This window comes from Zonotrichia leucophrys, chromosome 5 (genome assembly GCF_028769735.1).
Source record: "Zonotrichia leucophrys gambelii isolate GWCS_2022_RI chromosome 5, RI_Zleu_2.0, whole genome shotgun sequence".
NCBI lineage: Eukaryota > Metazoa > Chordata > Aves > Passeriformes > Passerellidae > Zonotrichia > Zonotrichia leucophrys.
Window position 1 is genome coordinate 24,010,262 of NC_088175.1, and position 144,179 is coordinate 24,154,440.

At 37.5% G+C, this 144,179-nt stretch overlaps 1 protein-coding gene across 2 annotated transcripts; it reads left to right on the forward strand.

The window, feature by feature from the left end:
• Positions 1-19,590: 19,590 nt before the first annotated feature.
• STXBP6 (syntaxin binding protein 6) lies at positions 19,591-118,026 on the forward strand. Of its 2 annotated transcripts, none has more exons than XM_064714878.1 (6): positions 19,591-19,753; positions 56,546-56,731; positions 93,141-93,271; positions 95,070-95,235; positions 113,626-113,783; positions 114,937-118,026. In XM_064714878.1, exons 2-6 carry the CDS (start codon positions 56,578-56,580, stop codon positions 114,958-114,960), a joined length of 633 nt encoding a protein of 210 aa, XP_064570948.1. In that variant the 5' UTR covers positions 19,591-19,753; positions 56,546-56,577; the 3' UTR covers positions 114,961-118,026. The 2 variants fall into 2 exon arrangements, with proteins under 2 accessions (XP_064570948.1, XP_064570947.1); XM_064714877.1 differs by lacking the exon at positions 19,591-19,753 and adding an exon at positions 20,300-20,456.
• The last annotated feature ends 26,153 nt before the right edge of the window (positions 118,027-144,179 follow it).

The window sequence follows — 144,179 nt, forward strand, 5'->3', positions numbered from 1 at the left end:
TCTTAATATCTATCATAATAAGCTGTGAGCTGAAAAAGGTCATTTGTACTATGACAAAGCTGTTCAAGTGGTGAATTAAGCCCTTAAATTATATGGAATACTAGAATAATTTTTTATCTGAACAAATCAAGTTTAATCCCCCCAAGAGGGCTGACTTTCAAGACATTAAATAAAACCTAAGGAAATATCTTTAGAACTTGAATGTCTTTTAATCTATTGTACTGAAACGAATGGCAAATAATTTCTTAAAATGTCCTTTTTATGAACTATTTTTGTCTGTGTAATAGGCTAAATGCTATGGAAGAAATCTGCAGAGAACTATTACCAAGCACCAGAAATTTACAATTGATTCATTTCTAAATTACAGCTTAGTAGCTATTAGAAGTTAGGTAATACTACATGAGTCCTTGTTCAGAGAAGATACTGAATTACACATAACTGAAAGCTGTTTATACCTGTGATAAAGGGAGTTTGATATGATATTAGAGGACAAAATGCCAATTGTTTCAGAGTCATTCTAGTTCACATACCTGTGATGCATATATTATGTATTAGTGACAAAGTTAAAAATATAAAGTAGCATGTTTAGGCAGTAGCCAAATTTTCCAAAATTTCTTTTGGAGGCCTCTTAGCTTCTGTATACAAAGAAGACCAAAAAAATAGGCTTAAAAATGAAAATCTATGGAAAACATTTTGAGGGTGTGGGAGTGTTAAAAAAAAATTAGCTGAATATATTAATGTACTTTTCCCCAGGAATAAAAGGGGAAAATTAACATAAATATATAATTAAATAATCTTCTGCTGCTGGAAAAACAAAACATGTTGATCTTTTTTTTTTTCTGTTTTACCTGGCAGGTTTTTTTGTGGTTTGTTTTTTGTGGGGTTTTTTTTGGTGTTTTGACTTTTTTTTAATGTATCCATGTTCTAGGAAAAAAAAGCTTTTCTCCTATATTAAGTAATTTTAATAGTAATATTTCTCAACATGGCAAAAGCTTCCTTTTATAGACAAATATTGGTAAATCATGAGAAAAGAAATGACATTCCTTTCTTTTTTTTTTTTTTTTTTTTAACAAAACCACCCAATACGTGTGGTTCATCCCGTGTGGTTCAGAAGGTGGCACTGTTCTCCCTGTAGAGTTTAAATGCTTGTGTGGCATATTGGAACAGGGAACAGCTGTCATTTAATGAAGTAATATGAATTCCTTCCCCATCCATTAGCACATATGTCAAGCAAATGGAAAAATAAAATGTATTTTAACACTTTTCTCATTATTCATTGATATAAGTCAAGTAATATCCTTTAACAATTCCAATTATGTTTCTTACCTGCCTCTCTGTGCTTATAGTATGTAAATAATTCTTGTTCACACAATGGAATTACAGACTGCAGAATTTCATTATGAATATCTTTTCTTAATTGTTTTTCTCATTGTCAGATATTTGTTATATGGTCTATTTTGTTCATTCTGCCCACAAGTATATGCCAAACACAGTAAAGAGAGCAGGCCCTGAATACCTCTTAACTCACCCAAGCAAATTATTTTGTTTTCTCTTATAAAGAAAAGAATATTTACAGTTTTCAGAAAGGGAAAATAATCCACTTTCTAGCTGTATTACATTAACTGAAAAACTGTAAAATAACAGATGTCAGTGCAGATTGGATTTATTTTTCCAATATGCTTTCAAACGAATGAATGTGAAACTGTTTAATACTTGTTGTATCTCAGAAAGTTGGTTATATTTACATGATTTGAATGTCTGTTTTTTTAATGTTAGAACTGCAGTCACGTATGTGGGAGGTAACTGGCACTTTCCCAAAAAAGGCTAGCTGTATGAGCTTGTCATTTAGGAAGACAGACATCTTTTATTTCCTATTTATTTTGTGGTTTCATAAATCAGATCTTTTGTTGCTGTTGTTGTTGTTGTTGGAGTTTTTTCATAGTTAGGTACTGAATGTGTATTTCTACTCACAGGAGAACACAATAATCAGATTGAGTCTAACAGTGCTCTTTGGGCAATGAAAAAGGCTCTCCTTCTCCAGGGAGAAAGACATTGTAGTCTCCTACAGTGGTGTTCCTTGTATTGTTGTTGAAGCCGTACAGAGATGTTTTCTTCTTGATGCAGATAAAGAAATAAATTCATTCATGGTTCATTACTTGTTGGCATCGTGAGAATGTGATAAAATGGGATACAACAATAAACCAATCTGCAGAGCTTATGGTCAGGAAAATAAATATTGTTATTGTCTTGTTACTCTAATCTACACCTTTGGATGCTGTGGAGTCACTTGTACTTCCATTAATGACCGAGATTTTTTTCCACTTCTGTGCCATGGTATCAATACAGTTATGGAAGAACGAGCTGAGCTGGTCTCCAGCTTTCCTTCTACATCATCCACACTGTCAGCTTAGCTCTCTGTCTGCAGAGTCCTCATTAAAAGGGCAGTGGAAGGAATGAACAGATTGCTTTTTTCAGATTCCAGATGGAGTTTGTAAATCTGACAGGTGAAGAAGAGAAATGAGTTGGAAAGAAAAATTTTCGTGCTTGTGAAATTACAAAAATCTGTCTAGAAATTATTGAGAAAATGAATATTGGACAAATTGAGGTTGTAAATTATACTCTTCCTGAGTATAACAGTATCTGAGGGGTTAATCATTCAAAAATGCTTGAAATTGCAAATATGTCAGATGAATACCAGCTGAGATCCTTGTCCATGAACAGATTACTTTGTATAAAGACTTGCGCTATTAGTTGTTTCTTAAAATTTTACACAACTTAATATGCTGAATTCTTTTGTGACCTTGTAAGCATGAGGCTGTAATTTTCCAGATATGTGTATTAAACTACACAGCACGGGTGTCTCACCAGGTAGCTCTCTAGCTTCAGGTCACTACTTATTTGCTTGCTTGCTTCATATCTGACTGTGCTGCTCATTTAAAATGAACCAGACTTAAATTAATACAGCAGTTAGTTTATATGGAATCATACTTGCTATAGTTCCATACATCCATTTATATGGAATAATTTTGCACATTTGCAAATACTGCAGGCAATGGAAAAGAAGTCAGCTTGAAAGCTTAAAAGCTAAGATTTATACTACAAGCCACTAAATTTCTATGTTTTCCCAAAAGATAAGGAAAGAGAAGGGGGAAAACCTATTAACGTGTGATAATGAAATATATAACACTGCAATACAAATTTTCTTTATCAGTGTGAATAAGTATGTGGCTATATCTGACTGGTCTCTGCAAATCCAAGCTAAGCAGCTATGCAATACTACTGGCAGCAGCAGGTTGAGATGAGATATAAACTATTAAATATAAACATAAACATATTATCCATATTCCAGATTACAGTGTGTCATGGTAGAGCCTTTACCTGTTTTGTAAGCCCTTCCAGAGTACAGAGAGGTGAAACAAATGCTAGGTAAAATAAATAACTATATGTCACTGGGTTGAGCACTCCAGTATTTTAGAGTATTTAAAGACTAACACTACAAGTAACTCACAGAAAGTCTTTCATATTAACTATGATCCAGAGAGGGATCATAATTTTATAGAAAGAAAATTAAATATGTTCAGAATATGATGATAAGAATTAAGCACCTTAATTCTGCACAATAATATATGCTTTTATAGAATTACTTAAAGATATTAAGAAAGAAAACTTACTTTCTGTTAGCCTCTCACTTTGGTATTACACCGATAATTTTAAATTTAAAAAATAAATCTAATTTTATTTTTGATTTTTTTATTATTTTCCCTGGTTTTGTACACCATTATTCTTGAAATAATTTATTAGTTTTGCATTTTCTTATTGTGAGTGTTCTTATTTTATGTTTCTCTTGACTTTTCATGCAAGAGCTGAAAATTGAAATAAAAGGAATATTGCATAGGGTCAGTGCAAATGCTTATCTAATCCTTGCAGTGACGGAGAGTGCATGCAGAAGAGAACAAGAACCAGGGTATTAATATTATCCTTTCTCTTTTCGATTCTGGAAGATCAGTAAAACTGGAGTCTTAAAAGAAACATTTTATGTTTATCAGCTGTAAGTGGAACAATCTTTCTAAAGTTATCTTTCTGTATTATCTTTTAATACAGGAAAAAAACTGTGTTTATTTTTCATTTACTGTGCTCTACCCTCCAGCCTTTATAGTAGAGACTGAATCAAGATGACTGTACTTTCTCCTGAAAGAGCAGCCCCAGAAGCTGTGAATCCATCAAATGATGTCAAAGCACCTAGAAAAAACTGATATGTAAAAAGCTATTTCTATAGCCTGAAATGGGTTATTGTCAGGGCTTCAAAATCTGGATATAAATTTCTTCTGACCACAGAAGGCCTGCATATGGGTCTGAGCAGAGCAAGTGCTCTCAAGGAATATGAGATTCATGATTTTGCTCTCAGTGGATTGTAAACTGCTAAAGGCTGCATGCCTGCAGTCTGCATTCAGAAAACTCTGGCTCCTTTGTATTCACCGAGGGATATCAGACTCCTAGATGTCCTCTGGGGAAAATATAAAAATATATATATGCTGGGAAAATAAAGGTCTTGTCTCTGCCTCAGGAAAGTGTTACACTGATGCTTTTATAAACTGTGGAAGTATATTTGTGACCTGCTATGCTGTCTTGTACACTAAAAATTCTGCAGGCTTTTTTTACAAGATGTTATTTTTCCTTTAGTTTGATTTAGAAAGGAAAACTACCTTTTAGGCTAGTATTTCACACCTCTACTGTCTGCAAAGTATGCAGAAAAAAAGGATTATTTAGTCATTGAGTCAGAGAATTCTAATTTCTCTTCCCATTTTTTATCTTTTTGCCTTAATCTAAGCTCTTTAGGAAACATACATATTATCTATTCTCACAAAGGCTCTGGTAGAGATCTATTAGCAACATACTTCTGAATTCTTCAGATTAATATATGACTGAAATGTAAAGTGCCCTTACTGATAATAGAAAATGCAGCTTGTATTGCCAGAATACAGCTTTTTTCATTGACTTAAGATAGAATTAAATTCTGCTGCATTTGTGTCCAGGGTGTGTATTAGTTAGGTAGTAAGAACTACCAGAGTCTCATTTATTTTGTTTCTGACCAAAAAAACATGCATTCTAAAAATATCCTTAAAATATTACTTGGGCAGCCTCTAACAGAGCTTGGCTTTGAATTAGTCACCAAGTATTGAGAGATAATTATAGCACTTAGAGTGAGTGTGAGGAATTGTGGTTCTAGTTGCTGAAGCAGAGATAATTGCTGTGAACAGACTCTCCACCCATGCCATTCTATAAACACTCCTAGAGTGTTTGGGAGAGTGGTGAAGAGATTGCTGAATGTCCACGAGTTCATAGCCTAGAGCATGAAGAGAAAATTTGTTTCAGTGAAATCAGTGGTAATTTTTTCTTCCATAGCTGTGTCTTACTCTACCAAACTATGTGAGGCTCAGATGTGTTTATCAGTCCATCTCTGCAGTGTTAGTAGCATCCATCAGACAACAATACCTGCTTTCTGCAGAAGTATCCCCACAGGATCATGACTTCCTCATGACCCTCTCTTCTCTTTCCACATCAGTCCCAGATGTCCTTATAAGCACCAGAAAAGCCACACAGGAACTGAATAAAACCAGTCCTCTCCTTGCTGATGCAAACCCCCTCTTTTCTGGTATCTAGTAACTCACTGGCATGTGCAGGTCTTTTTTTTTTCCTCAGGATATGAATGCCCTCCATCCCATTTACATGGGAATATTTGGCATGTAATAAGTTTTTCGGTGGTCCCCACAGATGCCTTGATTACCACCATACCTTTTTTCTCCAACTTTCACTTAAACTGGAACTGTACACAATAGCAATCTGCTCTATGTAGACTGCAGATAAAAATGCATCCAAGGACTCCAAGGTTTGATGAAGATGTTGCCTAGGCTGGTGCCAGAACATGTTCTAGAAAACTTGCTGTTGTTTCTCTGTCCCCTTGTCAATCCCACAAGCTTTTTCATGTTTTTCTCAAGATCTCTCTTCTCTTTTTCCCACTTTCAGACTGGCCAAAACACAACTCTGAATTTGGCAGAAATTCCCTAAGGAAAGAATTCATCCAGATTTTTCTCCAAATGCAGCAGAGCATGTGGGGATACTCTGAAAGAATATGGAGAGGGATTTCACATGGAAGGAATTATGAAAAAATGCATACCAACTGAAAAATTCCCAAGTAGTAAGTCACACATGTGATGACTCAGCTGGCCTAGGGAGCTCAAGCACTCAAAGCATCTCTGTTTCAGGTAGACACTTGGACACTTATGTCAGATGTCCTTTCCACAATGGCAAGAGAGCAAGGAGCTTGTGAAGAGCTCACTATCCATTCTCACTAGGACAAACACAACAAAATAGTAGATTTTCTGAGACCAAGAATAGAAAATGAAGGCCCTTCCTTTCCTCTTTTCCTATACTTACATTTCTACCTACCCAATGGAATATCTAACATAACCATGCTCACTCTTCCAGAAACCTGAATCTACAATGTGGAGTTCAGCTACCTGAAAGCCCAGCATCTAAACTTCCTTCTGGAAATAAAAATAAACCCCCATAGTCCCCTATCATCATCTAAGAAAATATAAGAAACATTTTCAGAGTATGACCACATACTGAAATAACTTTTGTGTCAGACACAGTAGCCTATGAAGATGTTTTACAAATACGGTTCTGATTCAAATGCTCTTCATTATCTGAGTATGGACTTTTAACTTTTTGTTTTATGATTTTATCATATCATGTAAAAGATTCTATTGTTAGACTTGTTTCACCATGAAAACCAAGTCTGAGTTTGTGTCCCATCCTCCATTTGATCAGGCATGTGTTCTTTATTGTCGACTCAGTGTGTTTTTAAGGCAATTGCATCTTATTTGCAGATCTTTACAGTTTGGGAAAAAAAAAAGCCTAGTGCTCTTGTGTGCACATTAAATGAACCATATTTTAAATATCTGAGAAAGAGTTTTCATATACGATGTGATATCAGGAAGTCGTTTTTTTCAGCCCAGTCAGCAAAATTAGGTTCTAATGGAATTAATTATCCCCCACATGAGAATCAAGTGCTTGCAATGTGGCATCTTAAGAAGCAAAAGCATAAATTTATATATGATTTTTATATGTTTTTAAATTAAAAATCACATTATATAATAATATTTATTGTCTATATACAATTTTTATCCTAGACAAGTTGTTGTAACACAAAATGTCAATTCCCAGCTGTTAAAAAAATGAATTATTTTTTGTATTTTAAGTTGTTTCCCCTTGAAATGACATTGCAAAAAATATATTTTTGGGAGTAGTTTTCAGTGTTTTTCAATATTATGTGCTTCTTCTGTGGGATTTTTACCTAAAAATAACTACCTACCTTGATATCTGCACGCTCTTCACTCTGTCTATTTTAAATATTTTTTGCACACTACAAAGTGGCAGTATATTTTTAAGGGAATACACTTATGGTCCTTTGTTGCTATATTCTGTTTCCAAAGATCTGTAAATAAAAATTACATAAAACTCAATAGTGGGTGGTTTGAGTTTTTTTTCTTATTTCTTCTAGCAATTATCCAAAGGTATTGACATCAGTATCTGTATATTTATGTAAAGTTCTTCAATAATTTTGACTTTAGGAAACAAGCTCATTCTAATATTTAATAGCTAAATTCAAAACAGACTCTTTGTTCAGCTCGCTTTGCATTTTCAACAATTAGTTGATCAGTTGTGATTTTTGAAAAATCTAATTACAGTCTCAGAGCTGTAGGGCATGTTGGATTTTTAAAAAAATCCTTATGTATTGAAAAATCTCTTTACTCATCATGAAATCTGAATAAATATTAAATAAAAATTTTATTTTATTATAGAGTCATAGAAAAAATTACTGAATCACCTTAACTAACATCTTGAAAATAGAAAGTGAAATAAATATTGACTGATTTTAATGTCACATTGCTTTGGACTGTCAGGATGACTAGCTCTTCAGAAGAATTCCTTCACAAGAGCTTTGGGCATCTATAAAAAACACCAGAACACCTGGGTTAGACCAGTTATAATCTGAGTAAATTATTAGGTTTTGAGTTAGTGATTCTTGTTCTTCTTCTGGGTGCTGATTGGTGAAGAACTGAGAATTAAAAAGGAGAGACATGACAGGCAGCATCATGTTCGTAACCCAGATACAACCGGGGTGAGAAAGCACAGAGATGATCCCTCTGTACCTGTCACTCACCAAGATGATGGGCAAGAGCTTTTGAGCTGGTGAATGCCACCTCCCGAATTACCTTGTCAGGTGATACTCAGCAGTAGCCTTTCTGATGGCCAGAAATGTCCCTGCCTGCCTCCTCAGCTGCAGGGGGAGCTCAGCACAGATTTATGTGCGTGGGCATCGACTCTCTCATCTGGAAGCTGCCCCTTCCCTGACGGCCACACTACAGCACTCAGTCAGTGTTGTGCCCAGGCTCCAGACACTGCTTGGTGCTGGTGCCTGGGTGTTTCTGAGAGACATCTGGCAGTCAGATGCATCAGCTGCACTGCCTGCTCTGTTCCCTGCCTACCGCTCTGCACTTTTTGGAGAGCTGGGAGATATTCTGTGGCTGCACAGCTCCATTCCCAAAGCCCAGCTGCTCTCAGGTTGCAGCTGAGAACCAGAAAGGTTTCTAAAGGGTACACTGGAAATCACGGGGCTGAAAGGCAATGCTGTCCTGACAGTGATGTTTCTTTATCTGGGGCTATTTTTGCAGGGCAGAGCTAAGAAACAGGAGAGCCTAGGAACCAGCTGCCAAAAGCCTCCTCAGTGTGCCATGCAGATAAGCAGAGGAAAAACACCAGGCAGTCTGGAATGGCTCCCACATGCCCACAGAGCGTGCAGATGTAAATGCCATAGTATGAGCTTTTCTGCACTCCTACCTACTCCTATTCAAATCTGCACTACCAAGTGAGCTGAGGCCATAGGGATCCCTTTTAAATCAACATGAATGTATGGCCCTAGGTACTCACAAAATCCTTTCTCTCCTAAAAGTTTTTCCCTAGTTTAATTTCATTTTTTTTACTTTAAACACTCCTTCTAGCTAAAGTTCCCTGATTTGGAGTTCTCAGTATTAACACCTGAGAAAAAAATCACAGATCAGTATTTTGAAACCAAATGTGTTCTGAAAACTGTCAAGGGATCCATGACGTTTTCAATTCATTTAGTTTAAACTGCATTAACCTCAGAAAGGACACAGTGCAGTTCTTTGTATATCATTCTATGTATTGCTGCAGTGTACCCGGTTATCTCGGGGAGAAGGCTTTACCATTTTAAATACTTGTATCTGCACTGTTGCACAGAAGAATATTAAATACATGCAAACAAAAGATTGCTGCTGAAAAGAAAAAATGTCTTGTGAATTTGGTTTACTGACTGTAAGCAGTAGAAGAGTGTTGGGGGTTTTAAAATCCTATACATATATATATATATATATATATATATATGTATGTATGTATGAAAAATAACAGCTGAAAAAAAAAAGTTTTTCCAGTCACAGAAAGATGTTCTACTGGTACTCAAGCAAAGTATTTGCTTTCATCAGAGCAAAATGGAGAAAATAACTTTGAGAAGATTACAAGATCAAACAAGAAGTAACTCCATGGAAATTAGGGAGCTACAAGAACAGAGCAAAGTCAAAGTGCACATTTCAGAGTAGGGCCAGCACATCCTGATTATCAGCATTGATATGCAATGGAAAAACACAAGTTAGCTGCAGTAACATTCTCATTCATAGAACACTAAAAAACAGGATTTGGACATTAACAAGAGTATATAATTTCACAGTTTTCTCTTCCTCAACTGCCCTTTTTATTTTAAGTATTTTTAGCCTGACTACTTTCTTCACTTCCCTTTAGAAGGAATCAAGCCTCGGGAGGCAGAAGTTGCACAACATGGATATTTCATTTATTTTTCTTTCACCTTAAAAAACCAAAAGTTTACCTTTAGATACAAAAGCAAAAGTATACAAGAGATATCCACACTTTTTTTCACTTTTTTCACTTAGGATGGGTGCAATGAAAGCTCATTTTAGAGCTGCTTATTTAAACACTAAAGTGCTCATAAAAGAAAGAATTTATCCTAACTGTTTGCCAGAGATATGCAAGTTAAAAATAGTATGGCAGTGAAGCAAAACACATGGTGACACTGTGCCAGATGACAACTAAATGGCCTAACAATGGAAAGCACATTAATTCTATATACAGTAAGTTTTTTCTCAAATGCTCTTATTTTCTACACAGATTTTCTCTTCTCAGTTATCCTCTATGATAGCATGACTCAAAAGCAGAATAGGTAACAAAACGAAGTGTTAATACAAATTAGAGATATGATACTAGACCTTGGTGTTCGGGGAGGTGGGAGGGATTATTTTGTAGGAACCAAATTCTAGATTTTATCCATTGCATATCTTCATCGTTATTTCTGTTAAGTAACAACAGAACTTGTTAACAAATTATCAAACGAAAGGCTATTCTAATATTTTGTATATAATTAGTTGAAATGCCTCACAGGAAATACTTCTGGTAACAGTACTCAATGTGCTTTGAGAACTGAATTTATTCAAGAGTTTGTTTGGTTTTCATATTATGTTATCTCTTTCTTTTATCAACAGAGGATGTTTTACTATTTTTTTTTCTTCTCTTAGTTTGCAGAAAGTTAAAGTTAGGGAAGAGATATAATTTAGAATCCATTAAAAAATATAGGTCATTAGTAGAAATGTTAAACATAAAGCCTAATCAGGACAAAGTTTAAACTGCAAAGAGGTTCTTCCTACCTTATGCTAAGAAATGTTTACATCAGTAATTAAATGAAAGGAAATTAGTCTATTGTTACTATTATACAGAGAATGAAAGCTTTTCAGAACAAACCCCACTTTAAAATTACCTGAATATCTAGAAGAGCAAACTTCAATTACTTGGAGAGTTTATGATCCTTCTTTGGAAGTTAACATTACTGGCCATAAATGGGTGTGCAATTAAAATAATTTTCTAATACTAAGACGAAGTATTCTTTTTAAATCCTCAAGACTATAAATTTTTAAAGTACCTATCCATTACATGTGCTCAAATCCCTCAAATGCAGTATTGTCAATACAGTAACCTCTCCCCAAATTGATTATGTCTGTATATTGGCTTCAGATATGGAATCAACATTTTTAGTATTTAAAGAAACCTCATGGTGTTATCAGTTGTATTATTTAGTAAGTGATTAAGGGTCAAAACCACAGTATTGATCAGACTCCATCTTTGAAAGAAATAAACAGACTGAACATCTATTGCCTTACCTTTCTGTGTATGCATATGTGTGTGTCTGCACACATGCATAGCTGTTTATTTTGACAAACATGGTTTTATTTGTCCCCAGAGGAAATGGTGCCATTAATCAGCTAATTATGAGTGCAAAACTATCCATTGGGCATTTAATTATTTGTCAGAGTACACAAAGCCATTTCACCTGACTGATTTTTTTAATAGTTAAAGAGGCTGAGTACTATGTTACGTACGGGCTCAAAATTGATTATCTTAAACACAAAGTGAAACTTAAGAGTTATTGAGTATTCACACTTGCTGCTTTCTCTTTTTTTCTATGCAGTGGAACCTTTTTATGGCTGGAGATGGAGCTGACTGAACTGCAAGGCTCCCAGCTCTGCAGCAAGGATTGTGCAATCCCTGTTGCTCCTCCAGGGCTGGTGGCACACAGAGAGGATGCACTGGCCTTGCACTGCTTACGCCTCCCTGCGAGAGGTTTTTCACCTCTGCTGCAGAAAGTCTCAGGGCACTTCTACTTAATCCTCAAGAACTGGGGTTATTTCAGAATGTGACAATCTTAAATAGTATCCCCACAGAAATATATGCAAATGTAGGATATAGATACATATTTAAACATTAAAAAAATTAATAAATAACTTTTTAATTTCCTTCTTAAGACCTCTGATTTTACTCTTTCTGCCTCTGAATACAAGATTTCATTTACTGTTGATAATTGGGCAATGCATCTTACAGCTTTCAGATTGTAAGTGGGTTTCCACATAATAACCCTTACTATTCTAAAAATCATTCTCTGACATTCTCCTACTTTCATAAATCCTTATCCAAACAACCTGTCCACACAAATTATTTCTAACCTAATTTCAGTATGACCTCTGGACTTGGCAAACAGCGAACATCTTTTACTGTTAAATGCCTTAACAGGGCCTGTGGCTGATTTTACAGCAAGACTCAAATCTACCCCTGAATTTAACACTATTTCATACATTAAGTCTGTGACAATTTTGAAACTATTTTCAATTTAATATGTCCTCACAAGAGGCAGACATAAGATCAGTTGTAGAAAAACAAAGATAAAACCCTATGAAATCTATTTTAATGTTACAAATCTGTATTAGAAAAAAAATTTTCAACACAATTCAAAGAGCAATGATGCAAAATTATTTTTGGAACGATTTTTTGTATCTGCCTTCTTGTGTTTAATTCAGGCTGGTTGCAGGAAGTAAACTCATTATAACAACAAATCTGAGGTCTGGAGAATAAAGCCTGGCAAGATCTCAAAGCTTCTCAAAGATTTATGTTCTTCCACTTTTTGACTGATGCTGAATCCACTGCCCTGCAGATACTAATTTTCTGGTTTTTTATGGTTTAATTTGGTGATTCTTAAAAAAAATAAAATATAAGGAGAAATATTGATGAGTAAAAATTTTAACAGTTCAATGTGTAATCCAAAAGCATGCCTTTTCATTGTGTTCTGCTTATGATGAGTATTTATAAGCAGAGGTTTCACCTTTTTTTTTTTAATAAGTGAGTCCTTTCAATTTTTCTTATGACTTACTTCTGCTTTGAAGATTCAGAAATACACAGTTTGGAAATCCTTGAAGGATTTTACATGGGATGTTACAAGAAATACAAGAAACTTTCTCAGTCTCTGAGACCATGGAGACAGAGCACAGCTTTGCAGAATGTTTTGCAGTCCAGGTTTGTCTCCTCGTGTCCCACTCAGGGCTGTGTCAGGACAAAACCTTCTCAGGCAGGTTTTGAATGTCTGTGCTGGCCTCAGACAGATCCTACACCCAGTTCCTCAGGTGGACACTTGAATCTAACTCAGTCATGGAATGACAGGAAAATATTATTGGGTTGAGACGTTCAGAGGTAATTTTGCCCAAACACAAAGCAGGGCTCACTTTAAGGACAGATTTGCCCACTCTAGTGATGGCTATTCCACTGCTCCCCTGAGCACCTCTCCCTTGGTTCTGAGAGTGTATCATCACTCTCATGCCCAAGAATTTACTTACAGATGTGTCTATGGACAATACTGTAGTTAAGGCAAAATTATTATAGTTACATCAGTAAATCTCATTAGAGAACACAAGCCCCCCTTAACCACAAAGTTACATAACAAAATGTACTGTTTCAAACCTAACAGCTGCCTTGAAATCATGGCTACACTCTTAAAATATACTCCTAACTTTACATTTCTTATTCTTGTGTATTATTTTATGCATTTTAAATGGTTCTTCAAGTCTAAGATGCAGTGTTTTGCATTTCTGGCCTTTACTTGGAAAGGTAAAATATACTTTATAAACTATTATGCATGCCATTTGTCAAAAATTGGAGTAACTCTGTTTTTTGGTTTAGAATGGTGAATTTAACCTGTCATTACCTGTGGATTTTCACTAAAAACACTCTTTTCACCTTAAAAATATCTATAACTGCTCTGGAGCATATGTTATCCACATCTCTCATCGATGGCTCCACTTATATTAGAAAATCTGTTAATCTCAGAACTAGAAAGTACAGGGTACTCTTCTTATTCTGAGCTGTAATCAAACATGAGATATGAGATGCTTGTTTTTTAGGCAAAATGTATTATTAAATATGGATTCCTTTCTATTGACAATTTTCTGTAAATATTTGTGTTTATAGCTTATAGCTGTCTCATAGAATTACACTTTAAATGGAATGCAAGACTCTGCCTAAATTATTTTCCTTTAATTAAAATTCAGAGAGTTTGTATATATATATATATATATATGTATATGTATTAGGTATGAGTCCAGGCAGTTGCACACACAAGTAAAGCATTCAGATAGCTTTCAAAGCCAACTGAAAGTCAAGGTGGTTTGATCTTAATTTTGTCACTTGCATATGCAAAAAATAAAAGTCAGATTAAGGAGGCTTTGAAAACTGCATCTTCATAAACAATTGGGAAACCAACAATATGATATTGATAAAAAGACTACAGTTTCCAGAAATCTATTTTCAATGCCTTCTCTAGCATATAGTGACACATATCTTCAGTTATCTACATATATGGTCTTTAAAACTACCTCTCATTATCATCAAGATATTTCAAATATACTATTTAAAAATAATACCTATCTGAAGGAAATATATTTCATGTCCATTTTATATTTCAAATATAAGCCATATAATGGTTTACACATTAAACAAAATTAGGGTTCATAATCACTGAAATAACACAAAGTAATGGTTTTCTAGAAGAAACAAAACTTTCTCAAAGCAATCCGATTTTTCTCCTTTTTTTATTCACAGCTGCAAGCTGAATAGAAAAATAAACTTGTTTCTTTCATTTGTATTATCTAGTCTTGGACATAATTTAGCAAAGAATACTATGGAGCTGATAAAACATTACACAAGTGCTTTGTACAGGCATCACAGTAAATTATGCAGTGCTATTTGCTTTTTCTCCCCCTTACCATGAAGGGTATTTTTTCAAATAATTGCTGTTAACTTTCTATGAACTCTTCATTCCAAAGCAAATAGCAAAATGTAAAAATTCTTAAATTAACTGTCATGAAAGCATATTTCTAACCTTTCTAAAGTCCTTGGATGTCATACTCAGACCCATGATATTTAACACCACTGTCCACATGGCTATGATACTAACCATTAAGTGATGATAAATAGTAAGGCATGCTGTGGAAATGATATATAATTTTATGTTGCATTCCCCATAACCTATTACAAATCACAGCAGAATTTCTGTGGTTAGGTCATATACTGTGCTAGGCCAGGCAGCACATGATGTCACTCCCCTGATAATCATAAACATTATGCACAGATTTTATCCACTGGTCAAAAGAAACCTGTAATTAGTGACTAAGCCAACCAGATCTAATAAAATGACAGAGTCTTTCCAGTCCTATAAGCATGGAAAAATCAAATCCCTTAAAATCTTCCACTTCTGCCTAACACATTGTGGGTCTTTTCAGAAAAGTGCATGTTCTAAAAGAAATTTAGGAAAATATCACAAACATTTCCAAGATGTCTGAGGCTTACTTGTGCCCCTTCACCCTGCTCTGCCCTGCTGTGTCTGCAAGTCTTCTGAGCCACCACTGGTCAATGAAGGCAATTACTCACCTCATTTTCACATAGTTATTTTTAAACTGGTCCAAGCATGTTCTGACAACACAATCCAGTACCTTCTTTACAGAAACTGGGGCAATTTTAATGTATCCCAGTAATTAGTGATTTGGATTGTCCACATATGGATACACACATATCTATCCATGTCTCTGCATATCTTGATGTTATCTTAATTAATTTGAATTGAAGGTTATTTATTTTGGACAGTGTTCCTACTTAATGAAACATTTTAATTTTCAATTGGCAGGCTTAGACACCTGAGTTTGCAGTTAGAGATATTGCTTTTAGTGTAAACAGGAAATTAATAAACATCAGAAGACATCAGTGAATAAAGAGTGAACAGAAAAATGGTGAAATATTTTTTTTCTTGCCTCATTTTGTCCATCTTAAAGATAAAACCATCTTTTGACTGTGGAACAGCATTCTCCACATGCTGTTCTTTTATTGACATATTGGAGTAGTGAAACTTCCTGCTCTTGTTTTATGATGCCATAAGATGAGGCGCACAATGAACCTCCTTTGCTTTACATGTCCCACAGATCCTGCTGTGGAACATCCCATATCCTGACATGCTTTTTGCTCAGCCTGTCTTGCTTCCTATGCTCAATCCTTGTGGCTGCTCTTTCAGCTGCACAGAAGGAATACTTTCAGGAAGGTGTTTGAGGGGAGATATGTTTTTATTATATGGGAAAGGCACAGTCCTGCAGATAAGAGAGAAGGAATGCCTCCTTTGCTACCTGCCAATGCATTCTGCTGCTGAAAGAAGTACAGAATTCCTGAATGTTCCCTCCATAGGTAAGAAAGGACTGGAAGCAATCTGTCAAATGACCTTATTATCACCAAAAAGTATGTATCTATTAATATAAAAATCAATTTTGCAGTGAATAGATACATAATGCTTTTTTTTGCAAACAGCAGTAAATTATATTAATTCTCTGGATCGGGTTGTATTAAATTTCTTTTTGTTAAGCAACACTTGCTAATACTGAGGACTTCTACAAGAAAAACTGACTCAGCGAGGATCATGGGAAGTATCCTTTTATGTTAAATTTTATTTGTATCTTTCACAAAAATACAGAAGCAAATCTGTCCACTTACTTTTCTACATATGGAGGCATTCTTTCATCATTGGAAGAAACAACACAACTTATTTATTCTGAAGCAAAAACAGTGGTGGTCCTTCAGATGACACAGTGGGGATGTGCTGCTGTTCTGCAGTACGTATGCACTGGTCACAGAGGAGTGGCTTCTGCTTTTATCCACACTGCACAAGGGTTTACCCCTCCTGCCACCAGCTCTTCAGAGGGCCCCTCTTGACTCAGAGCCTGGCTGCTCTCCCACTAGGCAACAGCAACACTGCCTGCCCTAGAGACTGCCCCTGCCACCACCCAGCCCCTGACACAGACTTGGTGGATTTGCCATGAGGGGTTTCATGATCTGAGGACTAGAACAATTAGCTGGGGGGGCAGTGTATGCAGGTGACTCAGAACCCAGTGCTGGCTCCTACCTGAGAATTCCAAAGTCCAGGACACAGCTCCTCTCTCTATATAGTTCATCAGGAAATTGTATCACACACTTTCCTATGATCCATTTTCTCTGTCTTGCCACTGTAAAGCACTTAAATTGCTTAATGACTTTGGCTATGCACTAAGCATGAGGCCCAGCATTTGTCATTTAGCAGCCTTGCACATTCCGTTTATGCTACGTCTTTAAATAATACATTTAAAAATTATTTCCTATATAAGACTTCGGGTATCCTGCACTGTTAGTGATGTGAGGAATTGTAGATATCCTGCTTGTTAGTCCTTTATCAAGCTGCTTATCAGTGACATTCTGATAGTTCAACTGCATAACTGTAACAGTCAGACTTCTGCTCTCTAGGCCCACAAATCACTACTTTAGCCTTAATTCTGAGGTCATGTTTCTCAGAAACAGTTTATTATCTAAATGCAATTCTAAGTATCTTGCACACAAACCATTTCAATAGCCTTATGTGTTCCTGGAGCAAAGACTAAGGTTTGCTTTTGAATACTCAGATGAGTCTTACACACAGATAACCACCAATATCTCTATTTCATCTCTATTCCAGTGGAACTGATGAAGAGGGAACCTTTCTGAATCTGGATCTCTCTCTTGATCCCACAGGATTACAGGACATACAGGCAAGCTCTGACTTTGTTTCTCAGATCTCACTCCTGCAAACACTATTCTTCTTAGAGATGTGCTTTGGTACAATAATTTAAAATTATTTAAAACACTAACACTACCTCAGTTTAAGCTCTGTCTCCTGGCCAGACATTGCTGCAAGGAATGTTTATGTTAGAGGTGAGGTTTGTCTGTACTGAGATAACAGACTATGGATTGGGGTAGGAGAGACACAAACATGTCCTGCTCTACTATGAAGATGGTAAGGTCTGTGAAGAATTCTGGAATACTGCAGTGGGCATTAACTTTTCAAATTCATTCATCTAACTGGACCCCTTAGGCACTTAAATAATTTTATGTGGTTGACTGACACATTTTTTTGTGTTGCTTACGGCTGCTTCCATGTGGAAACCCACTTGCTTTCCATGTGGAAACTCACTTGCAACCCACCTGTTTGGCATGAAGGTTGAAAGCTGCTGGAGAGTTTTTGTATGCTAAATCTGTCTAACTAATAAATTTATCCAGCCATAGGAGGAGAACAATGGCTGAGCCCAAGCATGCCACTCAGCCTGACAAGCCCAAGGACACTGAAGAAGACATTTTACAAGCACACATGTCACTGGAAATGACAGGCTATATGCTTAAATATAAACTCAAGGCCAGCAATACAATTTACATCAATACATTTCTAGCAACATCAGTCCAGTAACCCAAATTAAATACTATCAGTTCAAAAGACAATGGAAGCAAAAATTAGACAAATTTGAAAAGTCTGAGTAGCTGCAAGAATAAAAGCTGGAACTTTAATTTTGACTCTTACCTAAAACATATTGTCTGCAAGAACCTACAAGAGGGGGAAAAAAAGCCGAACCAGAAAACAAAAGAAGAGGAAAAAATCAAAAACAAAATGAAAAAAACCCAACGAAACAAAAAATTCCCAAAACCCAAAGCTTGCAAAAATACACTAAAAAGAGAAGAAAAAAGGGGTGAAAGGCTGAAGGGTTGAAAAGTGTCATTATTAGTGTTCATGAAGACATATTCAGCTTTTCTCTTGGTTTCTGTAATCAGGCAGTACCCATTGTAACTTCAGCATTCCTGGTCTGTATGGCTGCAGAAAAATTAGAAAATAATATTTTAAATGACTCAGTATTTAGATAGTAGATAAAGATGCATCACTTATCTGGATGTTCCCAAGTTTATCTTTCTAAAAAAAAGGTTATGCTGAACTCTTTGAAGGTCTCAATGCTCAGACTCATCAGGAAAAAAAAAAAAACAACCTTGTTTCCAACTTTGCCTTTCCTAACTGTGGCCTGTCCTCCCTGTTTTCCGTTCATGGCTATCCACCTGGCCTGAAATTCACAGATGCTGGAGACACTGAACTCTACTGGCCATCATACTCACAAAAAAAAGGGATCTATCTTTTGAAAAATTGGTTTCAATACAGAGGGGCAGCTGAAAGCCACTGGAGGTTGAACTTCTAATACATAAAATAGGAAGACATTTGCAGGAGGCTGTTGCCTACAAAAGTAGATTGACCTATTTCCGTTATATCCATGCAAAATTTATTGGAATTAATATGAGTCACTGAATGGATTTCACAGCATTTCTAAGAGAGATCTAAAGGAACAGCAGTACAAGTGAGTGTAATGGTCTGAAAAACTGAGGCTGTAGGGAACTGCCACTATGTAGCATCAACAACCATTAGATTAAATGACAGGATCAAAATACACACACCCCCTGAGGAAACAGTCCGCTTACATTTCTATTCACTAACGGAAGTTGTACCAACTACAATTCACATTGACAATCATACAAAAACTCAGCGTTAAACATTGTAAAATAAAGTACAAAAATATTTTGCAATGTTGTGAATGTTTATTTTCTAACTAACTGGCTCATTATTTCCAAGCATTACATTCCCAGCATTGCCACAGTGGACACACAGCAATGCGTGTGGCCGAGGATCTGGACACGTCACTGACACCCAATGTAGAAATACAATAACAGCATTTGTTTCCAGCCTTATCCTCCGAGCGTGGAGGAACAGCCCGCTGTGATTCGTGTGACGCTTTAGCGGGAGACAATGCCTTCCAGGAACGTCGCTGGGGGCCTGGCAGCGATCGCACACCTGACCGCTCCCGGGATCTCGGCGGGCCGCTGGGAAGAGCCGAGCCCGACTCCCGCCCCGCGGGCTTTCTGTGCCAAGGTGAGAACGCGTGTCTGTTTCCAGCACGTTTAGCGCTGCAAAACTCTCCAGAGAGCTGAAAGGGCGCTTTATACGTTCATTTTGGAGGTCTGCCCGTCTAAACTCTCAATTCCGGCGCCGGGCTCCTCCGCCTGCCCTAGCGGCTCCGGCGGGACTCCGGCCGCGGCGGAACCCGGCCCGCGGGAGCCCTCCCGGCCGCGGCGGGCGCACGCCTGTCCTGCGGAGCGCTCTCACGGAGCGGCGCTGCCGCCAGCCCGGCTCCACGGTGGCCCCGCGGGCGCGGAGGCGGCGCGCAGCCCCCGAGCAGCAGCGTTTGGGGTTCCCTCCCTTCAGCGCTCCCAAACTCCGTTCCAACGCGCTTATTTCCTCCTGCCTCCCAAGCCAGCTTCCTGCCCGCGCAGCCACCGCTTCTCCCCAGCATCCCGCCCGCCCCGCCGCGCCACGCCGCCGGTTCGCGGGCGGCCCGGGACGGTGGCGGCGGGGGCGGTGGGCGGCCCGCGGGCGGCCCCGATTGGCGCAGCCGGCGCACGTGGGGCCGCCCTCACGCCTCGGCGCTGGCAGCGCGGCCGCCGCCGCGGGGCACGGCAGGGCAGGGCGGGGGAGCGCACCGGGCTCCGCTCCGCGCGGGTCTCCGCGCACCGCACACGGCGCTGCGGCGGGGAGGGCAGAGAAGAGAGAGGAGTCAAGCCGAGCCTGTGGAAAGGTGGGTGTGGAGGGGGGCCGGCGCCGCGCTGCGGGTCGCGGTGTCCGTGGGGTGGGCGATGTGCCCGTCGGCTCCCTCGGTGGCGCGCCGCGCTCGCCCCGTTGGGGCTGCCGGCTGCGCGGCGCCCGCGGGCGGAGCTCTCGGAGGGAGCGGGCCGGCGAGTTAGTGATCAACTCCGCGGCGGCGTCCCCCGCCCCGGCACGGCGCCGGGACCGCCTGGGCGCGCCGGGGGTGCCGGGCCGAGGCAGCCGGGCGTGCACCCCGGGGCGAGGCGGCCGTTCCGGGGGCGGCCGGGGCCGCGGGGCTCCGCCGAGCGCGGCTGGGGCGAGGCGGGCGGCGCGTCCGGCAGCGCAGCCCTTCAGCCCTCGCCGTCGGAGGCTGCGGGAGCGGGGCGGCCCGGCCCTGCAGCCCCGGCACGGGAGGCTGTGCTCCGACACCGGCCCCGAAATCTGCCTGGAGCCGCTGCTGCAGCCCGGAGGTGGTCGGTCCCTGTCGACCGTCCTCGGGAGGCTCTGCGGGTGATGAAGAGCAGCACAGAACCGGCCAGTAAATGTTAAGCTGATGCACTGCTCCCCTTCCAACACGATGTTTCAAGAGCAACCTTGTCAGTCCGGTGGACCGACCACCACCATCTTCCCGCTTTCTGTTTGAGCCAGCTTTGCTAATGGAAAAAAGTAAAATTTACAGTAGCGGTAGTCATTACCCACTTGTGATGGATAATCCACAGCTGATGAAATCTGAAGTTCAAGGAAATATTTACCATTATTTAGAGAAATGTGTTATTCTTTTTTCATCATATTTTGCCCCCTGTCAAACAGAGGAGCTTATGTTTAAGGAATTGCATCACTTTGCAAATCCCTCTATCTTTCTCTAAATATAAGCTGTCTTAGGATGTCTTCAACTTGGCTGTTTTCCTTTTGTGAGTCAGAGCTAGTGTTGCTGCTTTTCATTGCTTGAACGGGCTCCACAGACCCATGACACCTCTCTTCAGAGTTTTAAGAGTTGTTGCTCATGTGATGGGGATCATCTGGCGACTCTGCTTAACGTTACTGAGGCAGACAGGACCTTTTCCAGCCTAAAATACTGGAAGATGACGATAAGGTATCTTGATTTTCTTTTGATTATGACATCTAATCAGTGCTGCAGTGACTAACCGTAGGGGAGGTCTGTAACGTGTCATCTCTTGTAAGGGAGGAGTAAGCAGAGGGCAGGGAAGTTGTATCTTGCTGGTGATGCATTGCGTTAGCAACCCAGGGGTTTCTTTTTCACATCTGTAGTTTCCAAGCACACTTTACCTCTGATTTTTTCTGTAATTCTAGTAAGTTATTTTAATGAGGCCCTAAGAACTCAAAACATAATGAACACAGAATACTTGTGGTAGTTTGAGTGCAAGTAATCATAATGGGGTCTTGGGCTTTGTTTTATTTTTTTTCCCCATGCTCTGTGAATAGGAATTTACAGCTTCTTGCCCTTAGGAAGAATGTCCCCCATAGGGCTGATCTTGCTCTGCTTGGTAAATACTTGAAAAAGTCACTTTCAGTGAAATGTTTAAGGCCTTTCTGCTTGAGGAAATGCAGTAACATTGTAGTCATGCTACCTTAATTTCCCATCTATTACTCTTGATTTTTTTTAGGACTATGCCTTAAAAGTTGCATGGCACCCTTAAAAATATGCTGAGGTAAAACAGTGAAAATAAAATGTATTGTAACATTTTGAGTGTAGAGTGAAAGCACTATTTTGGAAGTTAGCCCGATCACCATTTTGTGATAGCTTCCTCAGGTGAAGGAATTTCCAGGTGGAAAAAAAAGGCTGTGAAGAATTGTGCAATGGAAAGTAAGGGGTATCTTTCCCTTGAGTAAGTGTTTTCTTGGTGACTGAGATTTCTGTTATCTTGCACATGTTGATTTCTCATCTCTATTTCATTTATTCTCAGGTTTCTGAGTGTCTCCTAGACATGGTCGGGATAGGAACATGTAAAGTCAGGGAAGTGTGATGATACCATGGTGTTATGAGCTATAGAAAGGTCAAAGAGAAGTACTTTATGGTTATTTTTCCTTTGAGATTTGTGTTGAAATCACCTCAGTCCTGTGTGGATGTGGGATGTTTGGACAGTGAAAATAATATAATCCATTTATAAAGTCCTCAGTCTGAAGGTTTTGGGTTTTTTTTTGTCCTAATTGAATATTCTTTCTTTGTACTATTTAAGGTTTCTTTTACTAGAAGTTCACTTCTTAAGTAAGATGAATTCATCAATAGGTACTTCTTGTGTTTGTAATGTTGTTACTAGATTAAAGCATACATTTTTGAAAATTTAAAAAAATTAAAAAAAATGCAGCTTATAAGACTATATGGGATATCTTCTGTTTTATAATGAATAAAATTCTATGAAATGCCAGCTCTGCAAAATAGTAGCTGTTAGTTTCCTTTGGGGAGAAGCATGCTGTCTAACTAATAGTGCATTTGTTCTTTCTTCTTTCATTGTAACTTAATGTCTATTTCCAGTGTCCAGCTGGTAAGCTAACATTGCCAAGGTTGTACAACAGTGTTTTAATTGCAGGTGTTTGGATATTATGGTGGTAAGACAAACTTGTCTTCTGGTTTTAGCCAAGCAGGAATGCCATAGCTAGCATGTGTGCAGAGAAAAATCAAGTCCTTCAGGGGAACGCTTAATTTTCCTAGTCCTGGGTTGGTGATCTGGTGATGCTGGGGATTTGAAAAATGGATGAAATAAAAAGCCTTGACATTATTTATATTGTATCCAGACATGCCAGTGAATTCATTAGTACACTTTTGCGTATGACTGCAGCAATTAATGCTGCTTTAACTGTATAGGAGCATGTTTAAATTTAGGCTTTTGGTTTGCTTGTTTCTTGTTCTGAGTCAGGAAATGCAAACTAGGATGTATCTAGTATTTTATCAGTTCTAATAAACATTGTGTGTTTGTTTATGGTTTCTTGTTGTGTAGCTTTCCTTGGTTATACAGATCTTTAATCTTATCCCCAACAAATTTCTTAAGCTTGGAGAAAAGGAGAAGAAAATAGTAATAGTAATTCAAAACAAAGAACTATCTTAACAAGAGAAGGGACTATTGGTTTTCCTGCCTAAATGATGTCATAGAACATTTAGGCTGTAGTGTGCAGGGAGAAAGTAGTTTTAGGGAAGTGGGAGGAAGGACATTGCCTCTTACTACTTTTTTTCCTCCTCTGGGTAACCTGCTATCACAGAAAGGAATGATGATTTTTCTTTCAAAAGCAAATGCATTTCTGAAGCTGTATATAGCAGAAATGGACTCATGAAATATATTCACTGGGTAAGTGAGGGCCAAAAAGATATCAGACCATTTAACAAAATCATTGAATTCAAACTCTTTCAAAATTGCCAGTATCCTCTTCCATCCTGAAAAATCTTTTCCCAGCAGTCCATTTTCTTTTGCGGTATACATTTGTTGGAGGCCCAGTTGGCTTCTGGCATGTGTTGTTCATTGTGGTGCTCTAGAGCTCATAGTTGAGCATTAAGCTGCCTTTTTTTCCATATTAAGCTTGGGCAGACGTCCTCTTCACCTGAGGTTTTTGACACAGACAGTGCTGTGGGGCTTCTTTGTCATAAGTATAAAAGATTCCTTTGCAAATGGGATTGCATGACTGTGAGTTAGCTTGATACATTACGTATTCCTACTTTCCCTTTCATCATTTTTCTTTGCAGATAGTTTTGGGAAAGGATTCCTGCTGTGCTGAAGCGCTGCAGGTCTGGGAGCAGTTTGGACTGTAATGTTCCTGTGTTCTTTACAAGACAGCACTTTATTGGATTTCTGGTGCTTGGAGGACCCAGGTTTCTCTATGTGTGTGTTGTCAGTTTCAGACTTTTATATGTAGATAACAGTGCTAATCTACTGTCAACAGCCCCAAGGGGGAAAAAAGCAGACACTTCTGTAGCATTTTGATTTCCTCAGCGAAACAGGAGCATTGTGGGAGTTCAAGGTTGCTCAGTGGTGCACAATTCTTACCAGTGGCTGTGAATCCAAGTTACTGAAGGTTTTTACGGTCATGAACTGCGGATTAAAGTCCGGCACTAAAAGCTGAACTTGGGGGTTTTTTGCCCTTTTAACTTGGTTCTAGTCTTGCTGTAGACATGAGAATGGTGCCAGCTCCAGGAATCTTTTTTTTTTTTTTTTTTCTGCCTTTACTGTCTTGTGTGGTTTTAAACTTCAGACACTTTCACTTCATTATCTCTTCCTAGAGATTGCATGTGTTTTTTATATATGTGAGGTTTCTAAGTAGTGTAGGACACTCTGTGCAATTACAGACAGATCTGTTAATAATAGGGCAAACCTCCAGATTGTTTGTATCTGTATGAAACACTTAGTATGGAGAGACTTTGGAAAACAGGTTTCTGGGTAGGTTGAGTTTTCTTGTCTGTGCATAAAACAGTGCAATTAAATGTATAACAGTAATAAATAAACTTGTTTTGGAGTAGATTTCAATATAAGAAATTAACATACTCCTACTTAAGCCATGGTTAAATTATTAAGATTCTGCTGCTGTGGAAACAATTCCTTTTTCTTGATGCATCACCATGAGATAAAACTGGAACTGTAACTTCTGTAGAATTTGGTGCTTGCCTGCCATTCATCTGCAAAAAAGAAATACTTATCATTTCTTCTTGCCAACTGTGCTGGCCAACAAGTTTTTTATTTATACATTTTGTTTTTGGGTCTCCTTTACACAGGCCATTCTGTGCTATGTTTGTAGGCTGTTTTAGAAAACACTCTTTTTATCTTGTGAATACTTGCTTGGAGAGCCAAAACAGTAATTCCTTAACTTGACTTATAGGTTTTCTTCAGGGTTGTTGAGGTGCAAAATTGAGATGCAATCTAATATTTTTCCTACCTTTCCACTTGCTAGTGTATTTAGGAGGAGGGGAAGAGCAAACAACTGGCCATATGCAGTATACACTTGGAAAACTCCCTCTTGGTAATTAATAGAAATTCTAGGATGTTCATGAGCTTCCTCTTGAATTGTTTGCCTTTAATGGGCCATTATATGAGCATATCAACTTTCTGTATTCATTTAAAGCTACACAATGGTCAGTTCAACATTGTTAATCATATATGGAAAGAAAGAAGGAAAGAATATGATCAGTTATTGACACATTGGAATTACACAGTGAGTTCCTGTTAGTTAATTTATTTCCTTGAGCTTGTACAGCAGGTTCCTGACGATGTAATAAAGTGTCCAAGTGCTTTGATATACCCAGAGCTTAGTGACTAGTCTGTAAACACCTCTGTGACTTACATATAAACATGGCAAATAGTTTTTTGAAGTGGCAGTTTGTTCAATCAACTCTACCCTTTAACAGCAAGCACTTGTCAGTCTGTGGGATGCCATGCTGGGGCCTTAGGCTTTCAGGCAGCGTGGGGAAAGGATGGGTGCTCAGAGATGTGCTCTGCTCACGTGTGCCAATGCAAAGGGGCTTCTTTCTGGCTTCCAGCTAGCCACCAGCTCCTTGCTGGTAGGCATCCACTGCAGGTGGGCTCTGCACCTGGGCCTTTGCCACGTTTTTCATTGCATGAAAGTTACAAGATTCAGAGGGACAAAAAAAAGTGTCTGGTGTCTTTCCACAGGAAAGGGCCAACAAAAAACTTGTATTCAGGTGCCCTTAGTGTCTTAAGGACAGATTTAAAGGGGGGTGCTTAAACTCCAAATTTACAAGTTTTGTCATTTTAAATCTAGATCTATGCTGAAGGGGTTGCCTTAAAAAAGCAGTCTGACTTTAAAAAACAAAAACCCCCAGAAGATCACAGAACCGTAGAACAGCTGAGTTTGGATGGGACCTCTGGAAGTTCCTTTTTACAGTTTTATTATACCACACTCTTTTAGGAGAAGAGCTGTGTTAAGCTTAGCTTTTTTTGGACAGTGCTCTCAAGTCCATGGTGTGATTCTTGGGCTTGTCTGTGCAAGGCCAGGAGTTTGACTTCATGATCTTTGAGGGTCCAACTCATTCCAACTCAGGATGCTCCATGATTTGTTTTGCAAGATATAGAAAGGAAGTTGCAGCTTGTAAATATGGAGGTTCACTAGTATGAGGGGATATCAAACAAAGACGACTTTGTTTTGTAAGCAGACAGCTGAGTGAAGTCAGAGGCACATTCACAGATGGAATGGAGTTGTTGGTTACTGGAACTGAAATTTTCCTAACTTACATTTTTTTGAACCTTAAATGAGGACCTTTTAAGAATCGTCTTACATTGTGCCCAAGCTATTAATTTTTGTCTCGATCAGTACAGAATTTCAGTTTCAGTATGAACGCACTTTCAATATGTTCTTTGAAAAAACATTATTCTTGACTGATTTTAGTAAAACTCACAACCTAAGAAAATTAATGTGTCAATTATTTATTTAAAACATTGGTTTTACTGTAGCCTGTGTGCATTTTCAGCTGTTCAGAAGTGACTGTCAGAGGAGCAAAGAATGATTCAACAGCATATGAGGTGCTGGATGCTTCCCACATCATTGGTAACGTATGATCTGTATTTGAAAAATGTAACCAAGACTGAATCTTTACATGTTTTCATGTTTCTTTTTCTGGGCAATTGACTAGTTTGGCTATAACATCAGACTGCATTTGCTATAAGTTAGGGTATTTGGATCACTTTCAGTTTACCAGAGCCTGAAACATACATACCGAAATTCACAATGGAAGTGTTTGTTTGAAGATTCTGATTTAATTTAACTCCTGTGGAAGCTAAAGGCTGTAGCTGACTTCACTGGGACTTGAACAGAGCAGGTAGGCAAGCTTTGTCCCACAGAGTTTCTTTAATGTTTCTGTTTCCTGTGTATTTACTAAGGCTTCAGATGTTCCTTAGTGTGTAACTATAGGGCTGGGTAATGTGTTCCATAGATGCTGAGATGCAGTTACAGTATATAAACTATTGTTTAAATATCCAAATACAAGATTAAGTATTTGCCATAGGTGATCAGTTGTACCTTGCAGAGTTGTTAATTAGACACAGATTGTGTTTTTGACTGAGTCTGGGCTTAAAATGAGTCTCTTTTATGTCAGTTCTGCATTGACTTGTAAGTTAATGCTGTCTACTTAGGCACCTGATTGTCTTCTGACCTGAGGTGTCCACATTTCCTGTCAAGTCAGTGGAAGGAGCTGAAAGCCTTGGGGGCATGAATCACAGCATTGTAGTGTTTCACAAAATAGTAATGACATTACTTCAGTAAGCAGTATTAAAAAGCATGAACAGAAGAAATAGTTTTTATGTGCGTTGGGAGTAAGGCAATACAATTTTGTCACTGCTGTGTTAGCTGAAGGTAGCTGTGTCTGTTGGGTTCCACCTCATTTACACATCTTGACACGCCACTGTCCCTGCTCGCCCCAGTTTGCCAAGGTCATACTGAATTGTGGGTGGTTCTTGTCCCCAGCCCAGGAAAGCAGATGCTTGGGGGTGTCTCTTGAGAACGCTTTGGGAAGGTAAGCTAACTGATTATCTGTGAAATTTTCCAGGACTTAGGACCTCTAACTTACTTTAATGATTTGATGGGATCTGAAATATGGCATTTAGTGTCTTAAAAGTAAATTCCTTGTGTCCAATATGATATTTTAACTCAGAGCCCTTATCTGACCAAAGGCTAATGTGACAGCCTTTAAAGGATTAAGAAACCAGTGTGCCTATACCTCGATAAAGGAATTTAGTAGATAGGAGCCATGTATAGGGCACCTTCAGGTCTTTGTGCGATTACATAAAAGACTAGTTTCAGGTTCTGTTTGGTTGCTAAACAGTGTTTCATTTTAGGGGACGAGAAATCTGCAATTAAAAAATATTAGACTTCAGTAACTTCTAATTTTTTTAGGGGGCAAACATTATGCATTTCAACCTCCAAAAAAGGCAAATTCAAGGAAAAGCTCTGTAAGCTAAGAAATTGGCTGGATTTAGTCATGTCATGTAAAACAACAGTGCATTAAACTGCCCTTCTTTTTCTTTCAGTGGTGTTTATTGTGAAAGATACAACAGTGTTTTGGAGTGGGAGTATAAGGGCTTATGATGGTTCCAGATGCCTGTGGGTCCAGTTCTACTCCTAGTTACTTCTGTATAAATCTTCTCATCATTCTTGTAGAAATGATTGCTTATTTGTGAGAGTGGGCAGGTCTGGGCTGAGGCAAGGCTTGATCCTGTTGTCCTTGGAGTGCAATAACAGTGCTTCTGCATTCCTCTTAAGGGGCTGATAAGACCACGTTTGTAACTCTGCTTTCTGTTCCTCTCCACTAGTTTATTAGGGAGCTGGTTTAGTTTTCTGGATGTTTGGGTAAAGAAAACTGAGAATTCTCCAGAAGTATCAGACACTTAATTTCATGTTTGTTCCCTGTGGAAACTTGTGAAGCAGGATATAGTCAAGATGCTGACATAGCTTGTGATTAGTTGCTTGTTTCAGACAGTAATAGCTGATGTCTTCAAATCTTAACTTGGTAATACTGACTGGTTTTGTGTGTGAAAGTAGGCTTGGTGTTAATTCAAAAGCTAAATGTGCAGTTTTGTTCTTGCTTTTTCTCTTCTATTTGGTTACAGTGGAAAGTGCAGGAATGGATTGTCTTTGACAGTAACCCAGGTACCACTTCGGGGTGCTAAGTGAGGCTTCCTTCCAGCTCTCTCTGAGCAGTGATTAAGCTGAAGAATTCATTTGTGCAGCTCTGTAACACTGACCTGATGGTCCCCTAAGTGCTTAGCAGATGCCAAACTCTCCCATACATTCATGAGCTGGGTGTGGTGACCCCTCATTTTCTGCAGAAGGAAATGATCTTAAATGAGTTGTTCAAGGTGATATCTGTAGTAAAACTGTGATAAGACATCTTTCTAGTTCTGTTTTTATAGATTATCAGTGTATCAGACTTTATCTTTTAAGCAATTCAGTAAGAAATTTGTAATCAACTCTGTGTGCATTTGAAGGCCTCTTAAAATTTGTGAATTCATCTCATGGAGAATCTTGCCCAATATATAACAAAAACATCTTCCCTTTCCCACTTATAACAAACGTGTTACTTAGGTTTTTAGAGTAAAACAGGCAGTGATGTATATGGACTGTTTTTCTGTCTCTTTCATGGTGCATCTGTTGTGTCTTCCTCTGTGTCTGACATAGTTTGTGCATGTACCCCACACATAGTCTGTGCATGTCTGTGCACAGAAGGAAGTGAATTTTCACAGGTGGAGCAATAAAAGCCACCCATGTGAAGGTGTAGTGTCTGGATGTTTCGTAGGGAGCTGGTTTGATGGCTGTGAGCATTTTCTCACTTCCTGCTGGTGACAAAGCAGTAAATCCCAGGTTGTTTTTCTCTATGTTCCCCCCACTGTGTGGATTTATTTCATGTTCGTACAGCACAGGCTTATCTGAACTTCAGGATGTTCCCAGCTTTGACATGAGCGCTCATACTTACTTTTGCCTTTTCATTTAAACATTTCTCCTCCCTCCATTTTCAAAAGGGTGGCATGAGGTGAGGTTGACAATTGATGTCTGTTATGACTAAAAGGGAACCTTGCTTTTCTGATAGAGGGGTAAATACATAATTTAGCTTGCAGTAAGAGGAAAGTGCTTTTCATTTCACTCGGTGAGCTATGCTGAGGAGGGGTTGTCAGGGGTTCAGAAAAGTGGAATCCAGACTGTGATATACTGTATTGTAGTATGTTATGCTGAATAAAATTTCCTGAAAATAGAAAAGAGATATTAGAGGACTCCCAGGAAATGCAGCAATTCCCCTAGAAACATGTCTGAGATGGGAGGAAATGAGAGTTCAGCACCACTGAAACACAGAGAGGTGCAATGAGTTGTCTTCTGAGGTGTGGGAGCTATGGGAGGTATTTATCTGATTAATGAACCAGTAGCACTGGTTCAGCTGGCTTCCATGGACGAGGATTATTCCTGTAACATGGTCTCAGCTGTGTCTAATCTCCTTCTAATGTCACTCTTCGTTTTCTGCCTTTATAATTTTGTCTGTTTTTTCTTCATTTCTCACTATTTTTTATCTTAGCATCCTTTGTACATTATTTTAATCATGGGACTGTTCTCTTTCAAACCTCATTTAGCAGTCCCTAGGGATTTCTTAAGGGCCTTAATAGGTGTGTATTTCCCTGTCATGTGTCAGTTTAAACATTAACTTTGGCATCTTTAGTCAAAGAATGTTGACTAGAGATTGATTTCCTCTATTTATAGGTGAGTTCTCACCTTTCTTCATGTTCTTACTTCTTCATTTAAATAATAACCCTTTTTCTAGTTTATCTTAGAAACAAGGTAACTTTGGGAAGAGTAAGATGTGACCCACATGACTGGAAAAGGGGAAGAATTTTGCCCATCTTGAAAAGGGATAGAAAGGAGGATCCTGAAAGCTACCAACTTGCCAACCTCACCTCTGTGCCTGAGGAGGTCATGGAACAGATGCTCCTAGAAGCCATGCTAGGGCACATTGAGGACAGGCAGGTGACTTGAGATAGCCAGCATGACTTCACCCAGGGCAGTCCTGCCTGATCAAGTGGCCTTCTATGTTGGAGTGACTCCATCAGTGGACAAGGGAAGCTATAGATGTCATTTATCTGGACCTTGGACATGGTCCTTCCCAACATCCGTCTCTTTAAACTGGAGAGAGAAGGATTTGCTGGGTGGACTGTTAAATGGATAAGAAATTGGTTGGATAGTCACATCCAGAGGGCAGTAGTCAACTGCTCAGGGACAAGGGACATCAGTGACAAGTGTTGTTCCCTAGGGATCTGTAAAGTGTGTTTTATAGTATATTCTTCGTTGATATAGACAGGGATTGAGTGCGCCCTCAGCAAGTTTGCAGGTGACACCAGGCTGAGTGTGTAGTTGACACACCTGAAGGATGGGATGCCATGTAGAGCGACCTGAACAACCTCAGGAACTGTGCCCATGGGAGTCTTAGGAGTTCTAACAAGACCAGGTGCTGGTGCTGCACCTTGGCTGGGGCAACCCCTGGTATCAGCACAGGCTGGGGATGAGCAGCCCTGCCCAGAGGGACTTGGGGCTGCTGCTGCCTGAGAGGCTGCACATGAGCCAGCCTTGTGTGCTGGAACTGGATAACCTTTAAGTCCCTTCCAACCCAAGCCATTCCATGTGACTTAGTTTGTAGTTTCCATTTCCCTCCACTTGCAATTCTACTCCCCTTTCACAATGTTTCTTCTGAGTTGCATACTTTAAATGAAACAACAAAGTTATTGATGATAAGGGGTGAAAGGTAAGTGTTCTACAAATGCCACTGTGGTATGTTCTGGATCTTTCCAGGTATGTTACTGCACTCTGTGACAGCATGTGAAATATTCCACACACATTGAGTAAATAATAGGTGTTAGGAATAAATGCTTTTAAGTTAGCAGAGCTGGGTGACTTGTTTCTGAACATCTTAAAATGAAAAGTCTGAAGAAATGTAGATAGAATAAGGAAAGACCTGGAATTATGTTAGATATGTAATTAAATGGTTGCTTCTTATTCTGTTGTAGAACAAAAGAAGCCAATGCTTTGCCAGTGCTGAAGGGTCACTGAAAAGAAAAAGACAAATTTGAAATTGTGGGTGGTTGTTTGCCTCGGTATGGTGCTGGCAAGTCTAATATACTTTATTATGTGCAGAGTATTCTGTATTTAATTAAGCTTAAAATGTGAGTAATGTACATTCAAACACAAGAGAAATGCATCTGTTATCTTTTAATCTTTCATTGAATGGAGCAATTGATTTCGGTGTAGGATTATCTGTATTACAGGGTGCAGGACACTGAAGGGCTGCTTCCACTTTTGGCTGGCATTTTTCATTGTTCTAAAATGTCTGAGCACTTTAAGTATGGGTAATATATATATAATACTTTGAATTTTCTATTGTGTTTCTTTAAAATTACTGGTTAAAGGTTATCTTTAGTACATAATTTACATTATTTCTAAATTAATTACATATGTATGTGTACCTGAGATCTTTGCTTTTTAAGAGGTGAATTTGCATCTCTGCATAACCACAATATTTTGGTTTTTTTGTTTTGGTCTTTGGCCCACATGGACATCTGAGGCAAAAACATTTTTGGAAGGTTTATTAGCAGTAGATCCTTGCTTGATTCCAGATGGAAATCTCTCAGTTCTCTTGGGGGTCCTATGAAATTGTTCTTTCCTACAGTAATAAAATAGTCTCTCAAGTACAAATGGTGCTAGAATTGTCAAGCTGAGCGAGCAACTAAAACTAATGAGTTGCAAAGAATTCCAAGTATGCATCTGGCTTTAAGGCTATACCCACAGTTTTGTGATATCTTTATTTGGGAAAACATCTCTTGCTTTCTTTACTTGCTGTGCAGATGGCCATACAAAAGATTGCTCTTTGAAGAAAGACTAAAACATCAGTAGGCATAGTAGATAAAAGCACAGAATGCACTTAACACTCTCTTTCTTAATTTCAGAATCTTTCTCATGAGGATTTAGAAGCAGCTCTTATAATGATGTAGCTTTTGAGAAATTAGTATCCTTGTAGAAGCTAGATGAAAGCCTTTTAAGAAGTTGTAAGAACAATATTTGTACCATGTGCTGTGTGCCTACATTCATGGCTCCTTTATTATAGATCTTGATTTTTACAGAGCTGCCTGTCCTTGCAAACCTTTCTGTATGAAATTTTCTTGGAGAGACAGAAGGTTCTAAAATACTAATAGATCTTGTAGTCTATAATACAAGTGTACTTTGCAAATGAAATGCTTCTTTCTTTTTTCAGCAAATGGAGTAATGTGAATACTTTTTTGAAGAAAAAACCAAAACCCTAAGCTTCCCCTTCCCTCCTTTTCTCCCTGACCAAAGTATTTTGGGATATTAGCTTTAAAATGTAGTTGACTCTTCTTTTCATTTTCGAAAATGTTCTAACATGTAGACAAGAGTAGTAAAAAATTTTAATCACTGCAATCCTGATAATATCCCACTTTTTAAAAAGTTATTAGTTCTGTTGGACTCTTGGAAGTATATGAACTTATGGAAGACTAAGTTCAGCTACCTTAGTGATGAATGACCAGAAGAAAGCACATCTAAATTCCATTTAGGGTGCAGTAATACCCTAATAAGGATATTGCTTAGTGGGTCTCTTTTTTGAAACTTCTCTTCCTCTCTGTATACAGCGTGTTTCATTGGTGGCCTTGCTGTACTTGTCAGGCTCAATAAAGGCGGTTAGTTCATATTGTGACTCAGCATCACCCCTGAAATGTATACTGTACATCTGCATTGCATGTAAACTCACTATTAAAAACCCCCAAGCAACTTTTTAGTATTTCTTATATCTACCAAGGCTTAGATTCAGACCTTTGAGTTTCTGGGTGGGTTATTTTGCTTGAAAACTGAAACTTACATAGGCAACCCTGAGAAACTGTTGTGATGGTAACATGATAGCTGATACTTACTGGGTTAGGATGAAAATGTTATTTGCAAAGTGAATGTGTGCAGAATCAAACGGATCTGCCTTATCTCTGTGAGGTGTGGGAAATTTTTGGTTCATTCGAGGTTGATGTGCCTTTGTCTTTTGTTTATACTGTGTTTTATTTTATTAGTGATAACATCTATGATAAAATGCATGGCTGAATCCTTGCATAATGGGAAAGCTACTGAAAGAGCTCTTAAATATAAGTAATTATCTGTAAGGCCTTACCTGCCTGTCCTGAAGATCTCTCCCAGGGATTTCTCCAGTTGTTGAACATAATGAGCACAGACCATCATTAACTTTAAAGATACTTGTGTGCCTCACAGGATTCTGGGTCCCTGTTGAATGGATAACACTTACTGATTGTCTTGGAGGAAAACATTTCTCCTTTCTTTTAAGTCTGTCCTGTCATTGTTGCACATTTGTCTTTATATAAAAGTCAGTAGGGATTCCCTTCCTTTTCTTGTTTTCTTAAGTTTCTTTCTCATGGTTCTGGTGTTACATACTCGGATTGCCTGTCTTTTAGCTTCTGTTTCATTCCTTCACCAAATTTCACATAGGTATGGGTGGTTAAAAAGACTCTAGTTGCATTGGTTGCCTACTCAGGTTACAGCATGATTAGTGTGAAAGCTTGATATTGAAAGGAGAAGATTTCAAAGATAAGTGTTAAACTACCAGCAAAAATGTACAAAACCTTGATATTTAACAAGATGTAGAATGCCATGCACACTTCAGTAAAGACTATTGATCACAGTACTCACAGAAGTGTATTAATAATCTAGATAAGATTTTAGCAATCTAGAACAATCAATCCTAGTTGATTCAAATTTGCTTAAAAATATTTTCCTTCTGACTTCAGTGTACATTCTCACACTTCTCTGGCCTTGCCACTGTATTGTAGCAGGGCTTACACCCCCTGAGTAAAGCTATTTTTAATTCCTTTTAGGAATTAATAGAGGAGGGAATTGTTTCTGGTGAAGCCAGAGCTGTGTACAAGGAAGTACTAGGTCTGAATTGTTCTTATTACAGTTGTGAAAAGGCATCAGAGCGGTAAATAGTTCTGTTGTATAGCAGGAAAGACAAAAGACAGTAAACATTTGCATTTGATCTTGAATCTGATTTATTTAGTTTATTTAACAAGGCTATCTGCTTTGACTGTAGAAGAGCAGGAACTTTTGGTGATAAGGTGAGTAGCAATTTGAGTCTCCATTTATGCCTTTCCTCTGGTGTTTGTACCTTGGGCTTACTGGGTGTCACATACCTTGAAGCAGTTAATAGATCTGCAAAAGCTAGAAGGAATACTGCTCACATTTGAATGCTCAGCAAACATATGTACGTTATTTTAGGAAACCTGACAGGTCTTAGAGTAAACTTAAAAGTCACCAAATGTACTGGTACACTGAGAACACATCTCCTCAGTGTGAATACAGCTGCACTACCCTCCTGACTACTGGGAGATAAGATCCTGGGAGGGGTGAGTTCTCCTAACAGAAGGCAGAGAAAACCTGCTGATGTTTGAAGGACCTAGTTCTTTCTGTGTGTGAAGTGCAGTTAGCATCATCTTTGCAGCACAAGGGAAGAGAGAATGAGGTAACCTTCTTGTGAGAACTTCAGAGTCCACACTGACTGGGCTTGAAAGCACTGTATGAAAACATTCTGTAGTTTTCTGTCCCAGCAATAGTGTAGCCTGGGAATAGGGCTGAAGACTATGGTTAATATCTTTGGGGTGTTGACAAATTGCAAATGAAAAAAGATTACTTGGGCTTGAAGGGAAGATTCAAGATTGTATTCATCTTCTTTCATTGTCAATTACAGCAGAAATAGCCGGAATAACATGTTAATTTCAAGTAGACTGTCCAGCGTAGATTTAAAAGCTCTGAAATATGTAAACTCACATTTGTTCATGAAACTTGGGTAACTTGAAGCAAGTTGGGAATGTTGTTCTGCCTTTCACCTGCACCCCTCCACTCACATTTTGAAATTATATTGGGATTGTACCACCGATTTCTGTCATGTGTGGTTGCAGTGTTGTAGGTTTCTGCCTCTCCTTAAATGAAGGTAAGAAAAATGACATAATTCCTATTGTCATTGAAAGCGTGTTGTTGAGTAATAACAATGAGGGCATTTTATTAAAGCTGTAAAACTGTCCTAGATCTCTCTCTCTCATCAAAACCTTGTTCTTCAAACAAGACTGAAATACTCCAAAATGTAGTCTGCCAATATATGTGAACTAGAAGACACAGGCTCAAAGATCAGACACAACGTAGTGTAAGCACTTACTGAAACTAAGTTTATGTAAAAAGTGGTAGTAGGTAATTTCTTTTTTTTTTTTGTCTTCTTTGGGCTAAAGCTAATAAAAGCAGACTTGTGTGGATCAGAATTGGTAATATTCCACAGATATGGCATTCAGATCCAACACTTTGCTCGTAATTCCTTTTCTTCTGTATCACCTGCATAGTACTGCTGTCTCCTTCTCCCCCAAAAAATGTACTCTGGAGATCCATAAATAGGGAAGTTATTTCATCTCCTGTAACCAGCTAAGTTCATTATCACTTCTGTGTATTCAGGTTGTGGTATGAAATTTGCAGATTTTAATTGCTCAAGACATTCCTCAAAACTATATCAAAACAGTAAGCACAGGACGGGAGTTACAGCTTGATGGAGTTGAAGTACAGGTGTTGAACAGAAAGTAGTACTGTGGTGAATAAATAATCATGTGCCTGGATTACCATAATAATTTTAAAGGATATTGGGGCTGATTTAGCATAGAGACAAACTTTTTTTTTCTTGAACTACATAATGAGAGGAAACATTACAGTAAGAGACAGACTGTTCCTGCCAGACACTAGAATTATGACTGCATTGATAAAGTTAGTTGGGATGATTTTTTTCCTTTCTAAGGTGGAGGTGGCAATTCCTCTTTTAGAATATGATTTTTGAGATCTTCTGTTAATATGTGCAACAGTGAGACTGCCAGAAAATGGTTTTCTAAAAATGCAATCTCTTAAGTCAACCAAATGCTTCATTGCAAGCAGTTTCTTTTAACCCACAAGTCAGTAGGCATCAATCCTGTTTAGTGGTTTGAGTTTTAAAAGGAGAACATTGATGTCACACTGAAGCTTACATAATGCCAGTGGTGGCTGCCTAATACATACTATGAGCTGTTCTAAATTCTAGACTTCACTGATAGTGCAGATACTGTACATAATTTTATGGAAATAGAAATGGATACTCTTCTGGATATTCTTTTCTGCATTGTTTTCCATGTTCAAGATTCAGAATGACCAAAGATGATCCTTTTGCCTACCATTTTCCACCAGTGGGCACAACAATGTTTGTAAATATTTCCAATTTAGCAAAATAAGTTTATGAAGGTAATCAAAGAAAGGTCAGTTTGAAATAGATCAGGAAGAGAAAGGGAACCTTCCCCTGTGATACTGTCCTTCTACTCAGGTGAGAATGGCTTGGAAATCTGACCTTTGCATAGGGGTTTGCTTCTTTTTTTCCCTTTTTTTTCCCTGTTGGTTATTAACAGAGTGGGTATACTGGAGATTAACCTATGTTAAGCCCTCTGTTATAGTATGTGGAGTGCTGTCTCTGAACTCAGATGGGAAGAGGGAATCTTATATGGGCCAGAAAGATAGAATTTATGAATGTGAGTTTTCAAATCTAGTGTTTCATTTCAGTATACTTTCAGTTTACATCTGTTTATGTACTTGACACAGTATTATTACTCATAACTTTAGGATTGACCATTCAATTGTTGTTTTTTTTGTTTTTTTTTTTTTTTTAGTTTTGTATTTTGGAGCATTTCCTATTATTAGACCAACCAAAATGTAACAGTTTGTCTGTGAAGTTGATAATATCTTTTGCTGCTCTGGCTTGAAGAAAGAGGTGTGCTCTCTGCTCATTGATTTACCTCTTTGTTTTGTATGATTGTGTTAGAAGGTGGTTACTGGCACCTTGCTTTTTCATACTATTTAAGGATGCCTTGCAGTTAATATAATTTGCTGCTCTTCAAGGTAACTAATTCACATATGCAGTAATTCAAAGGAAACCAAAAGGAGGTTACACAGAATTTCACTTTTGGCAGTGCTTGGTAAGCATGTTTCATCATCCCAGAAATTCTGTTCAGTCAAAGCCTAATTTTGGAAAAGAAGAAAAACTGTCTGTTTCTGTCTGGAACTTGCTTGATACAAAGCAAGCAATTAAGCTTTCTGCCTAAAGACTTGTAATTTGTATTTGAAAAAATTAATAACTGTAAGGGAAAACTCAATAGGAGTTGGAATCTTTAATTTGATTTCAACTGTCACTAAAGACTTGACTGGTTTCATTTCTTCACCTAACCTCTTTTTATGAATATGCTCTATGTTTCTAGTTTCCTTCTCCTTTGGGAATGCTTGATGGCTGTCATTGTGGATTTTTATTTGAGTGAAAATGACAACTTGAGTGTAAGTGACAGTTTTCAAACCACTTTTAAATAGGTACAAATTTTCCAAATTCTTTGTAGTTTATATCAAGCCCCTTGCCTTTAATGGGTCTGTAGGATCTCTTCAGCAGATGCCAAGGAGTCCATCTTAAAACAGTCAGGATCCCCATTTATCCTTTGCCCACTGTACTGTCTGTGGTTTGCTGCAGAAGTGCTGAGTAATCCCAGCATGGATACCCATGATTCATGAGTCTGCTGCATACCTTTATCTTGTGCATAAGCCCTGCAGTTACCTCATGCTTATGTGTCACAGGCACAGGCATGAGCCTGGTGTGTAACAGGGAATGCTCAGGTAAGAGAGGAATGCTTGGCAGAGCGCTGCAATTAAGCATGGCGCAAACAGGACGTGTCAGTCTGTCGGATATGAGCTGTGCATTCTGCAACCAAAATGTCCACAAGTAAGTGCTCATCCTTTGCATGGACAGATATGTGGTGTTTTTGATCTTTCAAATGCTAAATTACATAATCATCATGTGCTAAATGGAAAGCTCTTACTTTTTTTCCGTTTTAAATTTCGATTTCAAAGATTTAAATCTGTGTTTCTTCTAATGCTGTTCTAACTAATTTTATCCATCAAGACAGGGACAGTAGTTTCTGATTTTGAAGTGTTAGATTGCTAGTTTCATTACTACTTTTTAATGCATTTATGCACCCTGGCAGTGTTTGTGAGTTTGAAGTATTATGCAGATGCCGTTGAGGTATAAATAAATGACATTAGTAGTAAGTTAGACTAAAGGATATTAAAACAGGCCAAGCAATTACTTGTTCCATTTATTTATATCTTGTATGCTTAAGGGGAATTTCCTTTGGTTTAGACAGATGTAGCAATGACATTTCCTGATTTCATGTCCTGGGGCAAAAAGATACCTTTATACTACTATATACCTAATACTAGCTGCAGCTGCAGTTAATCCTCTGTTCTTTCTAAGGCCTGCTTTCCCAGCTTTCTGAAAATCTTCTTACCTTTACTGTTTTCCACAGGAGGTTACCTTGAGTTGGTGTTAACTGCTTAGAGAAATATCAGTTCTAAATAATGTATGTTTGAGTTACCCTCAGTAGGGAATGGATCTTTTGAAATACTTTTGAAAACTATTTCCTGAGTTTCCGTAGAGTTTAAACTTCTTTCTGACCAAAAACTTCCTCATTCTCCTGTCCCCAGAAATAAGTTGATCCATTGTTTTTGGTGTTCTACTATAAGTAAGTCTCAACTGAAATTATGCCTGTCATTGGTACCTGTTTATTTAGGTTTTATTGATATTTTCTGCTTTGAATTTCAAAACGTCGCCTCCTTATGCAACAGAGAATGCTGTAAAGAATCTTTTTTATCTGTACGTGGGTATAAGAGTGCTTGTTTACAATGGGCAGTTGTGCTTGTCATTTTATATATTCACTGACCAAACAGGGAGCAATCCTGTGGAAAATCCTGTGGAAAATAAGCCTTTGAAATTCAGCATTTATCTTGGAATATTACCTCAAAATTTCTCATAACTGTTCAGGGAGAAGTTTCAGTCTTATTTTTTATACACCCAGCATTTTGAAAAATAGAATTAAACTATTGAGTCTTGTAGCCTAGTCTCTTACTGATAGTTACATCTTCTCGTATCCGTGAAACTGCTTTTACTTTTTTTGAACCATTGCACAAATTGCTCAAAAATCTGATTTTAAGTGTTAATTCCTCTGTTATGTGTACACAATAGCAATGCTAACTATTTGAACTTGTTTTTCTTTCTGTTCAGATATGGTTATAGGTTCAAGGTTTTATTTTCTGTTTTAATTTCAAGTTTACAGACTTTCTTAAATTGAGATGACTGCCTACTGGTGGCCCATATGGAACAGAAACCATTCTTAACTGTGAGCAAGACCATTTTGTGCATAATTCTCCTTTTTGGCCTGCACTATCTATCATTTTACTAGAATGGGATTATGCTCCCAGGATGTTGATAAATGTTGATGAGTTGTAGTTTGAGCACTATTATGCATATTGTATTTGAATAACCAGGAGTTTTTATTGACACATAAAGGATGTATATGTCTCTCTAATTATCATAGTGTTGTTGAAGTGCTTATCTTTTTATCTTGACTTAGAGTGGAAGAACTGGCAAGGCTTGGCAGCTCCTTTGCCTCCTGTCTAATTTGGGTTTCTTGCCAGTGTCACTGAAGCAATTTTTAATGTGCTCTTATTAGACTAGAATTGCTTGTATCATTTTTCTTTTCTACTAAGTCTCAGCTCAGAGCTTGTCAGCAGGATTATGTATGTCCTTGTGATACTGGTGTTTCAAAGAACATTATCAGTTACTTTGGCCCTGTGCATTGAGGCTTGCCTTCAGGAGGTGTGGTGACTGAGGGAGATGCTACAGCCTTTTTAGGTCATCCTTAAATCAGGCTGCTGCTGTCATTCTGCAGAAGTTTTGCAGCCCTCCCTCTGAAGATCTCCATCTGCAGTTTTGAAGTCCTTGCTGCCCTTGCTATACACATATAAGCAGAAAGTTTTTGATTCAGTGGTATAGCTTTTCAGATGCATGTTGTCTTCTTTCCCACTGCTGAGCTGGGCAGTCTCTTGCATAATTACCTTTTATTTGAAGAAGAAATAACTCCAGCTGGCTACTGCTGCTGCATTACTGTGTGCAGGCAATGATTAGGTGTTCTGACTTTCCTTCCTTGTGCTTCTCTCCTCTCATTGCTTTGCCTGTCCTTTGCTGGTACCTTCTGCAGTAGTCATTATCTGCCATCCATGACTTAAAACCTTCTAAAAACAAGTAAAAATAAGTTTTCTTGATTGCTTTGTTTTCCCTTCCCCTGTCCTTACAAAATTGGAATAACTGCAAAAGGCTTGAGTAAGCACAGGCTTTGGATCCTGTTTGCTGCTTAGTGCGTTTACTCAAGCTGTTGCTGGTGTTCCTTGTGCAAACAGCTGCTGGTGGTTTAAGTTGATCTTTCGTTTCTCAGGTTGGTTAAACCTGCGCAGGTGCCCTGTGAGCTGGAGGTTCCCTGTGGTTGTGGCACCAGGAGTGGTGAGGAATCCCTGGGGCCCGGGCTGTTGGGTGGCCTCAGCCTGGGGCTGGGACACCTCCCTGGGGATGAGGGTGAGCCCAGGCTGGGCTGTCAGCCCACCTGCAGCTGGGGGGGCTGGATCAGAAGTTGTTCTGCTGAGAGGAACTTGGGTCTCCCAGGGCTGTAGGGGTGGCCTGAGGCCAGGCTGGGGTGTGGGCCCACAGGTGGGACTGGCTTGGTGGGGCTCATGGCTACCTGGGGGGAGCTGGAGAGGAGCCCTTTGGAAAAGAGTAATGCAGGAATAGCACTGTCCTGCTTTATCTTTTGCATACAAAGTAAAGCCTGATTATTTTTTATTATGAGCAGGACGTACTGAAGGAATTAATTCATAAACAAAACATCTGTCTCTCCAGCAGTTTTTTTTTGCTGGGATTGGAATGAGTCATGGGTTTGGGAACTGTGCTGGTCTCAGCGCAATGAGATCACCAGAAGACTTAAGGATTTTCACTGTGTTTTCCAGGAAGAAAAAAAATATATTGTGAAGTTAGTAAAACTTACCCTCCTTTTACATTTGCACATGGCCACTTACTTTTATGCCTTTATGATATTGGAAACTGTCTTCCAGGAGAGCATTTCCTTTTATTCTTCAATAAAGCATTACAGAGACTTGGACAAGACTTTCTATACTAGTAAAAGTTAACAATCTGAATGTGATGAGAGGAAATGAAGAATGTCAGGAGTGGTAAGGAGCAGTATGTTGTTGCCAGTTCAGTTTTGGCCTAAACTTGCATATGGGTAAATACCATTATTGAGGGAAAAAAATTGAGTTGACTGACTAAAAGTAGTCCAGAAATGTTTAAAAGAAAATAAGATTTTAACTGTAACTTACTTGAAAAGCAGTGCTACGGTGCTAGTAGATGGAAAATAGTCATTGAAAATGAAATTGTGTTCTTCTGCACTTGCCTTTTCTGAGGTTTTGTTTATGAAATGTTAGTTTATTTATCTAGCTAAGTTATGATTTACTTACAAGAAGAAATTGAAGTGATCAGTGCTTTGCTGCTCAATCAAATTGAATTGACTCAGTTAATTCCTTCTAAATTTTATAGGAGCTGTAGCAGGTTTTTTAATACTGTCTAGCAAGGCTATTGTATCTGTATTCTCTGGATTTGGTGCTGTAGTTCTTAAGGTGAGAACAGTCAGTAATTTTGTTGGCAGTAATGCACACAGTCATGTTAGCGCAATTACTTTGCACTTGATCTTTCCTTCCTAACACTTTATACAATTCTATAAATTTGATTTGTATAGAAACTGATCCAGTCTCAGGCCCTTAAAAGAATCTAGTATTTGTACCTTAGCTGCTGGATCCTACGTTTGAGATATTTTGTTACCGTGGTGGTCAGTGGCACTGTCTCCATGTCTCTTGCATATATTCTCACTCTGAGATTCTCTGTTTGACAATCTCATTAAGCAGTGGACCTCTGTGCTCCATTTATTAGTAATAGGCCCTTACATAGTTTTATTTCCTCTTCAGAGTTGGATTTTCTATGGGGGTTTTAATTTTCAAAGTTTATATATGTTGATATGTTCTAGATGCATAGAAGTTGAGGAGGAATACCTTTGGAGCATGAACCGTTACTTTTATCCTTGGCAAGGCTATTAGGGCACAAGAGTGAATGAACTGCTTCTTGACCGTGTTTGACATTTTCTTGTCTAGCCCCTGGCATGGCTGTAGTCCAGCATGGTAAAGCCCAGTCCTGGCTTTCACCATGCACACTCACACGCTCTGGTATTGCCTGTGAGGACCACCTTCAGTGCTTCTGAGGGGAGAGGCTTGGCTTCCACTAGCACAGGAGTTTCTGTAGTAAAAGAAACATCTCCCTCAGTGCATGAGAGGAGACTTGTGATGGCTGAACAAAATGACAAGATACATTCTCCCAGTGCAATGTGCTTCTCTTCTGATGGCACTGTAGCATTTTGAGAAGTGGAGCTTTGTCCCTCCCCTTTTTATCATAACCTATGTTATTTCTGTTATTTAATAAATTACTATAAATAACTTATTTATGTTATTAGTTTGTTTCCTCTGGTAGAGTTTGGGTTCTCTCTGCCTCTGCTCAGAGATGATTATGTTATGTGGGTAAAAGAAGTTTTACCCTTTTGTCTGGAATGCAGGTACATCTTTGTTAATCTCTTGTGGTAAAGTTGTTGTCACTGTGTCACTTGCCAAATGCTTCTTAATCAAGGGCCTCTTGTGCTTGGAGTTATACTTGATTTTTACTGGTGTTTCAACAGATATTCTCTGTGTCCCATCTGTTCTTCACCAGAAGCTGGAATTGCTCTGAAGTTTCTTGACTGTAACTGTACCCATAGTGTTTGAAAAAAAATATATTTGTTTCACCTACATCCTATCTTCCTTGTACCTGTGCTCACGGTGCCTATCTGGATAGCTAGTGCTTTAAGGCAGATGTAGTGAGCCTTTTGTTTATTATGTACTTAATGTTGGCAAAGTGCTGTTTTCAATGTGGATCAACAAGCCACAGAAATAAGCCTTAATGTCAGTTTCTCAAAGTACATTGTTTGTCTTAATAAGTTCCTATATACCTTAAACATGCAAGCAAATTTTAGGTGTTGGAAGTTGTATATGTGTCTTGTGAATTTAAAGCCACCTGTGTAAGTTCTTAAGCTTCTTTGCCTTTTGTGTTAGCCATTATGAAATGAATATGTTTGAAGTAAATTGTAAGAGTGATTAAGTCTAATGAATGGCCAAGTATCAGGTTATAAAGTCATGTTTATTTACCTACTGACTATGTGAAATGAAAAGTAAAGGGTAAAGCGAAGCTTGATTGAATCATTCATGTTATTAGATTAACCATTCTCTTTTAATGTAGCTGATTTCTAAATGGGTGATTTTGAGGAGTTACAAGGCTGGAGATAATGCTACTGATACCATTTATGAATTTTAGGGTTTTTGTTGTTACTATGTCTGCAAAATATATGAAAGGAAAAACCTATAGCAAAAACACCACTTGATTTAACATAAGATGTACCTAAATTTTTTTCTGAGTGCTGTATGTAAGCAGTTAATTACTGAATTATGGAACTGCTTTTAACTACTTACATTGATTGTTGGATTACAAAGACAAAGTAGTTTAATAGCTTTTAATGAAGTGTGGTGTTAGGATTAGTAGGGGTTGTGGGTCCCGTTGAGTAAAGAAAGAAAAAGATAAAAACTGCAGATGAGTCCGTAAGTTCATTGTAACAGAACGTATTATTGTCTCTGAAATGGATTCAGGATTCAAAAATAATAAATTCTAAGAATGTAATTTCAGGGCTTGGTTCTAAAGGAATGTGCAGAGATGAGGGTAAGGTTTGAAGAATGAATTAACCCAGTGAACTGTAGATTACTGCCAAGAGTAGTGCATATTCCTTCCACAGTCTCACTGTTTTGATACTAATGTGCAGCTGCAAATTTTAGTATTGGTTGAGTGTTCTAATGAATCAGGAAAATACTGGGAGATGAAGGATGTTGACCCCTTTATTTGGTAACATCCCACAGGTTATCTGGCATAAGCCACTACTGAAAAACTTCTTTTGGTTGAGGACAGGACTAGATTTTTTTCTGTGTGAAACAGTATTCTTATCTGTAACTGGAAATTTCTGTCCTTGAGCAATTGTAGGAGTTGCTACTATTGTGTAGTGGTGGTTAGGTTTTGTATAGGAGGAGGATTTTCTTAAGGCTGTTTATTGTAGAAAAAGAGTGATTTGAGATAAACACATCTGTATCTGCATGAATTTGTTTTGTAGGCTGCACACCACAGCCAGGGCTATGTGGCTGTCAGTTGTTTTCCCTTACCTTGTATTCAGATGTCTTAGTTAAAGATGGAATATATTTCTTCCTGTTGTTGGTGCAGAATGTATTTATGGAGTAAAAATCAGAATTCTGTATGGAATTTGTGCTTATTTTTTTGGTTGGATGCCATTTTATCTAGGGGTTTGGCCATGTAAAATATGATGTGGGTTGTATGAAGTTGATTTTGGCACAGAATTGTTGAAGAGAATTTGTTGCTGTAGACCTTGTGAGTTACTATACATACTAATCTGATAGGGGAAAATTGAAAATGCCACTCAATTTTAAAATGTGTATTTATCAATCAAGTGTGCATTTGGTGCTAAAATTACCTTTTTATAAGCCTGTGGAGATATACTGAGAGATTATATTATTTCAGGGTTCATAGCTGTGCCTGCTCTTTAGAGACAGCATAAATTATTCATTGCAAAGTGGTGGTTGACATTTAAGTTGGAAGGGTGTCTGATATTGATTGAGCTGGTGTCTTCTGGGATTTGTCTGAAGGAAGACATACATTGTATATTTTGTCATGATTTTTGTTTGTTTTTTTTTTAAACAGCCCTCTTACTTTGACATGTGAGATTGGTAGATGTCTGGTGCCTGTAAGTCTAAGATCTGTGTGCAATAAGCATGGAACCTCTCCTAAATGTATGAAGTGAATGATGCAGGGAGTTTGTGTGGAATTGTCTTGCTGCATCCCCACTCCCTGGACAGGATGCTTCTTAGCAAATGTCACTCCTTCGTCCATCTTCTCACACCCTCATGTTGTATTGTCTTAGTTTCAGGCATGCAGAACAGATATGATTCTCCTAATGTTTTCACTTCAAATAAAGGCATTCCAGTCTCTTCCTTGGCAAACTATAAAAAGACATAATAGAAATAGAGAAGGATGTTTTTTGTTTGCTTGGGCTGTCTAGGTTACCATAATTCTTTCATCCTTCACTGTGCTGTTATACTGTTGTTCTCAGAATTTAGTGTAGAACTGGAAAATTTCACTATGTGGTTTACAGGTATCCCATACATTGATTATTACCACACTGATCTATAAGAGATACTAATCTAAAACTTAATGGTTTGTCTGCATCCATAAACCTGATGAAGCCTTCCCCTATCTCAAGAAGTTCCTACTTGTTCCCTGCAAGGAGTCAGTGGTATTTTATTTATATTTTTATTTTGAAAGAAGACTGTCTTCTTCCCAAGAGGCTATCACTTGACAAAATTTCTGCATTGCCATGTTTGGTGGAAACTTTCTAGCTATTATAATATAACAATTCTGCCACTGATCACTGATTGGAAATTACCATGAAAGTTATTAAGGAAAACTTACTTGAGAGGAGATGAGAAAAGCCAGTAGTTTTCTTTCTAGGTTTTTCTCAGCTTTCTCTAAGATTGAACAGGTCAGTCCTCAAACCCAACCAACCAAAAATAAAAACCCCCACAAAACCCCATAAATTTCAATGTACAAGGTCTGTTTGCAGTCATGGTTTTCTTAAATAGATTCTGCCAGGAGAGCAGAGCTAAGTATAGTGGGGGCTAGAAGCCGTGGATGACGCTTTAATCATTTCTGAGCTGATAACATCCCTTGAGCAAAACACTGGATCAGACCATTTTATTTTTGTTCGTAATTTCTTAAGTTTGCAGAACACTCTGCAATTTTGCAAGCCTTGTTGAACTCACCCATTTTGAAGTGAGTGATCCTTGTAATTGCTGGAAGATTCTTGGAAAGAAGTATGCAGCATGTCAGAAATGTGTTCAGGTTGTGTTATTTGCCAGAAAGAAAAACTATTTATTTAACTGCTGCAAAGTATCAGCACAAGGCCAACAGATGGTTTACTACTTTTACAGTGTTTGTTTTCCCTCAAGAAAAACATTCATGTAGTAGTTCATAGAGGTGGGTCTGCTCTTACAGAGATCTTAATATCCCCAGAACTGCATATATTTCATTCTTAAAAGCATTATGCATTTTCCTAGTCAGTTATTCTTCTTAGGCATTTGGAGTGATTGAAAAAACGCCACTATTTATATTTACCAAGGAATGTTGATTCACCGTAGATGGATGAAATAAAATGCTTTAATACCTTGATGTTATCTTTTATTGTCTAGTCCCAATGTATTACTATGCTTTTGTACTTTTCCTCAGCGTTAAAGTAAAAAAAAGGAGCTTTTTATTTTTTTTTTTCTGGTGTGGGTGTTGCAGGTTGCAGTTTAGAAAATTGAAAATATATAGCCTGAAAGGCCTGACAAACCCTCCTTCTCTTTTGGGATATTTAATTTAATGGATGACTGCAACTTGTACCAGTATCAGTTATGTGAGGAGGAATGGAAATAGAACTGGGAGGATTTGTAAAACCTGATTTCAGAGTGTACTGAATTATACTAGTTGGAGAAAGCCAATGGTAAGAGTACTATGTGCCAGCCAGTTTTGTGGGTTTTTATATTTTCTTTCTTTAAAACACCTTCAGCTGATGCTGTAGGAATAACCTGTCTCTCTGGCAACCTGTACACTAAATTATGAATCCATTTAATGTGTTTTTTCAATTATGAGTACTTAATAAGTCAGAATCTGGTTCCTGTGAAATGTCTTGACAGAGTAGGGGATGTGAGTTAGTGTGTTGTAGTTATGGGTGCTCTACTGCAGTAATAGCATTTCATCATTTGTTTTGTATATTCCCATAGGCAACAGTTCTGATAGCTGTGTAACAGAGACAGACTTTTAACCTGACTTTTGCTACCTTGCTGTTAAAGCCAACAAATAATGGAGTCAGTATACCAAGAAATTCTATACTATCTTGAGCCCTATTTTTTTCTTTTCGAGAAGACCCATATGAGCTTTTAGCTCTTTTTAGCACTTTTTAGTAAGTTTGGTTCTTTGTAGCAAGTTTTGATTTTGAAAAATTTTGTCTAGATTGGCTCCATACCATGTCTTCTGTCAGTGATTTCAATATTTGATGAAAATACACGACATTTTGGGTTCTTCTCTCTTTAAAGCACAGTTTCATGATCCTTGTAAACTAACACTGCTGGGGGCCCATGAGAGCCCCAGTCTTACCACCTGCACTTCATTCCTGTGTGCTGACACACAGCTGTGGAGTGCACTGTATCAGGGAGCTTGATCTGCGTAAAACCAAAATAAATCACTATTTTTTAAAGATAGCTTAAAACTGGATTAATTCTCGTCTAGTTCACTGCACTACCACAGAAGCGTTTATGCTGTCATAAGGAAGAGAAGTACAAAAGGAAATCAGTAATTTCTGCCAGTACAAGTGCTTGTGGTGGTCATAAGTTCAATGAGAAACAACAAACTACTAAAAGAAACTGTGCACGTTCTAAACTACAGCCCTTTCAACTAGTTCCCCTTTCCTTGAGGAACATGGCTGCTCCTTCTCGCCAGTATCCTTTAATTTCATTTTTTAGTAATTTTTCTTTGCCAAAATACAGACAAACAATTGAACAAGCAATAATAGCTCAAATGCAACTTCAGATCAGTTGATTTGGGTTTGTGATAAAAGTATTAGGCCATGTGAATAAGTTGGAGCTGCTTTAATGATGCCTCTGATGCTGTCTCATGTGATATTAGTCACGTTGGATTAACTAAGGAAATTGAGTTCACATGAAAGTAGCATAAGATGTAGAAACAAATGATTTAGACATGTATTCTAAGGAGTTGGTATCTTTCTAGTTCTTACTGGAGGAGCGAAAGAAAGCTGTTTTATGTCTCAAACCCTTTTAATTGTGCCAAGTGATGGCACACGGAATGTACCTCCTGACTTTTGGTGGCTGTCAATCTAGAGAACTGCAAGTGTTAAAAGACAGAATTGAACTATAAAACTGTTGTGCAGCAGGAGAAATAGCCTTAAAGCAGTAAATATAAAAATCCCCTGTTAAGTTGGAATAATTAGTTATTCGGGTGTCAAATGTCTTTTTTTTTCCTTTCCCACAAAGAGATTGAAGAACATGGTAGATGTTGAAGTGAAGCTCTTATGTTTTGCTGACTATTTATGGCAGTAGCTGTGTAAGGCAGTAGCTCACTCCTTATAGGAGCCTGTAAATCTCGAGTTGGTAGGGGCCCATAAGGGCCACTGAGTTCAACTCCCTTCTCCTCACAGGGCTACCTAAAACTAAACCATGTGATAAGGGCATTGTCCAGATGCTCCCTGAACTCTGATAGGCTTGGTAAGGTGGCCATTTACCTGGGGAGCATGTTCCAAACACCCAACAAATAGTTCTTTCACTTGACTCTGGTACCGTCAATGAAGCTGTGAGTCCAGACTTGAGGATTGCATTTCAGAAAAGATGTAGGGGAAAGGGAAAAGGCCTGGAGAGGTGAGGTGTTTGGAGGAAGGAATCTGTGAGGAATGGCAGAAGAAACTCTGGCAGTTCCTCCTGCAAATGAAAGTCTAGGGTTGGATGTAGTAATTGGTCTTAAGATGTAAACACTTCTGAAAGGTCATAAGAATGAAGCTAACCTCTTAAGACTACGATGTACAATGTTGTTATGCAAAAGTAGTAGTTCTTACTGTTGTGAATGTCCCAGTTGTCCTGAGGGCAAATTTCTACAAATGCAAATCTGGTCTCTCTGTGGCTTTGTTATAACATCTGGTAGTTCCTAAATTTCTTGGTGAATCTGTGTGATTAAAAATGGTCCTGTTAAAAAAGGATGACTCTAGCACAGGCTTCCAAGAAGTTCTTGACTGACTTTTAGTAAACAGTTTTGTAGACTGTGGGGTGCTGTTTAATGTGGTGTTGTCCATCTTTATTTGCAAATTGTTACATTCGTGAAATAATAATGACCTTCAGACTGTGGGATTCTTGCAAGGAGAATCTGAGTGGGTCTCTCTCTAACTGTTGCTCTTTACTCAGAAAGACCTGGAGAGGGCTGTACCTCCTCTACAGAGATGCCTTTGCCTCCCTGGGGCAACTCACAGAAACACCTCCTGCTTTTCATACCAGTTCCAGGGGAAGGCATGTTTAGGGAGCACAGTTGCTTTTGGCAGTTAAGAAAATGCTGAAAGGATCAGTGTCCACTGATTCTTGCATTATTATTTTATTAATTTCTTATGAATATAGTCTTGATCCAGAATGCTGTGAAAACATAAGCAGAAATTAATTTTGATTTGTTGCAGTTCTTCAATATATATTTGTTTTCATGCACACCTATTTAAAATAGTCTACTAACAGCCTGCAGCTATTCACACACAGAATCACAGTACAGAAATGTTATGTCTTACATTTGAGTTGGATTTTTCCCAGATTGCAGTATTTTACATTCTTTTCAGTATTACATCCATTTTGTGAGCTGGGATCTATGATACCGTATACTAGGGCCTTACCTTCTAGATCTGGAATTGCCGTTTTCTTTTCAGAACATGATATATGACCTGGAATATACAGTACCCCATCCCTCAATATATTTCTGGTGCCTTATGTGACCTCCTACTTAATTTTCTGTACCATTTAGAAACAGTTTAGGGTCACAGTCACAAAAGAATGAAGTGATACTGCATCTTCTGCTTTTGCTGCATCTGCCTTGAGGAAGGTATTACTTACCATGATGCTCTGTGTATGTATTTCACTCAGCAGAGCAGAGTGCAGAAATGAAAGCAGCTGTTCTGCCTTCCACATGCAAGTGGGACTGGTTCTCATTTGCCCATTTATGGGATTTCTGTGATGTCCCTGATGATCTGTCATTGTAAGGAGATGTTTGGGTTTTTTGTGAGGTGATGGAGGAGGGTGTACCAAACTTTTTTTTTTTAAGATTGTGTTACAATTTAAATAAACTCAAAAGTACCTTCCTTTTTTTTTACTGTCTCTTTATAAATATGTATTCCATTCAGAGCTCTTTATCTCTTTAAATCTGTAGGTCCATACTACTTGCACAGAATCCAAATCAACTTCCCTTGTAATGAAAGGTTATAGGAAATGCCCAGGGCCTCAGGCTGCCTGCCTGAGGTGAAGAAATGTGTAGAGCAGTGAGGCATTTACTGCTTCTGTCTGACTGTAAGATCCTGTTAATGTGCACTTCTCCTCTCCAAGTTTTTTTCCCTTCACCAAAAACATCACATGTTCTCAGGCCACACAGTATGGTAGCCAGTATAGTCTTTCATGTTTCTTTTGCTTATTCTAGGAGCTTTTGAGAAATTCAGTGATTCAAACAAGGCTTCTTGAAGGTTTCAGTAAACAATGCTGCAAAATTCCCATGATCAAACAATGTCTTGATTAAAAACAAAGTTAAGGCTTGTATTTCAAATTTACACTGCCATGTGTTGGTCTTGGATTAGGTGGGCTATGATATAAACCTTCATTTAAAAGACAGAAAGAAGTTACTGCTTTAGCATGTAAGATTCAAGTTTTGTGTTTAGGAGCTGCTGCTCTCTGAAGTCTGCCTATGTCCTATTCAGCTTGATTTGGGCAGTTTATTTTGTAATTACATATGTAAGTGAAAACACATTTCTTTTTTCTAGTTTGAACTGCTACAAATACAGTTCTAATTTAATGATTTTCATATTTTAGAATTAAAACATTATTCAAATGAACCAGTCTTAGCTGAGAAGTTATTTGGAAAAACAAATTGGAAATGTGACAGCCTACAAATAACTCTGGAGAATGATTGAGGCTTTCTCAGTAAATACTTCTAAAAGTCGTAAACCCATGTTCATAGGAAGTAATGGAATTTTTCTGGCTGCTGCAGTGGCTGCTGCTATTGTACTAATTTAAATAAATATTTTCAAGCAAAGTTAGATTTGAAAATAGGATGACTGAAGATGATCTGATTTATTTTTTATGTTCAAGCATTTTAAAGCTTTTACCTTGACTGTTTCAGAATAAGGTTGATCAACTGATTTGATCCCTGTATGCAGAGCTAATTAAACTTGGTGTTATTCCTCTAGGATAAAATTACACTTAGTAAATGTATTCCTAACCAACTTTTAAAACTTGTCTGTTTTAATATTTGTTCTTTGAAGATTTATAAATAAATTGCCTTGGGTTTTAAATTTTTATTTTTTTGCTTTTTTTTTCAGAATTGTACTAGCTATTTGTTTGAGATGACAGCAAATACAGGATTTTGATGACCTGTAATATTCGAAGTAGTTTAAACACTTCCAGCAAGTAAATACCAGGCAAGTATCACAATACCAAAAGCTGTTCTTTTGGCAACAGTGTGTCTTGCAATTATTTCCTTAAGTAGATGTCATCTTTCAGGATAGTGGCTTTATTAAAAGCAGATTTGAGTGCTTGCTAGAGTTACTATTCCAAGAATAGTTGGTTGCTCAGATGATTTCACACTGCAGGCAGCATTTCAGTGGTTAGCCTGTCCTGTGAGCCCTTCCCTGTTTGTGATTAAACTGAAGATCTTTAAAAACAGCCAGGTTTAGCATACTGAACATTTTTTTCCTTTTTTTTTTGGAATCCTTTATGTCCTTTTCCAGCTCTTTCTTTGTATTGTAATTTACTCCTATTTGAATTCTGAATGCTGAGGATTAGTTTCCTTTCTGCATACCTATACCCTCAACAAAGATGCTGTAAATCCCCTTTTTTCCACTTATTTGCATAGAGTCCTATGAAACATGTGGGTGTAAAGATAAATCAGCCATTTGCTGGCTGTGTGCCTGAAAACAGTCTGAGATTCTGGCTGACCAGAAAACTGTCCAGTTTTTTTTTTGGTTATTGAACATGTGGGATGCATTACAGATTCAGCTTAATTATCTTGGGTTTATTAATCTTCTTTTTAAGAAATTGCCTTTAATTGTTGCCCCCTCACATACTTCTAGAGGAATAGTCAGCTGTTCACAGAGGGAGCTTTTAGTGATAGAAATATAGTGGAGAAGTACTGTAGTAGAGAAAGATGTGAGGAGATGCAAATGAGCAGCGCATTGCAGGCACTTTTTCAAATCCACACAGGAATCTTCCCTCTCTGTGTTTCTTCTTTGTGTGGGGCCACAGTGTAAATGTTGACATTCTGTTCCATAATGCTATAGTAGATGGAGTGAAAAATTGCAGAAGAAAAAGGGGGTCTTTGTTTAGCCTAAAGCATCAGTATAATAATTTGAGTGGAAGTAAATATGTGGAACAAAGTGTGTGAGGTAGGAAATGTGGTCTCTCTTTCTGAACTCTTAGGTTTACTGGAACATTTAAATCCCCCTTACCTCAGAGGAGTTAATGCTGCAAGCAGTAATGCACTGTCTGAGAGTGCTCAGAGATCCTCCAACAAAGGTTCTTTAAGGATTTTATTTTGTATTTGAGTACAAATGGGAGGAAAAAGTTTGTGTTCCAGTGCGTGAGTTCATAGGGGCCTTGAGTGGAAACTGCTGATGGTTTGAATTTGTCCTGGAATGTGCACCAAGAGAAAACATAATTGTGCAAAGAAATATGCATATACAACATAAAGTTGTGCTTGTACAGGCAGGGGTTTGGTTTTGTTTTTGTTTTTTTTTTAAGGAAAAGAGGGATTTTGTTGGAGAATGGGAAAAATGAGACTTATTTGTGTTCCTTGAGGAAGTGTATTTTTTTTTTAAGTAAAACTGCCAGAGATTATCTCCACTTGTGAAAACAGGGAGCATTGGAAGGCTTTACTTATTTAAACAGAGGTCTTCTGCATACCTCTTCTAGTGCATAGGTGAAGGTTGCTTATTTGAATTCAGCTGCTGATTTTTTGACCTATGAAAAACAACTTCATCTAAACTATATTGACATCTCAATCTCAGAAGTCTGTTTGTACACAAGCACAGTTAGTTATTTTCTTCTTTAAATAAATGGGCTTTTGTGGTTTGTGTTAGTGTCAGTTTTCACATCACATTTGGCAGCTGTGTCAAGTACACTCTGTGTTAGATTAATTGTTTGAATATGGTTTCTGAAGCTGTTGTGAGCCCAAGTTCTGGGAGCAGAAGGATCAAGATCACAGTCTCTGAAGTCAGGAGTCCACACTTTAGTTGGAGGTTCCAGTTACAGTCCAGGTATCTGCTGTGTCTGTGTACTGCTGCTGGTAAATGTATACAAACCAGTTTAATGTCAAAGCCAGTGGCAGCATGCAGCAATAAACCACTAACATTTTGTGATACTGTAGGTAAGAAAAACTTGCATCTTTTCTTAATCCAGGAAGCCTTTACATTCTTGAGTAATCTTTGAAGTCATATTTTACTTTACGGTCCGTGACCATTAAGAAAATTTCTGAAAACATCTATTCAACAACTCAGTTGCAGAATTAACAGCATCAAATCATTGCAATCTGGAAAGCACTTTTTCAGTTGAATGTCACTTGAGTGTCTTTTAACCTGACAGCACTTCTGTGTGTTTTCCCAAAAAGCTAATCATTGAAATTTCTTTAGGCACATGAAGGTCTGGGTTTTGTAAAGATTATCAGTCTCTAGTTCAGTCAGGAGGAGGTCTGTGTGTTTAAATCCATTGTTGTTAACAGTGGCCTTGAATTAAAAAAAGAAAAGAAAAAAAAAAATAACCCAAAACTAATTGCAGTGTTCCAACAGTTTAAATGCTGGTATGATGTACTCTGCAAATATTTCTATAACACAGAAGAAGAGAGAAGTATGTGATGAATGTGAAAACAACACATTTTCTTTCAGAACTTTTTTCTAAGTAACTGCCATGTAAGTTTATTCTTTTGATTCTGTTGTCATGTAAATACATTCATTTTAAAGGATAGGTAACTAAGATGTTGGGATTTACGAGATCACAGCTTGTCAGGAGCTATGCATTCTTTAATCCCTTGAAATTTGTCTGGATTTTTCTTTTGATGGAGAAAATTTTTAAATCCAATTCACTTTTTTAAAGGTTCATGTAAAATGACGTCATGCTAAAACATGTCAGAATTCAAATAACTCTGTGTTGGTTAACTGAGGTATGTTGTTACAGATTGTTTTGGCACAGGATTCTGTTTGCATCCCAAAATTAGCAGGTGATGAATTAAGTTTGGACTAAGTTGTGCTGTCTCATGTATAGGGTTTTTTTAAATTTTCCCATTTTTTTAAGATAAGGGAATGTCATAAGTAGTGACAACAAAACGTTGAGACTGCAAGTGTTAAGGCAATTACCTTGCTGGTAGTATGTGCACAAAAAATAATGGATCTGTGACCCTCTTGGTTTCATAATCTAATTTGACTGTAGTTTATTTACATTTATTTTAAATTATGGCAAATATCAAATGATCCCACAGGCAGAATTATCAGGTAGTTCAGGCCTGAGTATAGTCATCTTTGTACTAAGAAAGCTAAGGATGTCAAAAAGATGTGTCAGCTTGAAAGTTTTAGTAATACAGAAATGTGTAAATTAATGTATGTGCATTGGAGTGTCATTACATTGGGACAATTAAAGGTGTGATTCAACAGTTTCTGTGAATGGGGGCCTGTGTGTGTTACAAGAGTCAGTGCAGAACTAATGGGAGTTACAGCTTGCACAAAGAACCTGTTACTGTTCCCTCTCAGTTCTCCCTCCTTTAGTTAGGCCCCTGTGCAGGCTGTGGTGAGGTTTGGTTTTTGGGATGTGCATGACTAAGCAGCTTCCCTCCTCCCTCCCTGTTCTCTACAATAATTTCTTCCTATATGAATGTGTATGTCTCTCCTAAGTCAACTGTGCTGTTTTGTTACGAAACACATCGAGGAACTGACCTGGGTCAAAGTGACACAGCCCAAAAGCAGAGGTGTGGTTGTGTCTGTGTTGATGCCGATGGTGTCTCTGACACTGTTTCCTGTGCAGCGGCCCAGTCAGTAATTCCAGAGCTGAGGGGATGAGGTGCTAAAGCTGCAAGAGCTGTGCCATCAGGTGCTGTCACCAGGAGCAGTGCTCCTGAAGGAACAGTCTCACCAAGTCTGAAGCTGTCTGTCCTCTGTGAACGTGGCTTCTTGTGTGCCAGCACAACCACGGTGCTTCTTCCCTAAGCCTTGCAGAGATTTCCCTGTGTATGTGGGACACAGATCTGAGTTTCCCTCTGTTATCAGAGGGGGAATTAATGCAGCTTTTATGCTGCATGAAGTTAAACAGGGTGTTTCTCTGAGAAGATTTTGCAACATACTGAAGTGCTAGTGTTTCTGCCCAAAATAAGCTAAGCTTGTATGAGCAAATTTAAGAAGTGTGGAGAACTTCAGTGAAGACACTTAAATACTTTGAAAATTCTGCCTTTACAAATAGGAAATTATTTACTAAATTCTTTGAGGCATTAGAAACTTTCTTTGAAGGTCAGAGTTTTTAATGCCTTAGTAAGTAGATTTTGATATAACTTAATAGTTTCTAATATTGTGGACTTTGATACAACTTGAGAGTTTCTAATATTGTTTTATATTTATGATTTTATATTTTATTTTTATTTATGATTTTTATTTTTAGAGAGCACCAGTCTGCTATACCTGTGATCTACGATGAATGCTAAATCTGCAATCAGCAAAGAGATTTTTGCCCCACATGATGAAAGGATGCTTGGAGCTGTTCAAGTGAAAAGAAGAACAAAAAAAAAGATTCCTTTTCTAGCTACTGGGGGTCAGGGTGAATATTTAACATACATATGCCTGTCAGGTAAGTTTAATGACTTTTGAAATCCAGTTATTTCTTTAGGTTTATCTTTGATTAACTGAGCAACTGTTGTCTGTAGCCCTAAGGAGCTGGATTGTTCGAATCTTCATAGTGTAATGAGAGAATTGTAGCACTTATACCTTTTTTCTTGAGGAACTACATGCTCTAGGCTGTTCATATTTATATACTATAATAAATTGAACAGATGGTTTCATTGTTTAAAAACCCCTAGGTGTTCTCACAGCGCAGCTGCAGAGTATGAACAAATAGAATATTTGGTAACAGTCTTTCCTTAGTCAGATTAAGATATTTCTTAGAAAGATGAACTTTTCAGGACATGGAAGTAATGTACAATGTAATTTTTTATGCCATGTTTCAATGACTGCCAGCTGAGTGTGTGTGAGTACCTTTGGTATTTATGGTGATTTAATCACTGACGTTTTTAGGCATATCAGTTGCTCCCTTCGAGTGTGTGCATCTTACTGAAAGTACAGCTAGTGACCAAAAGCAATGTGCTATGACTCTCAGAAAAGTACAATTATTTTTGAACTAAATGATAGTTTCATGACTCTTTCAAATTGTGATTTTTTTTTTAAATAATGTTAAAACTTTCAAAACACAGGAGCTAAAACTCAGTGACTCTGCTACTGTTCTAGCACGTCACACATCTGCCCAAAAAGTGTACATTTACTGAATGTTATTGAGATCTATTCAGATACATATGTACAAATACTTCTGTTAAAATACAAGCTGCAGAGGAATTGCGCACACATACTGAGGTCAGCGAGACAAAACAGAAGCGAGACAAAACTTTCATTTGCAGCTGAGTATTTTGCTTGTCATTGTAGCATCATAGAATATCCCAAGTTGGAAGTGACCCACAAGGGTCATCAAGGCCAACTCCTGGCCCTGCATTTTGGTAAACCCAAAACTGGCACCATGTGTCTGAAAGCATTTCCAAATGCTTTGTGACCTGTGCCAGCCTTGGTGCTGTGACCAGTTCCCTGGGGGCCCTGTTCAAGGGCTTGAACACCCTCTGAATAAAGAACCCTTTTCTGATACCCAGCCAAAGCCTTCCCTTATAGCGTTTCATGCTATTTCCTCAGGTCCTGTCAGTGCTTATGAGAGTGAAGAGATCAATGTGTGACCCTCTGTTTCCCCTTCTGAGGAAGCTGTAGACCACAGTGAGGCCTTCCCTCAGTCTCTTATTTTCTAGGCTGAGCAAGCCAAGTGACCTCAGCCATTCTCCCCACATAGAGAGCTTCAAGGAAGGATTTAAAAATTCATTCCCCTGGGCTGTTCCATAGACTTGTGGATGAAATACTCTGTGTTAATGTAAAAACTGCATGCTTCAGTCTTCTCAAGGTGTAGAGGAAACTAATCTAGGCCTCTCAACTCTTAAAGAAATGTTCAAATCATTAATGTTTTTAAGCAAAGCTAAATTCTTCTTTTGGCAGTCATATTTTTCAAATGTCAGTCCAGTTTCTTTTTCTTAAGTCTTCTTGTAAAGAGCAATCATGTTCTAGGTCTGTGCAGTAAGTTTTGGGATATACAGGTGTTTGATACCCATGTTCATGATTAAAGGTTAGAGATGTTCTCTATGCTTACAATTTTCTGCAGGCTAAATATTCTATGGGTGGATTTTGTTGTCTTTTATTTGATATTCTGTAAAACTTATCCCTCCTTCTGCTTCCCCGCCCCATATTCATATATATCAATTAACATGGATTTTAAGACATGAATGGTCTTAAATGCATTTATTGTTTTACTGCCACAACATATTATGAGTAAGGAAGAAATAGTGGATGTCCTGACTTAAGCAGAGTTTGTCACTCATGATAAGGAGACGCATTCGGGATCTAAATAAAATTACTTTGTGGCAGACAGTGAGAAGCTGCATATTGAACCCTCATATATGGCTCACTATTCGTTCTGTTTTGCACTGATCTGAGACCAGGTTTTCTCATATACTTTTATAGTCTATACTATGAGAGTACAGTATGATTGGTAATATCAGTAGGCGACAAAGTGACATGGGAGAGGACTGCCTGGCTGTGTTTGATGTCACATTCCAAACAGCCTGCTCAGCAAGATTATGCAATTCAGTAGGGTCAAGTGCACTTAGGTATGTAGTCGGGAATCATCCAAGGCACAAAACCACGCATTGGGGAGCAAGTGATTCTGCCACTGTGTAAAAGAAATTGTCATGAGGATAAGCTGTGATTTTTGCCTATTCCTAATGGCTGCGAAGTAATAATGCTTTTAGTTGTAGCACATTGTAACAGAAAAAGTTTCTGTTTAGTAGGGCTAAGTTAATGTAGTCATGGCAATTTAGCTGTACCCCAAAGGTTCCAAGATGGATTGTGTCTTGGGACAGCAGAATATACTTTATTATCTTCCTTTTTTGATGTAATTTGAAGCAGTGTACAGTGTACACTGTGAAGCAGTCACAATGGTGGCTACCTCTGAATTTGTATTTACATTTCAGGCAACATTTCATGTGCTTTAGTGCTGAGTGTTGCAACCTCTTCCCTGGAAATGCCTTTATCAGCCTTTGACTCTTGTCTCAGGTCTGCTATGTATTAGGTAAACAAAGTGACTAGAATATCTCTGTGTTCTTAGTTTTCTTGGACTAATTCAGTTTGGCTTTTGCTGAAAGGAATTTGATAATTTTCTCTTTAGAACAGAATTTGACAGTTGAAAGAATAGAAACTGATTCCTTATATCCTCAGGGGATATAAATATAAAACATCGTGTCTAGTTGTAGTTTCATCCAAGATATGGTACAGAAAATGAAACATCAGCCACTGTGACGGCTACTTCTATTTGCTGCTCACTTTGAAACTGAGAAATTACACAAATTGTTATAACCAGAGTTAAATGTTTTCCTTTCAGTGTTAAACTGAATTTTGGTGTTGAAAAGACATTTTATCATAGTTGTTTATTTGAATTTCTGGAAGCGTGGATAGAGATGCTGAGCAGGGAGAATGCCTTTAGCCTCAGAGATGGGACAGTGAGCCATTAAAAGAATCAAATATTGAGCAGAGCAAGATGGAGAGTAAGGAAGATTCTTCTTTAGTATTGGTATTTGAAGTATGTACTGGGTTTTTTGATTGTACAGTATTGAATACTGAGATGTTAGAAGTAAACATTAATGCTTGAAAGAGGCATAGATAAAGCCTGTAATCTGAAGCTGGACACAGATTAAGCTAAGAAAGCTGTAGCACGACTGCTTGATAGCCTGGTGGTAACCAAGCAGCTGGGTTACCTGCAGCTTTCTAGCCTAGTGTTGGAGCTAGCCAAGTTAAACTGGCAAACAGAGCCAAGACAGATCTTTAAGGAGTTATTTAGCTGAAGAAGAACAAGAAAGGAGTAGACAGATGGGAAACACAGAGGTGGGGTGGCTGTAGGCAGAACAGAGAAAATGAACACTGGGATTTTTGTAATGTAAAAGAGGATCTAACACAGAGAAAAGACAAGAAATTCAAAGCTGAAAGTGGATATTTATCACCTCCTCCACACTAGCAGACCTAGTGAGAGTTATTGGATCAGGTCTAAGTTTTAATTTTGTCGTCATTGTCTTATGTAATTGAAACATAATTGTTTAAAATAGTTCTTAGCCTTATTTAGAATTCTGAATTAAGGATAAAATGCTTAAACGGTCACTTAGAAATATAGGTCATTGGCCTACTTGCCAATGGCTGGTATTTTCCCTTCTGTTTAAATGTTGTGAGAATGTTACTTCAGTGTTCATCATATTGACTTTCAATCTGACCCACTTAGATGTCAGATTCCATTGTGTATTTGAGTATTTATACAAAAAAGGTCATGACCGACGTAAGAGAATTGGTCAGCCCAGAAGAGCACACCAGCCAAATGATGGTCTGGTCTTCTGCAAGCTCCGAACTGGACAGCTGTTTGCAGACAGCTGCAGGCCAGTTGTGGTGCTTTGCCCAGCCCCAGCCCCAGACTGGATCATGGCTGAACATCTGGGCACAGACTGGGATGTTCAGCAAGGACTGAACAGAGTCCAATGCAAGTTTCATACTGTGTTTTGTTGTGAAAATTCAAATTTGTTTTTTCAGAATAGAGAAAAAAAACCTAAACAAGCTTCTTTCTTCACTGTCTTATCTTGGTAATGGCTTCTTTAAGGTGAAGGTTTAATAGTTCAGGTATTTGTAGGGCAAATAATGTCTAGCTCCTCTTGCTGTGTGCTCAGTGACCTGAATTTACTGCTTTAAACTGGCTGTAAGTTGGATAATGGAAAGCACTGATGTTTTTCTAATTGTTGCACAGTGTGGTTACATTCATGTACTGTATTATGTGCGTCTAAATAAATATATATTAAATGTACACATACAGCAAATAGCTTCTAGTGCTAATATTAACAGAACATAATTGCCTTCATATACTTATAATAAATTATTATGATACTGACTATAGCTCTTAACCAAGACTCTTTTCCTTCCTTTGTCAGAACATACTTTGTTAGGTACTTCTCATATGTTAACTCCCGGGTTCCCATGAGGAGTTTTATAAGGTCAAATATCAGTTGCTCATAATTTTAAAGAGATTTTAAAATCCTTTCTTTAGGGTCCTTGAAAAACAAGACTGGTGCATTTTGAGTGGAAGCCAGGTTAACCTTCTCTTCTTCATTATTGATCTTTCTGCATATATTGAAATAGAAGAGAAAATAACTACTTTGGAGGGTAGGATGCATTTATTGATTGTATCCTTAATATGTCTTGATGCTCTGATCCCTCCTGATTCTGAGTTGTCCAGCGTAATATAACCAGTCCTTTTCCACAAGAATTTTGTGTAGGAGGGCATCTTTTTACAGCAACACTACAGAATTATGTATTTGAAAGCATTTAGTCTTAAGATTTGTGTGTTTTGGTTTGCTTTTTTTTTCCTCTTTTTAAGGTGGAGGAGGAATGTATGTGTGCTCCTGTGCATCCTCCCAATACCCTACTTGATCTTATTCACATGTAGGAAATATTTTCTATATGGCAAGCTGAAGATGTGGTTATGTGTCTGCTGTTCAGCACTTTTTTTTCCCCCCAAATTCCTTCAGAATGATGAACCTTAGCAGTTTACTGTGCATCAGTATTGTTCCCCAGAGCTCAGTATTGCACCCAGTCCTGATTCATGTCTTCATTTATCATCTGGATGAGGCGATCAGGTGCGTCCTCAGACAGATTAAAGACTACACCAAGCTGGGCAGGAGTGTTGATCATCTGGAGGGCAGGAAGGCTCTGCAGAGGGATCTGGGCAGGCTGGATCAATGGGCCAAGGCCAGTGGTATGAGATTCAACAAAGTTCCAGATCCTGGAGCACAAGAACACCAGACAGCACCACAGGCTGGAGACAGAGCAGCTGGGAAGATGTCAGGTAGAAAAGGATCTAGGCGGGCTGGTCAGCAGCTGGAGGAACATGTTCCAGTGTGTGCCCAGGTGGCCGAGAAGGCCAATGACATCCAGATCTGTATCAGCAATAGTGGGGGCAGCAGGACCAGGGCAGTCCCTCTGTACTCAGCATTTCTGAGGCTGCACCTGAAGTCCTGTGTTCAGTTCTGGGCCTGTTGCTACAGGGAAGACTTTGAGGTGCCTGGAGCATGTCCAGAGAGGGGGGTAATGAAGCTGGAGAAGGTTCTAGAGGGTAATTCCTTTGTGAGGCAGCTGAGGGAATTTGGGTTGTTTAACCTGGAGAAAAGGATGCTCAGAGAAGATGTTACTGTGGCTGCCTGAAAGGAGGTTGTAACAAGGTGGGAGTCAGCCTCTTCTCCCAGGTAACTAGTGATAAGACAAGCAAATGGCCTCAAGTTATGCCAGAGAGGTTCAGGCTGGGCATCAGGAGGAACTTCTTCACAGTGGGGCTTCTTAAACACTGGAATGGACTGCTCAGGGTGGTGGTGGAGTTACCATCCCTGGAGGTGTTCAAGAGAAACGACTGGATGAGGCACTTAGTGCCATGGCATATCTGACATGGTGATGTTCAGTCAAAAGTTGGACTTAATGATCTGAGGTGTTCTCCAAGCTAAATGATTCTGTGACTCTCTGAGCCGTTTTTAAAGAATGTGTCAATACATAGAATTTCTGTTACTAATGTTGCTTTCAATCCTATTCAGACTTGATCTCTTGAAATGGTTTTTCCTTCCACCTCAATCAGACATGAACTCCTTGAAAAGATTTCCAAAATCTCAAATGAGAAATCTTGGAAAAATGAGAAAGGAAAAAATGTGAGCAAAACAAAGACATTGAAAGCAAAGACATTGAAAAATGTGAGGCATCAGATCTGTGTATTCAGTCGTATGTAAATTTGCAGTAATTAAAAGAAATAAATTCAATATTCATAAATACAAAGCCAGTTTTGATGCAATAAGATTTATGCATAAAACAAATTGGTTGTAAAACTGTAGACTGGAAGTTGTACATTAGGAGCTGCTTGTTGCCTCATTCATCATAAAAGAAGCTTGATGATATTATTAGTTGGACTTTGTTGGGATTTTGATGGAGGTATGCAAAAATTACTACATGAAGTAGTTATTACTACATGAAGTAGTAGTTGTAGTAGTTGTAGACCTCCTCACTCATCTCCGTGTTCCAAAGAGAATGGGGGCTGTATAGAGCTTTATCCATTTATTGAAATTACTTGTGCTGGGTAGGTTTGTGTTCCTCAAGAGCTGGCAGCACCTTACTTCAGTGGTGATTATGTATTTCAGTGCCATGTTTTGCCCAGAACGTGGCAGATGCTTGCATCAAGTTTAATACCTGGTTAAAATGTTTGAATGTCATGATGTCTTTTGAAACAGTTTGTTTGCTCTTGGTCCAAGTGAGGCTTTTGGCAGGGTTTGGTGCTATCTTGTATGTGATAAAAATGCAGAGCTGGAAAGTAAGGCTGTACTTAACAAATTTTCATGGTAGCTGGCCCTTCAAGTTGGAGTACAGCAACCATGCACATAAGACCTGTGTGAGTATCCCCTAATTGCTAGTCTTGGCAGAAGCTGTTCTTGTGGTACCATAACAGTTAAAACTGCTGTGTTTTGCTTTGCAATAGGATTCATTCTGAACAGTCTTAGTTTTTGTAGTGCTGGAGTGTAGTATGTATAATACCCTGACTCACTGCATTATGGATTGTTGAACTTGAATCATACTGGGCAGAAAACATCTGGAATGTTCCCTTGATGTTGCATTTTAGAAAGCATTTCTGTTGATTGCTGTGTAGTTCTGCTCTTAGAAGTAATATCATCTTGTGAACAAAACCAGAAGTTCTCTTTCTGCCTGACCAATGCTTACTGTATTAGACTATTTTAGTAGATAAACATCAGATTAACATCTTATCCTTTTATAGTGCTCCAAGCTGTATGAGTCAAAGCCTGTAAGTTTGCACCATACATCTGGCCTTTAAATACTGTACTATGGAATAATTTTCAGCGTTGAGCTGCACGTAAGAAATACTTAAAAAAGGAACTGCTAAGCTGATTAGAGTACTGCATCAAGCTTCTCTATCATTAGGTAGATTTTATTGTTGCCTTGACAAAGAGAAAGATGAATAATGCAGTTCTGATGTCTAAATATTTTCTGTTTGGGACTTTAATCTGTAAATAATCCTTTTAAAGCAAGTAAAATTGAAAAAGAACAGATCAGAACTGATGATTGATTTTCTGGTGTGTTTAGCCTGTGTCCCCAGTTATGCAAACTGCTGCCACAGGAGCTCATATACCAATCAAGCAGCAAGACAGACCTGAAAAACACAGTAGGGTGGAATTAGTTAATGGACTAAGTCTGTCTGATCATCCCTTACTGTTACAATATCTGAGTGTTTCAGACTGTTGCATTAAAAACAAACTCATATTCTCATGCATGCATGTATATGTGCTACTGTGAACAAGTGCTCTGCATTTACAGCAGGCATTGTTTTTCCTCCAGCCTACTTACATTTCGATCTTTAGTAACTTGTTTTTGTAGTCTGATTATGCATATCCTAACAAGAAGGAAAAAACAACATATGAAGGGTGGGGAGGCTGAGAGAATATAAACTATGCAAAGTTTTGTTGGCCTTGTATCAGGGAGGAGCCTACCCATTAGTCCAAGTTAAAACAATCTCTAGTAACTGTTTAGTTGGAACAACTTCATAGAGAAAGTCTGGCACACCCAGTCAGCTGCTTTTCTGTTCATTAGAGCTCAGCAGCACACAGTAACTCTCAGATAGCCTCAGGGAATGACAAAGTTAAAACCCTACAAATTCTCTAATGTTACTGTTTTAAACAAAATTTCATTTGGGTGAGATTTTCAATGGCTGAGTCTGAGAAAACTTTATAACATTGCAGAACATACTTGTCAGGCAGTAAAGTTCCTTGGGCATTTTTAGCCCCTAATTCTAAATAGTTATTGGAAAATTACTTTAAGCATTTCATTCTCTTTTCACATTGTCTACTTAGACCTGTCTTGGGAGGACAGGCTCAGCTGGAAGGGAAGCTGCAACATAAATGTCTTGCTGGATGAAATAACTGGTAAATGCTTTTCCTGGATAATATGATATCAGCCCCTGCTGTGTTAGTTTTCTTAAACATGTGCCTCATGTCACTCTGTGGAACACAGATAGTGTGGAACACACATAGTAATGGCAAGAGCAATTTTCTGTGAATGGATCAATGACTTGGAAGGGAATAGAATGTTTAAAGAACATTCTCTTACTTCTAGCAAGAGAAGTGTTTACAACATGTATTTAAAGCAGTTATGCAAAGTATGTTTTTTCTGAGTGAGGCAAAAAAAGTAGAAGCTGAAGTAAACAAAAGCTTTAGACCTTCAGATATTATATTTAATCACTTGCATTAATGACAGATTGCTAAAGAAAATTTAAGTGTCTGGGAATATCTAAAGTTTTCTTGAATACTATCTGAGAAGATTTTAGGCATCTGAAATTTGTTGAATTTGCTTAAAAAGAAAACAACCTCTAGGTAAAGAATGCTTAAAAGTTGTGGAATAATTTCTGTTCGCCTTTATTTTTGTACTTGAACATCATGATTTCTTTTAAGAATAGTTTTCTTAGGTTTAGCACACATAAGTTTGCCCTACAAATATGCAAACAATCCTTTAGCTGTACCATTTCAGGGAATGCTGCATTTTTGCCCAGTGTCCAATCTGTAATGAATTGTATTTGGGAAACAAAACAAAAATTGTATATATTCAAGTATGGAGAACAGAAAATGGGTTGAGGAGATGCTTTGAAATTTTTTAGGAACTGGGAGAAGGGTGGGTTTTTACAGTGGCATTAGGAAGAGTCTAAACTCATAAACCACTGTGTGTATTGACTGTTAAAGCGATTCATATTTTATTCATTTGGACTCCTAAATTCTTATTTTTTTTAATTTCAAAATAGGTATTCCTTTTGTCTCCTGTCTTCCCCTGACCACCTAGAGATAAAAAATGTAGGCAAGTTTGCTTACAAGTTTGCCTTTGGATTTTGTGTTGTACTTTGGAAGTATTGTGAATCACATAATTCCATAAATTCCATTTAGGTTGGAAAAGATCTCTAAAGTCATTGAGCCCACTTTGAACAGTCATCACCTTGTCAGCTAAATTGTAGCACTAAGTAACATGTTCAGTCATTTTTTCACATCTCCAGGGATATGTTCTGTGATCTGTGTTAATATAATTTTTAACTAAAAGTGAGGTTTGTTTGTGTTCCAGCTAGAACCTGATGTATCCTAATAAAATATTTTTGTGCCTAGGTCAAAGAGCTTTTGTTCTGGCCAGGGAGAAGGGTGAGGAGGGGAAGAGCAGAACAGAAAGAATCAACGTGTGCAGCTACACCAGCTGGTTGAACCGCATACTTCTCTTGCCTCTAATGATGTGTTGGAGCATGAGGTTGCCATTGTGCAAGTTAGGATTTTCAGTCTGTACTGAGATACTGTGAGGACTAAAGTGTGTCATGGTTGTGAGAGTTTGTGATCCGTGTGATGAGAAACAACTTTGCTTTAAAGGCTCTAATTGCCTTTTAAATATGATAAAAATGTTTCCTTGTTTAATCATTTTTCAGTCCTTATGTTACGCTAATCAGAGAATAGCAGAATAGCCCAGGTTGAAAGGAGCCTTAAAATAATCATCTGGTCCAGTCTTTATTTGTTAAATAATATACTAAAAAAATAGTGTATAGTGAGGCACTGGTGTTGCTCAGACTGTCTGCTGGAATTACCAGAGCAGCAGCCTAAACAAGTAGAAGTGGTGTCAAGAATAGTTTTGACTATTCATTTAGGTAGGTAGCACAGTCTCAAAGACTTCAGTGACCAGAGGTGTACTACTGCTTTAGACTGGAAATTTAATGATGTGTAGAAAATCTTGTAAAAATTACATGTATCTGTGACTATCTGCAGTTCTGCTTTTTCTATTGTGTTTATCCATAATCCATGGTTTCTCACTGATTCAGCTCAGTCACTTCTTTAAAGAATTTCATATGGTTCTCAGGTCTGTTTGATGTGGACCTGTTCAAACAGTATTTCTTTTTTTCCATTTGCTTTTTTGTCTCCTTGAAAAACACTTGCATTATTTAGGGCAATCAACTTGGTTTCATGATGTCTTTCCCCTTTTTGCATATCTGTAATGCCTTTAGAAGCTGGGAAAAATATTTGAAATTCCCTCTTTCTGTGAGTAGCTACTATTCTAAAACAAATCAGTTGTGAACAACAACTTTTAGTCTTCTGATTTGTGGAAGTTTTACTTTGGCAAGGTTTCTGTTTTGTTACTTCCACTTCTAAAATATGCCTTTTTCTTTATGATAAATTAATTGCATTATTTAGCCATGGCTATTGCTTCTTGGAGAAGTTTCAGTCACTAACCCTAGTTTTTTCACTTCAAGTTAATTCTTGTTTTAATTTTGCGCACTTCCTTCCTGAATGTGTATATTCACTAGTAGCAAGCCATTGTCCCCTTGGCTCTATTTCTGCTTAACTCAATCTCCAGCTGTCCAGCTTTGTGCAAAAATCTCTCCTTTCTTGAAACAAAACCTAACACTAATTCTCTCTGCTTATGCCAACTTCTTCTGTTCCTAACTCTAGTAATGTTGCTGATTGTTAACCTGATGAGATTATTCCACCCTCTTTTATCTTTCTGCTCTTTTTAAAGAATCCATTTTCTGGCTTTTCCATCTTGCAGTCAAGCTCCTAATTTTCAAAACCTCATCTGCTCTTTTGGACCATATTGTTGTTTTTCTTTGTTTTTCCCTTTGTTTCTAGAATCCTGCTGCAGCTGTAAACCCAGGCTTCCGCTATGCCATTTCCGTGAAAATTTGATATGCTATCACTTGGCTTCATTCCAAGTTCAGGAGGAAGGAATCACTTGGAGTACATAATTCCTATTTCTTATTTTCCCTGATCACTTTGTCTGCATTTCAGTTGGATGCTTGATGTTTCTGGCAGGTTTTGTGAACTCCATGCTTTGTTAGTGATTGGCTAATAGGAGATGAGAAGGTATCCAGTTGATTTGTGTAATATTTGATTAAAGCAGTCCTAGGAATTGCTTTTCAGCTCTGTGCAGAAAGCTTCTGCACGTAACAGAAGGGCAGAGAAACTGTTCCTACAAAATGGTTGGAATTATTTTGGCCATAGAGCTGGGTTTTAAAACTATTTGAAAAAAGAAGCTCACAGAATAGTGGAGAAATAATGATTACTAAAGCAGCCTTGTAGGGCTGTATTTTTGTCAGTTAATGAATGCCCATTAGGACACATTTGTAGGGATGGAGTACTAGAAAAAACTGTGTTGCACTCTTTTAAATATTTGACATTCATATGTAAACTCCTGTGGTTGTGCTCTGGCTTCCCTTCCACCTGTTCAAGTGTATTACTCCTTCCCTCTAGGAAAGCTTTTTGGCTTTATCATTCATGCTTCATTCTCTTTCACCTGTTAATCTCAATGAAAAGAGAATTTTCAGCCTCTTCAGCTTTTTTTGTCTTCCACAAATACTGTCACATACAACAAACAGTCTATTACATTGTCCATGTGTTGAGGCTTAAGTAAATATTGAAGAAAGGGGTACAAATTTAATTCAACACCTACACCTTCTTATGTTTTAAAATTAGCTTTAGACATAGTTCCTCTATTTGTTATAAGTTTTCTCACAGCATTTCTTGCAAAAGAATACAGATAAAAAAATCAGTAATAAAACTTCATTTTTTCTCATAAAATACTTTATCTCTAATAGTGTGACATGTTAATAACACAGTTTGTCAGACATCTGCATGTATATAGAAAATATTATATAGAATAGAAGAAATGAAAATTCTTTCAGTTTTGAAGTGCTGCCTAAGCGGACAATTTAATCATAACAGGAATGCATCCATTTGAGGGCTGATATTAAAATTGTTTTCCTAACTATAGAAATGTTTTTTAAAGCATGGGGTTTGTTTCATTTTGAACATTTAAAAATATCTCAATAACTAGATGGAATTCATATTCAGGAAAATCTGAAAATTTAATATAGGCAAATGCAACTTTGTCAAGCTATTTCGTGACTATGTGCTTTATCTGTCAAAGCAATCTGACTCAGAGTACACAGAATTTCCTAGAATAGGAGTAATTTGACTGACATGTCCTTTATTTTAAGATGTTATTTTTACTGAATCAGTAGTTTCATAATCTAGTTATCAATATTCTTGAAACAAAGGCAGTTGCCACCAAGTTGCTAAGTGACTGTAAGCTTTCATGAGGGGTAATTAGTACTGTAAAGAAAAGGGGTAGACTGCTCACTTTTGATATTTCCAGTATAAATCTAAAAATTCTTGTCTAACTTTCAGGTTAATTCTTTGACACTGGTGTGGCTACAATTTGTACAGAATTTAGTTTTATCGTATTTGATAGTGAATACCAAAAGATTTCTTACAAGAACCCTCAAATCATAATGTAGTTGATTGTAGGATTGTGTTTCCACAAGGTGTGGTACTTCCTTATTACCCAAGTGTTGGCTAGTGCTTAGTTTCATTTTTAAAGCAAGTGGAAGCAGGATCTTTGAGAGTTGCAGGATCTTTGAGAGGTACAGGTGTCTGGAAGTGTCAGGACTAGCTGATGCCATCCAGTGCAAAGTGTGCTCAGTACAATGTGCAGCCTGCATCTTAAGGTGCAGCTGTGTAACTCCTCTGCTCATACCTGCTCTCTGGCCACGTCTTTTAAAACAGAATCATCAGCCACAGGTGAATGAGGCTCAGAACCTCTGAGGGGTCTGAGCACAGGTTCGTAGGGCACGTGTTCATAGATTTGTTATTTTAGCTTTTGGTAGTCATTGTATTGAAATGCAATCTGGATTAAGGGATTAACCAGCGTAAATTAGAAAGAATATTATTCACTGAATAATATGTCACAAAGAATATTATTCACTGGAAATTATGATGGCTGCAGAACATCCAAAATGGGATTTAACAAGGCATCAAGATACTATTTCTGGATATTTCAAATGCCATGAGGATCTGCAGGAGTTTCTTCACCAGTATAATACAGTAGGAAAAGAGTGAACAGTAGTAGTAGTAGCAGTAATAAATGAGATTGCATTCCTTTCAGTGTTGACAGCAATGAATTGAAAAAGCAAACTGAGGTCTATAAAAGGAGTTTGATGTACTAAACTTATGTTTATCAATAGATGCAAACCATGTGTTGGTAAGGCTTAGAATCTGGAAGGGGTCAATATAATATATGAGCAGGTAACAGTGTTTCTTATGGACATCTCTAAAGAACTGGATGTACTTTGAAAGGAAATGCAGAGTGATGTCACATGTTAGGCCTTTTCATATGTGCACCTTTGGGATTGTTTTGTTGCTCTGAAGTGCAGAAAATTTTTCAAAATTACTTTGTTGTCTTCCCCATCTTTTGGGTTGTACCGGTAAATGAGTGATGTACAATTGATTGCACTTGTGTAATCTGTAAAACCTCAGTCTATGGGTTAGCATTGTCATAATGCAATAATAAAATTTAATGGTTTTCTGCTTATGCATTGCTGGGAGTTTTTTAACTCTGCAGGGTCATTCATATGATAATCAGTCTTGACTGTATCTTGTTTGTATTACATATTCTATAGGATCTCTGTGGGTAGCATTTGTGTAACCTTTCAAGATGCAGCTGCTGCTGATGTTATTGAATCCTTTTCATTATGTATTCATTACAGAAAGATAAATAAACATAGGTTTAATAACAATGGCAAGAGAAATCTATTGCAGTCTGGGATATACAGATGCAATTCATATAGCCTTTTTCTTCATTTTGTGTTCAGTTCTAAAGTTCCTAATCATTAATACAGCAAGAATCCACTATGAATTTGCTGTATAGTCTCTTAAACTAAGTTTAAGGCTGGCCATCACAGGATCAAATAATGAGTTACTAAAGTCTGAGATTGCTATTAAAGCTAACTGATTAGTATACTATATTGGTAAAGGAAATCCCTGAAAGAGATATTAATCTGAGAGCAATGGTAGTATGTACTGTGTAAGATTCTGATTTGAAAATAATCTGTTAAAAAAATCTCATTCTCTTTAGTATGTAGGGTATCAGAATTTCTTGCTTGCTCATGGAAAATCTTAAAAATAGAAGAGTTACCCCTCCTGCAAAACACTACCAGTAATACTGTACATTTTTTAACTTCTCAAGATACAACCCCTCCTGAGACTTGTTCAACGCAGGAGTTGGTCTGAACTGTGTGTGTGGAAGGGTAAGGAATTATAGGAACTTGAAGTAGATGTTGAGATGACTGATTTTTCTCAAACAGCTACAAGTAGGGATGGAGAATAACTCAGCCAAGTATCAGTATGTTTCTACTCCAGGGACTTGAACTAGCTAATGTTATTCCAGGCCGTGGGCTTTTGAATCCATGTTTACTTGCTTCAGTGAGAGAAGTACATGCAACTCTGATAGCTCTCTATCTTTCTCAGTGAAGTATTACTTGAGTGAGATTTTTGTGGTATTGAGGAGGACTCCAGGCATTCTTAAACAGAATTTGTGTGTTTATACATGAAATTTTTAGACTAATAGGTATGAAAGAGCACACACTGGTGTTTCTCTGGATCCTGGTATGTAGCTCAAACCCCTAGTCTCGCCCTAGTGCAGCAAATTGTGTGGGGAAAACTATAAATGTTAAAAGTCTTGGTCTAATGTGTAGGAAAGACTTCAAGATGGAAAAAAGGAAGGATGTATCTGAAGCTGAACGCAGTGCAGGTCTGTTGCTTAGATTTGTTTTATTTTCTGCTTTCTGACTTGGTTTATGAAGAAAATCCTGAAAAAGCCTTGTTTGATAAAATTAAAATAATTGATCTGCAATAGATCACAGATACTTAAGTTGAATTTTTGAAAAGTATACTCATATGTTGTGTTTTAGGATTTGATTATCCCAAGAAGTTGTGGATGCCCCATCCCTGGAAGTCTTCAGGACCAGGCTGGATGAGACTTTAGGCAACCTGATCTAGCCTGCCCATAGCAGAGGGAGATGGAACTAGGTGATCTTTATGGTCTCTTACAATCCAAACCCTTCTTAAATTCTGTGAACAAAGTGTGAATGTATTTGTGTTTTAATTTGATTTTCCAGATTAGAGTGGTTTATCTTCTTACCCTGATCTGTAATTAAATGCAACTGGTGGATGCCCTTCAGGCATATGTGAAACACAGTATCTTAAGCAGCTTCATAAAGCCATGTGTTTGCCTTCCTGTCTGAACAGCAGCATCTTTAGCAGTAATCCAGAGAACTTGCCTCAGCATTAATATAGGTACTGTGGGTGAATTTAGTGACATATCCAGTGGTGCCTATTGTGCTGGTAGTTGTAAGGTTTTGATTATCTACTTCATGCTGTCTTTCTTTTGTAACTCTTACAACCAAGTCTAATTGGCAGTGCTGCCATGGGAGACTTTACTTAGTGTTCTGTTGTCAGTGGTTTTGTTAAGGAGAGAAATGTCTGGCTAACCTAGCAGTAAAAGATAGGTAAGATGTAAAACATGAACAAAATTCACATGCTATTTTTGTAATGGTATCACATTGTGCTACATTGTTTGGTGAATTGGAAAGTGGATAGGGTCCTAAGGCATTTATAAAAATGAAGGAATTGAGTTGCTTGATGACAGCTTCATATTTAATTGTTTCCTGAAAGATATAGACCATTTCTTTTAATCTCGTATGTTAAGCTGTCATAATTTCAGATAAAGTTATTAGGTAAATATTTAAATTAATTAAATGTCAGAAGATAGAGTTCAAGTCCTATGTAGTATCTTGAAAAGTATTATAGGAAACACAGGTCACGAAACTGTTTTAAGTTGGTATGGTCTGTTTTCTTTATGAAAGTGAATTAATGTGGTATAACTTTTGACAACTTCATAGCTTCTCACTCAAGCTGCTAAGTATTGGTTGTTTTTGCTTTTTGACACTTGAAATAGTTTTAAGCAAGTGTTAAATCAACAGGTGGATGACAACTTGAACCAGAACTTACAGAACATTAGATTAGAAAAATGTCTGTCTACCAAATTGATGTTTAACTGATACAGCTTTTATCCAACCTTGTGGGGACTGATATAGTCCAAGTCATGAAAGAAAAGGAATTAGCTCAATAATGTACCAGGGGATGTTTCAAAATGAAAAAAATTACCAAAAAAAAAAAAACACCAAAAAGGAAAAAAAAAAAAACAGAGCAAGAAATAAAGTCTGAAAAAAATCTGTAAAGCAAGTTCTTCAGCATAACTCTTTTATTTCTTTGGTGGTTTATAAGGGAGTTGCCATTCTCTCCCTCTCCGAATGGCACTGCAGTTTGTGCAGTCATATTACTGATCTGGGTCAGGAACTGATTCAACTGAAACATATTTTTTCTTTTCCTGTGTTCTTTTTCATCCTGCTCACTCTGCAGTCTGGTTCCACCTGTGACTGTAAGCCATGGCATGGGACAGAGTGAAAGCCAAGGCAATGGGAGGAGACACCTGACAGCAGTACCTGATTTATGGCATAGAGGTACCGAACTTGTGACCGTGACCTCTGCTGCCTCTGCACTGTCGCTCTTGTTTGGTGCTGGTGCAAATCCTGAACAAATTGATTCCATGCTTTTGGCCAAAGCTGTATATGAATTTGTTGAAACCAAATGGTGTCTTCATAAACAAGTTATGCATTTATTAAAAGTAAAAAATAAAAATATTATATGTTAATAAGCAAAACAGGAACAAAGTGAAATTCACAAGGCTTATTTACTATGCAAGGGCTTTCCTAAGCAGCAACAAGTGGTGTTACCCCGCTGCTTCCCCCCTTATAACTAAAATAGTAATTTCCATAGGCTCCCCTTGATGAATCAGTTATATATACTAGGATATACATTTAGTTGTGAGCTGTTAATACTTTTGCATTCTCAGCAAAAGTATTAACAGCTCACAACCCAAATAAGTGTTTTGGTTCAGTCACCTAAGCCTCACAGATGGCTAGCCCATTGTAAAGAGTATATCTGTCTTAAAGCATTTATTTCTACCAGATTTATGTGAAATGTATGATTTATTTCCTCAAACCTATTGTAGTTTATTTGTCACTGAATGAAGACTTACTAAGTATCAACATTGTATTACATCAATGTTGAAAAAATTTACATCAATTAAAATATTCATTTTTATATGCATGGCAATTGAATAACATGCCATGTGTTGCAAAAATAGATGTAAAATATATCCTTATCTTTCTAAGGGAAAATGTTGATTCTGATTTGTAGCATCAGGTGAGTTGGGAAGAACATCTGCAATTATTTTTCTTGTCACATTCTAATCCTTGTATCTTATGGTGGGATATCAGTAAAGGACTGCTTCTCTCTAAAACAGAACTATTGCATCAGATAGCACCCTTTGTCATAGGAGTACAATACTAATGGGTGTGTTCCTGTGGGTGGGCACATGCATGGATGACCTTTCGCCAAGGTCTTTTTAAAATTAAATGAGTAACTTATGTCTGGATAATTTGACCAACACAGAAGTGTGGAAATGTTTCTGCCCCCTTTTTAGATTCCTTTTTCTAAATGCCTGCTATGTAGGGGTATTGTAGCTGTGAAACAGCGCTTGGCTGATTATGCACTTCAGCTCTCCTTAAGATACATTGATGTGGTTTAATCTATTTTGCTTTAAAGTAATCTGATTCTGGTTGTATTCTTATACTTTTTCTAGTCATATTCAATACCTGTTAATCAGGGAATGTTCCAGCATAACTTTGCACACAAAATACAACTGAAGCAGACATCCCTTTAGAATATTATTAAAACCTAGAGACCTTACTATTCCCATGTAATTGTCCAGTATTCCTTGAGCATTTGTAATCTGTTGAGATGCTTCTTTTAAAAGTCTGCTCATCCTTACTGTATTTCTTGTGCATCATGCTGCTGAGTTTTACTAGGGAGAGCAAGATGCTAAGATGGAAATCTTCAAATGAGATAAGGCTGCTCTGCTCCCTTCCCCTGTAATTTTAGTCTTCGTATCCTTTTAGTCTAAATGCCTTTGCTTTCTTTCCATGATGTAGTTTCTATGGCTATATTCTGGATCACATTCAACTTCTTGTGTTGGCAGTCTTTGCAATTATACCACATTCAGTAAATCTCTGAAAAGGCTAAATTGACTTCTAAAGAGCCTTTTGAAGGCCTCATTACCATCATTTTTTGTCCTGACATGCTAATAGGAACACACCCCTGCACTTTTAGCAGTGCCAAATTATTAAGTAGTTGAATACCTGTCCCTATAGCATCTAAATTTTCTAAGGTACTGCTCTTTTCTTTTAGTATCAAATAGCATATTCTGTATAGCTGTGAAAGAGTCAGTCTGTGGGAAACCAAGAACTGGGATGCAGATGTGTTCCCTTAAGAACTGTTGAACCAGCTGATGCTGCAATGTACTGCTTGTACATAGCTGTCTCCAACAGACAAAACCTTTTTAGACTCATAGGTAATCTTGTGGATTTAAGACCTTAGTTCATGTAAGAGAAAACGATTTCAGTTTTCTCAAGCCTGGGAGGACTGAAGGGTTCAGTGAGCATCTCTTGCTGATGCCACGGGAGATTTTGCAGCAAGCGTTATGAACAAACAGCTCTTGCAGTAGTTAGCCAAATCAAATGACAGGTACTAATTACTGTGTCCCAGTGGTTCTCAGGTATTCTCATGTCCCATTTACTGTTTCATGAACAGAGACTTAAGTTTTGAAAGACAAGTTATTGCTTCTTGAAAAGCCAGTGACAGAAAAAATGTCAAGTAAGGAAGAACTGAAATAGAAATGTTGTGATGATTTCAATATGTAATTTTAATTAAATTTTTTGAGTTCTCAAATGATCATGTGAAAAGATGGAATGGGGAATTGAATTAAACCCCTTATAGTAAGGGGTCCTATTCTTGATCTTTTATTTATGTATTTTGGGGTAAAGCACAACAACTTTGGTTTTAGTAGAACATCTTATCTAGTAGCAGAATGCTGTTCTGAGTGAGTGTAAGCTGAAGTGGCTGTATTTGCAACAGGTCATTAACTGGGAATAACTACCAGATGGAAAAATAATGGAAGTTAATATTTGTGAAACAAGGTAAGGTTTCTCAGTAGGAGAATTAGCCTGTAGGGTGGGCTGTGGTGTTTTTCCTCCCTTCCCCCACCCCCCTTTTTAAGGTGCTGTGTCTAACTGCCACTATTAATGTATACTTAGGCAAGTCAGCTATTGAATACTGATAATTTTTAAAAACTTGTGTTTCTAGGAAATTTCTCTTAAATTTCACTCCAGAGCAACTTGCATTATATGATACCTTTATTGCTACAGTCTTGGGATTTGGAAATATCCAGATGATTTTCCAACCTTCACTGGGAGACAGGGTCAGACCTGCAGAAATTTTCATAGCTGTTGACAATATGCTTGTATTGTAAATTCTTCAAAGCTGTGAAAGCAAGCCTTTAGAGTGTGAAGCAAACCCTCTGTGGTTTTTTTTAAGTACAAAGATTTTTGCATTTTTGTTTCAAGCCTTTTTAAAATTTCAGTTCTGTTTCCAGCTTATAACTCTAATCTGAAATTTATCTATTCAGTAAGGTTCTAGTATGCAAATGAAAGGAAAATAAAGGTTTGTTGAATAGGTTTGTCTTTGCAGGGACTAATTTTTGATTTTTATTGCTCCTATGGAAAAATAGTAAATGCTTTCCCCCTCTCTAACAGAAATTCTTTGGCAGCCATTCTGTTTAACTTTTTTAGTTTCCAAGGAATTCAACAAATACTCTGAGTTTTCTAGAAGGAAAAGGTCTGGAAGTGCATGTATTTTCTTGGTGGGTAGAGGACAGAGAAACCAGCTATAAAGGCACCACATTTGGCTTGCTTTGAATTACCTCGGTCTCCTTAAGGTGTGTGCTTATCTGAAAGAAACAAAACATTAAAATTATTCACTGTTTAGAGCTTATTTGTACCAAAAAATGGATTCCTAGCATTGAGAGAGCCAACCACAAAGCATAGATCTTAATAATAAAACAGGTCTTGATGCAATGTAGTGAGTTCTTCCAGGCTGAACAAATCAAAGCAGTTATTTATTGCTGAAGCAGGACACAGTTTGGCACTGCATGGATGAAATTGTTCTCAATGTGTACAAACAAAAAAATGTTAGCCTTAGGCCATGTGTATATGACAGTGGTCTGGAGCTGTTTTCTCCTGAAACATTGGGCAGGGACATGAAGCTCTGATCCAGTTCTCTTTTGATGTCTGGGCCTGGCTGGCTGGGAAATGATACAGAAGAGAACCATTAGGGGAACATAGATTGTGGCAAAGCTCCTTGTCTGTTCTCCGTTTATCTTTTCTTAGGAAGATTGTCATACCGTTGTTGCAGTGCTCTGATAGGAAAGGAAGTGTTAGGAGTCTGAACTGTGCAGACAGTAGTGGTGTGTAATACAAATGTGGGGCTCTAAGCATTGAGAAATTGATAGATGGGCTGCAGTCCTGCATCTGCCAGCCCCACTTCCTGAAACTGCAAAGAGCTGAGCCCAGTAAAGTAAATAACCTTTGACTTGAAATGAGACTTTCACAGCATGCTTTAGTCTTTTACCGTGTTCTTTTTACTGCTCAGCATTTTCCTTTAGCCACCTTGAGTCTGTCTTTGTCAGATAATGATTATTTAATCTTCTCTCTATTTTATATTTCTTTCCTTTTTAGTATTGGATAATATATTTTGGTGAAATGATCAGTAATTCCTTTTTAAATTGATGGTAGCACAGTCTTTACAAACCTTTTTGTTCATCCATTGGGTTTAGTGTTTCTGGTTTTGCTTCTAAGCTTGAACTTTTTAAGTGGAATTATATGTATTTGTTGCTGTGGTACCAATAATACTTTGTTCAGCAGTATAGCTGGCTTCCAGGCTAGAATAGTCACTCTTGAATATGTAAAATTGCCTCTGCATGAGAAAAAGGTATTACACAGGAATATTGGTTAAAGGTGTTTTTTTCTTATGTAGATGGCAGTGGTCTTAATAGAGTTGCACTGAGAAAAGGAGTCTCTGATCATGGCTATGCAGTCCTAATAAGTTCTTTAACCATGGCAAGGGGAGGAGAGGAGCACAGGGCACAAGGAAGCACAGATAATTTAATTCAGTGGTAAATTCTCTATATTCAGAAAGAATGTGAAAGAGTGTTAGCGTATAGAAGATGATGTGTTTCAAGATAAGATACGCATTTTTCTTAATTTTTGGCATAACTTCAAAAATATATATCCTTGCCAAAAATACAAAAATAATCTCATCTAAATCAAGATGGTTGGGGTAAGGGGCAGAGGAGAGCAGTCTAAAACCTGTTTACTAGAAATAGCCATTCTTTGGCTTTTCTGTAAGTCACTATTCTCTGAAGTAAGTCCTGGTTCAACTTTTTAAGTGCCATTTAGGCATTAAAAACTAGAAATAGATCGCTTGTAATGCTTACATTTATTTACTAACTGTCCTGTTACACTGTTCTCCAGGACTTATTTTTTGTAAATTTGAGGGTTCTTAATAAGTCTTAAACAACATTCACTGGGAACTGCTTATGATGCTGAAGTTACTTCTCCTCTTGCTTTGGCTGAACTTTGTTGTTCTTTTGCTTCTTTAATCCATAAAACATCCAATCTTAAGTCCTCAGTATAGACAGTCATGAAAGGATTGGTATTGATTGCATCAGTTGATGAGTGGCTATAAAGGCCATGTGTGTAAATCAGGATTGGACTGGGACTTACACCTCTTGACAGCCTGTCAACCAGCTGGACAGACTGCATAATATATTGTAGTCTGTGGAGAGGGACTTCATGCCTTCTGTCTTCAGTAAATGCTAAAGTTCTCAGTAACATAAGGTATCTTAAGTCAGTTTTGCTTTTAATATATTGACGGTGATACACCAGAAACTTACAATTTCACAGTATTTAAATTTTTTAAATCTGAGTCAACACTGTCATATTTTTTTCTGTGGAATTATAAAAGTGTTATTCACTGAGTGTTTTTGAGGGATCAATTTTGTAATTTACATCTCTGGACAAAGTTGTTGAAGCTTAACCTAATTGACAAAACCTGCAACTTAAAAGGAAAATTAGTTTCTTCAGGAAGTTTTGACCCTTTTTTGTTGGTCAGCTCTCATCATACGGTTTTTGAATTTTAAGTTTAAAAAGTAACTATATGTGCCATTGATCTATAAGTATATGTTTCTCTTTCTTAATGCTTTTAAGCTCAGAAGTCAATACATGTAAATTACATTCTGAATATTATGGCTTCGGTTCTTAGTTGATTGTTTGATTACATGGCAAATGTAACTTCAAAGGACATTAGGCAGTAAACTTTTTTTCTTACATTGACTTAACATCTTATCAATAATTGATTTACCAGGGAATTACTAATCTGCATTGAAAATACAAAGCATTACTAATACTGCTCTAGTACAGAGATTGACAACAAGGAGGCGTAGAATGAAGTAAAATTTTGAAGAATCTTCTAAAATATGTCCTTAATTCATGTAGAATATGCAGAAATAGTTCATGGAGTATCCTAGGGGAAGTGCTTTGATGTACCTGCTGATCAGTGTTCAGAACTTGCTTTCTAAATTGCCATAGATGAGTATGAGTGCATGTGTTGCAGTGATACTGATTTGCTTTGTGAAGGTATTACTCAGGATGCAGTCACATGTTTTGTCTGCAGTATTAATAATTTGAGTAATGCAACTTTGTTTTCATTTAAATTTTTATAATAAAATTTTATATTGGACTTTTTATTTTGGAAATGCCAGTTATTGTCTTGAGGAGAACATGGCTAGATGCTGGTCTCAGTAGCTACACTATAAAGGTTTTATATGTTCAAGACTTTTGGCAAGCTTAGAAATACTTTTATTTTACAAAGAGTAGTGGCTTAAGGAAACTGAAAAACCTATGGACGTATTATTGCTACTACTGTAGTTCAAGTTAAAGCCATTCTGTTCATGTCTTAAACAGCAAATTTTAGTGTAGTTCCAAGCCCTTGAAAAATACATTGATACATTGAAACTAAGCAATTTGCAGTCAATACAGTCAAGATGACAGATTTTCTTCTTTGCTGCACCATTTGTCTTGTTTTATCAAAGAGTCTTTATGGATGACTCAAACAGGTTAATTACAGGACAGCCTTCATGGACTAGGCAGCAGACAAGCCAACAGTCATGGTGATTCTTGGCTGTAACTGTGCAGTGGGAAGAAGCTATTAGCAGCAAATTTACAAGCTATGAGGCTTAGAATAATGGATTATTGGAATATGTATCATATAAAGGAATATGCCTTTTCAGCTGGATGCACGGCTGGCAGAAGCTTCTCTGAGGAACTGCGAGTCCGTTTTCGGGCTGCAGAGTCGAGCCCACCCAGGGACGCCAATATATTGGAATATGTATCCCAATATAACCAGTTAGATGGTGCCTAGGCCAGTTCTGACCTTCGCTGCTTGGCCAGAGGCAGCACTGTGGTGTTTTACCCCAGAGATACCTTGGCTGGCGGCAGAGTGCAGCGGGGCACGAGACAGGACTCCGTTTACCTCAGGGGAGAGCTTCTGGCGATGGTGGAGAGAAAGGGAGTCGATTCTGCTAGAAGGTAGCCAGATGTTTATTCCATGAGCACAGATATGTCTGCACTGGGCTACTGCTGGTAACAGAATGGAGGCCGCATGGTCTCATTCACATTTTAAGCTCAGGACAGGGGAAGGGGAGGGGACAGGTGAGTCACCAACCAGGTGAAGGGGCAGGGTCTCAAGGTACTAGGGACACCTATCACACGACGCCTTGCTGGTATGTTAGCCTGATTGACAGGGCACACTCAGCGAGGGGCGAGGGGGAAGGGAGAAGGTAAAACAGGATATTGCAACACACCACAACAATGGATGATATTAATACTGTGTATAAGAGGACAGAAAAATCAAGCAAATGCTCTACTAAACATAAAACTTCAGAAGAGACAGAGGACCTTTTCTTTCAGGATGGGAATTTTCTGTATCAGAGGTATATGAAGCAGAGAATAAAAAAACCTCCCAAGAAGTCATAAACTAACTGACAAAAACCCCCTTTTTACAAGGACAACTGCAAATACAAAAGTCTATGCAAGTTTTATAGTAATAAATTTAATGCAAGAAAAATAGGAATTGTTTTGCAAATGTTGACAATCCGTTGTTAATCCTGGTGTTTGGAGATTCTTCTCTTTCTTTATATGTTTAATTTTGAATGGCGGGAAGTGAAAAACATTATAGTCTGGTAGAAATACTGTGCATTTTTTCTTTTACTTTATTCCCCTACCTTAAAGTGCTTGCAGTTTTTACAGACTGGACAGCACAGTAAAAGTGACTGACATAAATGTTAAGAATATAGAACCTGATCAGAAGTAAATGCTGACAGCAAGAGGGGAGTTAAGTTGAATAAGTTATTTCTGGGTAGTGTGTCATTTCTGTGTATTTTTAGAGTTCATTCAAGCTCTCACTGTAAGCTTAAGGAAAAATTACTTAAATTGAAAATTGCAAATCAAATTTAATTTGTAAATCTGCTCAGCACTAGGCCCTTAAACACTATGTTTCATCTGATTTTAAGTGTTAGACCCTGAGCTTTCAGTAATTGAGTAATGCTAAAGTAAAGTATTGGTGTGGGTAAAAATTATGTGTTACGTAAACTGACACTAAAAGACAAAATATCTATAGCTCATTACATTAATGTTCTACATTACAGCAGTAAATTGATGCTTGTAAAGGAATTTATGAATACCTGAGTAGATCTAATATCACTCACTTAGATGGGAATAGAGTCGTGTAGCACAGCTTTCCCTGTCCTTGTAGGCAGCTGGGATAATTTGTATAGCAGAGGTGGAACTATGAAGGGAGAGGAAGAGCTGAGAGGAGCACAGGGGGCTCAAAGCTGTGATCCTGTGTCTATGCAGTGTCACAACGGGATGGCTGCTGGTGGCATGGTGGCTGTGGAAGCTGCTCTGCAGCCAGTCCTGCTTCATTTCCTGTTCCATTACTAAGATAACAGGATGTGCTGTGTCCCTCAGGTTTGCAGGTGATGCCAAATTGGAGGGGAGGGAGGTAGGACTTTCAATAACGTGGCTCTTGATGTGGGAATGGGGAAACAGAAAGGGACTTCCTGATGTTTGGCCAGGACAAGTGTGAAATCCTGCGCCTGGGCTGGAATAATCCACTGCCTGGGGTAGAGGGCTGCCTGTCAAGTCAGGAGAGGAAAAACAATCCCCATAGGAAAGTGAAGTTCTTCATTTGATTTACTGTCTTTAGCAATTAAGTAGCCTCTCTGAATGATAATGTTTGCCCCAGTTTGAGCAGGGGTTTGACTAGGTGACCTTGAGAGAAGTCAGATTCACTTTTGTGATCCTAAATTGCATAAATGAGCAGGCAGCTGTGAAGGAACTCTGTCAAAACATGCCAAAGTAATTCCAGTCTGTCTGAAATCAAGAATGTTTTGGTAATCTGAGTGCTGTGTATAGGCTTCTTAGAGTTTCATGATGAAATTGGTACAAGCAGCATAAACTTTTGTGCAGAAAGAGCAGAGTATTAGATTCAGATTAAATCTCTGTTAACAACCTGGATGCTTTCAAAGACTGTCACCTACCAGTGGACTTTTTTCTTTCCCTGAAGATTGAGTTTGGATATCTCTGTTAGTCCTGAATTGGACTTTTCTTTGAATGACAAGTACAATAAATAAGAACCAGGATGCTGTTAAATGCAACACATCTAGTGAGAGATGAAAGGTTCTATAAAAAAAAACAAAACTTGATTTTATACTTGCTCCCTAAAAGTATTGCCAAAAGTATCTCTGCTCAATCATAAATTAGTTGGTTATCTTTTCCAGAATTTAGCAGTGTAGTGTGTCAAGATTGGAACAGTATTATGCTGTGAAAGAAATTGTGTTTGATTTTAATTTTCCAGAGTAATATCCCTTGTGAGGAAGTCTGACAGTCAAGTGTTACTTATTAAAGTTGGTATTTGAATCTTACTTTGCTTTTCAGTGGTGGATGTTACATGTTAACTATTGGATGGACATGGTTTTATTTGGTGTGTTTCTGCATCCTGGTGTAGAGTGGGTGGAACTGATATGTTCTGCTTTAGGTTAAGTGTGGCAAAAGGTGTATGAAAGTGAACAAAAATTACCCATTTTCTCAAGATTTAGACAACAAGAATGGTGAGCCTTCTCAACAGATTATGGTAGATACAAAAAGTAGCCTCATTTAGGGTCTTCCATTTTAAACAAATCAGAATAATTATTTTCATCTGGTCTAGTTTGAGCCTTCTAGTGTCTGGCTGGAAGAAATCAAATGCATTTTCTATTTCAAGTGTGTTTCCAGAGTTTCTTGTGAAACATGTAGCGTGGTACATATGATACACTCTGTTACCTCCAATGCCCTGCAAGGGACTGAAAAAAGTTGGTCAAAAGATGATAAAATGCCATGAGACAAAAAAGCTGCAATGTCGCATTTCATTTTTCAGGTTGTGCTTGTCTTTCAGTCTGCTTGTGTTTAGAGTTCATAAATTCAAATATATAGTTTTAGAAAACCTGCCAATATATTTGTAGGTTTTTTCACATTTTTACAGTCTTGCCAGGCACGAAATTTGCCTTATCATATGCTGGTCTGCACCTCAATTTCTATTTTAGGAAAGCTGAAAATCAGTTAGAAGGGTTAAGTACAGGGAGATGTAATGAGCAGTTCGTCCACTGTAAAATACTCTTGTTGCATTTTGGATGAATGCATAGTGACAAAAGTAGGAACAAGCCTTCAGGACATTATAGTGTTGCTTGTAGTATCAGTTCTCTCGATGCTCAGATTGTTGCTCAGATTCTTCATATCCAGACTGTGATCTTATGGCCTTTTTCTTTTTCTTTTTCTCCCTCCCCTCTTTAAAGTCATTTTACTGTACTTCTAGTTTGGAGAAGTGTCTGTCCTCTAAATGCTAATATGGTTTAGGGCTTTTTTGCACTATTGTAACATTGTATTTTTTCTCTCCTGATATATGATTTATGGAGGAGGTTTTTTTAAATTTGACTGCAGTACTACTGATGTTCTCTGTAGAACCACCCACCAAGACAGCAGGCAGCTCCATCCGTTGTAGACCTTGTACCAACATTCACAGCATGGCTGGAAGCTAAGGGGGCATGTCTGGTGTCTCAAGTTCAAACTGCTGAGTCCTAGATAGTGAAACTACTTTAAATATTGAGATTATAGCCCTCTCTGATCCAGAATTTTTATATGTTTCACGCTTGTTCTTTGGGCATTTTTTTCTTCTTTCACAGACAATCTTTCAAAGTGTTGCATTTTTCTGCTTCAGAATATTTTAGTCTTAACCTTTTGAATGTAGGAGAAACCCGGATCTGAGGAACAACTCTTCTTTTTTCCTGCCACCCATTTTTAATTTGGCTATAAATATAAATGTATTTCTAATACACAAAATCTGCAAAAGAGAATAATTTGATTTTCCCCTCTCAAGGGCTGTTATTAGTGTACTGTGTCCAGGAACACTATGGATATTGCTTTAAAAAAAGTATTCTTCCCTCAGTGTAAGTTTCCTTTACCTTATCCTTTGTGTACTGTCAACTAATTTATACTTTCACTGGCTCTTTTCTGGTAGGAAATTGGTCCAATTCAGTCAGGCAAAACACATGCTTTCAAATAATTCATGCTTATCTACTTGGGCAGATAAAATCCTATTGCTCAGGTACTTCAAAACAAAATTAACCAAGCAGTAGTGCTGTTAACAGACATGAGTTTATTTCTGGCTTCATGGCAGTTTATTGTTTCAGACTGGATTTTTTTGATAGTTGTTACTTTGTAGAGTGAAATTAGAATGTACCTCTCTAGTAGTAGCTTCTATTGTTGGTATTTACAGACTGAACAAAATTAGTTCAGTCCACATAGACCTATTGAATAATACTTCAGTATTGACTTGGACTCCAAAATAAAACTTTAAAATGTTTCCAAGCTGAAATTTATTTTCTTATTTGGCTTTATATCACATTTCAGCTGTACCTTTAGGTACCTCCCCACTGATATATTTCTGGGGTGTTTATTGGTTTGGGGATGTGTGTATGTGTGTGTTTCAATTTCTTCATAGCTTTAAGTGGTTGAAGTCTGACAGACTTTTTTAGTTGCTTATATTGAGATGTAGATGTTTTCATAGCACCTGTATGTAAAGGGTTCTTAGAATTCTCTCAGACAGTCTGAGTTACAAGTGCATGGAATAATTTGCCCACTGCTGTTCTGACTGAGGCCATTGTATTGCAAAAGCTGGGGATTTTGTCTTGGATGACTGTAGTAGCCCTTTCTTACATCTGCTAATGGAAAGTATGTTTTTTTAGTAGCAGTCTCATCTGCTGTATTTTAGGCCATTGATTCATTGCAAAATCAAGAAAAACAGAGTTTTCTAAGTAACTTTAAAAGCTCCAGTAAGCCCTCTACCCTCTTATAACAGGATTCTCTTAGAATGTAGGATCTTAAAAGTTGTTGGCCAGTTTGTTTCATAACCTGAAGCCTCTCAAGTTATTTGAGCAAGCTTAGAAATTGAGCACTATTTGTTAAATACCATTCTCCTTGTATGAGTTACTGAGTAACAAATTCAGGCTTTAATTTTCCAGAGCCTCTTCCTGCCTCTCAGGACACTTGCTGTGAAGTTCAAACATTGTTTTCAGGCTGGTGAGGTAATTCCTAGTGTACTCTCTGCTAAGGATGCACATCTGTTAACTTGCATGGGAATTACGCCAAATTCCACTTAAGTTGAAAAGTACTTTTGTGCTATTGATTTTAATTGGTTCCTCACAGTTTCAGGTGCTGAAGTGACCAGAATGTGATAAAAGGACGACCCACACATGTATTAACTATGGTTTGTGTCTTGAGCCTTGATTTCTAAAATAAATTGAAATGAGATTTTCTGCAGTGTGCATACATGCTTACAAGGTGATTTTAAAGTATGCTTGCTGTTCAGCAAAGACTTTGTAGAATGCTGCCTTCCTTTTAAGGAAAGGGGAGCAAAGAAGATTGAAGGTATAAGTGATCCAGAAAAATAGAGTGAACTGAAATTCTCAATCACCAAATATTCTCCAGTTAAGAGAAAAGACTCTACCATGCCAGGACAAGGTGAACTACTAAAATAAAATGCTCTAGGTCAGGATCAGCTGGAGGTCTATTCTGATTGAGAGGTCCCCTGATGAAGATTTTGGTGTCTGTGTTGTGAGAAATTCATCATTCTTCCCTGGGACATGGCTTGAATATCTATTATCTTCCCTAGAGTGACCCTGCTTTGGTAGATCTGCCTGAGCACCATGCTGTCCTCTCAACTAGGTTTTAACTAAAAGCACACACAATAAATCTGCTGGTTTTGACTAGAAGTATCTTGAGTCCTCAGATGCAGCTGACTGTGCACAGGAAAAAGGAGGTGGGAAAAGTTTGAAAGTTGGCTGCTTTGCAATATAAAGTAGTAAAAGGCAATTCAAACAAAACCTGGAAGTTCAGTCATCATTCTGGAAGTGAAAATGTGTTTAATAAGATTCCTTTGCGGATATTTGCAGTTAAGCAGAAGCTTTCTCTCTGGTGACAAAATGAAGTCTGCCATTCTTGCCACTGTTACCTACATTTGTCTATATAACTCCCACTATGAAAAGCAGTTGCCTTGATATCAGTAACTTACACTATATTGCTGTAGTATTTTAAGAATTATTTAAGCAAGTTATTAATTTAAAACTGAAAAATTTCTATACTTATAGCTTTAAAATTTTGGTAGAAACAAGAGATGAGTCTTCTGCAATGGATATGGATGATGAGGGGTTCAGGTGTTTGAATAGTCATAAAGTTTGTTTTTAAGGACAATTATTTACATAGTTCTGTGAAAAATAAATGGGGGAGGGGGAACCAAAGGCAAGGCATTCTGCCTCTAAGCAGCAGTTTTTTATTAATACAGTCATGTTGGAAGACTCTCACTTCAGGCTTATAACACTTCATGGTGTCATATGCATGAACAAAAAATTGTATTTTTTCATTGCAACTCAAACCAATTTATTTTTTTTTTTCATTTAAAGTCACCAGAACACTTTTTTATCTAGTCCTTTATCTTGGGAAGATACAGCACATATCTTAACCTGTATTTCCAGGTTAACCAATTTTTTTAGTATTGATTTTTCTTTTTCTAGTCAACAGATAAAGATAACTTGCTTGTAGAAAGAAAATTTATTACTTACAAATGACTTCATTTCAAACAGTGTATGAATATACATTAATTAAGAGAAAGGCATTTCATAGATTTTTATCCTGAAGCATGAGTCTGGCAACTTATGGGCAGTGATGCAGTAGAGCTGATCTAAGCAGGCAGATGATGCATATTGTTATCTGAACTACTGGGAAGGGCTGTGGGAAAACCAGTATGTGTTTAGACTTAAAAGTAGTTTGCCTCTTTTGTATCTGAAAGCTTCTCTTTCTTCCAATTTGATGTCAAAACATTATGATGTGCCTAAAGAAACAGAAGGAATTAATGTTTGGTTACACTGCTGTGTATTTAGGGCCATTTACATCCTCATGTCCTATTTGGCAAGTGGAGAAGGTGGGACTGTGCTGCTTGTCCCTGCTTTCAACTCCTTAGATCCCAGATGGTGAGAAAGCAGCACTGTCAAATGAAGGAAAGAGGAAATATGGGCAAAATAAAAAAAGAGATGCCATTCTGAGAAGTCAGGCCTCAACTTAGGAACATTTTGACCAGCAAGCGGGAATTTAAACCTGCCCCAGTTTTAGCTGGTTTTGTTTATTTTCAGTGAGGCTAGCTGTCTTTTGCTGCAAACATATCCTTTCTTTTCTCTGTACCTAAAAAAAAAAATTAATCCTGGAAGTGGCAACATAAGTCTGAATTCTTTTTGCCACAGTCTTCTCAGAGCATCCTTTTGTATTATATATAGATCCTTGAGGTCTAAGAAGTGTGGCAGGTGTGCAAGAGGTAATAGTTGGACAATCACAGTGGGAAGGCTCAAAGTTCTAGAATTAATTCAGACTGCACATTAAATCAGTATTAGTTGAAACTGTTCTGAGAAAACATGAAACACTACAAGTTTTGGTGCTCAAACTCAGAGCTGGAGTTGATAAGTAGCAAAGCAGATTGGAAACAGTTTTCCTAAAATTCACACGGTATACTAAGACAGTTTCATGTATATCTGGCTCTTACTCCTCATGACCTAAATAAGTCAGAAGGCACCTGTTTGCTCCATCTTGATTCTCAGCTTTATTTTTCTGATTGTTGGAAAGGTATTGTAGGAAAATCTGGAAGTTGCCTGCCAAGACCATACTTTGGGGACCATGTGTCCTGAACAGTAGTAGCTTGAACTACCTTGTAGCCTTGCAGAACAGAATAATACAAACTTATACCATCATATGGGTTATGGCAATGTGTGTGTGTCCTTTCCCCTGCTTAGTCTTCATTTCCTTGCTTTGGGAAGAGTGTAAGGCTTTGAAATGAGGGGAAAACAATTGTCAGGTTGTCTTAGTGACAGCAAGACCTTCTTATACTGAAGGAATAGAGATAGATCATCTTTTCTTTCCTTTTGCTTTGGAGTTATATAGGTAAGAATAGCAAATGGGGGCCAGGCCTCATAGGTATCTTAATGCCTTTTCTTCAAGCCTTTGTATTTTGACATTTGAAAGAAAACCCAAGAAATACTTCTTTCTCAAACTTCTGGGGCATTTCTACAAGTTACTTGTGCTTTGTCCTCTGAGACAACATTGCAGAATTGAGTAGCAACTGGACAAAGATACAAAAAAGTCACCAACCTCACAAAGTCTTCCATCATAAATTGCTGTAGCTGATTTCTCACATTTTCTTACTTCACTGATAACTCTATGTTGCTTAAAAAGAAGAAATCTTATTTTCATCTATGACATGCAGAAATGCTATATGAACCTACCATTTATTGATGGCTTCCAAATAAATGTAATTGGTCCACACTGCTACAGCTTGTTATTTTGAAGGCACAGTGTTACAGTTTTAGAAAAAAAGGCAAAGCAAACATAAAAAACCACTTAAAATTGAAGCATAACTTAAATATTGGCTTTTATTAAGATAGATGATGATTATGTAAGATCTTAGCAAAAATGCCTAAATGATTTGTTGGAGAGGGAATACGTCTAGGTATATGTAATTACTTCCACATTTTTTCTTTTTTTTTTAGAAAATACTTTTTACGTGTTTGCAAGATAACTCCCACTCAGTGGCTGGTGAAGTGCTCTAGTTTTTTAAGCAATATAATGAGCAGCTAGTGAGGATGGTTTTCCTGGCTGCCAAAGGGTTTCTCAGTAGTTACAGTGACTGCCATATTACTGTCAAGCTGTCATGGACTAAGTGATGGCTTTAAAGCATGTTTGGTGGGTTCATGAGTAGCTGATTTTTTGAATGCTATAGAAATGCTAATGTTTCCTAAAATACTACCACACAAAAGGTGAAATGCAACTAGATCTGTTTGGCTGTGCACAGTAATCATGAGTGTGAGATGTAAAGGAGGAGCTGCTGTTTTCCCAGGAGGATTGCACCATTTATTTTAAGACTGAATTTCTGCTTAAGGTGATGACATACCCATGGTCCTTGTAGATTCCTTCGTAGAGGAGTAGCCCTCTTGGCCTCTCCCAGAATTATGTGGTGGATGATACAGAAACAGTCATCTGATGCTTTTATAGTTCATCAATAGCAGGCATTTTTGGGAGGTGATGAAGTTTGGAAATCTAATGTAAATCTTTCACTGCAGTACAGAGCACTAATGGCTCCAAATGAAGACAAAGCTGCTGTTTATTGATTATTAAAAGTGCTATATAAAGAAGTTTGGAAAAGTAGATTTTGGATGTGTCAAGTGAACCAGTTTCTGGAGATGCTGAGATTAGACATTTAGTGTTTAAATATCATCTGTAAAATTTTATATTCTCACCTTGAAAGATTAATACCCCCTGTTTCCAAGAGCATTTAAATGTATGTCATGTATAAGCCTTCAGAACAATAGGAAGTTTGCTATATTAAAGTTTAAGGCTATACATTTTGTGATTGGTTATCCATGACACTGAGAGGGAAAAACATATAGTGCTTCCTGGTGTCAAACCCTTTGTTTTGCAGAGCTGATAGTGTTAATTATATGTGTGATTTACATGTAGTAGGCACAATTTTTTTTTTTTTAAATACATATCTCATTTAGCAGTAGATCATTGCCCATTTTGCATGGAAAGAGAATAATCCACAGGCCATAAAAGTTGAGCCACTGTTAAATAACCTTCAGTTAGTACTGATTTGTAGAAGATATGTGAAACTTGGTCTAGTAGAATGCTGTAAAGTGTTTGAATACAAACAAAGAGTAAATTTAGGGAAGATAGGCACATAAACTTGTACAGTTTTTGAGTCTGTTTCACACTCACTGTTGTGTAGGTTTGAAGTAGAAACAGAACCTGTATATACCCTGTAGGTATAGATAGATTTCCTGACACCCCTAACTTACTGGGATTGTTACATTTTGGATGCATGGGCCATGGAGGCAGCAATGAATCTTTAATACTAATCTCACTTCTTAGTAATAGCAGTCTTTGCATTTCAGTAGTCATTGTGGTCTAATTTTGCTGCTACCTTTCTGATACTACATTGATCTTCTGTGTTCTGTACTATTTGATGTAAGATTCTAATCACCTACTTCACCCTGCACCAGTTTGGCTCTCAGTGCTTCCACTGTCAATGAGATTTCTGGCAACTTGTTTGCTACATTCTTGTCAATAGGCTGATCAATATACTGAGTCCAGCTGTGCTTTCTATTCCAAGGTAGCTTCTTAAAAATAATTATCTCCCTTGTGGAATGCTAGTATCTCTTTTATCTTTTTCCCTGCTGAAATTTCCTTGGAATGAATTTTCTGTTTATGAAGTTGGTGTTAGGACTTTCACAGACACACTCAGAACTGAAAAAATCTAAATCTGAGATACTGAAAAGAGCTTTTCGTATTAATCTGCGTTTGCTAATGTATTCCAAAGTACATTTAACAACAAGACACTGATCTGTGCGTTTTAAAATTTTCATCCTAAGAACCAATATTAACTTTTTAACTTCATTGAATGATAAGGTATTACATCAGTATTTACTTAGTGTTTAACTGTCTTCTGAGTGCAGAAGTGCATCCAGCACACTTTTTCAGAGTGGGAAGCCTGTTACTTTTCCTGGATATCTGGGCAAATGGGGTGCACAAAAATAAGCAATCTTGCTGTTTAAGTCTTGATTATATTAGAAGCTCTCTTTGACTGCCAGCATCTAAAAGCAGAGAAAAGCAACTTTTCCAATAATACTCTTATTTGGTGGACCATATGGGTAAAATTATTTTTGGAAAGAGTTTAGGTAGGAAAAAAATAGATGACACACCAGCTTTAGTAGATTATGCAATACAATGATTATACAAATTATTTCTTCACTGAAAGTGGAAATGTGTTTGGGAGTGACTTAACGTACAGCAACAGAAAACTGACATGTAAATAAAATACACATTTGACTACAGAAAGTGTCTAAAGCTACTTATAGAACTTCCATGGGGTTACACTGATTAAAAGAATATTTGTTTAGAGAAAACATCTAGTGCAGGAAGTCAATTTTCCTGCTGTTGAAAAGCCTTAAGTGCTCTTTGAAAACACGATTCTGACTTAATGATACACTAATTTGAGCATTGTATTGCTTTTTTCATTCTTTTCCAAAATCAGTGCAGTCTTCTTTTTTGTGGTTTTTAACATACCTTTTGTTTATAATAAATAATATTATTATTCATGGTTGTTGTTTGTGGTACCTAATATTTGGAAGGGAAGATGTAGAAAAAAACTTTAGTTCCTTAATTCTTATACCTGTGTTTTTCACAGACTATTGTCTGATTTGATGGATTTGCTATGTAGTAAGCACATGTAACTATATTTCTTGGCTGGCAATCAAATGTCACAAATGTTGGTGGTGTTATACAAATATGTCCTACATGTACCATGTTGTGAAAAGACTGGAAAAACACTTCATATTTTTCAATCAGCAATATGAAATTTAGTCTAAAGTAACAGGTTTTTTTAATAAGGTGTATATACTTACATGGTCATGTATTTGGGGTTTTTTTTCCTTCTCTGTTTTCCTAAATTGAGAGAAAGAAAGTATTAATACTCAGTGCTGAATATGAGACACCTAAGCAAATTGGCATGGGGGAAAGAGAACAGTAACGTAATTGATGGTGCATTTTTCCTATGAGGAAAATCTGAGAGAACTGGGTTTTTTCAGCCTGAAGAAGAGAATGCCTTGAAATGACCTAATTGCAGCCTTCCAGTACCTGAGAGCCTACAGGAAATCTGGAGAGGGACTTTTTACAAGAGCATGTCGTGATAGGGCAAAGGGAAGTGGCTTCACACTGCAAGAGAGTAGATTTAGGTTCGATATTAGGAAAAAAAAGTCTTTACTGGGAGGGTGGTGAGGCCCTGGGATAGGCTGCCCAGAAAGGTGATCAGTGACCTGTCACTGGAGATGTCTAGGACAGACTGGATGGATCTCTGAGCAACCTGACCATGGCCGGGAGATAGGAACTGGGTGATCTTTAAGGTCCCTTCAAACCCAGACCATTCTGTGATTGTAAGAATGAAATGGAAAGACCTTTGTTGTAGTGCTGGGTGCTGGGTTTTTTCCGGATATTAGTAACTTAAGTTGATAATGGCTAAAATATATCCAATTTTGAGTACTAAACAGCTTGTTTGGCATCATACCACCATTCTGAGAATAAGGAATATGCTTTTCAGTATGTTATCCTGGAAAGATAATTCATTCTGCTGTCAGAATTGGTGACATGCATCTGCTTCATGAGACGCTGTAGAAAATACACTAGCAAAACAACTACTGATAAGTGAAGTAAACAGCATGCTCCTGAATCACAAAGCCCATTTCAGTTATATGTTTTTCTATATGTTCAGTGACAAACAAGAAACCAGCCCAAGCATCTATTACAAAGGTGAAGCAATTTGAAGGCTCCACGTCGTTTGTGAGGAGAACGCAGTGGATGCTCGAGCAGCTCCGCCAGGTCAATGGTATAGACCCTAATCGGGTGAGTTTGAACTCTTTTGTAGAGAATGAAAATTGAGCTGTTATGTAACTGATTTGGGAGCCAGGCATTCTTTCTATTCAAAGGGTATCTGGAAATATCAGATACAGGTTTAAGTGCAAATTCTCAAAAAAAGAAATAGCTAAGTGGGATATGTGAAGTAAATTTTAATGGGAAACATAGGAGGAGACTAAAACTCGGTCATATGGATTTTTTCTTCTTGTCTTCCCATACTTTCCTTACTACTTTCTCTTTTCTTTGTAAAGAGCAGTGTAAGAGCCTTGTTTGCTTCAGCTTTAAGCCTCTTGGGGTCTACTTTGGCATGCAGCTGTGCTATGAGATAGAGCAATAGGTAGAAGTACAGAGGAGGTTGCTGAGATTCAAGTTTGTGAAATCTTGTGAATACTGCATTTTTTCTAGGACAGTCCTTTCCTCAGATATTTTGTCATTCCTTATCTTATGCTAGAAAATGTGGTAGTGTCCTTTAGCTGCAAATGGCAAGGGAACACTGATTTAAACAAAAAACTACCAAAAATAAAATAAAACAAATCAACCCTATATTAAATAGCTGTGGAATTATTCCTTTAATTTGGGCTATGCAGCTCACCTTGAGCTATCTCAAGATGAGGTTGTACGAATATGTCTTAGGCTTATGAATGCAATTCTCCAGTACTAAAACAACATATGTAGAAGTTTAAAATGTGTCTCATATTATGTACTCACAAAGTGATTTTGTGGTTCTTTTTATAGCAAAATATTTTTGTGACTAGCTCCCTTGTTTCTTCAAAGCTGTGCTCTGATCAGCCGCCTAAGCATCTTAACTATGGTGCACCAAATTCTATCACTACCCAAGTCTTGGTTAGTACCTAAGTCCCTAGTACCAAGTCTAGTTACTACCTAGACTTGGTACAAAAAAGAACCCTTTGGCCACTGCCCTATGAAATGCAAGGAGTGGAATTATTTTTTCTGTGGGTAAAGGGACTATGAAAGCAAGTGAAATGACAAAGAGGTAAGGGATATGAGTTTTAGGTCCTTTTACAGCATCTGCTATGCAGCTAGGTACATAACAGATTGAAAGTCCTACCAAGCTCTTAAGCTTAGAAATGTTTCCTTCAAGCTCATCTCCTTGTGAATTCCCAGGGTTATCAGCTGGAAAAAAACATTTACTAGATCAGCTTGCAAAGCAGTGTTTCCCAAATATTAAATGTATAGCATGATTCTTGCATCAATTCCTTTTATTTTGGCAGTAGAATCTGGTATAGAGCTGCACTGTGATTTGTTCTGGGAGTGGCCTTTTGCTCATGTTATCCTGAGTCCTTTGCAACACTTCAGGAAAATGCATTAAATACGATAACTAGGACTTGTTAATTGCTTAGGACTTAGCTTATTTGTTTGGTTGAGCATGGAGAGCAGATCCACATCCTCTATAACATAGTGTGACCATGGATTTTGTGTTGAGAGACATAAATGCTTGCATAATATAGATGACACAAATAACTGTATATCTGAAGACAGCAATGGCTTCTTCTGAGAATTTGGCTTTTAATTTTTTTATCTAAAATATAATTCTTTTTCAGATCTTTTTGTCATAGCTGACTATTCCTCATTAAAAATAACAGTAAAAAAGCCTTCCTGCCTGTTTGGTCTTTTTCATTCAAAAATATGGAGTAATACCAGGATGGTTATTAGTTGCATGACCTTTCTGCTTTTTGCAATACAGTACGCTTCATAAAATATCTTTCTCTAAATCATTTTTAAAACAGGTATAATAGTAGTCTTCTTTTTTTTTTTTTTCTTCTAGGATTCCCCAGAATTCGATTTACTATTTGAAAATGCGTTTGACCAATGGGTAGCAAACACAGCTTCAGAAAAATGCACATTCTTTCAGGTTCTACATCACACTTGTCAGCGATACCTTACAGACAAGAAGCCAGAATTTATCAACTGCCAATCTAAAATTATGGGAGGTAAGTGAATCAAAGCTTAATACTTTGCAGCTGGACATGAAATTATTTGCATGTGATTTATTCTGTGTTCAGATAATCTTGCAGCCTAATGACATCTTGAAATCATGGGTCTGAACATGCTAACTTAGCAGTAAACTTCTAGGCTTCAGCATTTCTCCACCAAGCACCACTTCACACTCTTCTGTTACCTTTTCATTCCTTTTATATTAGCTACTGAAACTGATAACTATTGATTGACAAATTTATCTGTATCTGTTTTCTTTTAGTGTCTTCTCAAACTAAGAAAAAATGTGCAAAATTTCTTGTGTGTTCTCTCATTCTTACCTTTTCCATGTGAATAGAAGTTCTTTGTTTTCTTCTTGGTGTAGTGGTGAGGAGGGAGCTGCATTAGTGGGAGAAGATATACTCTACAATTTTTCTATTTCATATATGAAGTCTCATGTTGGTTATCTGTTTGCTAACTTTTCTTACTTCATTCCTTCCTGCAAATAAGTTGTTACTAATAAAGCAAAACTCATTTTGCCTTTGAACTTGTTATTCTTTTAAGCTTGACCTGTCCAAAATCGAGTTTCTGATTCAACTGACCCAGTATTAAATTTATCCTGAACAAGTGTCATCAGAGTGGAAAAAACTGCCACTGAAGTTCATAAATAGATGTTTAACTTCTACTTTTTCGACACACACTAGACTCTACCGTGTCCCATGAAGCACACCCAAATTCTACCTTTGGCAGCTTCCTAGATAAAATGGGAGTATTCAGTAATCCTCTAAAAGCAGGTGATGACCATTTCCATATTCCTTGCATGCCATTCTGACTGGGCACAAGTCTGGTCTGTGTATGTACACACACAGTGCTGCATACAGACATTGTATAGGAACTAATGAATCTGCTCATGGATACAGTCCTTCTGCTGTTCTTCACACTGTCAACTTTTCCCTCCCACTGGGTGATACACTCTGGGTAGGTTTAAATTTGACAGAACCTGTACAAACTGTAAACCAAATAATAGTTGACTGAATCTAAGTGACTTGCTGTGTCAGCGTCACTGAGCCAGCTGTTTGTATCAAAACCCATTTAGTCCAAAACCTGAAATACTAAGAGGATTTTCTGGAATGTATGTTGAAATGTGTTGTCTAGCTCAAATTCATCCCGACTAGAGAAAGTAAGGTCCAAATGTAGCCAAGCAAACCAAAGAACATAGACCTGAGGATATAGTTTGAACTATATTAAATCCAGTTGAGAATTTACAACTTGGGGTTTTTTGTTGTTGCTGTTATGTTGGTGTTTTTTGCTAACTAGTCAAAGCAGTGTATTCAAATCATACTTAAATCTTAGTGCAGTCAGATTTCAAGGCTTGTCACTTCATCCCCTCAGCCAAGGCAGCATAACATTTAAAGTGATATTCTTGTGAACTTTCTGGGGATGTGAAATTAATACTTTTTCTTTTTGATGGTTTGACAGTTTAACTTCTAATACTCTACAAAATTTTTTTAAAATAAATTATTAGAATATATATATGCGTGCATTCACATGGTTTTTTAAGTCATTATATAGATATGCTCATCTCTAATAGGCATTAGAGGGTAACGTGTATCTTGTAGCTAATACATATTTTCAAAAATAAAAAAAAAAATTGCCACCAAAGAACAGTTCTTCCTAAGTGGAACTGAAGATGAAAGAACTTGAAGGGATTGTTTACAAGCCTACTTATCTTATTGAACCTTGTTCCTTTCTAAAGGATAAGTGTGAAGAAAGTGAAACTCGTGCTACTCCTGTTTCTGCAGGAAGTGCTTAGGAGGTTAGCTTTAAGTAAATAAGGGTGTTCTGGTGGAACTCCAGATCCTCTTCATGGCCTTCCTCCTTTTACCTCCTTTCTCTCTCTCACACAGATACCCATGCATTTCCCCCTATAGACCAGAGCCCTGCTACTGACTCTCCTTCTGCAGAATCATTTTTTGCCTTATTTTCATTTGTGTGTCATATAATTATGGTTTGCAGAGTTAAATAGGCTAGACTATTTTCTGTAACTTGATTAATGACATCAGTACTTGCAGCAATAATGAGAACTGACTGATGGTGTGGGTGCTAATTCAGAGAACAAAGAAAAAATTCAAGTTTAGGCAGACTGTAACAAGATTCCTCCTACAAGTGTCTTAAACTAAATATTTCAGGTTTGTCTTATGTTTAGAATTTAGGTAAGCCCTGTCCATAGCTTACATGCATTCTGGATGTTATTGTGGAGAAGAAAGGCAGGCTTTGGGGCTAGAGGCCTTTTTTGACTGATTTTTCCCCTTGTGTAAATTTATACCATACAGGTTCTGATACTGGAATGTGTGTAATTTGGAGTATCTTTGTGTTATGTTATTTGGTGGCCTTGTTAGTCAGGTTGTATTGCTTTTGCAAAGCAAAGTTGGAGATGGCTGGTGTGCAGAAACCCTTAGAGGTTGTGTTCATTAGAACAGCTTGATTCTTGACATAGCATTAAACTGACACTGAGGATGCATTTGGTTCTCATTTCTGGATAGGACCTTGAGATACAGTGATTGAAACTCTTTAGAGATTAACTCAGCCCTATAATAAAGAACAAACATTTGCTGCCACCTTTAGATGCATATTAGAAATGCATTTGGTTTTAAGCTTTGTCCTGCCTCTACACATTGATATTTAACAATTGTTCTGCTGAGTTAATCAAAATATTCTTGGAAACCCAAAATGATGGCATCTTTACCTTTGTGACCTTTTCTGTAGGACACCCTGCAGGAGTTATTAATGAATCACTATGTTTCCTCCAAGAATAAAATGCCAGTGTGGGAATGGTAATGAGTACTTTTCCCATACAATATTGCTCATCTTGGCTTACCACATTTGTGACCTGCTAAGCATAGTTTGCCATACACAGCAAGATTAATGACTGACCGAAGGAGACAAACAAAAACTTGTGTTAGAAATTGCCCTGAGCATCCTGGTCTAGTGGGTGGCATCCCTGTCCATGGTGGGGGTTTGGAAATAGATCCATCTTTAAAGTCCCTTCCCACCCAGGCCGTTATATGACTCTGTGAATTAGGATGGGAAAAAAGACAATTGTTGCCCTCCCTTCTGTCAAATACCTGGTAGTTGGTTGTTTGTTTCAGTTCTCACCTGAAAGACATTGAAAACAATGTATATTTGAACATACTACTCTTGCAGACATTCCCATGTAAATTAATTCTGATGGAAATGAATTTGACCCCCAAAAAATTAAAAAACGAACAAAATACAATAACAACAAAGGTGAGTTATCTGCAATATCTGTTGTTTTGGTGGTTTGCTGTTTTGAAATGACCAATCAAATTTAGCCATGTTCCCATACGGAAACAATTTTTTTTTTCAGTTTATTTAGGTTTTTTTTGCCAACATATACCAAATACTCAGTTATTATCATTCTAGAGATTAAAATATTAGAAGTGTTTTCTGCTGCCTAAGACTATTTCAGATGCTTGCTCTTATGTCCTGCATATTCATGTCAAGATTAATTCTGCTTTGCAGTTTTACTTAATTGTATGTATTTTACTGATCTTAAACACATAAGCCATGTATTGAGATTCAAATTAATAAGAATAGTTGAGATCTTTTTTGAGATAGAAATTTGGCATATAATCTGAGCTCTTAATTAACTTCTAAAAGAGGGAACTTGTAAGGAAAACAAAAGTACATTATGTTTTTGCAAAATCTGTAGGGATACATAAACTGAGAAGGGACATTTGTCATTATAAAGGTTGGTTCCTTTTTCTGATACGTATCACTCTGAGACAAGGTAATGTAGAAAGCATTAAAAAACATCTTTGCTTGACTTCTGAAGATTGAAGGTTTAAGTAAGATGTTCTCTTCAAGATGCAGAATATTGCTGTTTGCCATAGAAATTGCTTGGTTTTTTGTTTTTTTTTTAATCTAATTGTTAGATTTTGATGTTTACAGAGCCAGACTGGGGCTCTGTGCTTTGTTTCTGAAAGTGTCTTTGTTTCTCTGTGCTTTGATTCTGAAAGTGTCTGATTGGTTAGACTGTCATTTGGTATAAATCTTAATTATTATTGAAAATATTGCTTAAGTTAGAATTAATTTTATAAATGTATTAGATTAGAATTAAAAGTTTTACAAGGTTAAATATATTTTTCCATTTGGAAAGCGGGTAAAGATTGTGTTAATCTGAAATTGATCCTAGTTAGGTATTTCCTTAATGTATAACTAATACACATTATACAGTAACAACCTGTCCTGGCATCAATGCCAGTAATTAAGAACATTAATGGGAGAAGATAAGATTTTCTGTAAGGAATTTGTGACCTGTCCATTCATCTCTTAATCCTTGTTCTGTATATTCTCCAGAACTGCTAGAAATGTAAAACATAATTGCTTTTCTGTTTCTTTTAATGAAGGAAAAAAAACAGTCCTGGGTGACAGACAAATGAAATCTGTAGAAGGGAAAATTATTTCCTAATTTCAGTAATTTGATTAAACTTTAATATTGTATTGATGTAGAAAGGCAGAGACATCAAATGCTATGATGGTGTTGAACCCTGGAAGAATCCCAAAGTGTGTGAATGTATTTGGCTTGGAAAACTATAAATAACAGCCTTTTTCTTTTTTTAATTTGAACGTTTATTAGCACTCAGACCAGATCATGACCAAAAAAAAAAAAAAAAAGTATAAAGAAAATACTTTTTATTTTTAAAGAATGTATTATGTTTATGTATTTTTAAAGAAAATACATTAAAAAAATACCCTTTTTTTATGAAAATCCTACCTGTGACAAGGGAAACTAGCCTGGCCCCATGTTGTGTTACAGGGAATGAACACTAGAGATCACATCCTCCAGCTGCACAGTTAAGAGGAAATACAACTGCCTGGACTCATAAACTAATGATGATATTGATTAAAAGGTTGCAACATGTTTCAAATGCTCTCTGCAGGTAGATGTTATTTGCTGTGCTTTCCTATAGAAAGTTGATGATAAGTAAACTGAAGGCTGGTGTTTTTCTTCTTTACTGGATTGGTTTTAGCACACCTGAGTTATGACACGCTCAGTTTGTCAGTCCTGTCTGCCCCCCTCAAGGACTTCTTGAGGCACTTCTTACCCAGAGGTGGAATTTATCTTCAATGTAATTTATGATCATAGTGGCAGAGCTATTCACTGCCAGTTTTACCCTGATTTCTTTTACTAAGATATCTTTCACTGTTTTACCTCACCTAGCTTCATTAGCTTAGTGTTTTTGATAGATTTTGAAGGTGTAAGTCTGATTTACACATACTCAGTATGTTTATACTTACATAGATAAATTTTTATATGGATAAAACATTGGCTTAGGTTTGAATATATATTTTACAGCATTTGGAATTCATCAGTTTTTGCCTAAAATGAGATGGATGTCAGTTCTGTTTTGTGCTGCTGAGCATTACTTGGTTGGTGAAAGCTATTTTCTGGTCACCTTTGTGTGTAACCAAGCAAGACCAGACAGAGTTTTTTGTCTTATATAAAACTTCCTTTAATCTAGCTGACCTCTGATGTGGAAAGGTGATTGTCCGTGTTCATAATGACTTCAGAACTGTTAGAAATGTAAAATAGCATTGCTTTTCTATTTCTCGTAAAACCAACCTTGGTTGATAGACACATTGGTAAAAGGGAAAAACCCACCACCTGAATGCCCAGGTTCAAATGTTTCAAAAACCTGTTTCAAAATCTAAAATCTTCCTTTTCTGTTCCTGCAACCTGGTATTTCCTATGTTTCAATGTTGGTTCACTGTGAGATCATTTAATGCAGCGTTTTTCCCAGTCTGGAAAGTGAATGCATCTGGTGCATCAATAGTAATAGCTATTCAAAGTACCTCTATGGAACATAGTTTGTTGAATGAACCCAGATATATTTCTCAATATTTCTGAACTTCTTAGACCCTTGAGAATAATTTTTGCATAAATTCTCAGGTTACTTGAGTCCAGAAAACTCAAGTGAAGCATTAAATAACAGTTTTTTCTTAATGACATTGCTCTGAATATTTGACCTTGTCTTGTTTGTAAATCACACAGCCACTCGCTCAAATATGTTGCTGAAATAAGCAAACATATATTGTTCTTAATGAATTGCTGCAGTTATAATTTTCTTATCTTTTTGAACTTTAATTCTTTCCAGTCTGTCAGAAAGGATCTGTTTAAAGAATCACTTCTTGATCTTCTGATGAAAGTCCTGTATACTGTGTTTTTTCATTATCAGTCTCTGTAAAAATTATAAGGCACTGGCATTACTATGAATCAGAACAAAGTCAGTAAGAAGTGTGAATTAACTTGTACTTGTTGTCCAGCATTGTCTCCATTCCAAAAATCATTCTAGACTTAGTACATTGTAATTCCTCATGACTAGCAGGAATTCATTAGTGTTGACATTTTCAGTCTTCTGAACTTCTTCTGCTGACACAAGTAGGATCAATTCAATATGTATAATGGCTCTCTTTCTACTTCGATAGCATAGGTCATTTCTCTTCTGAAGCATTTTAGAATTTTCTTTATCTTTCACAGTTCCCATATTGACATAAGAAAGTGGAATACCTTGTTTGGATAGTCTTATTTGCTAACGTAAGAAACGCTATAAATTTTTTTACCGCTGAGCAATAAAATGATCCATATTTTCATCTCTTTCCTCCATTTCAATTCTGTGTACATAATTTATTTTTTTTAAGTCTGTTGGCAATGCTGATGCTTAAATTAGCCCATTTTAATTCTAACTCTCTTTTCCATCCCTTGATATTGTCATTCTATCTTAGCTTATTTATATATATTCAGCGTCCACATTGGAATAGAATGTTAGTCTCTACTTTTCTTTGAATTCAAAAAAAAAAACTAGTTTTTAAGTGTCTGGGTTCTTTCATTTGGTCTCCAAATGTACATGTATATGAAAGTTTGCTCCTAACCCAGCTTTCTAAGCTCTTCAGATTTCTGACATTGAAGAGGTAAATATAAGATATAGAACTGTAGACCATTTTTCTAGGTAGCAGAGAAAAATCTCTTCCAGGCTACTTAAGCCATTTGAAAAGTAACTCACAGAATTTAGTTTCAGTGACTTGATATTTTGATATTTATGGATTAGCATTATTGTTTAATATAAAATATTAATAAATAGAACACAGTGTGTAGTCTTGGTGATGTCTTAAGGTCAAAGTGTTGGATTTTTCAGAATTACTTACAAAAGGATTGTTTCAGAAGGCCCACTGTGTTATGATAGTAATTTCCTAAGTAGGTTATTTATTGATTTTTCTGTCTCTTTCTTCACAGTATTTAAGCTCACTCATAAAATGCAAAACAGATTGGATGTACATCACTTTCACTCACTGTGGACTTTATTGCATTACATATTTTTCTTCATTAAATAATATATAGTGATGGATCTGTATAACATTTTCTGTTCCCTCTCCACTGCCAGGCCACTAACATCAAATGGATTTTTTCAATGTTTGCTTTTATTTACGTTTGGCAGAGATACAAAATTACTACCTTGACCAGGTGCTGATTTTGGAAATCAGTAGATACCCCCAGTTTGCACGCATGTATTAACACTATTCTTTCTGTTTCCTTCTCCCTTCCTTCCTTCTCCTTGAAGGCTGGTGCTAAGGTGGTGCTTTAAAGCTGGTTATTGATTTGGTCAGGAGGGTATGGAGTGTGAAGTTCTCTACAGTGTTGACTTAAAGGCTGCCAGTTTGGAGAATCATTGCTGGCTTGGACAGGTTTTTAGTAGCATATGCTTTCATAGCATAGCAAATTAAGGTGTTTCAGACTCCCTTATCCCCCTTCAGGGACCATAGCAGACTTCTCTTTGTTCACTTTGAGCTTCAGCTCACGGTTAGTTGGCTGTTGAGTACCTGGATACTGTGATTGCTCTACAATTTTTTTTTTTCCCCATCTTAAAATGCACCTTGCAAATCTAAGGAGCTGACGTGGCTAATGAGAGCAGAGGAAGAAATTTATCTCTGTTGTCAATAAGGCTTATCTTGTTTTGTTGCTTGCTAATGAAGATGCTGAACAGTCAGGATGACCATTTTGCCTCATATATCCTCTGTAATTAGTAGGACCTTTTTAAAAGTATAATGTTGTGATGCACAGTGTTCTTTGTTATTGTTAGAAATAACTTGCAAGCATCTGTTTAACTCCCAAGGTTATAGGTATTATTTAACTACTAGCAGGAATAAAATACACATTTTCTTCATATAAGAGTTGAGATAAATTTGCCCTCTTTTTGTACTAAAAGTACAAGATGTCAGATACACAAAAATAAATTGTGGGCAGATGTAAATAATGTTCAGAAGCAATGAAGTGACTAACTCTAGGGTTGTATTAGAACATGCTACAGTATAAAATATTTTATGTTACTATGACTGATATTATAGGCTTTATTTCATTGCAAATCAGGAAGACTGAAAAGTACGGGTCAAATATGAATAGTTTTACTGAGGTTTAAAATGCATTCATAATATACTAGGTTTGGGTTTTTTTTCCTTTTTCTGTCTTACATGCTTTGAACAAAATACCAGATTAGATGAATTTTTAAGTCTCTTTGCATCAGCATAATACACAATATTTACCTGCATTTTATATTTAAATTTGTTCCTGACCAGTTTTTGTATTGATGGATATTAAAAGATCCAGACGTGTCAGAAGAAATTGCCTAGCCCACGTGGGAACAGGGGAAAGTACTGTAACCAGTTTAAATTTGGGATCACTTCTTACTCTGAAACCTGCATTTCTTTTCAGGGTAGAATAAGATTTTTACAAAGGTGGAACCATTGATTGTGTCCCTTGGGAGTACAATGATTCTTAATGTTGCATGATTTGTAAAAGCTTAATTCAGTGCAGAATATGTACCACTTCATCAAAATAGTTACCAGGCTTTTTGAAGGCTATAAACTTTCCAGATTCAGGTGCAAAGACTTACAGAAATGTTTTGTTTACTTTCAAAGAAAGTGAAAGTCCATAGCAATCCTGCTGTCCAGGCTGTGAGACTTCTAGATTTTATGGTCAAATATAATTTGGGAAGTAAGTTATGTTTGAAAGATAAATTGAGAAGTTGATGTTCATATTTAAGTTCAGATTCAAGTTTTCAAAGCTGGAAATCCAGTGAAGATTGTACTTGCTATAAATGTTCTCTCTTTCAGATCACTTAGGCATTCTTTCTGGATGATAATTTAAATATTGAAATTATCTAGAGAACATTCAATTTGTGTGGAATTCATTAAGTTGTAAGAGTGTATCATCTTACAGCATTACAATCACAGAAGTACTGTTTCTATAATTTTCTACTTATTATCTCAAGCTGTTTAATAAGGCTTTCACATGGCTGTTTAAGAGAGGTCAGTGAGAAATGTTTTTTTCTGTTTGGGTCTTTTTAGTAGCTCTTCCCTCTTTTATTCAAGAGAGCTCTTAACCAAGGCTGTCAGCGCAGCACCAATATGCATGAAAGGATGTGTAACAGTGAAGAAGGAGGGGAATAATGTGTTCGTCCCGTGGACCTTCATAATCAGCTGTTGTGTTACAGATGTGATGGAAAGCCATGGGTTAATGTTAGTCTAGGAAATGTAACTCTGTGGTAATGATGATTTCAACAAAACAAATGTGCTCAGCAAGGAGAGGCAGCTAATGGATGTGTGAGGTAGACCATCGGTTGAAACTTCATCAGTTGATGTTGAAATAATGTAGCATCCTGAGTTAGATTCTTAGACTTCACTTAATCCTTTATAATTATTGTGGTGTTTCTTGGGTATCATTCCAGACTAATTTGCTCCTTATTGTGAGCAGTTTCATGACAGTCTTAGCAGTAGAAGAGGTTTGCCTTCATGTCTTCAGTGCTGTGTTGTAGTAATGAGCAGCTCTTAACTTTTTTTTTTATGGCATAACTCTTTCTTCCAACAAAATGTATGATTTTGATTGGTGAATATAGCTAATGTGTGGGAGTCACCTGAACCTTGACAGAAACTTTCAGATCAGCAAAACTTGTAATTGCCTCTTGAGCTTTCTGTGGTCACTTGTTTCATTCTAAAGTGTTGTTTTCAGTGATTCGGTACAGTTTGGAGGTGGAGGAAGAGATTGGGTTTTTGTAAAGTGCTGTCTATAAGAGCAATGTTCAAGCTGGTTTTTATTGACAATGGTTGATTGAAACAGATGAGAGTAATGTGCATAATTAGCAGAAAAAGCTATTCAGACATAAACATACGTCAGTCATACCAGTCTTAGGTGATTGGGATGGTGCTAAAATACTGTCCATATAGCTCCTGCATTTCCCTGAGGAAGGGCTGGCACAGCTAGTTGCTCTCAGGTCCGATGCTGCATTTTTCATTTGATGGTTTGCAGCCATTGCTCTTGACTGATTTTATCCTGACCTTGAACAGTTCTTACTCAGTTTTCATTCTTACTCATGAGCCATAACTTTATTTTCAGTTTATGTGGTAATAGAAGTTGGTGATTTTGAATATGCCGCTTAAGTGACAAACACAGAATTTTCAAACTCACTTACCTGATTAAGAAATAGGAATGTGTTGACAAATACACTGTGTTCCATACCTCCATTGTTGCAGGTTAATGCATTATGTTTCTCAATAATAATTAACATTACTTAAGCAGAAGCTCAATCAATAGTATTGACACAATGTCTGCAAGAGCTACCTTTGTTTAACAGAATGCTGTGGTTCATTTTCAGGGCATGTTGCTGTCTAACTCTCCTACCCATTCTAAAAGAAATGTCAATACTTCAGTGAATTCAATTTGAAACAATACAACAAAATTGCATCAGGAGATGTGTTAACACTTTGGACTGCCTTGTCAGGGAAAAGTGTGTTCATCTTTCTGTTGGTTTTGGCTGGGATGGAGCTTGTTTTTTTCATAACAGCCAGTACAGTGTTGTATTTTAGATTTGTGACCAAAACTGTGTTGGTAACACACTAGTGTTTTAGGTGAGGTGTGCTTACACAGTGTCAAGACCTTCATGGTCTCTTCCTGCTGCCTTGTTGCCCATAAAATGGCCTGGGAGGGAACACAAACAGGGAATCTTACCAAAACTGACCAAGGAGATGCTCCATGCCATGTAACAGCATGCTCAGCCATAAAACTGGAGGGGAAACTACCTTTTCCCAAAGTAGACATTGCTCAGGGACTAACTGAGCATTAGGCCAGTGCTGAGTGTTGGCTGGTGACTGATTCTTTTTGCATCATTTATACCATAGGCTTTCATTAAAAATAGATTTTTTTTTCTTTTAAATATTAAATATAACTTTTCATAGTAGTCATTGGTTGGGGGATTTTCTTACTCTATATGAAATCTGTTCTATCATTCTGAATATTCCCTATGGAAAAATATTCCACTTTTGAATCAAACTTGTTTGTTTGAATATTTCAGTGTGTGGTCATTAAGAAATGTAAGTAAGTACAGCATTTCATTAATGGCAGAAATGGCTGGAAGGATTTAACCAAAAAAAACCCTCACATTTTTTCTTTATAGAATGACATCAGTATCAGTAAAAATTGACATGGGAGTTAGCCCATTTCCAGTTATTTTACCTGTCAGCTGATCAAAATCAGCAAAGCTTGCAAGTTTTTTCGGTGTTCACGATGCTCACAGCTCTCACTTGTGACCCCAGGAGAGCAGCATCTAAGATTAATATTTAAATTTGCCAGCTCATTGACAAACAGAAGCTTGCATGGTGCATAGCTGCTGTTCTTTGTTTTAATTACACGTTCTGCTTCTTGTCAGGTTGGCTGTAATATGAGATCCTGCTGAATTCCAGAACTTTTCCAGAGTAAGCCTGTTTAACACAAAATTGTCATAATGGGTAAATGTCACTGCACAGTAAGATTTTTGGGAAATATTGATTTTATACTCCCCAAGAAAATTACCCTTTCTAGAGAACAAATTAGACTTTCTTCCTGCAGGGTTTTCAGAGTTATTGCATGCAAAGTTTTTTCACATTTGGATTTTCAGAGATGAAGTTTTTCCCATTTACTTCCCTCTGGAGATCAGAGGTCCCTTATTGGGCCAGAAGCCCAATCCCCCCATTTAAAATTAATCATCATGATGGAATATAATTTAATACTAATTTTAATTTGTTGGGATATATCTATAAAAAGATATTTGTTTAAAAATAATAAATGTGCTGAAAATGCAGTAAAAGTAACAGCATAATCCACATACCTTGCCCTCACCCCAAGATTAACAAGATTTCGACCAGTAATGATCAGAGAAATTCCTTTAATGGAATGATGCAAAGATAATGCTAAAGTATTTTTTCTGATTCTGCTGCTTGAAATTTGACTCTGTAATTAGTTAAGCTGTTCAAAAGTATGAATAATTTACATTATATTGTTGCTGTGGAGTACTGAATAAAAGAAAATCTCAAGAGAGCAGGAGGTATTTTAATTATCAAGATACCTCATCAATGAAAAAAATCTTTTTTGTTTTACTCTAATGACCCCTTTATCACTGTTTAAAATAAAAAGGCACTAGCATCAGAGATAAAACTTCCTTTTGCTTATGACTGTAGCAGGAAAACTTGTGCTACTTAACTGCCCAGAGAAGAGATTTTTCTAGTGCCTTGCAGAGCCACAATAAGGGTTGGTTTTTTTTGTAATACAGCTTTGTCTTGATGTAAGATTTTGCAAGTCACACTGAGAAATGAGAATACACTGTGTTTGCTAAGCAATAAAAATGTTGAACCCTTAAGGTTATTCAGGTAATTTATTTTGTCATGTTTTGGAGGGTTTTTTTGTTTTTTTTTTTAAGACCTCATCTTCACAACATAATTAAGTTTTATTTCCAATGGTCTGCAGAAGTCATTCTGTTCATGTGCTGCTCTCAACTTTTTGTCAGCTAATTGTCTGCTGTGTTTCAGGCTATGTTGATTTTCTTTCATTTTTGTGTTTCTAGTTTGCATATATTTAAATATGGGAGATAAAACACCAGAAATCATCCAGATGTATTTGATATGTTCAAGATAATACTTTTTGAGCTAAAAGTAGGGGTGGTTCTTTTTTTGGAGAAGTTTATGGAAATAATTTAGTCGAGATACATATAAAGATACTCTTTGACTCAAGAAAACCCCAAAGCCACGAATAGTATTGTAGACTTGGAAAATATACTAGTTAAGTATCACTATATATTTATTTTGCTCTAAAAATTTTATTGAAAATGTCTGCTGATTCTTGCATTTTTATAATTTTCATAATTGTCCACCGATTTTTGTTAACATCTTCAGAATTTTTCTTGAAACATAGAGAACATTCAAATCAGATCAGTGCAAAATGTATTTTAGTCTTGTATTTTGTTTTTTATAGCAGCATTGTGGTTTAGGAATGGTATTCCTCTCTCTAGTGCTCCAACCAAAACTGTGACGGCATTCACTTCCCCTCCCCCTCCAGCAGAAAGCACAAAATGCGAAGATTAGTGCTTGAGATAAGAAAAATTTACTGAAAACAACAATGAGAAAATGAACAGTGATAGCAAGAATACTAATTACAAATAATCAAAGCTAACTGCATTTATTTCCTTCTCAGAAGTAGGTAGTTGCTAAATGCTTTATTAATGCACGTACAATTAAAATTGAATACTCGTGTTTGCAAATCAGTCACTGTAGAGTCTGATCACTAATCTAAAGATAAATCTCTGCATTGAGCTGAAATAACTTTGATATGGCTAATAAAGAATGTGATGAACCTTTTATGAATGTGTGATAAAACAAATGATGCAATCTAAATAATGGTATCTCTAGAGACCAATTAGTTTCTTTGCATACTTGATTATGACAGTATTCCTGTATCTTTCAGGTATTGGGCATGGTGGCTAAAGGATGTATTTTTCATTGGGCATGATAGAAGTCCTAAAGCTGACTTCTTGGGGTGTAAGAGCCTCTTGATACGGACCTACAAGGGTTATCAAAGTTCAGCACCTGGCTCTGCACAGGACACCCCAGGATCACACCATGTGTCTGAGAGCGTTGTCAAATGCTGCTTGAGCTCTGTCAGGCTGGGGCTGTGACCACTGCCCAGGGGAGCCTGTCCACTGCCCAAACACCCTCTGGGTAAAAAACCTTTTTCTAATATCCAAACTAAACTGAAGAGGTCAGTCAGTGCCTGCCCCTCCTCTTCCCCTCAGGAGAAGTTGTAGACTGCTGTGAGTTCTGCCCTCAGTCTCCTTCAGGCTGAACAAGCCAGGTGACCTCAACCACTCCTCGTATGGCTTCTCCTCTAGATCCTTCACCACCTTTGCAGTCCTTCTTTGGCCACCCTCCAATAGCTTTACATCCTTTGAGTGTTGTGGTGCTGAAAACTGCACACAGGACTCGAGGTGAGCAGAGCGGGACAGTCCCCTCCCTTGCCTGGCCAGTGATGCTGTGCCTGATGCCCCCTGGCCCTCCTGGCTTCCAGGGCACTGCTGGCTCAGATTCAAGTTGACATTGACCATGGCACTGCTCTCCAGCATCTTGTTCCTCAGTCCATACGTAAATCCAGGGTTGCTTCATCCCAAGTGCAGAATCCAGCACCTTCCTTTGTTGAACTTCATGTAGCTGGTGATTGCATGGCCGCCTGATTTGTCAAGGTCTTTCTGCAGGGCCCCTCTGCCATGATGGGAGTCAACAACTCCTCCCAGTTTAGTATTATCTGAAAACTTAGTATACATATGATTCCTGCATCCAAGTTCTTTTTGAAGATGTTGAAAACTGGGCCCTGCAGAGCCCTACTTGTGACAGGTCAGCAGCCTGGTGTCACCCCATTCACTGTAACCCTTTGTAACTGAGCCATGAGCCAGTTGCTCACCTATCATATGCTCTGTTTATCCAGCTGTGTGCTGGACATTTTGTCTAGAAGCATACTGTGAAAGACAGTATGAGAAGCTTTAGTAATGAAATCCTAAAGGAATCCATCAGCATGGAAAACATCTCTCAGGATATTTTGAATCAGAGTAGTTACCTCCTGAAGAACAGCTTAAAAGTTTTGCAGGTTGTAGATTATTTATTCATATGAATGATTTTCCAATATGTCCAGTGCAAGGTTTGCTATTCCTGCAGTGATACTAATACAGGGATGAGGCATAGTCAGTCATACCAGCAACCACCTACACATGCTCTCGAAATACTCTGATGAAATTCCATAGATTATTGACATGTGGGTTTCTGAGTGGCTCATAGATGAGAGCAGATTTTTTTATTGTTTTACTGACATTCCATTGGTAAGGGTACTCCAGAAGTAGTTCTTAGGAACAGTCTCAGAATAGCAGCTTCTCTGCAAGTCACTGCCTGTGAGAAAATACAGCAGATCTTACCTGGAGAGAACACAATATTGTGTTAGCTAGAGGGAAAAACAGTTACTGTCATTGTGCCAAACTTTCAAGTTCATTCTTCTGTGCTGAAAATAATGTGGAGTAATAGATATCAGTCTTTGGCCACAAATCTACAAACAGTTTTAAAACAGGAGTATAGAATATAAGGAATATTTTTAGGAGTACAGAAAATGAAAAATATTTTTGTTCTGTAGTTTTCTATTGACATGACAGAAGGTCAGCAATATGTTAATCTGCTCCCCAACACATTTTAAGACTTCAGAAGATGCTTAGTTTTATAAGTTTGTCCATGTAGCCTGCTTTCCTTGAATTCAGCAGAGGCTTTGTGATCTTGTAAAAAACTGATTTAATTCAGTGTTGGGAGCTTTTAAAACTCTTGTCCTAGAGAACTAACACGATACAAGAGGCCAAAGCCATTAGATCACACCACCAAAAAAGGAAAACTATTTCCAGTGCAGTGTTGCTCAGTACATGTGTTTATTTAAAAAGCTGCCTGAACAGAAGCCAAAATAATAATCTCCTTTAAAAAATTATGAGCAAAATAGCAATTGACTGAAAAGTTTCAAAGTAAGAAAGTGTGCAGGTTGTGAAGTTGTTTGGTTTTACAATCAAACTCCTCAGTGTCTGAAAGGAGATCACTTGAAAAGATTAATTTCTGTATCTGCAAAGTTCCAGCTCACAGTATTGTTAGATATTAATCTCTTCAACAGGAATGCCAGCTATTATATTCCTTTTCTAAATGCAACAATAGAAAAAAACCCCAAACCTGTAGCAGTTCCACATCTACTTTTTTTTCTTTTTTTTAACTCCTGATGTGCAAAATGTAACAATATTGGTATTTAGGAGGCCAGGATGTTCTTTTATGGCTGTTTCTCATATTGACTCATCATCTGTGAGTCACTTTGTGTAGGTTCTTAAGTCTCTCCCTCACCTCCATAGTTTAATACTAGCTGAGTTTTAGCTTAAAATTGCAAGGCAGTTTTCTTTATCTCAGGAATTCCTGTATATGCAGCTTGTACCATGCTTCACAGGCTACTCAGGGCAGCCTTTAGCTTCCCTATTCATTGTTTGTTTGGCCTTTCTAAGGAAAGGATTATTATTTGAAAACTGAGTCTGAAAGGATTGTTTGTTCTTTTTCCTAATGAAACTGTGTGCTAGTTTCAGCTGTGTTGATTTTTTTTCTCAGTGGCTGGTACAGGGCAAAGTGATAGATTTGTGCTGAACATGGGGTTGATAATATGGAGATGTTTTTTGTTATTGCTGAGCTGGGCTTGCACAGAACCAAGGCCTTTTCTGCTTTTCGTTCTGGCCATGCTGGCAAGGAAGTTGGGCCTGCATGGGAGGTTGGTAGGAGGAGACACAGCTTGGACAGCTGACCAAAGGGATATTCCAGACCATATGACATCATGCTCAGTGCATAAAGTGAGAGGAAGAAGGAGGAAGGGGAGGAAGTTTGGGGTAATCATGTTTATTTTCATGAGGAACTGTTTCTGTGTGCCTGCTCTCCTGGAGATGGCTGGACCCCTGCCTGCCCATGGGAAGGAGTGAATTAATTCCGTGTTTTACTTTACTTTAGTGCTTAGCTTTTGCTTTCTCTGTTAAACTGTCTGTATCTCACCACATCAGTTTTCTGATTTTTACCTTTCTAATTCTCTCCCCAGTCCTGCTGGTGGGAGTGTGAGCAAGGGGCTGTGTGGTGCTTGGTTGCTGGCCAGGGCTAAACTACAACAAACTAGTAGCAAAGTAGCCCTTTAAACTGATGTTTGGATTTGATTTTTTAACCCAAGAATATTTTTGAAGTAGGTACACTTCCTCAGATTAATGAGAAAAGCAGTCAGTGTGTTTTTGTCTATTTTCACTTGTCCTTGTATGCTGGTAAGAACAACAGAGTTTAACAGCAGATTTGCTGTAGTGCTCGCTTTGACTGTGTTGAATTTGTTTCATACCTTTACCACAATAAATAATTTAAGAGCATTATATATTTGGTTTTAACACCGTTGAAAAAATGAAACAGTCAGGACTACCAGGGTATCAAGCCCGGCTAGCATGGATTATGAGAGGAAGGTTCTGCTTGACTCTGCTGATGTCTGTCTATGACAAAGTGACCTGTTCAGTAGATGAGGGGAAAGCTGTGGATGTTATCTAGACTCAGTAAAGTGCTTGACACCATCTACCACAGCATCCTTCTTGATCAACTGGCTGCTTGCAGCTTAGATGGGTGGACTCTTTGATGAATAAAATGTGGGTGGATGTCCAGGCCCACAGAGTTGTGGTGAATGGAACTAAATCCAGTTGGTATCCCATCACTAGCAGTGTTCTCCAGGGCTCCATTTTGGTGCCAGTTCTGTTTAACATCTTTATTGATGATCTGGATGTGGGGGTTGAGGGCACCCTCAGTAGATTTACAGGTGGGAGTGTTGATCTCTGGAGGGAAGGAAGGTTCTGCAGAGGGATCTGGACAGACTCAGTCAGTGGGCTAAGGACAGCAGCATGGGGTTCACTAAGGCCAAGTGCCAGGTCCTGCTCTTGGGCTGCAGCAATCCCAGGCAGTGCTGCAGGCTGGACAGAGTGGCTGTCCCACAGAAAGGGGCCTGGGGTGCAGGTCAGCAGCAGGCTCAGTGTGAGCCAGGGCTGGGCCCAGGTGGCCAAGAAGGCCAGTGGCATCCTGGCCTGTATCAGCAATCGTGTGGGCAGCAAGAGCAGGGCGGTGACCATCGCTCTGCGCTCAGCACCGGTGAGGCCGCATCTCGAGTGCCACGTTCAGTTTTGGGCCCCTCACTTTAAAAATGGCATTGAAGTACTGGAGTGTGTCCAGTGAAGGGCAACAAGGCCCTGAGAGGTCCTGGGAAGGTGTCTTTTGAGGAACAGTTGAGGGAGCTGGGCTTGTTTAGTCTCAGGGAGGCTCAGGGGAGATTTCATTGTTCTCTAAAAACACCTCAAGAGATTATAGTGAAGTGAGGCCAGTCCAAATGGCAAACCAGCTCTAGAACATTATAAATTCAATTAATTGTATTTATTACTGAGTACTCTAATGGCTTCTTGGTGTTGCAGGAAACAGCATACTCCATTCAGCAGCAGACAGTGTGACGAGTGCAGTACAGAAGGCAAGTCAGGCCTTGAATGAGCGTGGTGAAAGGCTAGGTCGTGCAGAAGAAAAGACAGAGGAGCTGAAAAACAGTGCTCAGCAGTTTGCAGAAACTGCACATAAGGTAAGATTTCAGCAGGATAAAGTCAGACATTTGGCTGTCATAGTTTGTTGAATGAAAGCATGTATCTATACTTTGTTGTATAAAGGCTTGAACTTAGCTCAGGGTAGGTATTGAATCTTCTTTGTGACACCTTCTTCACCTTCTTTGCCTCTAAAAAATTCCTTCCATTTGTTGGTGACTGCTCAGAATCTCAAAGTTATAAATTCTGTAAAAGAAAACTTCTCAGAGTTGCCTGCCACATTTAAAAAACAATTCTGTTTGAGGAAAGAGAGTGTTGGTTTAAGTTCTTTAGTGCTTAAATGCAATTCTAGTATATCACTACGAACATTAATTTCTTTTAAAAGCGTATTTGTGACCATATCCTTGAGTATCAAAGGTTTATGACAGTTTAGTTTGAGTCATTTATTGGTCATCATTTCACCGTTAGCAAATGAGTGAATTTTAACTGCTGCTACTAGTTCTGATTTCTAGGTGATTTCCCAGACAGCTCACTCATCTCAGTTTTGTTAGCGTGCTATTATCTACAGATAGCAATTTTTTATTATATGGAACCTAACCCTAAGCTCTCTGCCTGGTTTGCAAAGGGTGTTTGTCTACGCATTTTTCACAGGTTTTAACTCACTTCATCTCTTTCTTCTCCCTCTCATTCCCAGTTAAGTGCATTTTTGAATTATTTAAAATGGAAATAATTGGTAATCACAGAGGTGGAAAGGCAATCAGTCCTTTATTTCTCATCATTTTGTAGTGGCAGAGCTCCTGAATACATGTTTTAAATTACTTGTCTGGAATTCCTGATTGTAATTAATAATCAAAATCATTGGGTCAAAATTACTAGTCTTCTAAGCATGTCTTTGTTTCTGGTGTCTTGCTCTAGCCTTCCTCTCAGACAGCAAAATAATGGAGCATAGGGAAACAGAGCTGGGAAAGCAGATAAGTCCTGCCTCCTCAGCTTATATGGCAGAGAGAGGCTTTGCCTGTGTGTCCCAGGAAGGGGAATGACTGTATAGCTCTGTGCAAAGAAGTTAATGGATTTGAGGCATCTTTTGAAGAATTTGTCTTACAAGCTCCTCTTATCCACACTAGCCACATTAGGTTGATACAGCTCTCGTTCTCGGCGGTATCTCTTTAATTAATTTTTTTATTCCTTTTTCAGCTTGCAATGAAGCACAAATGCTGAGATACTGCCCAAAGTTGAAATCTTCTCAAGAGAAGCTGAAAAGGCTACAATCAGCAACTTTCACAGGAGATACAGTCTTCTGTGTGCTTTTTCCTTCCCGTTCAGTGGAGATGCATTCTTTCAGTTTCTGTGCAGGAAAAAGTGTTGCGTTTCTACTTTTCTGACTTCCTTCTGTTCCTCTTTTTTAATATTGCTACACAGTCCTGCGGTACTTTCTACCTGTGTTTCAGTTGTTACAGGAGTGAAAGCAGACATTGAAAAAGGACCAAATGACAAGCTGATCAGGATTAAAATAGTAATATTCTTCCATGGTTGTATAAAAAGAAAGATTGAACTGATTGTGGACATGTGTGTGGAAATAAAATCCAAAGAAGGGGTATAATTTTCTTCATTTAATGTAGCATCAGCAGAATGTGAATGAACGTTAGAATTAAACATCTGGGGTTGTAGCTATAATGGAGGACAAACTGCTTTGTCCTGGGAAAAAGAAAAAAATTGTTTCTTCTAATGTAGGATGTGCATGTGCACCAGCATTCAGAAGTGCATATCTGAATTTCATTCATATCAGCATTTTACATGTTCCTATTTTCACTTTCAGACTGATTATTTGAATAGTATGCTGAAACCTAGAGGATGTATGCTTGAGGTTTCAAAATAGAGGAAAAAAGTAATTTGTACATCTATACGCACATAGCTGTGCCTCAAACACAATCTACAATTCAGCAATCTTGATATAAAATAGCATTTCCTTTTACCTGTGATTGTGTGGCTAAAGGCCCATGAAAATGAGAATGCAAAGGCCTGGGAAGATGAGAGTGCACTATTTTCAAGACATCTGTTTTTCATAAATTCTCCAGTTTTTGGAACACTTCAGAAATGTGTCTGATTTTAATGCCTTCTCTGTTAGCAAGTTGTCTGATTTTTTTAATATAGAGGCTTTCAAATAAGCATGTCTTAGTGTACTAGAATCAACTTCTAGTTTGAGTCTCCGCTTTCAATATGTTGTCACTGGAAGGATGACTCTATTTCATCTGCATTCATTATATGCAATATATGCACTGTGTTTCTCTTACAAAAATAAGTAGGTTACCTTTTTTCTTCACAGCTGTTTCCTTAACATTTTTAAGATGGTCTAATCTGCTACAAGAATGAAAAGAGAAAAAAAAGAGAAAAATATGATTTTTTCTTTTCTTAAACCAGTAAGCTAGAAAATAAATCCTTGCAGGAGGTACAGCCTTCATCTTCTGAAAATGCCTGCTCTTCATTTTCACCTCATCTTACCAGAGAAAAGCTGGCATTATATGAATGTACTGTATTCATTGTAGAATATGATTTTTGCATTATTAATGACACAACAGTCTAAAATCCTCAGAGCAGTGCTTGTAAGAGAGATAAAAGCTACTGTAGTAATTGAGAATATTTTACTTACTGCAAGCTGAAGTAACTGAAAATTTCATGGAAATGCCCATTTCATAAAAAGATGCTTGCCTTTAGGAAAGTATTCTCATTTGAACTAAGGACACTGTCTAGTTAGCTGACTGCATTCAAACTTAACATCTGTTTGGGTTTTGGGTTTTACAGGTTTTTTTTCCCTGTAATTTAAACAGTTTTTTATGAAGCCTTTTATTTAATTTCACACTGGGAGTTGAGAGAATGGGTTATTTGTGTAGTACCATAGGATCATTTAGCTCTATTTAGCACCAGCCTCAACAGTTACCAAATCTAGCACCCGCTGAAAGGGAATTTGGCCACTTCTGTTATAAATCAGAACAGGTTCATTAACAACACAAGTTCTGAACACTCTTGAGCTGTGTGTAAGTAATGCTTGCCCTGGAAATGTCTGAATGCTATTGTAATGACTGGGTATTTCTGCAATTAACCAGGGAAAAAGTCTGGTTTTTAAACCAAATTAAACTTCTGCTAGATACAAAATATTAGGCTAATTTTTTTTTTTAAGATGGATTATAGTCCAGTCAGGGAGAACATTTTTGACCACATAGCTATCTTCTTGTCATATTTTCTATTCTTTTAAAACTATATTCTGCTGCTAACCTCACAAGTCTCTCTCTAGAAAAGGAAGTAGATTCTGAGCTGATGCCATCAAACCAGTCCTCTATGCTTGCAAATAATTAGAAGAAATGTCTAAAACCCAGGTCAGATAAACCTGAAAATAATTAACTGTCTAAATTTAAATTAAAAGGCATATATTTTCAAGTGTTTACATAAATATCAGCTGGACAGGACAAGATCATAATTGCACGCTAAGTTCCAGACCTCTTGTGAGCTGAACTGCACTAAAACATTGCTTTAGTCTCATATGAGTTTTTCAGCATTATGGGTTGTTTCGTATCTTCCACTTAAGTGTATGGTTTTTATCATAACTCAGGACTTTAATCCAACCATCAAAAGCCATTTGCTATGGGAACTTTAGGTAACCTAAGTCTTCTGAATGAAGGAAAAGTTGGTTTGTCTGTTTACTTTGTTCTTTCTGTTCATTAAACTACAAGGTTTGGTAGTTTTTAGGAAAAAAATCAAGGTGTATAAATGTTTATCCAAAGGTAAATCTTAGAGCATTGCAGTTTCCTTCTGGAACTTAGCTTGTAGTGTATAGAACCTAGTATTATTAGTCATGTACATAACATATAATATGATTCAGGTTAATGTTTCATATGAAAGAATGTATTTGTAAATTGTAACGATATTAGTTTCTTTATCTTTTTAAAGTTCTAAACAGAATAAAAATGATGTATTGTTAGACTTGACTGCTGTACTGCAAACTCTGTCTTAAAAGGTTACTTTTGTGTCTAGCAAAAGTTGTGTATTATGTGAAATATTAACAAAAATGTGTGCTCTTAAAACTGATCTTAAAGGTAGGTAGGTTTTGTCATGATTTGCCAGAATTGTAATACTTGCTGATATCTATTGTAACCAATTCCTTGGAAGTTCTCAAAGATGTAGAAATTATTTTGTGCCATTCTGGGGAGAGAAAAAAAAAAGTGGGACCTGCTCTCGACTCACTACTGGAAACCCTGATTTTTGTCATTAAATACTGTACTGTGATGAAAACTGTGTTTGGATTGTTTGAGTTCTCTATTCAAAATATGAATTGTTGTTGAGTTAGGTTTTTGTATTTCACTCTAGCAAAATTATATTGAATCTTAGCAAAACTGAATAAAAATTATTTTCTGCTATAGTGATAAAAATTTTCTCTAGAGTACTGTAATTAAAAGAGAAGTAGTGGAAACTAGGTTAAAGCATTTCCTGTCTAAGCAGATTCCAAAAAAATAGTTGCTAGAGGTTGAAGTTAGCACCCTACCTAGAGGCTGTGTAGGTTAAAAAGAATCCTGGTAATTTACTTTGCATTCCTATGAAATGCTTATTCTCAAGTTGTTAATACCTTCTTTTGGCTATCTAATTTTATTGATAATTTTTTTTAATCAAAGCACAAGCAGTTTTAATTACCCTATAAGAATGAAACTATAAGGGTAGAATTCATCTACACACAGAGAAGCAATCCCTTGGATTCAGATGAGGTTTACTTGCACAAGAACCATATCCAATACAAACTGCTTTTGCTGCCATCTCTCTCTTCAGGTTTAAATGTGATCCCTGTGATCGTAATCTCAAAAATTTCTTGTTGACAAGTACTGGCAACTGTTCAATTACTCTAGTTACTAGGTAAGTTTTGCTTGAATTCATGTTATCCATCGATGTTGAATACCATACATCCCCCATGCCCAACCTGTATGAACCTCTTGGTAAAAGAAATAGATCTCCAGTGGATCAGAAGCTAATCTGACAGCTAATCAGAGGCTAATCTGGACAGCATTTTGGCATAGATTGAACAAAATGTTCAGTTCCTTTTTGAACACTCTTGTAGATCAATTTCACCATGTTATTTTGTACATTCATGTTACAACTTCCATAACTTATCAGACTTATTTGTTGCTGTGTGGAAATTAAGGAAAAGATAGGGCTTTGTTGTCATCTTTGATTCATGGAAGAAGCTCAAGCATGGAAGTTTGTTGATACAATATGTTAGGTTTCCTAAGTAAAGTATATGTTAGTATATTCCTGAAGGGATAATATTTGACTGAGAAAACTGTTCTTCAGCTACAAGTCGTGGCATCTGTGAAGATACAGATACACACTACTTCAGGCAGAGCAGGAGTGCTGTCCACTACTCGAAAAAGATTGCAATGTCTCAGACTAAAAATGGCTTTCTCTTGTTTCATAGTTCCCCATGGAAGTGGTCAACTACTGCTGGGGTAAGACATTAATTTATATAAACAGTAACTTCCCTAATAATTTCAAAGCATCGACTTCTGCTTTGTGGCACATCATTACAGCCTGTTTTGTGCATCATCTGGAAGCACTGAATGGTATTTAATTTATACTTTCTCTATTTGAGCTGTTACTGTCTTTTTTTCTGCTGTCACCTCATGCAGTCTAAATTGTAGCAACATTTTTTAATGATGGTGGCTAGCTTTGGCAGGGGTTGACATCGGATTACAGGCTCAAAAAGTATTTCACTATTTATTTTTACAATAACTGAACAAAAGTAAACTGAGGGTAAAGGTCTGTTACATGGAGGGCAGAGTACTATGTTAGATGTTCAGTGTTCAGGCCCAGTATCCAGAGTAGAAAAGTAACCTTGTTAACTAAGCAAGTCAGGTGGCTTTAGAAGTGTAGAAAATACATATCTAGCAAAATACCAATTGATATTTCAAACAGTTTCAGAGGTTTCTGGTAGCTAAAAGTGTGCTAACTTACACAGAGGACTTGAAGCCTGTCTTGTGATGAAATTCTGTTGGTGCTAAAGAGGAAGAAACAGTTTTTATTTGTGTCAAGTATTTTTTCCTGTGTTTGTGTCAAGTATTTTCTCTCCTGAGAAGAGAATGTGGTAAAAAATAAATGAGAAAGCAGTGATAGTGTTTCATACTGTATTGAAAACAAAGTCTTCAACATGTGCAACTAACAATAATCATCATGCTGATTTGCAGCCAAACCGGTTGGGGTTTTTTTCCTATTTCAGAAAGAATACACATATGAAATCTTTCTTTGCTTTGGCTTGAGCTGGAACTAGGACTTCTGCAAAAAATACCTTTACTTGTCAGAAGTATTAAGATTTTAATGAGAATCATTTCCAAAACTTTCACTGGTTTTATGAAGAATAGCATTTGGAAACACTTCTTTGTTTCTGTGAGAAAACCTAGAATAAGGAAACATAAAAGAGAAGGCTATTAGATTTATTTGCATTTATTTGAGGATTGTAAGAGACTCGTCAAAAGCATGACACTATTGCTTTTTAGGAATAAGGAAGTGTAAGCACTGTTGATGCTGCCTGAACCTGAGGAGAGGTTAAGATGAGGGACAGATTGGAGACTCCTGCATCACCAGGTAAGCAATTCAGAGGAGATGATGAGGTAACTTCTGAGAGTGTCCCAGGGAAGAGGAGAAACGTACCCCTTACTTGGGAAGATGCTGCCATCACTCCTGGTGTGTCTTCCCCCACTTCCTTCTTGCCCCAGCTTTCTATGCTGAGCACACAACTGCACGGTGTAGGATTATCAGGTCAGTGTCCTGCTTGTGTCCCCTCCCAGTTCATTGTTTAGCCTCAACCTCTTTGAGGTTGAAGAAGCAGAAAAGGCCTTGACAGTGTGCAAGGCCTGCTCAGCAATAACTAAAATATCCCTCAATTATCAGCACTCTCTCCAGCACAGATTTAAAACACAGCCCCTTACTTGTTACTGTGAAGAAAATTACACCAGCCAAAAGCAGCAGACTGTTCAGTGTTTTCTCACAAATGAGTAAAGAACCATTTGCAATTTTCTTCAGGACAGTTCTGAGGTGTTTTAAGCCTACATAGAGAGAAACGTGAGTACCCTTGGTCTTTTATCTTACCCGTTCTTTTTGGTGCTTCCTCATGTGCACTTGTTCAGTGTTTGAGACAAGCTGAAAACAGGTCTGTTAAAAGTCAGAGCAATGAAACTGCATGACAGGCATTATTCTTCACTGAGGCCATGAACAATTGCCGAGCTTCCAGTGTCTGAGTGAAATAATAGCTGTATATATGGGATCATTTGTAAGACAGATGGCTGAGAAAGGTACCATTTATCTACCAGGCAAGGTTTCACAACTTTTGGCCTCCATTCTTGTCAAAACCATCATTAATGGGTTAGCTATTTGTTAATCACCTAAACTTAGGAGATGTTAGATTAAAATATTTTTTTGTTCTCCAAGTCTATTCTAGGTGCCACTCTCTGCAATAGCACTGAAAAAGGAAAGGAAGGTGGAGAGAAAGAGGTTATGTGTGTTTATATTCATTGACTGAGTAGGCTTCATAGAATCTGTTCCTCTGTCTAGCACAGTCCTTTTGCAAGGTTATTTATGGCTCCCTTTAATACCCCAAGTGTCCTTCCTAGTTCCCACTTTTGAATAGTTTTCAATATTCAGTGTTGTGTTTTTGCCATATTGCTCACTTGAAAGTATCTCATCCGAAGGGATGGCTCCACAGCTGAACTATCAGGATTTCTAAGGCCAACATGAAGTACAATCTTTAGTGTTTGCTCTTTGGTGTTTGAATAGCTCCTCTTGCATTATTTATTAACTGCAGATTGTTGCTGTTTGTAGATGAAGATGTAGGCATGTACTGCACATGAAATGAGGATACTTCACATCACAAGGGCAAATTTGTAGTGAAGGTGTTTCAGCATGCCTGAAAAATTTAGGCTAAGATTTCACAGCCAGAAATTCAGAGTGCTGGATCACCAGCTGAAGCATTTCTTCCTTATTCTTGTGAAAAGCTTTTTTTCCAAAGTCTGTGATGAAGCTGTAATAAATGATAGAAGGTATTTATCTTAAACATAGCAGATTTCACCCTACAAGATTTCAAAAAGAAATATCAAATAAGTTTCATATAAAATAGCCTTGGAAGTAAGTAATATACAGTAAATTCGTGGACCAAAGTAGAATTGAGATCTGAGAATATAAACTCCAGTTTCTCCAGCCCTAATCGAAAATTTCAGGATTATAGTGGAAATACTTATAGTTTCTGGATTTGTTAGAAAAATCAGATACAAAAGCATTCTTCTCTCTGTCTTGCTTTAACCCCTCTTAGCAACCAAGCACTATGCAGCCAATCGTCCTCCAGTGAGATTGGGAAGAGAACCTGAAGAATAAAAGTTAGAAAACTGTGGGTTGAGATAGAGGCAGTTTAATAGATGAAGTAAAAACCACACACACAAGAAAGCAAGACAAGGAATTAATACACCATCACTTGCTCTCATTTATATTGCAAGAGTTCCATATTGTTGTCTCCTTAGTGCAGAGTTTCATAACTCCTTGATGTTTCTCATAGACAGCTCCTCTAGGCACCGACTCTTCTTCTCACAGCAGCCAACTGACTCCAGTTCCCCTCAAACAACCAATCCACTCTTTTATAACACTCTTCTGATTGCCTACAGTTGTGGCCTGTTAAAGTCAGGCCTGCTCCTAATCTTTAATAATCAGCCCAGCTGCAACTCTTTAGGGGTAAGATTACTTTATATACTACCTTTATTCTCTCATATTCTATCCTCCTACAATCACTCCAAATGTCTGTGCCTGCTCCTATGCTGAGTGTGACACCATATGGTCTGGAATATTCCTGTGGTCAGCAGGGGTCCCAGCTGTGTCTCCTCCCACCCCCAGACCCCCACCAGCCTGGCAGTATGAGAAGCAGAAAAGGCCTTGGCTCTAAGCCCTGCTCAGCAATAAAAGAAACACCTCTAAATTATCAACCCTGTGTTTAGCACAAATCCAAAACACAGCCGTACACTAACCATTGTCAAGGAAAACAACTCTACCCCAGCCAAAACCAACACACTCGCAGACATTTGTTCTTCCTGCTCTAGCAATTCAGTACCTGTCATGCAGTATATGCTGTTTGCAAGGATCAATCTGTTGTTGCAAAACATATCTGGAGAAAGAGAGGCACCAAAGGAAAGCTGAGAAAAAGCAGCAATAAAATCTCATTGCTGTTCTACTTGGGTTTTGCACTGCAAGAGCAGTCAGCTTTGAGGCTGAATGCCTTTATATTAATGAAAAGAACCCATTTTAAGGTATTTTGGGGAATGCTGTGTCTGTATGCCTCTTCTCACAGGCTTCAGCAGCTGTGAGGAAAAACTGTCTGTTGCCTTGTGCTCAAACAGTTCTCTGACATTCTCTGGTTTAGTCTAAGGACAAAAGGATCTCTGTGTCAGAGACACAGTGCTTAGTCAGTGTCAGCTTCCATTAAACTGCCATTTTGAAACACAAACCCTCCCTCCTAAAAGTATGGGAAAAGTAATTCAAGAAAAAGGAAACACATCATAATAAAGCATCAGAAACACATTCTACAATGATATTTGCTATAAGAATTCATACTGCAAAAAGTATTTCAGGTAGCCAAACTTGAGTAGTTTTCTCATTTCAGCAGAATGCAATTAAAACTTAAATTAAATGCTTCAGAGTATTTTCTGTCCCTTCATTTGGAATTTAGAAATCAAGCATTGTGATTCTCAGTTGAAAGGTATATTACAAAAGAACAATATGGTACAAATAGGATGAGAGTTCTCATAAAATCAAGACTTACCACTATACCCATGGATGTGACCCATAGGGGAGTAATTTGGTGAGCACTGAAGGCAATAGAAACACCAGTCATGCTAAAGAAATGAAGAGAGACTGGGCCACCTTGAACCTAAATGAGCAACAAAAGTCAGCATTTCAGAATGTGAAAAATATGTCATTTGTGGCTCTCGTGAAGGAAATGATCAATGCATTCATGTAGAATGCATGATTGTACAGAAATTAAGAGAAGTTGTGAATAGAAAATTAGGGAGACTTTGTTTTTTAAACCAGTTTAGCTGTCTCTAATTACCAGCATAGGTAACTTCATTTTCAGATATGCTCATAATGGCTTTAACTCAACCATTTTCAAGGGTAATGCTCAAAGCAGTAAGCAACTTTTCCGTTCCTAATTAAATGCTGATGTAATAGAGCTTAGTTTAACCCAAATGAAAAGAAAACAGATCTCCTAATTTTCCTTCCAAATAGTCAGAAAATACAAGAAGCTGGTACTTGGTCATCCCTTTCATATGAAAGATCTTTGCTGTGTTGACAGCTTATATTTCACCAGCTCAGCTAAGATTCCTTGTCCTGTAGTGGGGTAAAATGAAAGCTTCTAGTATCTGCTGTCTTCACATCTGGACTTTTTCAGTTCTGAGATTTTTTTTTTTAATATTACTACTGAAATAGCACAAAGTCTGTGTCTCAATTTTGTTATTATATAGCATAGTTTCTATCTGAAATACACCATCGTGGATTTAGTGACTGACAGCTTATGCTGTGAACTGCAATTACTTGTCAAACCAATGTAATGTTATCAAGTTCTAATCAAACCCTTTATATTGGTAAATATTAATTCCTCTTTTAACTAGAACTTGTATTAAAATCTGTCATACCTTTGACATTCCAAGGATTGTAAATCAAGAAGTAGCATTTTGCCAGACAGTCAGTGATTCCCCAAGTCAGACTGCAAAGGCAGCTACTTGTGCCAGGGGAACCTAGGAATCTCTCCAAATAAAATAGCTTCAGGAGTTTTCTTGCTAAATCAATGCAAAACAATGATAGAAATGCTTAGGGAATGGTAGTAATGAGGTCTTTTATTTTTTTAAATTGAAGAGAAGGGTTGGCTGGAATCCCTAGAGAGCTCAGGGCAGGGGCTTTCTAGGAGGTGATGATAGGTAAGTGTTGTTTGTATCATCATAAACTCCCTAGGCAATTTCTGTGCCCCAGCTTCAGCCCTGAGGTTTTTGTGAGTTGCAGCACAATACATTAAAGCACTTCTGAAGAGGATGTACCGAAAACAGCATGCTGTCCAGAAAAACTTTCAGAGATTTCATATGCTGTGTCTAAAACAAAGAAGACATGCAAATACAGTGTTTTTTTATGCAGTAGCACTCTTTTAGAGAGAAATTCTTAGAAATTGTTTTATTTATTGCAGTGTGTGCTTAATTGGTTGGTTTTGCTGCTGCTCTTCTCTGTGTATTAAGCATATTTTGTCAATCTTCCCTGTATGTCTTAGTAATTAAGACATAAATATGGTGCATTTAACACTACTAGAAGGACAATTTTGCTGAAGTACATGGAATTTTGTGATGGTATTTTTTGTAGTGTTGCAAGTTCATTCAATGATATAGAAAATAACTTTCAATTTATTAATTCTTAATTGTTGCAAACTACAAATACGTTACAGATTATATAATAAAATTTATTATTGCTGTAGGTGTTCTTAGCATGATAGCTAAAATTGACTTGTGGTCAAGGATACACTTGGACACCTCTGGATTTGAGATTTCAGTTTTTGGAGTGGAACTTTAGGCTGGATACAAGCCTTGAATTAGGTAACAAATGGTCCTTCTCCTCTTTTGCCTTCTCTTTGTTTCCCTTGGAAAGAATGGAACCTGGCACACAGGATGGCACTGAGCCTTTTGAGATGCCCAAGGAAAAGGGCAAATGGGATAAATGGCATAACGGGCACAGCACATTTTTCTTCAGTGTTGACAAAGCAGCCCAATATGATAAATTGTGTTATTCAGAACTTCTTTAAAAACAAAAAACATTTGTTTATGTCTCAAAAATGTGAGTTATAGGAAGTAGAACCCAAGAAAGAGATTACTTCTGAGATCACCATAGAATGGTTTGTGAAGCATAGGAAAGGAATGCAGGAAAGAAAAAAGAAAAAAAAAGAAAAAAAAGAAAAAAAAGCAGATCTTTCTGTTCTAGGATTAAGATCTGAAAAGTAAGGGGTTGTCAAATTGTAATTGTTATAAGAAATAAAAAGGGGTTTGCCAGACTTTCTGGAGCATCTGAGGAAGAGATACGAAGAAATCTGTTTTCTTAACTGCAGTGGTTGTTAAAGTTAGAATGCCAATGTCCATTTGAAATCACAGGAATTAAAACTGAAATGTTTTGGCCAACATAGCTTTGGGTCACAATAGAGTTACACATGGTGATGCATGCACTGGATCAACTTATCACAATCATTAGCCTCTGTAGGCACAGCAGTTAGTTTCAATTTCAAATAAATTACATCTTTACTGGTTTGCAAACAGAACAATGCTGCAACAACACTGGCACGAGGGAGCCTCTCTTTGGATGTTTAGAAGTTTTTTTGTTTAGATCGTTTTTTTCCCCCATCTCCCTGGTTTTGTATTCACTTTTTTCAATCAAAATTGCATCAGTTTTTTATGCAAATGTTTATCTCTCAAGGACTGTCCCTGGAGTTTGGAATTGACTGCAAACTTGTACAAGTCTCATTCCCACCCAGCTAGTACTTCTTCATGGCTTTTTATGGAAAGGAAAGCAATTCACAAATGCACAGAATGAGTTCATAGATTTTCCATTACATATGCACATGCAACATCAAAACCATATTCCAATACATTATATCTCTAATTTGTAATATGACCCCAATGTGACTCATTTTGCACATAAAAATCTTCTGAATTCCTGCAGAGATTTTTAACCTGTATCCCAGTTTTTCATTTGTATCTCAGTAAGATAAATGATGAGGTCACTTGAACCAGGAAACTCAAAAATTTAAAGATTGTCTAAGAAAATTATTTCTGAAACGGTAGGTATTTGTCTATGTGACAATAAGTCTTTAGCAGTCAGCTGTGTTATTGATGCACTCATCTATTAAGTCATTTTTGTTTGCATATTATAGCAATATTAATTTTAATTGAAAAGAGATCTAAAATCCTTAACTCTTTAGGATAAATTGTCTTAGTCTCTACAAAGAATATAGGAAGTATTAATATGGAGTTAATGCATTACCAATAAAAAAAATGAAGTAGAAAAAAAAAAGGAATTTTCCCATCAGAATTTAATTTCAGATGTGTTTCTGAACTACAATGCTTTATTAAATGATCTTTAACCTGGGAGAGCTGGTTGTTGGAGAGAATTCATTCTTTTTCCTTAAACATCCTTCACAAATAATAAGGTGCCTTCTCACCTTGCTACAGTACATAACTGCTATTGATTACGTGCTCTCTGTTAAATTCAGCTTCTGTTCAGCACAGAAGGGCACATACAAGAGTTCTGACAGATTGATCAGGACATGCAGAAGGAAGTTTAAGGAGATGATAGCTCTGACCTTCAAGTAGGAAGCCAACCCAAGCTGCCATGTGAAGTGTGTCCTTTAATTATACAAGTCTTTGCACTGATATTTTCTCTGACTTTAGAAATATATATTTACAGTATTTGTGAATGTTTCTATAGTAACACACTAAACAGAGGTACACAAAAGGGTGTTAATTATGCCTGGACAAAAAGAAAAACTGAAAAACCCCCCAAACACCAACACAAACAACAACAACAACAACAAAAAAACAAAAACAAAACAAATCAAAAATCCCAACCAAACAAACAAAACAACCCTAAACAAGCCCCCTTCCCTCCCAAAAAACTAACCTTAATTTTGAATCTTTGAATTTTAGATTATTTTTAATTATTGGGTTCCTAGAAATAATATAGTAATACAGTGCTGCTATGGTTTAACCCCAGCTGGCTGCTGACCATCATACAGCCGCTTGCTCATTTCCCCTTCCCTGACACACTTGGTGGGCTGGGGAGGAGAATGCAAGGCTGAGCAGCAAGAAACCTCTGTGGTTTGGTCTGTTATTAGATGCCAATTACTGGCTGGCGCTGCATTGTTGGGAAAGATTATTCCAGCAAATTGCAAGCACGGCAGCTTGATAAATGTAGAAGAGGAGGCAGGAATAACTACTCTTGCTGCAATAACTGTTGTCTTTATCCAAAGAAGCCTTCATGTGCACTCAGGTTGTCTGGTTAGCCCAAAAAATAAAAGGCTGGTGAAGTTGTTCAGCCTTTCCAGTTTTATTGTAGTCAAATGGAAGGACCTGGAACACTGTACAGGGAATTTTGCTCAAAATCTGATAAGAACATCAATTCTTTAAAATAACATCTTTCTAACCCTCATCCAAACAGCCATGTTGTCTGCATCAAATACATTTTTAAGGAGCTTGCCATGAAAGTTTGTTTTTTAACAAAGCAGGGGTAAGATTTGTGTGTTAAAAAGCTGTCTCATGTATTTGACCAGCAAAATAACATATGGCTAGAAAATATCATAGCTAATGCCTTACCGTGACAAGAAATACGAAATAAAAACTATCTGGGGTATTAATTCTATGTGAAGAAATTTTTTTTTTCCCTGCAGAAAGTAACAACTTCTTTCAAATAGATGCAACTTTCTCTCAAAGTAGTTCTGTTGGCAATTTTTAAACCTCTTTTACTTGTTATTTTTTCTGATATCTTACCTGAGCAATAATTCAGTTTTTGTGGGACAGTTCCTTTCACCCAAATGTATGCAACATTCAAACTATCAGTGCTGGAATATGCTACTATATTATCCTTATTACCATCTCTTTTGCTTATTACAGTTTTGGTATCCTTTAATCCCCAGCATGCTCCTATTCATCATTTCTCTTTCCCTACAAAGAGACTGTAAAGCTCCTATGATTTGGAGTTTGTTTTTTGTTTTTTTTTTTCCCAATCCTTTACTTTTCCAGGTAAGAAACTCCAAACATCTTATTGTTCACAAAGTCACTAAACCTGTCTGTTACTCTTGTTATGTAAAAGTAAAAATTTTCAATATTTCTTTTGCACTCATTCTCTCTTCCACAAAAAGAGGTCTGACATGAGCAAAAAGTAGCCTGGAACTGCAGGATAAGAAAAATTATCTGTAAAATGTAAGCAATGGGGAAATTCTGAATGTATTCAAGTCATTTTAGCAAAGAAAATCAGAGAATACTTGATGACTTTCAAAAATATGAAAAGACAACATGAAGAACAAAAGCAATAAAGTGTTTCATAATAGATGGCTTTAGAAGCCATGGTATTACAATTCAGGAAAGCAGATTTAAGTTAGACAATAGAAAATATTTCTTAATGGTGCAAAAACAGTTGAATGGGCATTACTACATTACATTTCTGAAAACCAGAAATGATGGCACTATGATTTATTTTCTCTCAGGGCAGATAACCTCAATATCCTTCCATCCATATCATTAATGGTTCCATGACTTCTGATCTCTTTTCTATTAACTGTTCACTTAAATAGACTCAATCAAACTGGATTTCACATCATCATTACCCTTGTACTGGCTCCCCAAATGTACTCATTACATCATGAATTAAATTAGATTGTAAGTGACCTTTCCTTGAGGACTGCTATAGAGTGTCAGTTCAGTACACGCCATTATAGAAAAATCTATTGAAGTTATTCTGAACTACATCTCTCTCTCCAAGGCTTCTTGGAAATTGGGAGAAATGAAAAGTATGAAGATCAAGGATGAGGGAAAAAAAAATAAAATTGATTGGCTTGTCACACTTCTGAATAGTCTTGGGCTATGTCACTGAGCACTGTAAGCAGGGTCTGAAGTCCACAAGTTGCCTTTAATCGAAACTGACTTTTTAAGATCTTTGTGAGTGTAACTGAACAGCTAAGTTGTAACAGTACAAAACATGGATGTGACTCCATGCCTAGCAGCATTAGTATCTTACTTTTCTCTACTTTCCTTATTCACACACAATAGCGAGCATGAGTGTAAAAACTTCTGTAAAGTTTTTTCTGAATGTAAAAATGCCAAAATTCTCAGTAAGGAATTGCTAGGCTGCTTTTTTGTTAACTAACTACAGAGCATTTAGTGTTTTGGGTTGTATCAAGAGCAGAAGAAAGATAAAAGAGTGAAGTGTATACATTTCTATTAAATACGTCTGCCTTACCCTGTGTGCAGTTGAATACACCACACAGCTTTAGGACTCATGTTTGAATTAGATGTTTCACATGCAATTTGTGCATGCCAGTGTCTGATGCTGCCTAGTGGGTCAAAAGTAGTGACCTGGAGATTTTGATCAACAGGATTTTCTGATGTTAGTTTTTTCAGAAGCCAGGGATGGTAAGGAACATCTCAGTATGTCCCACTCCCAGCCATGTTCTATCCCTTAAATATGGGATAGTATCTCAGGTAACAGATAAGGTGAAGATCCATTGTCAGGCCTTCAGGAGCTAAGCTACATGGCAGGTAGGAAAAATTTCCAGTGCTGTTGCTTCTAATGTATCTGCTCCTTGGCCAAAGCAACTGGCTTCCTTCTGAACCTCTGATACTGCAAAATGAGCCTTAATCACTTTTTAAAGTAAATTGACAAAAATTTAAATGTTTTTCATTAAAAATTATAGAAAATAGGCAAAATTCCTAACAATACTAGTATTATTTCTTCATTTTCTAATATGCTTCAGATGGTTTAAATCACAAATATAATTTTTTAATGAGTAATTGTTGATTATTTTTACTAAGTCCTACAGACATCAATCTACATCTTGTGCATTCGTTTCCTACATTGTTTAATATCAAGTTTTAGAACTAGTTGATGGTCAAATGTATTTAAGATTAACCTTGCAATGAAACATGTTTCTGACCTGTTATCCAATGCACCGTATCTTTAACTCCTGTGAATGGAAGTAAGGGGAGTTAGTGAATGCCAAAAGATTAAATTCAATTGCTATTAGTTTTGTTTTACAAAAACAAGAGTGTTCAGAAATGAGTGAATTAGTGGCTGCGATTGGCTTCTTTTCACTTTACAAGTAAAACAAGATTCATTATCTGATAAGATAGTGCATTAAAGAATTATTCTTAAGTTTAAATATTTGAACTCTATGTTCCTATTTTATGCATTTTTCTTAGCTGTATTTTAACATAAGAATTACTTCATCATATTTTTCTATTTTAAACAGAAGGTCATGCTTGGTAAAGGTCTGCTTTAAATCACGTCCATTAAAATGACTCCTACGGTTTTGCAAGTGATTGGAACAGTGGGTACTTTTGCTGGAATCTATTTCTTCTCTTTCTGTTAGAATGTATCAAAGAATCAAGAGTAAAAAAAATTGTCCTTTATACCAATGGTGTTCAAATTTAACAGGATAACACTTCAAAGCTATTTTCAGAAATATGCTTAAGGGGTTACATTTCTACCTGATACAGCTCTGTGGCTGATGGTGGGTGATTTTGTCACATAATACTTACTGAGTTCAGGGTTTCTGGATTTTTACTTGTCGTTGGTAACCTGCTGCTTTCATAAAGCAGATCCTGCTTTCTGGAGAAGGTGGTAATTTAAATCCAAAGGCATAAATCACTTTTGGATTTATAGGACTAAGCCCACACATTTTAATTAACTTTGTTCATAATTAAAACCACTTCCATGTTATCTTCGGTGAGTGATGTGTTTGCACTGATGTACACGAGGGGAGAATTTGGCTTAAGCTGTCCTGATTAAAGCTTTGTCCTTCTAGCTGACTGTGCAGAAGCAGAAGAGAACTCTACACTTTCTTATATAAAATTGCAACTGATGTAGTATAGGCCAAGAAGCAAATTCTGACAGAAATGAAAGAATACATCCCTTTAAGATATAGGTCAAAGTTAGGCAGAAAAAATATGACAGGTTTTCTTGCTAGCTCTCTCAGTTTCCTTTAGGCTTTTCCCATTCAATTTCTTAAATAATTTCACTGTAGTCTTGGATATTAATGGTGAGATATGTAGGTAGCATTTAGGCAGGAGACACAAGCTAGATTCTGACCACATTTGGGTTTTTGGGATCCCATTTTGCTTTTTGTAAAAGCAAGACTCATCTTCAACAGGCTTGATCATAATATATAGCCACATCCTCTCTGATCAAATTCTCATTGCAATTTTAATTGGATGTGATATTTTTTATCACAGATGTTGAAAGAGATGAAAGATGCTTATACCAGTAAAGAAATGGTAATCTTGTTAGTACCTTTAAGTCTGTATTTTCGAGATGCTTTTGTGAGTATGCAAGTTTGATATAAATATGCAGATAATGTGTACATGCACATATTTGCAAGATCAGGCTTTTGATAGTTAGAAAGAGCCAGTCTGCTTATGTACAATAAACTTGTAACTAATTTTCTTAGGTTTGTGGTTCAGTATTTGCAGTCACGTCACTGGCTTTTCTCCACAGATCTCTGGCTTAGTTCCAGGCATGATGGTATTGCAGATGTAACTCTGTGGAATTTTCATCCATCTTTTTGCCCTTTAGATACAGTGGCTGACGAATGAGAAAAGATGACTGCAGGGTTTAGGCAGGTAATGGTTTCCTTGGGGAATGGGTTTCTGTCCCTATTATGTCATCTGATGTGAGTGTGATTCTGTGCCTATTTCATCCAGTGCATCTCTTTCTAATGCCTCAAGATGCACTTTTCTGAGTATACACTGATACAGCTTTGCTTCAACCATGGTGGGTGTTAGAAAATGTTACACTGCTCAAAAAACTGAGGTCCCATAAATTTTCCAATTCATGAACCCAAAAGTAATAATGTGAGACTTTTTTTAATCTACAAATAAAGTGGGAAATAATGTTTCACACCCTAGTAAGTACTCTGAAAATCAATACTACTTGAGAAGGACTTGGACTATATTCAGGGATAAACACCACAGAGAAATCGTCGCCAAACTCATCATTCGCTGTTCAGAATAGTGTTTGGATGATGGATCACATACAAAGTAGGGACTGACAGCCTAAACATTACATTAAAATCAAACCCAAAAATTTCTGCTTTGCTGCTTCCTTACATGCAGCTAAATGCCAAATAGTAAATATGCATTATTAAAAGCATAAAATACCACAGATCTTCAAGGAAATGCTTCTTGTAGTAATATGTGGTTTCTGGAAAGTTTGGTAGCAATAAAGTAATTTAGTTGATTCTTTTTTCTTTGGGGCTGGTTTTGGATGAAAACCTCAAGATCTGGCAGTGTGTGCTCACAGCCCAGAAAGCCAACAGCATCCTGGGCTGCGTTCAAAGCAGTGTGGCCAGCAATGTGAGGGAGGGGATTCTGCCCCTCTGTTTCCCTCTTGAGAAATCCTACCTGGAATGCTGCATCCAGCTCTGGAGCTTCCATCACAAGAAGGGCATTGACCTATTGGAATAAGTCCAGAGAAGGGCCACGAAGTTGATTACAAGGCTGGAGCACCTATTCCTATGAAGACAGTCTGAGAGAGCTGGGGCTGTTCAGCCTGAGGAGAGAAGGTTCTGAGGAGACCTTACAGCACCTTCCAGCACCTAAAGGGGGCCACAAGAAGGCTGGAGAGGGACTTTCACAAGGGCCTGAAGTGACAGGACAAGGGGAGATGGCCTAAAGATGGAGCAGGGCAGGTTTAGGTTGGGGATTAGGAAGAAATGGGGTTTTTTTTGTAAGGGTAGTGAAGCGCTGGCACACATTGCCCAGAAAGATTGCTGACTCCCCATCCCTGGAAGTGTTCAGGACCAGGCTGGATGGCACTCTGAGTAACCTGTCTAGTGAGAGTTGTCGCTGCCCAAGACAGAAGAGCTGGAACTGGATGACCTTTAAGGGCCCTTTCAACCCAAACCATTCTATGTTTATTTTCAGACTAGTGTTGAGCTGCCAGTATACAGTGAAGTCATTTATACAAGCTTTTCTTCTACCTTGGACATTGTGAAAGGCATGTTTCTCAAGGAAGGACAAAAATAATTTCATAATCACAGGTCTCTAACAACTGGAATTTCTAGAGATGTATCATATATTTTAAAACCAGTAACACTATCTCAATAATTAATGACAATTCTTTTTCCAAAATGCTCAACTTCTATTAGATGCTGTAAGGAAATTGGTATTGTCAGACCTGGACAGCACAGCTGAATTCTGAAAAACCCTTGTATACATGTGCAGCTCTCATAGCATTCACGTGGATTGGCTTGCAGGACCTAACAAAGCATTCTTGTACACAGACTAAGATCTATATTATTCTATACTGTTATTGTGTTATCTGTTGGGAGACCAACTAAGACTGGGTCTGTAACAATAAGTATTAAAAATGTTATTTATCATTTTCATTTTGCTTTTAGAAGCACTCTCAGTGGCCAGTAAAATAAAAGTATAATCAGAAATGTTCTAATTATTTTTATTTACTTTCATATGTTTTGATTTTGCTATTCTGAAAACACCGAATGTCTTAGTTTTCAGTCTAGTTTATCTGTTTTAAAAAGAAAGAAATTATATTAAAAAAAAATAGAGCTCAGGGGAAAAAAATAAAAAGTGGTGACATTAAAATTCCAGTATTATAAAAAGATAGGCAGATATTGCCTCTCACTGAAGCTGGTGGAGACACGTCTCTCAGAGATTTCTGTATTCTGTTTTGGAGCTATAGTTCAGAAGCTCTGTATTTTAATACTTAATCCAAATATAATGAGAAAAGCAAAAGGCTAGCTGAATAAGGCTCTTAATATTTTTTATGTTTGGAGAACGAGTCAACATCTAACTGTACTTTTTATTATAAAATACAGTCATAAGCCCTGAAGATTCTGAAATAAAATCTGTTTTGACATCCTGGTAATAGCTGTTCAGATTGCACATTTTCTTGTGTCACCACAGCCCAGCTGCTGCAAACGATAGATGCTTTCTATTTTCTTAAATTGGTTTCCAGCCCCTGGATGGTTTGCTGTGCAAACGTTGCTGTCCTAGAAAGGTCCATGGCATCCTTTCAGAGATTTGATGTGATCACAATCATTTCCTCCATGCTTTTTTTTTTTTTTTTTGAATTAAGCCTGGCACAATTTTTGCTCTTTGCTTTTGATTAAACATAGGGGACAAGGACTGCAGTTCATTTACTACTTCTCAAGTAACCATGCTGAAGTGTATTATAGAGCATGATGTCTGAGGAAGTGCTCATGCAATCTGCACTAAGCAGGCACATTTGCAAATTCATGAGTTATTTTTGAAATTCATGAGCCATCCTCTGCCCAGTTTTTCCTTTTGTTTTCTACAAATGAAATAGATGTTCTATGAATAGAACATTCAGAAGATTTAAATTTTTTTTCTGAAAGCACATTACTGCATCTTTTAAAATATAAAAAATATTACAATAAAATGAAAATATGTGTATAATAAAAAGGTCAACCAAACATACATGACTTACGGTCTTCTTTCTTTGCCACATTTTTTTCTTCATTCAATGCATTCCCAGGTGAGATCATAGGATATATTCAATTTCATTCCATTTCATTATCTTTCATTCACCTGATTTTTTGGTTGGGTTTTTTTTTTAAGAACAAATTATTGTGTTCTGTGAAATGTTCCAATGACAAAGTATTTGTCTATGCTCATACATTAGCATGGGAATTATACCTGATTATGAATATATGATCATGAATAATGGTGTGTATTTTTGTTCAGTCCCATCCCAGGGTCTGGGCATGTCATCTGATAAATCCCATCAGGTTTCCACACTGAAGAGTTTTCCTGGTTTTGAAAGAAGGGTGCGTGGACAGCAGTAATCATCAGGTAAATTTTTGGGCCTTTCTAAATGTAGGACTCAGGTTTACATGGACATTCCATGGACATCACTAGTTCTTATAAACTGCACTGATCTTTTATAAGTGGTTATAACATAATGAGCTTCAATGAAACATCTGAGTTTTCTTTTTCATTGTAACAGTTGACCGTCTTTAGTCTCACACTAAAACTGTTTTTCAGTTTCACTTAGGGAGCTGTGAACTGAATAAATACAAGAGGTTCTGGGAGAAACTATAGGTGTTGTTCACTTCTCTGAGCAACCCTGCATTGAATAAATATAGCCCCAAAATATCAAAGAGAAAGAAAATGAGCAATGGGACAGGATTTAGAAATATCCTTGATGGGGAAACATGAAAAAATTATACAAAGCACCTTAAAAATAGAAATAATTTTTTAAAAACCTCAAAAGATAATGTCAAAGGAGACATCCCTACCAACTCCACCAATTTCAAAGGTAAGGTTGCTCTTCCAAGAGTGCAAATTTTGAATCAGTGAGATTGTTTGAGAAGAAGTTGCAAAAACCCCACACACAGTGTTTTACAGAAGAATGGTGTCTAGAGCAGAGAGATTTCCATTGCTCTGTGGCAACATTTCTGAGAAATCCATGGATCTTGCCATTTTTGTGGGCTACTGGTTATTGAGGAAATGATGGTTGATGTGGTTCCACAGGCTGAGGAAACTTTTGTGTTACAGCCTGTGTTTGTGAACTGCCTGTGGCTGAGGCATTTTCTGTTTGTCAATTCTGCAATTTCAGACCCTGGCAACCTCACCGTGCAAACAGCCAACATTGTATTTCTTTGCAAATAGATGTAGGCTGAGTGTAAGTGAACTTTCCAGAACCTTCCTGTCAGTACTGCTCCATCCCTACCTTTAGTTATGTTCACCAGGAACTTCTCCGTTTGGGGAAAGAAATATGGAATATGTCAGATTTTTAGTCTGACAGTAAAAACATTGCTTTTAAAACATGTATTTTCTAATAATACTTACCCAATAAAAATAATAGATGTTTTAATGCATTCTTTATAAGATTAAAAGTGAGATGTTTTAGTTATCTAATAATAGCTATTTATAATATATGTGTGCAAAAAAAAGAAAATTCCACTGGCAAGAATAAGAATCAATACTTTAGAAATATGTGTTCAGCTTTTATTTTCATGCCACCTAACTGACAGACATTTACAATTATATTTACAACTATATCAAGGTTTTACTACAAATGCATGAAAGATGGCATTTTGTATTGGATATTTTTGCACAATAAGCACAGGACAGGATATCATTATTTTGTCTCTATTGCAAACTGGAGTAGGTGGAGCTAAGATATATGCTGCTAAATTTGCATCAGGTTTAACACAAATTACTGAAATGGAAGAAAAGCTTAGATGTGGGTCTTGACTGGATTTTCTTTCAGCTTGAGGACAGATCTTGAAAATTTAGCAATGATCATGTTTTCAAATTTTTCAGAAATATTTACTGTCTCACACACCAGAAATAAATCTATGACTGCATTCAAAGCAGTTTCTTTGAAGACAAAGAAATGAAGCACTGAAAAAATTCAAATTACTCAGACTATCCCAAGTGGAGACTACCAAGAGGTTTTTATACTGGAAGTGTGATATGAAGAAGACAGTTTTGTACTGTATGGTAGATAATGTGATCAGAGTCAGGTTTCTAATTACCTTTTGGGCAAAGGAATATCCATAAAAAAAGAATTCACAGTATCAAGTTTGAAAATGTTTTCAAATGAACAGGCTGATTTATATTTCTAAGCCTTCAGGGACTGATTCCTTTCACATAGAATAAATGGTTTTTCAGCCCAGTTTAGAAATTTCCAAGCCTCAGGGAATAAAGTAGGAAATTTAAGAGAATAGTTTTTCAGCTTCATGGTACCTAAGAATGCAAGACGTTTCTCATTTTAAGCATATCTATTTGCTGGATGGTGTATTCTTTTTATTTTGCAAGCTACTTGATGTCAAAGGAACTATATTCACTTGAGTGACTGCATCTGCCAAATTATCAGTGTGGAGAATTTATCCTCTGGAAAGGATTGTATGGAAGGGAAGATTGCAATTTCAATGATTGTTCTTGCAAAAGAACGTATCTTCAAATAAGTTTCCAAAAATATTTTCAAATTAGTGTTCCACCAATGTTTTAAGGTTGTAGTGGGATAGAATATAAGAAAATAAAGATAGCGTAGAAAGTAATCTTACCCCTAAGGAGTTGTGGCTGGGCCAATTATCAAAGATTAGGACCAGGCCTGACTTTACAGGCCACAGCTGTAAGCAATGAGAAGAAGATGCTATAAAAGAGTGGGGTGGCTGGGTGAGAAGGGAACTGGAGTTAGTTGGGTGCTTTGTAAAGGAGGAAGAGTCATTGCTCTGAGGAGATGCCCATGAGAAACACCCAGAAGGTATGAAACTTTTGTGATGACAACAGTATGGAACCCCTGCAATAAGATGATAATGCAAAGTTGCTGAGGATGTCTTGTAGCTGCACTGACTACAGTCTGTTTTTGAAAAAGACATTAGAGACCCAAACAACTGAGAAAAACAGAGGAAATTTACAAACTTTGCTTTTCTTTCCCCCTCCTCATTGCCCTTCTCTCTACTGAGAGTCTGGGCATAATACTTTCACCAAGGCAACATTTGAACTGAAGAGTACAAAATAATTAATAGCTTGCACTACAGGAAGAGTATTATTGTATTTGTCATGATTCCACATGCAGTGAATCCTGAGAAAAATACTTTAAAAGCAAATTAGTGATATTTCATAAGCTAATTTTTTGTCTTTTACCCTCCAACATGTCAATGTTATACACTTCCATAATATTGGTTCCTTTAAAGGTTTTCTAATGTAGGGCAGTGACAGTTTCTTCATTGCATTTATCCCTTTTGAATAACAATATTGGTATGAGCCAGATGTTTTGAGAAGATACTTCACAGACTTTCTTTCATTGTGATTTTAGTGCACCTGTATGTGGACTTGTAATAGCCCAGTCACTGCCCTCAGTAGAAGAGGTATGATGAGGAATATTGATGTACTTGGATGTTTTACTCTATGGGTAAAAAGTTTACAATGGTTTTTAAGATAATGAATTATGACAGTGCTCATATATTGCTCTCCAGACCTGCAGCATAACACATTTGTGGACTGTCACAGCTTTTATATACCACAAACCCAGACATAATAATAATGTTGCTACTACTGCACAGCGGAGTTCTCAAAATGTAAAACAGAACACTGAATAGACAAGATGGTGATAATTACAGAGTTTGGTCCCAAGAAGCTTAAAAATGCAGTAAGACCTAAATTAATTTGTCATATTGAATCCCAGGCACAATGGAAATTTATTTCATACGCAGGTAAGTTAAAATACTCTATCTGAATATTCATCACAAATTGACTTTAAATCTCCTGAAATTACACAGGAGGAAAAACTCAATTCCAGATTCCTTAGGGTGGTGAAACACCAGTTTTTGGAAGTCCATCTGCTGCGACTGAGAGGTGACCTTGAATGATCAGAGCCAGCACTTTGTGCCGAGGCAATCGTTGCCATTCTCACGCTTTGGCTGCAGCTTGCAGCAGCACCGTAATATTGTCACTCCTGGCAGAATTCCCCGTATGCGTTAGTATGAAATGGTATTTAAAAAGCCCCTATAGTCAATAAAGATGTAAAGTCTGGAAAAAATGTAGGAAAACATGGTTAATTTGCTTAGTTCCTTGGGCTCATTAAATTGGCTCAAAGGCTGGATTTAAAATAACTGAGCTGATATATCAGCCACAAATAATTTTTTTGCCAGAAACAGCAGCAGTGTACTCTGTAACTCCAATGCTAGATTTCCCTGTGACATACTGCCCTCTTGTGCATCAGTAGCTTTCTTATAGAGATAATCTAAGAGCAAGACACCCATTCAATAAACAAAAGTTCTCAGATTCTCTCTTGATCTCCTTTGACTTTTTAAAAATTTTTTCCAGAATGAATGCAACTTCTTAGGTCATGATGAAGAGGCAACACATACTGGGCTTGTCCAGCCTGGAGAAGCGAAGACCAAAAGGAGATCCTACTGCCATGAGAGGAAGTGGGGAGCAGACTGGACAGAGTTGAGGGAGGAGGAACTCCCTCAGGACCAGAAAGAACTGAACCGAGTTTTCTGTGACCTGGGAAGCCAGTGAGTTGTTTGGAATCAGGCCTGGATATTTTAAAAATTACTTTCCCATTTCTGTTTTATTCTGCTTAAAATGTTAAAAAAAATCTGATTTATATTCTATGATGGTATGAAAAGTTTTGCATTTAAAGTCCTCCTTTTTTTATCTATGGAGAAAGCACTACAAGGAAGCGTTTGTAACCTTAGATCGTCTGCAGAGTTGTCAAACTTTTATACCTGAGATTTTGTTTCTGTGTCAGGGATATTTGTTTTCTACAAAATGCAAAGTCTTCAACCAAGAGAGATCCTTTTAGATTTTTCCTGGCAGGAAAGTCTCTTTTCTACTTGAAGGTTGATCTTAAATCAAGCCTTCCCAGACAAGACGAAAAAAAATTAAAAAGAATGCTGCTGTAACTTCCCATTACAATGGTTGTCCATTAAGCTCTGGGTGAAGGAATTTCCCCTTTCACAGTTATTGAACAGGGGATTCTCACAGTTAAAACCATCTCCCTGGTTTTAACTGTGAAAGAACTGGACTCTGCCCATGCAAAGTAGCAAAAAGGCTCTGAGTCCTTTGGAAGATAACTCTGAACAGAAATGTTGCTTACTTCTGTCTAAAAGAATCTTAGAGACAGTTGCTTTTATAATTTAAAGTTCTTTGTTAGGTGTATGAAATTTTACAAGGCAAATTTACCAGCATCCTAGCAAAATGAACTCTGACAGTTCACATAACATCCACCAGCTCCTCATTTCTTCCAATGTAATATTGTTATCATCGACAGCATTTGTCAAGGGGACTTGGTGGTGAGTTATGTCCATTAATAGAATTCTGAACAATCATTTTAAATCAGTTAGGGTTATTTTAAAAGGCCCCTTTAAAATAATTTTTGGTATCAAAAATAAACTCCGACATCTCCAGTGTATTGTTCTTCTGTGTGTTTCACAGATTGTCACAAGAAGTTCTATTCAATTTTACTCCATTTCAAGCTCTGATTAGGGGAGAGCTAGTGAGAAATAAAGATTTTAAGCCCAGGAGTAAAAAAATAAATCTCTGATGTTCGTGTTAAATTCTGATGCGTAAGCTGATATATGTACAATTGAACTGGAAAACAATGGGGATGAAATATTGAACAAAACTAAATAATAAAAGAGCCTCTAGTATCTTAATTTAAAACAAAAGGAGAAACAGCCTAAGACTTGCCTATTTACTTGAATCAAAACAGCAGCTCAGTTATGCTACAAAAAAATAATGACAGCAGAACTGCCCCTATCACAGCTATTGTTAGTAATTTGTTTTATGCAAATAATGTCCTTACTTTATGCAACATGTTTTTCCCAGCTCTGAAAAAAAAAGCATCAGTGTTTAATCTTATCTTGTGTGAGTAGCTGTAGTGATTGTTCTTAAGAATCAGAGCCATTGCACACAGCAGAATTGGCTCAGTCCTGAAACTTGTCTCAATACAATTTGGCATCATCTTCTACTGTCACTTATCTACTACTGCACTTGTTCTGCGAAGATATATCTGGCCTGTGGAGTGAAATCTCTCCAATAACTCTGAAGTAATTGGTAAAATCAGAACAGAACACATAACATTTCCAATTACAGAGATTATTTACTGTCTTCTTTCTAAGCTTCTTGTACTGGCTATTAGTAATCTTGTGGTAGGTACACATTTCAGTTATACTAGTTGTCAAAAAAGTGGTGTCTATTAAAATCTACTCTAGCTGTGGAATTACAGTGGATATTTACTTATCAAGAAACTAACTTAATGACCTGTTGCCTGGGTCCAGATGTACAAAAAGAAGCAGCAGTCAAGCTCAGAGTGCTAATATGAATGAAAAAAAACGTGGTAAGAAGACCACAACCTGCTTATGCAGTATTTCTGTTTGCTATTATGGGGTAAAGCATCTCAGTATACACTGTGAAGTGTGGCAGCACATGAGAGACACCTTTGTATTGATTTTCATGCAGTGTGAGTAAATGTGAAATGAACACACTTTAAAAGACAGAATATATCTGATTTGTAAACTAAAGTGGTGTGTACAGACAGAGCTTTGCAATATGAGGATAACCTAAATGTCCTGAAATGTCCTGTAAGTTCAATTTGTGCAGTTTGCCTTCTTGCGACAAAGAATTATGACAATAAGTTTTTTGAAGGACTGGCCATCAGGGAGATGCTTTCCTTCACAGCTCACCTCTGCTGCTGCAGGTGTGCCTCACAGTGTGTGACTGCCTGGACCAGGCAGGGCCAAGGAAACACAGGGGATGACTCTGGGACAGCTAATGAATATATTTCCTTCAAGAATCAGGAAAACTAAGCCTATGAAATGTTTTAAATTAGCCCTTTGCTTTGAAATAGTGAGTGCCTCAGCAGCAGCTCAGCCCTGGAGAGTCAGCACACCTCTCATGACCCCCAATCAGGATGACAGTGGGAGCCTTAGTGCCCCTTAACAGAGAAACAGCAACTATGAGCACTTCTCTGTTTGCAGTATCCTCTGTGTCACTGGCATATTTTCTATAAATAAACAAACTTTTTTAATTTAATAGTCATTCAAAATAATACAGTTTTTCATAGTTCTTTTCATCATTTTTCACAGGTTTTTTTTTTACTTGTAACTCAAAAACATAATTAACAATGAGACAGCTCCCCAGTGAAATCTTTAAGCCTGGCACATTAATTTTATGGAGCATATCTGCCAAGGCAGGGGGCAGATGTATACCCAGACCATGTAGGCAGTTGCCTAAGGCAGCAAAAGAGACACAAAAATCACAGTGATTGCAGAGCAGCTCCCCCAGGCACCACCTGGTCTGTTGAGATTATACAATCTTCTCAGCCTCAATAATGAGAAAATTTATCCCACTCCCTGGCTTTGTTTTCCCTCATCCTCCTGCTGGTAGGCAAAGGAGGGCTGGAAAGATCCCAGCATGGAGCCAGAGAAGAACTGCTCTTTCTTTTATCTCCCTTCTCTCACACAGTTATGCTACATTGGGTCAGAAAGTCCAAGCAGGTGTTTGCAATTTTAACCTCAATAATTTTGAAACACTGCTGTGTAACCTTGAGTCTGCCTGTGACAAAATCACTATATTATTATATAATTTCTGTATGACTGTACTGGCTTGGGCTAAGGTAGAGTTATTTTTCTTCATATTGTGGAACTGTTTTTCTGGTCTGTGATGAAAACAACGTTGGTAGCTCAGGAATGCTTTAGCCATTGCTGAGCAGTGCATGCACAGCACCAAGATTTTTCTGTTTCTCACATCCCCTCACCAGCACGTGGATTGGGGGAGTACAGGAATCTGTGAGGGGACACAGACAGGGCAGCTGACCCCAGTTAACCAGAGGGATGTTCCATATTGTACAACATGGTGCTCACCAATAAAACCTGGGTGAAAGAAGAGGAAAGGGGGAACATTCTGAGATAAGGCTGTTTTCCCAAGTAACCATCAGGTGTGGTGCTGCTCTGCTTTCCTGGGGATTGCTGAACACCTGCCTGCCTAGAGGAAGTGGTGAATCAATTCTTATTTTACTTTTCATGCATACCCAGCTTTTGCTTTACCTATTAAACTATCTTTATCTCAATGTAAAATTTTTCTCACTTTTACCATCCCAACTCTCTTCCCCATTCGTGGAAAGAGTAAGTGGCTGAGTAGGGCTGAACTGCTGACTGGGGTTATCCCACAATGATCACACAGAATTTAGGACTGCAACTCCTGAACTGCAGTGGATTTGGTCACTCTTGCCATTCATTTGGTTATTGGTTGTGATCCTTGTAGCTTCACATTTTCACTAATATAAACAAGGCTTCAAATCAGCCTGGCAGATTTTATTCCAACACATCTCAGGTTTCAGCACTGCATGCAAGTGCAAAGGGAATTTACACTGGCTAATTCCTGCTAGCCTTTCTCTCTCTCACCCAATCTTTATAAGATCATTGCGAGTTGCACTAGGCAGCAGGACAGACAAAAAGAAACCAAGCACTGCAGCAGGTTGGCATCCCACACTCTTGTGAGCATTATGCATCCAGCCTCACAATGCAACAGCTGAGAAAATCATGTCTTCCTGTAAATTCATTGCCTGTTAACTTTACGTGAGGTTTTCACAGCTGATTTCTAAAAGCTTGACCAAAGTTGATGTAGGGAACCGTAATGAATTGTTTTCAGGATTTGAAAGTACAGCCTCAAGTAACTTAGCAAACAATTTCTAGTACTGGTTGCCTTGAAATTTTCTCCAGAGGCACAAGGAAAATTTTAATAAGACTGAATATATGCAAGAATTATACCAGTATTCCATTTGGAAAGTTCAAATGCTAAACTGTCATTACTCTGAGGTCTGATTTTCACATCTGTTGTTTCACATGGGGTTATTCTATATTCATATCCTTCTGAAATTAGGTATTCATAAAGACTTCTGAGGTCTATACTTCATACATTTTGCCACCTGTGGATTTGTTTCAACCTTCTTTTCAACTGCCTCTTTAGCAAAGTCATGAATATTTGTTGCGGGTAGAAGGGAGTTTCATTTTTCATTCCATGGCCATCTCTGGTGTTTGCAAATTACTAGATTTTTTTTTTTAATGCATCCAGGGAATTTCTAGATGTTTCTGAATCAGAGAATTCCCACTTGTCAGCTCTCATTAC

What these genes read in the sequence shown, in the direction of transcription:
- STXBP6 (XM_064714878.1), top strand. Translation starts at nt 56,578, where the DNA reads ATGAATGCTAAATCTGCAATCAGCAAAGAGATTTTTGCCCCACATGAT. An exon ending in AACATACATATGCCTGTCAG is followed by an intron (nt 56,732 to 93,140) that starts GTAAGTTTAATG and finishes CTATATGTTCAG; the next exon opens with TGACAAACAAGAAACCAGCC. An exon ending in TTGCAGAAACTGCACATAAG is followed by an intron (nt 113,784 to 114,936) that starts GTAAGATTTCAG and finishes TTCCTTTTTCAG; the next exon opens with CTTGCAATGAAGCACAAATG.